At 44.0% G+C, this 144,179-nt stretch overlaps 4 protein-coding genes across 9 annotated transcripts; 2 read left to right on the forward strand and 2 right to left on the reverse strand.

Moving 5' to 3' along the window:
• The first annotated feature begins 4,313 nt into the window (after positions 1 to 4,313).
• LOC138647404 (uncharacterized) lies at positions 4,314 to 16,147 on the forward strand. Of its 2 annotated transcripts, none has more exons than XM_069736385.1 (6): positions 4,314 to 4,389; positions 9,467 to 9,767; positions 9,843 to 10,228; positions 12,352 to 12,512; positions 13,251 to 13,383; positions 14,465 to 16,147. In XM_069736385.1, the coding sequence occupies exons 2-6, from the start codon at positions 9,533 to 9,535 to the stop codon at positions 14,645 to 14,647; spliced, it is 1,098 nt and encodes a 365-aa protein (XP_069592486.1). In that variant the 5' UTR covers positions 4,314 to 4,389; positions 9,467 to 9,532; the 3' UTR covers positions 14,648 to 16,147. The 2 variants fall into 2 exon arrangements, with proteins under 2 accessions (XP_069592486.1, XP_069592485.1); XM_069736384.1 differs by having other exon boundaries at positions 4,317 to 4,433.
• Positions 16,148 to 19,852: 3,705 nt separating this feature from the next.
• Positions 19,853 to 31,021, reverse strand: LOC138648076 (ice nucleation protein InaA-like). Its single transcript, XM_069737581.1, has 2 exons — positions 28,519 to 31,021; positions 19,853 to 19,917 (listed from the first exon to the last, which is right to left on the reverse strand). The coding sequence occupies exons 1-2, from the start codon at positions 31,019 to 31,021 to the stop codon at positions 19,853 to 19,855; spliced, it is 2,568 nt and encodes an 855-aa protein (XP_069593682.1).
• On the forward strand, positions 22,235 to 94,243 carry KLHDC8B (kelch domain containing 8B). Of its 5 annotated transcripts, none has more exons than XM_069736388.1 (8): positions 22,235 to 22,608; positions 23,738 to 23,895; positions 25,197 to 25,530; positions 49,857 to 50,499; positions 67,110 to 67,274; positions 71,949 to 72,173; positions 86,874 to 86,975; positions 93,433 to 94,243. In XM_069736388.1, the coding sequence occupies exons 4-8, from the start codon at positions 50,010 to 50,012 to the stop codon at positions 93,627 to 93,629; spliced, it is 1,179 nt and encodes a 392-aa protein (XP_069592489.1). In that variant the 5' UTR covers positions 22,235 to 22,608; positions 23,738 to 23,895; positions 25,197 to 25,530; positions 49,857 to 50,009; the 3' UTR covers positions 93,630 to 94,243. The 5 variants fall into 5 exon arrangements, 3 of the variants coding, with proteins under 3 accessions (XP_069592489.1, XP_069592487.1, XP_069592488.1); XR_011314960.1 differs by lacking the exon at positions 22,235 to 22,608 and adding an exon at positions 89,573 to 89,733 and having other exon boundaries at positions 22,777 to 23,895; positions 25,197 to 25,577; XR_011314961.1 differs by lacking the exon at positions 22,235 to 22,608 and adding an exon at positions 89,573 to 89,733 and having other exon boundaries at positions 22,777 to 23,895.
• A 20,333-nt stretch (positions 94,244 to 114,576) lies between these two features.
• Positions 114,577 to 142,732, reverse strand: CIMIP7 (ciliary microtubule inner protein 7). The gene is made up of 4 exons (XM_069735912.1): positions 142,639 to 142,732; positions 138,240 to 138,353; positions 118,649 to 118,726; positions 114,577 to 115,792 (listed from the first exon to the last, which is right to left on the reverse strand). Exons 1-4 carry the CDS (start codon positions 142,663 to 142,665, stop codon positions 115,346 to 115,348), a joined length of 666 nt encoding a protein of 221 aa, XP_069592013.1. The 5' UTR covers positions 142,666 to 142,732; the 3' UTR covers positions 114,577 to 115,345.
• Positions 142,733 to 144,179: the final 1,447 nt, after the last annotated feature.

Here is a 144,179-nt window from a genome sequence, read left to right on the forward strand (position 1 = left end):
TGTATATATAACACAGATATTGGGGTGCTGTATATAACACTTATATTGGGGTGCTGTATATAACACTGATATTGGGGTGCTGTATATATAACACTGATATTGGGGTGCTGTATATATAACACATATATTGGGGTGCTGTATATAACACTTATATTGGGGTGCTGTATATAACACATATATTGGGGTGCTGTATATAACACAGATATTGGGGTGCTGTATATATAACACATATATTGGGGTGCTGTATATATAACACAGATATTGGGGTGCTGTATATAACACATATATTGGGGTGCTGTATATAACACAGATATTGGGGTGCTGTATATAACACAGATATTGGGGTGCTGTATATATAACACTTATATTGGGGAGCTGTATATAACACAGATATTGGGATGCTGTATATAACACAGATATTGGGGTGCTGTATATATAACACAGATATTGGGGTGCTGTATATAACACTTATATTGGGGTGCTGTATATAACACAGATATTGGGGTGCTGTATATAACACTTATATTGGGGTGCTGTATATAACACAGATATTGGGGTGCTGTATATATAACACTTATATTGGGGTGCTGTATATAACACTTATATTGGGGTGCTGTATATAACACAGATATTGGGGTGCTATATATAACACTGATATTGGGGTGCTGTAAATGACACATATATTGGGGTGCTGTATATAACACAGATATTGGGGTGCTGTATATAACACAGATATTGGGGCGCTGTATATATAACACATATATTGGGGTGCTGTATATATAACACAGATATTGGGGTGCTGTATATAACACAGATATTGGGGTGCTGTTAATGACACAGATATTGGGGTGCTGTATATAACACAGATATTGGGGTGCTGTATATATAACACTTATATTGGGGTGCTGTATATAACACAGATATTGGGGTGCTGTATATAACACAGATATTGGGGTGCTGTATATAACACAGATATTGGGGTGCTGTATATATAACACATATATTTGGGTGCTGTATATATAACACAGATATTGGGGTGCTGTATATAACACAGATATTGGGGTGCTGTTAATGACACAGATATTGGGGTGCTGTTAATGACACAGATATTGGGGTGCTGTATATAACACAGATATTGGGGTGCTGTATATATAACACTTATATTGGGGTGCTGTATATAACACAGATATTGGGGTGCTGTATATAACACAGATATTGGGGTGCTGTATATATAACACATATATTGGGGTGCTGTATATATAACACATATATTGGGGTGCTGTATATATAACACAGATATTGGGGTGCTGTTAATGACACAGATATTGGGGTGCTGTATATATAACACTTATATTGGGGTGCTGTATATAACACAGATATTGGGGTGCTGTATATATAACACAGATATTGGGGTGCTGTATATAACACAGATATTGGGGTGCTGTTAATGACACAGATATTGGGGTGCTGTATATAACACAGATATTGGGGTGCTGTATATATAACACTTATATTGGGGTGCTGTATATAACACAGATATTGCGGTGCTGTATATATAACACTTATATTGGGGTGCTGTATATAACACATATATTGGGGTGCTGTATATAACACAGATATTGGGGTGCTGTATATAACACAGATATTGGGATGCTGTATATAACACAGATATTGGGGTGCTGTATATATAACACAGATATTGGGGTGCTGTATATAACACAGATATTGGGGTGCTGTATATAACACAGATATTGGGGTGCTGTATATATAACACAGATATTGGGGTGCTGTATATAACACAGATATTGGGGTGCTGTATATAACACAGATATTGGGGTGCTGTATATAACACAGATATTGGGGTGCTGTTAATGACACAGATATTGGGGTGCTGTATATAACACAGATATTGGGGTGCTGTATATAACACAGATATTGGGGTGCTGTATATATAACACAGATATTGGGGTGCTGTATATATAACACAGATATTGGGGTGCTGTATATAACACAGATATTGGGGTGCTGTATATAACACAGATATTGGGGTGCTGTATATATAACACTTATATTGGGGAGCTGTATATAACACAGATATTGGGGTGCTGTATATAACACAGATATTGGGGTGCTGTATATATAACACTTATATTGGGGAGCTGTATATAACACAGATATTGGGGTGCTGTATATAACACAGATATTGGGGTGCTGTATATATAACACATATATTGGGGTGCTGTATATAACACTTATATTGGGGTGCTGTATATATAACACAGATATTGGGGTGCTGTATATATAACACAGATATTGGGGTGCTGTATATAACACAGATATTGGGGTGCTGTATATATAACACTGATATTGGGGTGCTGTATATATAACACTTATATTGGGGTGCTGTATATAACACATATATTGGGGTGCTGTATATATAACACTTATATTGGGGTGCTGTATATATAACACTTATATTGGGGTGCTGTATATAACACATATATTGGGGTGCTGTATATAACACAGATATTGGGGTGCTGTATATAACACAGATATTGGGGTGCTGTATATAACACAGATATTGGGGTGCTGTATATAACACTTATATTGGGGTGCTGTATATAACACAGATATTGGGGTGCTGTATATATAACACAGATATTGGGGTGCTGTATATATAACACAGATATTGGGATGCTGTATATATAACACAGATATTGGGGTGCTGTATATATAACACATATATTGGGGTGCTGTATATATAACACAGATATTGGGGTGCTGTATATATAACACATATATTGGGGTGCTGTATATATAACACAGATATTGGGGTGCTGTATATATAACACTTATATTGGGGTGCTGTATATATAACACAGATATTGGGGTGCTGTATATAACACAGATATTGGGGTGCTGTATATAACACAGATATTGGGGTGCTGTATATATAACACTTATATTGGGGAGCTGTATATAACACAGATATTGGGGTGCTGTATATAACACAGATATTGGGGTGCTGTATATATAACACAGATATTGGGGTGCTGTATATAACACTGATATTGGGGAGCTGTATATAACACAGATATTGGGGTGCTGTATATAACACAGATATTGGGGTGCTGTATATATAACACAGATATGGGGGTGCTGTATATATGACATATATTGGGGTGCTGTATATATAACACTGATATTGGGGTGCTGTATATATAACACAGATATTGGGGTGCTGTATATAACACAGATATTGGGGTGCTGTATATATAACACAGATATTGGGGTGCTGTATATAACACAGATATTGGGGTGCTGTATATATAACACAGATATTGGGGTGCTGTATATAACACAGATATTGGGGTGCTGTATATATAACACAGATATTGGGGTGCTGTATATAACACAGATATTGGGGTGCTGTATATATAACACTTATATTGGGGTGCTGTATATATAACACAGATATTGGGGTGCTGTATATAACACAGATATTGGGGTGCTGTATATATAACACAGATATTGGGGTGCTGTATATAACACAGATATTGGGGTGCTGTATATATAACACTTATATTGGGGTGCTGTATATATAACACAGATATTGGGGTGCTGTATATAACACAGATATTGGGGTGCTGTATATATAACACAGATATTGGGGTGCTGTATATAACACAGATATGGGGGTGCTGTATATATAACACTTATATTGGGGTGCTGTATATATAACACAGATATTGGGGTGCTGTATATATAACACAGATATTGGGGTGCTGTATATAACACTTATATTGGGGTGCTGTATATATAACACAGATATTGGGGTGCTGTATATAACACTGATATTGGGGTGCTGTATATAACACAGATATTGGGGTGCTGTATATATAACACTTATATTGGGGTGCTGTATATAACACAGCTAGTGGGGTGCTGTATATATAACACTGATATTGGGGTGCTGTATATATAACACTGATATTGGGGTGCTGTATATATAACACTGATATTGGGGTGCTGTATATATAACACAGATATTGGGGTGCTGTATATAACACAGATATTGGGGTGCTGTATATATAACACTTATATTGGGGTGCTGTATATATAACACTGATATTGGGGTGCTGTTAATGACAATCTATATGATACATCATTACGACTTACACGACTTTATCCCTGAGGCTCACGCACATGAATTCCTATTGGCATTGCATATAAACGTCGTGTTAACTCTCAATAAAGTTTGTTGAAAAGAAAAAAAAAAGCCGGGGCTCCGTCACTTCCTGTCAGCGTCTGTTGTTGCGGAAGCGCAAACCGGAAGTGGTGACAGGAGCCGGCATCTGTCGGTCACCGGCAACAGAACTGAGGCGACAGGCAAGGAAAACAAACCAGGCGTCTGATTAACCCTCTCACTGCCGGTGCTTGTTGACTTTAGCCCTTAATTAAAGGCACAGTACACCCTAAATCGTCATGTTAGCTTGTGCAGTTAATGACAAACCTTTGTTCCCTGTTGTCAGCCCTCTCCAAACTGAGGAGAAAATGGTGTATGACAAGTCAGAGCCTTGCTGTAATCCCCGGCAGATGTGTCTGTATACAGCCGCTCCCCTTCTATAGACCCTTAGGAGATGTTCTTCTTAAAGGGCCAGCGTCTCTTTAACTCTGTGATCGGATCTGACCTCCTTCTTGTCTTGCTGCAGTCGCTTTCCAAGGTGCTAATCGCCATGGAAACCAGGCATCAGTGACTACTCCTGTGCCATCATCCCTAGGGGTGGTCCGGAGTTGTCGTTTGTTGCTAAGCAACAGCGATTTAGTGTTCTGTATGGGGGTAAGCGGCTGCCAGACACCTCCAAGGGCTGCTGAGCACAAAGGATGGGGCAGAAGAAAGCCAACATGCCCGATATAGGAGACAGCAGGCGTTCTGAGAATCTCGGCCCATCCCGGGGTTGTCTGACTTATGTCTGATGGGTATATGCACCTTAAAAGGGGTTTCCCACCTTTGCACATAATTTTTATTTTTTTACTTGGGTCTTAAAATCCTTTTTGCAAATGGGTTTTTATTAAGAATTTTGCACCATTTTTGTTTTCCAGGATCTTTCTTTTCTATGTAGTCATAAATCTGCTGAGAGGAGGTAAAAAAAGGACACAAAAGAGCTGTAAATGCCCCATCGGAATGAGCTCGCTGGCAGATTCTCAGTCAACTCCTTCTGCAGCCGCCAATAGACACAGAGGCCGTAGGGAGCAAACGGTGCAAAATTCTTAATGAAACCCAATTGCACAATTTATTGTTACCCCCAGTTACATACGTTGTCCCCAAAGGTGGACGATAAGAATCAATTTCCAGGTCTGACTTATACCTTTTTTTTTTTCTCTTGTTTTACAGATTTGACGAAAGTTACCTTAAGTAAATGACTTTTGTTCTTTAAACCGCACTTCATTTCACTTTTTTTAAACCTAATTAAAATTATTTTTAATGTCTAAAGGAGGATGATCTTTTTTAATTTTTCTACCTTTTTATTTTTTGTTTTATTTTTACTTCTGTAAAATATTTTTTGGGGGGTCATAAAATTTTGCCCTTTTATTTTTTTTAATATTTTTAATTTATTTTGTCTTTAATTGTAGTTAAAAAAAATGTTTTAACCCCTTCATGACCGGGGGATTTTTCGTTTTTACGTGTTCGTTTTTCGCTCCCCTCCTTCCCAGAGCCATAACTTTTTTATTTTTCCGTCAATTTGGCCATGTGAGGGCTTATTTTTTGCGGGACGAGTTGTACTTTTGAACGACATCATTGGTTTTAGCATGTCGTGTACTAGAAAACGGGAAAAAAATTCCAAGTGCGGTGAAATTGCAAAAAAAGTGCAATCCCACACTTGTTTTTTGTTTGGCTTTTTTGCTAGGTTCACTAAATGCTAAAACTGACCTGCCATTATGATTCTCCAGGTCATTACAAGTTCATAGACACCAAACATGACTAGGTTATTTTTTATCTAAGTGGTGAAAAAAAATTCCAAACTTTGCTAAAAAAAAAAAGTAAAAAAATTGCGCCATATTCCGATACTCGTAGCGTCTCCATTTTTCATGATCTGGGGTCGGTTGAGGGCTTATTTTTTGCGTGCCGAGATGACGTTTTTAATAATAGCATTTCGGTGCAGATACGTTCTTTTGATCGCCCATTATTGCATTTTAATGCAATGTCGCGGCGACCAAAAAAACGTAATTCTGGCGTTTCGAATTTTTTTCCCGCTACGCTGTTTAGCGATCAGGTTAATACTTTTTTTTAATTGATAGATCGGGCGATTCTGAGCGCGGCGATACCAAATATGCGTAGATTTGATATTTTTTTTATTGATTTATTTTGATTGGGGCGAAAGGGGGGTGATTTAAACTTTTATGTTTTTTTTATTTTTTTCACATTTTTTTAAACTTTTTTTTTTAACTTTTGCCATGCTTCAATAGCCTCCATGAGAGGCTAGAAGCAGGCATAGCACAATCGGCTCTGCTACATAGCAGCGATCTGCTGATCGCTGCTATGTAGCAGAATTGCACGTGTGCTGTGAGCGCCGACCACAGGGTGGCGCTCACAGCGACAGGCAATCAGTAACCATAGAGGTCTCAAGGACCTCTATGGTTACCATCCAGACGCATCGCCGACCCCCGATCATGTGACGGGGGTCGGCGATGACGTCATTTCCGGCCGCCCGGCCGGAAGCGGTAGTTAAATGCCGCTGTCTGCGTTTGACAGCGGCATTTAACTAGTTAATAGGTGCGGGCAGATCGCGATTCTGCCCGCGCCTATTACGGGCACATGTCAGCTGTTCAAAACAGCTGACATGTCCCGGCTTTGGTGCGGGCTCACCGCGGAGCCCTGCATCAAAGCAGGGGAGCCGGCATCGGACGGTATAGTACGTCTGATGCCGGTAAGGGGTTAAGGATTTTTTTTCTGTTTTTTATTTTTTTGTTTTATCTTTAATCTTGTTTTATATTTTCAAATGTCTAAAAGAGGTTCATAAAAATACTTTTTATTTTTTTTTGTTCTTTTTAATTTTATTTTTATTTTACCTTTTTAGTGCTAAGTAAAATTATTGTTAATGTCTAAAGGAGAGTGATAAATTATAATTTTTTTATCTTTTGATTTTTTGCTGTATCTGTATTCAGCCAAATATTTTTTGCGTCATAAATTATTATTTTTTTGCTTTATTTTTTTATTTTATGTTTTCTTCCTTTTTGGTTCTAGGTAAACATTTTGATGTCTAAAGGAGGGTCATGAAATCCTTTTTACCTTTTTGTAACTTTTCAGTTTTGTTTTACTTTTTGTGCTCTAATTAAAATTACTCTTAATGTCTCCCTAGTCATACATGTTTTTTTTTTCTTTTTCTTTTTTGCTTTATCTGTTTTGCACTTCATAAATTATTTTCTTTTTTTCATATTTCCATTTTATTCTTTCATTTTTTAGTTCTAGTTCAAATATATTTTAATGTCTAAAGAAGAGTCATAAATTATTATTTTTTTATCTTTTTTTTGAGGGTCGTAAATTTATTTATTTTTTTCTATTTTAATTTCATTTTCTTCTTTCCTTATTTTTAGGTAAAACCTATTTTAATGTCTAAAGGAGGATCATGAAATATTTTTTTTAAATTTTATTTTGCTTTTTTAGTTCTAATTAAAAATATTTTTAATGTCTAAAGAAGGAAGATAATTTTATTTTCTCTCTTTTTCCTTTTTGTTTTATCTTTAACTATACAAAATATTTTGTGAGGGTCATACATTATTTCCTTTTTTATTTTTTTTCCTATTTTAGTTTTATTTTTTCTATAGTTCTAGCTAAAAAAATATTTTAATGTCTATAGGAAGGTTAAAAAACTTTTCTTTTTTGTACTTTTTAAACTTTTTTTTTTAGTTTGCGTTCTAAATAAAATTATATTTAAAGTCTAAAGAAATGTGAATTTTTTTTCATTTTTTATTTTATTTTTTTCAACTCTAAAAATTTTTTTAGGGTCATAAATTCTTTTTATTTTTTTCTATTTTAATTTTATTTTTTCTTTAGTTCTGCTATTAGTTTTATCATTTTATTTTAATTACTATCTTATGTTTTCACTTTGAATTAAAAAGGACAATTAAAAATGATCTAAGTTTTGCGCTTATGGGATAAAGTGTCACATGAAATTCTTGGATTAAGATATTTTATGTATATAAAAGATAGATTTGTTTATTTTCCTGCAAAGAAAGTTGAAAAGCGTCTCCAGACGTCCAGTGGGAACAAGTTTTCATTAAGTCGCATCCGTTTTGCTGATAAAAGGCAGCAGATTTTCTGTACAGGGAAAACTTGTGTGATCACAGCCTAATAAAGACAATGTAAGATGACTTGTGACCCCAGCATTGTTTAACATTGAGGGAAATTTTATTTTTTTTCCTTTTATTAAGTCACCTATCACAAAATTGATAGTGGGGGTCTGTCAGATGGGGGGGGGCACTGTTATAATAGGTCTGCAGTGTGCATGCCTGAACCCCCGCTCTGCAAAAAGCAAAACGTAGACCCCTACAGAATGAGTGGAGCAGCGGACTGGCGTACACACTAAAGTGCCCCCTTATGCTCTCGGACCCCCACAATCTTGTAGGTAGGTGATGACCCCTTTAAATCACTGCATTTATGTCCTCCACCTCCAGAGCAGTGTGAATGCTGGACATGTATAACATTACGTGTGGTCTCGTTCACCTTCTGATATTTATTCATTTACAAGGTGGCAGCCCCTGCGATGGTTCTACCAAGAGGGTCCTGGCTTGGGGTGGAAATGGCACTTAATGGTAAAAATTCAGTTTCTAAATAGCACTTGATAGGAGGGTCTTGCGTCCCGGCGTAGACTGCTATATGTAGCCACGGGACCACTGGTGTTGGTTTTATAGCCGTAGTGAAACTACAGCTCCCAGCACGCCATGTTGGCTCGTGCTCGGAGAAGGCCATTGCCCTCCTATCTCTGCTACGACTGTCTGCACTTTCCTGAGCGAAGAGAGTCCGATCGCTTGCAGTCTGTCCCTTTAGAATAGATGGGTCAGACTGGCCTACCGCCTCAATGCATTAACCTAACGATCCCTGTGTGGCCTATATTAAAAAAAAAAAAAAAAAAAAAAAAAAAAAATTAATTAACTGGTTCATGCAGCTTTACATGAACACCCAAGCCTTACACTATGGCTGGTCCGAATAACTATAGCAATTGTTACCATCCGCCTCTCGTGTCTCCCCTTTTCCTCATAGTTTGTAAGCTTGCGAGCAGCAGGGCCCTCACTCCTCTTGATATCTGTTTTGAACTGTATTTCTGTTATGCTGTAATGTCTATTGTATGTACAAGTCCCCTCTATAATTTGTAAAGCGCTGCGGAATATGTTGGCGCTATATAAATAAAAATTATTATTATTATTATTATTTATTTCTATTCATATTTTTTTTTAACTATTTTAGGGTCGTGTTCAGAACTGTAGTAATTCCCTTAGCAGAAAATTATCTATTTAAAAAAAAAAATTTGCCATGGATAACAAAAGCCGTCAATTGGTCACTAACGGGCGAGAAGAAGACGAGGAGTCTAGAGACGGCAGTGTTCAGCAATGTCTCCGAGTTCTAGTAACAAAGAAAAGGAAGTTAATCCTCCACCTGGACTTGAATAACACGATTCTGGTGTCGGACGCAGCCACAGGTCAGGGTCCCAGAACCGCGCTAAACTCCTATCTGAGCACTGTTTCCTGGGGACGGATCAATGACGCTGGTAAGTACCTTCCAATCCGGGAACAAGGGGCCCCAGATCCCACCGCTGCCGCCTAATAATACGTTTTCATTTCAGGCGAGTGGCAGTGGGTCAGTGATCAACCCTCGGCGAAGCCTCCATGCGAAGACGCCGTCAACTACTACAGCCACTTTGGTCGCGACGGTAGCTTTAGCGACAGTAATATCGGACAACGCTTCAGAGGGGTCTTCGATGATCACATGAAGCTGTTGGAGTGGCGGGGGGAAGCTGACGAGAGGTTTGCACAACAGGGCGAAGATGGAAAGGACTATCACTGGATCCTCCCTTCCTTCTTCCACATGCTAGAGAGCCTGCACCTACAAGGGAGGCAGTTCTGCGTCATATTGCGAACCTTTGGCGTCGACCTTCCTCACGTGTTACAGTCCGTCCACGCGGCTCTCCAGGGGAAACACCCACTGTTCCCTCAGCTGCAGCAAGTGCAGGTAAATTTAGGTTTTTTTCTGTTTCCTAATCTGATGCTTGAAATGGGACACCACAGAGAAATGATCTCGTTTTAAAAATAAAAATGGATCAATATCTGTCCATGGGTTTTGTCTGATATTGCAGTTCGGCTTCATTTATCACAATCAGTATGAGCTGCAAGTCTATGGACTGATGGGCTGCTATTTCTTGATTCTGGACGGGGGTCAGTGACCGGCTTCCATGCTCAGTTGTCTTGTTTCTGGATTCCATGGTAGAGGCAACTCTCTACAGCAGCTTTCATGTTGGCTTTAATGCGGGAACGTTCGGGGTACAACCTCCAGTACACCTATCGACCCACTGCGGTACCCAGCTCTATTCTATGTCCATGTCAGCATGTTAATGGGGTTGAGCTGTAGTACCAGGTTTAGCCACAAAGTCATGGATGGCGCTATGTTTAGCAGCTGCTTCGTTCACTTACTTCATTGGTTTTGGGGTGGTACATTTCATTGAACCTCCAGCTCTATGGTAAGAATGCAACCAAAACAATTCCTCCAACAATAAACTATGATCCTCTTCAAATCAAATAACACAATAGAGCAAATGAAGTAGCAACACGATCATAAATTATATAAAAAATATACATGTCTATAATACTGCGGATCTGTTAGAGACACTATATATATATATATACTGGCAATGTATGTTACTTAAATCTATAGATTCTACCAGCAGACAAGTCTATATGAGCATTATGATATGTGTCGATGGCAGGTTATACAGGTCATAGATCTCTATATATTTTGTCTCTTGATTGTCCATGATTATTGGGGAAGGGTACTCCGTGTTAATGGTTATACGTGATATTATTCTTGAGAGATTTATTAATCTATTTGATTGCTTATCTATAATGTTATATTTTATATATAATTTTTGATCGTGTTGCTACTTCATTTGCTCTATTGGGCTATGGTAAGAATGGCCCACTACTACTGCCATTATGTTTATGCTGCCCTGGTTGACAGCTGCTTAAAGGGCCACTCTGGTGCCTCTCTCCTTCACATTACGAGGTGACTAATGATGGACCATTGTGCATTGCCTGCACGCGTCCCGGCAGGTGTTTCTTGTTGGGACTTCTCACCTTCTGATGCGGAAGTGACAACTTTTTAAAATTATATGTTCAGTAGGAACTTGCGGAACAACTCCGCCCTGCCGTAAGGATAAATTCCAGGAAATTACCAAGGATTCAGAGTGGTTTATTCAACACGTTTCGGGGTTCCTATGCCCCCTTCGTCAGGAAATACCACATATGATGTGTGGTATTTCCTGACGAAGAGGGCATAGGAACCTCAAAAAGCGTTGAATAAACCACTCTGAATCCTTGGTAATTTCCTGGAATTTATCCTTACGGCGGCGCAGAGTTGTTCCACAAATTCCTACTGAACATATAATTACAGCATATCAGGTCGTAGATCGACCTGTGGATCTGCAGCAGCTGCTATTCTTACATGCTTGTATCCCATCTTTACCAGGTGAGCAACTCTCTTGGTGTATCTACTCTGGTAACGTGGATAAGACCCTATTGCACTTTTTTGTCTTCCCCTTTTCTATACAACTTTTTCAAATAGCAAACCTGGTTCATTCTTTGGGTCACTTTTTTTATTTTGTCATCCCACCACTGATTGACGGGTTCTCGTCTTTACGTGCGGAGAATCATCAGTCATTGTTGGGGCGGCAGCTCCTGAGTACGGAGGACTGACTGCACAGACGGGACCAAGCACCGGGCTGTCACTGCAGATGATAAATGGAGATTTTATAGAAAAGCACTGCAAGGTCAGTAGTGTCCCAGTGCTGGAATCGGAGTGTCCGCCACTACTTATTTCTGCCATCAGATATACTGGGATAAGCCTGGAGACAGATTCACACTTGTAGCATCCCCGGGGTGGACTCAGCAGCTTACCGAGGACGGATTTAATATAAAACTAATTGGTAGCAGTATAAACCTCTACAGCGTGGCCGCACTAATCTGCACCGTGCGTCCATCGCTGGTAATTAGCTGTCACTCTCCTGCTCCTTCATCTATGGAGATATCGGGACCCTGAATCTGCAGCCGCTTCTCTCTCATGTTATAATCTTGTATTCCCAGCTGACTACAGACCTCACTCCTGGAAGAATCCGCTGCAGCAAGAGGGACGTTGTACTGACCCACGGGGTCGATCGCATCTCCACCAGAACCAAGGAGAGGAATATCTACCAGTATTTCAGCAGCATGGAAGGGATCGGGGGCTTTCAGGACCACTTTGATTGGTAAGAGGTAACAAATATGAGAGGAGGGATGAATACGACTACATGTTGGGGGGTCTGCACCTCCTTCCAGCAGTGGTCATGGAGGAGAATGCCAGCCTGTCTCCTTGTGCTCGGTTGGGGCTTTATGTTGCTTTTTACTAAGCTTCTGGCATTGCGTTGCGATTTTCCACATGCAACCTGCAATCTAGAGAGACTGTAAAACAAAGTCACAAATGTTTCCAGCTTTGTTGGAAATATTTATATGCAATTTATCTTTTGTAGAGCTCTAAAGTGGCGAGTTGCACAAATGTTTTTGTCTGAAAACTGCAGTATAGCCCCAGCCTTGGAGTTGGTAAGGGCCATTATATTTGGTGGAGCAAATAGATCAAAGGAGTTTAGCACACCTCGGGAGAGGGACCCCCGTCTCACAAAGTTGTGGTAAGTCAGTATGATACGTCACTACTTTATGATCGATGGCGGTCCGATCTCTGGGAATCAAGGGACTGCAGCACCTCATCTGCACAGCAGATTTCCCGGTCACCGCAGCCATCTATACGTTGGGCTGTGCTGGGATCCCTGCGCAGCATCTGACTGTGAAGAGGCATCCGCACCGTGTCCTCTGCACTCTAATCGGGCCCCACCAATCATTAGACAGTACTGTACCTTTCCTAAGTACATAGATGGGTCCACGTGTTGCTTTTTAATTACAGCCATGAGTTAAATGTTAGTAAAACCTCTAATATATATATTTTTTTCCAGGTGGGCAAGAAATAATTTTGCAGCCTCCGGTGGAAAGCCGTTCTGGATCGACCCGACTGACTGTTCCACCCAGCACATCATCATCGATGACAACATCCGGCTGAGTGAACACGATGCCATTGTTAATTGCCGGGTATGTCTGTAGAAGGATAGCATATAATTGTCGATTTCCTCTAAATCAAAGCCAAATTGCTACAAGATTCCTGGAAATCTCTGTATAGTATCATTAATCTTTAGTAGAAAGTTCGGCCTTCCTGTCACATTTCACGCTCACTGCGCTCAGGGTATGGGGAAAGATAATCCTCTGCGTGGTAACAAGATATCCCTGGGAAGGGGGTTGTCTCCTGTCAGATATTACACACATATTACTAGGATTTGTCACTGATCTCTGACACTGAGCCCCCATGATTGGAAAGTTCAGCTTTTTTTTGTGATAAAGTGTTTTCTCGTGCAGCGGATTTGTAGCTGCGACTCCATTTCATACATCTGAATGGGAACGTTTCTGCAAATGCGTGGATTTCTCCAAGCCCCTTTTAGATGAATGAGACTTTTGCAGTAAATCTGCTGTTGTGATAAGACCTTAAATGTAGTTTTGCAAGGTGGCCGGTTAAAGTGATGATTGCCAATAGATGGGCGAGGTCTGCCATACGCGAGATCTGCCCAGCAGCTAGACTTCCACACACCTGACTAGAGTGTAAAGAAATATGTTGGTCTGATGAGACCGCATCTTTATCTCTCTCCCCTTTATAAAGCACTATTACACCATAGGGAGGGTACAGGTGTATGACGTGGGCTCAGGATCCTTTCTACAAGGGGCATGTGCCGGCTGTGTTACACAGCTACCACCTGGCTCTAACAGCAGCGATCAGAGCTAGCGCCAGTCTCTGATAATGGCATGGAAGTGACGCAATCCTGGTGGGGCGACCGTCGTCTAGGTGCACATTCCTCTTGGCATGATGTGATCACTGGTTGCAATGCTATCTCTTGTCCTGCCAAAGTCTCCTCTTGCTGCCATCTTGGTGCTGCCGAAAAACTTCAGTCGCCCCTCCCCCTTTTCCCATCTAAGAATACATTACAAGTTTTGGACGAGGGGAAGGAAAAAATAAAAATTGTGCATGGAGGAAGGGGGTTAATCTTTTTGCTGAAGTTTGATCTTTGGCTTCTTCTTCTTACTCCTTACTGAGATGGGAGTACTTTCTTTTTGTCTGCACCAGGTGCTTTTGGCTAAGGAGAAGGGGAAGGAGTCCAGGACGGCGCTGACCTCAGAGCTGTACGACATCTGCTTGGTGCAGACGGATCTCCTCCGCGCCATCGCTCAGAAGGATTATTTCCTGGACTGTATCAGACTCTGCGAGGACAACTATGAACGATATCTGCGAAGCTTTCAGGTGGAATAGAGTGAAGATTTGCTGATAGAGCGATAACTGGGGACCAGTAAGGTGGAGGAATCACTTGCACTCACTAAATCATCCTCCGTGTGTCTGCACATGTATCCGGAGCTCACGTACCTGCACGGGAAGCAATCAGGGCGCCACTTAGTAAGTGCAAGTGAATTCATGTAGTCATTTTGCTGACATTAGTATCTTGAAGGGCTCTAAGGGTCATGGTTAAAGGGGTCCCTCCTACTGCTTAGACCGTGAAGTTTTATCTTGTTCATGTCCTATCAACAGGACAGGTAGTAACCTCTAGATCGGTGGGGATCTGACTTCTGAGACCCCCATTGATCGCTAGAACAGGGCTCTACCCAACCACCGCCCCGTTCAGTCTTCAAGGGGACTGCCGGAGACAGCCGAGTGCAGCACTATAAGGAATGTAGAGAGCGACGGTTTAGCACTTGCATTGCCGACTGCAATAGAGATTTAATTTGTTACAAATTAAAGGGTCTGTCCGCTAGTATTGATATTAATGACCAATCCTTAGCATAGGTCATCAATATCAGATCGGTGGGTGTCCGGTACCAGTCACCCCCATCAATATGCTGTAATGACCTCAAGCAGCGGCCGGATGTAAACAGTGGACGTAGCAGAACAGCGCAGCGCCGGTCCCCGTGGAGTGGTCGTCCTCTGGTACTGCAGCTCAGTTCCTGTTGTCAGTACACAGTGGACGGATCTGCGCTGTTCTGCTGCTGCGCTGTTTTGCTGCTGCACTGTTTTGCTGCTGCGCTGTTCTACCGCCGCTTCACTGTTCTTCTGCTGCGCTGTTTATAGCCGGACCCCCACCCATCTGATGTAGGATAGGTCATCAGTAGACAACCCTTTAGTCTAGGACTTGTCCTGTTTCTCAGGAGCTTTTGCTTTTACATTATTACGCAATTTTGTATTGTCTTTCGGTTTGGATTTCAGGGGTATTATACTATTTTTTTTTTGTAGTTTTTATTTTGCAACGCTGTCACGTAAATGAAGCAACTTGTGTTTCCAATCTACGACCTGGGACTCATACGCCGGACCTACTAGTGATTGACAGCTGTCTATGCTTGCGCCGTCAGACAGACTGTCAATCACTGGTTAGTCCCACCCACTGGACTCATTAATAAAACACCCAAGGATTTCTTTCAATAAAACGAAAGTTTTACTGAAACTTTTCCACAAGAATCCATAACATCTGGCCTGCAGATCAGAGGCCATTTTCGACATAACAGGTTCCCTATTAAAGGGGTCTTCTGGCCTAAAGGCATCAATATCTTTAGGCCTGACAACCCCTTTAACTCTATGCAGGGGATGTGGAGCTATATACTGGAAAACCACTAGGTCCATATATTAATAAATTATTTGTACAGAATTTGGTCCAAAAAAGTGACCATGGATAAGAAGGTGGAGATTATTTATAAGGAGGGTACGAGGGTCTCAGGCTGTGTATATAATATATGTTTGTCAATAAAGAATTACCATATTTGTGTATCGGAGGTCTCTGCTGTTTTCTGGCTGCTTCGTCCAGCAGAGCTTTGGGGGCGCTCACAAGTCCTGGTTCTTCTCCCGTCCTCACCTCTGATCATGACACCACAGTCTCCTCACTACAGGGAAGGAGCTCAGGAATCTGCAGAATTGTGTAAGTAAGCCGTGATCTGACCATTATGGGGACTTGCATTTTTTAATGCTGTGACGTTACAGAAGTAGCGACATTGCACCCTATCGTACCCAAAGTGCCTCCGCTCTGCACTTGCAACCAACATGGCTGCCTGACATTGTCTTCCAATTAAACGGCCATCTGCAGATAATGAATGCACCATCTAGATAGTCATTACATAGTGAATAGGGTTATTATTGCACAAACACTATGTAGACCAAAGTATGTGCACCCCACATCCCCTCCAGGAGCTTTTTTGATCATTAATATGGAGTTGGCTCCTCTGCAGATATAACGGCTCCCGCTCTCCTGGGAGGGATTTCTACCAGATTTGGAGGAGTCTGTGGGAGTTTTTGCCCCTTCATCCAGAAATGAATTTGTGAGGTCAGACCCTGATGTTGGGAGGGAAGTCGGGGTCACAGTCTCCAGTCTAGGATGGGGCTGAGGTCCGCTCTCTGCTGCTGCTCATGTTTCCACCATATCTATATGGAGCTTGTGCACTGGGCTCAGTCATAGTGGCCATAAAAGGGTCTTCACCAAACTGTTCCAACAAAGCTGAAGCTACAGTTATCCACAATGTCTTATTCTGAAGATGAAGATTTCCCATCACTGGAGCTGAGAGACCGAGACTGATCCCTGATCACAGCGCATACCATTATCCCCCTCCGCTATCTGTACAGGGGGCACAATGCAGTCAGGGGGTAACGTCATCCTGGAATCACGAAACCCAGACTCCTCCATCAGACGCTGAGAAATGCGATCCATCACTGCACAGAACACGTCTCCTCCAGAGTCCAGTGGTGGCGGCTTTACACCACTCCATCCGACGCTCGGCATTGTGCTTGGTGATGTACGGCTGCATGCAGCTGCTCGGCCATGAAGCTCCTGAAGGGGGCGCAGTGTTTGTGCTGATATTAATACCAGAGGAGGTCTGGACTCTGCAGTTATGGGGTCAGCAGATCGGTGGTGACCTTTCTGCCCTATAGACGCAGGGTCGCACTTGGACGTGACCGCTCTGATAGTCCGGCATGCATCGGGTCCTCCTGACATATTTTCTATATTGTGTTCTCTTATCCAGTTTTCAGGAGATTAGATATTTTTTTTATTTGCCATCTGTGAATCCGAAGCGCGACCGTCGGCCCCTCAGTTATTGCGCCTCCGATTTCGCCGTCATTGCTGTTTATGGACGTGCGGCGGAGCAGATGGTTTGCGGGCAGAGACGCCGCTCTTAGAAAAGCTATTTTGACAGAAAGGTCAGAAGAATCAATAAAAGTGGAAATAAACAAAAGGTCTCGGAGAGACGAGGAGCTCCATGTACCGCGGCGATATTAATACAGCGAGGAAAGATGAGATCCGCAGCGTACGGCCGGCCGAGGAGTGCGCCGTATATTTCCCAGCATAATAACAACCTATTTTTGTGTCTGCACCATATGGCGACACGTGCACTGTACATGGGTACGTTATATGGATCGGATGGCTCCTGTGTTTGTCCCGACCATGGAGCTCAATGCTGTTAAAACACATCTAAAACTATCATGTGACCGGGGTATTTCTGGAGCCGATGAATGGATGTGACTGAGCCCCGGGCAGATATTTTCCCCCCAAGAAAATGTCTGCATCGTACGAATGTAAGATCACAGCTCCTGGTGACGTCCGATGCACTGGATTTATCACTGCTCTCCAACGATTCAATTACCGCCGCAGATCAGAGATGCAGTACCAGACGCAACCCATTGCAGAGGGTGGCACTGTTTTCAGAAGAAAGCAGCCATGTTATTCTAATCATATGCAACCCCTTTAATTGCTCAAAGGGGTGAAGGAAGAGTTTATCATGTACAGATTGTAGCTAATCATATAACTTGCAATATATGTTTGGCTGTAATACTAGACTTGACCAGTAGAGGGGGAGCTCTTCTCTGCCTTCGACTCCTGACAGTGGGAATGATCGTAAGGGTTCACACAGCCAATAAAAACCCGAAAGTCATTATCTCAGTAAATTAGAATAATTAACAAAAAACACCTGTAAAGCCTCCTAAGTGTTTATAAAAGGTCCCTTAGTCTGTTTCAGTAGCTCCACAATCATGGGGAAGACTCTGACCTGACAGATGTCCAGAAGGCGTCACTGACACACTCCACAAGGAGGGGAAGCCACAACAGGTTATTGGTAAAGAAGCCGGCTGTTCACACAGTGCTGTATCCAAGAATATTAATGGAAAGTGGATAACCGCAGCCTGGAAAGGATTGTTAAGAAAAGGCCATTCCGTAATTTTGGGGAGATTCACAAGGAGTGGACTGCTGCTGGAGTCATTGCTTCACCACACACAGACGTCTCCAGGACATTGGCTACACTGTCACATTCCTTGTGTCCGGCCACTCATGACCAATAGACAACGCCAGAAGCGTCTTACCTGGGCCAAGGAGAAAAAGAACCGGACTGTTGTCAGGGGTCCAAGGTGTTGTGTTCAGAGGAAAGTAAATTTTTCATTTCATTTGGAAATCAAGGTCCCAGAGTCTGGAGGAAGAGTGGAGAGGACACAATCCAAGCTGCTGGAGGTCTGGTGTGAAGTCTCCACAATCAGTGATGGTTTGGGAGCCATGTCATCTGCTGGTGTAGGTCCACTGTGTTTTATCAAGGCCAAAGTCAGCGCAGCCGTCTACCAGGAAATGTTAGAGCACTTCATGCTTCCCTCTGCTGACAAGCTTTATGGAGGTGGAAATGTCATTCTCCAGCTGGACTTGGCCCCGGTCCACACGGCCAAAAGTACCAATACCTGGTGTAAAAACAACAGTATCACTGGGCTTGATTGGCAGCAAACTCACCTAACCTTAACCCCATAGAGAATCTATGGAGTATTGTCAGGAGGAAGATGAGACACCAGACCCAACAATGCAGACGAGCTGAAGGCTGCTATCAAAGCAACCTGGGCTTCCATAACCCCTCAGCAGCACCACAGGCTGATCGTCTCCATGCCACACCGCACTGATGCAAAAGGAGCCCGACCAAGTATTGAGTGCATTTACTGTACATGCATCTCATTAGAGAACATTTCGGATTTTAAAATCATTTTTCAATCTGGTGTTATAAAGTATTCTAATTTACTGAGATAATGACTTTTGACGTTTTTATTGGCTGTAAGCCATAATCATCAACATTAACAGAAATAAACACATGAAATAGATCACTCTGTGTGTAATGACTCTATAGAATATAGGAGTTTCACTTTTTGTATTGAACTGAAATAAATTAACTTTTTGATGATATTCTAATTTTGTGAGAATCACCGGTACGTCCATGGGTCACTTTGCAGAAATCGTGCATGTGTCCTATTACTGGTAATGGGGAGCGTGCACACAACAAAAACATTCCTTCTCATTGGCGGCTTTCAATGCAAAAATGGGAGATGCAACATAGTCCCCTTTAAAAACATACACTCTCCTAAAATACTCTGTGCTGCTGGTCATTCTCATGGCTGTAAGTGACTTACCCCATGTGTATCAGACTGGAAGCCAGTATTATATCACCTCTGATAAATATAAGCTTAATGTCTCCTCTCCATCACGTCTCGATCCCCAAGGATCGGCGTCATGGCCGCTTCCACGGTCCCTGAATGAGCGAGCGGGATCAGAGAGAAGCTTTAATGACTGATCACCGGCCTGATTGTAATACACTAATGGCAGAAGGGGTAATCCTCCGAGACCCCTTATCTCCCACCCCTCCAGCTGCGTCTGCACTACATATCCCAGCATGCACAACTCACTCTGCCAATAATCCTCAATCAGGGCAATGCAAGAGTTAAAAACCCCGGATGCTGTAATGAAGGATACGACTTATGAGGGTCCCCGGGGTCTTTCCATTAGGAAACAAGGATGATGAATGGCGTAATATCGAGTGAATGTCACCCGCAGGATCCATTTTGAATATATTGGTGTAATGTGTCACCATTATTATCGTTAAGATTAATGATCAGAAATGTCACAACCAAGAAAATAATTAACTATAAGGGTCCCCGGCTCCCCCCCGAGAGGGCTCTCGCCTATCAACCAGAATGGGAAGGAAACATCAAGAGCGTCTCCCCCTCTGGAGGATCCGGCGCATCCATACATGACATGGATTGTGTAATACTCCATTTCTCCTGCGGGGGCACTGCAGTAAAATTCAATACCTTTTTCTGGGTTCATTCACAGATCACATCTGATCTTTGTAGATCACCTTGTGATTTGTTTAGTAGGGGATCCTTTTAATAAAAAAAAAAAAAAAATCCCCAAAAAGATAACTCCTTTAAACAACCCCTTTTTGACACCCTAAAAAAAAAAAGATCGGCCAAAGTTGACAACACCTCTAACCATTCGAGCCTCTGTGATCCTCCAGAGACTCCCAGGGATCAGCTGTAATCTGGGAGGAAACTATTCAGTTTCTCTGCAGCACGCCCGCAGGGGAGATGAGGTATTGCACTGTTCTCATTGAAATCAATGGATGACTGGTGTAACACATGGACGTGTCGGGTCCTCCAAGGCGAGAGATGCTCTTATAGGTGGGACGGGAATGGGAGCCCCTAATGAAATCTGAATTTCCAAATGGGATATTAGAAAGTAGGGATTACAAACCAGACATCCCCTTTAAGATAAATTCTTGTCTTTAAGGGATAAAATGTTGAAAATAGCCCATGATCCAGCAGCGTAACATCTGATGAACGCAAAATTCTTAGGAATGAAAATTAAAAAAAACAAAACACTTTTATGTGCAATACTTGCCTGGCTCAGACCACTGGTAGCCCCCGCCACGCCATTGTGGGGGTCTCCATTACTTCCCTTGGAATGGTTTACAGATTGGGCTGCAAACGTAAGACACCTCTATAGTCACAGGGGCCGACATACAGCTCCTTGTATCTCCGATTCCGCTGGTGCGAAAGTGCAGATATTACGATTAATACAGTATTTGACCACAAGAGGGAGCCACAGGGCTAAATGTGGGAAAGGGATAATTTATGGACTGAATGGTGACAGCTTTATTGCCGGAATCTGATTGGCTGCTGTAAATCTATACCAATAAATCTATTTAGTCTCTTGCTCCTCCTGGCGATGACTTTCTACAGTTGTCAGATATTTTTCCGTACGCATTATAGATATATGTGATGTATGATTTAGCTACTGTATGATATATAAATCTTATGATTTATTTATATCGATCGTGATAATGGAAGATAATTTTCTCCAGTTGTTCTGCTGTATTGGTCTCTCTGGGGGGCGCTCTGCCCACGTGGGGCAGTTGGGCCATACACCATCATATACCCCAGTGAGGAGCCGTCTCATCTCCTGACGTGTTTGTATGAGAAAAACTTACATTTGTCATGAAATAACCATCATCTTTTTGTATTTTGCCATTTTGCCGTTCCTCTGTTATTACTCCTGGAAATGTTTGAATAAATTCCCGTTCCTCCCTAAACACTTTGAAACTGATGGGACAATATCTGGACATGTAAGGACACCCTCCCGGTTGCTAACACCCAAATTTATTAATACATTTGGAAGAGGAATAATAATGGATTGGAACAACACTAATATCTAAAAAAAAAAAAAAAAGGACTTTAAGTCAAAGAATACACGGATTTACTAAAACCGGCAAGTCTGGGTCGTGACAGCGACTTTTCAGTCTTATAAAAAGCTTCAAATTCTCACTGTCTGCTGTCGCCACTAGGGGGAGCTGACTGCATAAGAATCAATGAGCTCATTGGAAACTCCAGATATAGGAATCTCCCCCTAGTGGTGACTGCAGGAAAGGCATCATGCTCCATTGCTGTGGACCAGTGACCGAGATGTGTGCAGCGCTTTGTCCATTTTACCTTGGGCTATCGCGGGCCCTGGTGATTCTGATATCAGGCATCTCTACTTTCCTGATGTTCTGCACTATGTTTCCTCTGCAGAGTCCCGGAGCCGGCGCTGCAGTATAAATACATCCCATAGTGGCACCTTCATAGCCGGACTGCAATGCAGAGATCGGATGCAAAGTCTTCTGTAATCAGGTGACATCTGCAGATGCAGCGGGGGCAGGGAACATCCCAGCATTTAGGATATGCACCTGTCCTATAGAGCTGCATAGCGCCCCCTATGTATCGCATGCCATTTACAATTCTGATGTCTTTGAGCACCTCAGGCACCAGAACCCAGATGGGACCGCGACCTCTGCCCCCGCCTGTTGCTTCGCCCCAGTTCTCATTTCCTCTGGTGGGATCAAGGCTGTCCAGTCCGAGTCTGCCTCTACTTGAGAAATCTGAATATTTCCTTACATCTATGTTTGGTATTTGTTCTGTTGTTTGCCACCTTGGCTTTGTCCTGTTACACAGCTCCAAATCCCCTGCACAGACATAAAGTGAAAGGAGAAACTTCTGGCTTCCTGCAGCCGTCAATAGGGGGAGCTCAGGAGCTTACTGCAAAACAGTCAATGCACCTGGAGCTGTACAGGTCTGTATGAAGTGAGCTCCCCCTGCTGGTGACAGTGGGTAGTCAGAAGTTAATATATACTGTAATACTGTATATATTAGCTCCAATCTCCATAAAGATAGTTGATAGAGAAAATAGCTACCGTACTTCCTGCTTCACAGATGTCACCTCTGACCTCCACTTTCCTCTCTGATGTCACCTCTGACCTCTACTTATCTCACTGATATCACCTCTGACCTCCACTTTCCTCTCTGATTTCACCGCTGACCTCCGCTTTCCTCTCTGATTTCACCTCTGACCTCCACTTTCCTCTCTGATTTCACCGCTGACCTCCGCTTTCCTCTCTGATTTCACCTCTGACCTCCACTTTCCTCTCTGATTTCACCGCTGACCTCCACTTTCCTCTCTGATATCACCTCTGACCTCCGCTTTCCTCTCTGATGTCACCTCTGACCTCCGCTTTCCTCTCTGATGTCACCTCTGTCCTCCACTTCCCTCTCTGATGTCACCTCTGACCTCCACTTCCCTCTCTGATGTCACCTCTGACCTCCGCTTTCCTCTCTGATGTCACCTCTGACCTCCACTTTCCTCTCTGATGTCACCTCTGACCTCCACTTTCCTGTCTGATGTCACCTCTGACCTCCACTTTCCTGTCTGATGTCACCTCTGACCTGCACTTCCCTCTCTGATATCACCTCTGACCTCCGCTTTCCTCTCTGATGTCACCTCTGACCAGCACTTCCCTCTCTGATTTCACATCTGACCTCCACTTCCCTCTCTGATGTCACCTCTGACCTCCACTTCCCTCTCTGATGTCACCTCTGACCTCCACTTCCCTCTCTGATGTCACCTCTGACCTCCACTTCCCTCTCTGATGTCACCTCTGACCTCCACTTCCCTCTCTGATGTCACCTCTGACCTCCACTTCCCTCTCTGATGTCACCTCTGACCTCCGCTTTCCTCTGATTTCACCTCTGATCTAATAGTTTACGAATTGACACCTGGCGAGTGATGGAAATGTGAGCGGACTGCCAGGAGGAGCTGAGAGAGGGACTCCCTGGGCGACCAGGTGTTTGGTAATGGAAGCTTCATGAGAACCAGTATGGCTGACGTTAGATTCTGAAAGGCGTCAAGTCACAAACCGGTGAGTGTAAAAGTGATGGTAAATGTCGAGGGTGGCGGGTGACCCTTCGGGCTCTGTAATGGCTGCGTAGCCCCCCGGTCGCTTGTGTATTAGGGCAGGTAAGTCTCTTTATGGAGAGTGCCAGGTCAGGAAATGCTTCCTGGGAAGAAAGTTATGTAAATGAGCTCTTCTCCCAAGGAAAGAAAGAAAGTCGGCGTGTGGGGGGGTGCGGAGCTTTTCTGCTATGGCAGAATGGCCGCTGATTGCGGCTCTTAATCAGTAACTTCCCGCTTTCCTCGGGGACCGTCTTACGTTTAGCATTTCAGTGAGATTTCTCCTTGTGTCGTCCTTGTCAGCGCCGCACTCCTATAAATACGCCGGGAAGTCGCTGTTTATTGCTTGTCGTAGACGCTATTATACATCATCTCCTGGGAAAGCTGGGTAACAAGCAGTTCATCTCCGACTGGGACCACACACGGCTTTTGTATCATTGCGATATCTATTGAGCTGTGTTTTTGTTTTCATTTACTGCTCTACTGCTAAGTTGCAGATAATTCACCATTTAGGTTTTTGGGAAAGTTGGGTGACGACCATCGTTCTGTTTGTGAGTCGCTGCAGCTTCTAGTAATCTTGCGTCACGTCTTCAATTGGACCTCCCCACCTACATCTGCCCTGGAACAGATGACGCTGGCATAAAATGGGTTGTCACCCAACTTTCTCAAACACCTGAACGGCAAATCTGTTACAAAGTGATATGGAAGTAATGATTTATTATCGGATCAATAAACGATTTTTCATTTTGGATTCTAGGAAAGCTGGGTGAGAACCACCTAATGTTGGTTGCCACTTAGCTTTTCTATACTCCTGAGTGGCAGGGCAGCCCGGACAAATAGCATTGTGGGATTGGATGTCCATCACTGGACCACTAAGAAGGTTTACCATTCAGGAGTCTTGGAAAGCTGAACTATAATCTCCTTATTGGTGAATATACGACAATCACATTTAAAAGATTATTAGCAATATTGCTCTGGATCACTACCATGGAAAAGCTGAGTGACTATCTCCTATTGACGGTCCTATTGCTGGTTACCCAGCTTTCCTAGACACCTGAACAGGAAATGTATGCAGTAATGTGGGATTACGGGTATCTCTCTGGGTCAGTAAGTACCTGTTTCATTCAGGTGTCTGGGAATGCCGAGTGACTACTCCCTATAGGTGGCCATATTAGTTGTCACCCAGCTTTCCCACAAACACATGTAGCCAAGAACCGGCCGTATAGAATTTCTAACCAAAGACATCATTGGATTTTTTTTATATTTCAGGGGTAAATACCCTTTAAACATCAAAATGGGTCCAAGAAAAATGACCCCCCCAAATTGTCGTCCCTGCGGTGGGAGCGTCGGACGCGTGATCCCGGATTCTGTCTCATTCGTTTGTCAGGGACTGGGGAGAAAGCGAGAGAAGAGGAGGAGGAGGAGGAGGAGGAGGAACAGAGGCAGATACAGCGTGAAGAGCAGCGGAGGCACAACATGCTGGATGGAGTCTGCCACCCTCCGTGGCATCTGCCCACCGTACCAGGACTACAGCCATAGCAGCGTGCCCCCCGGACCACCTCTAGGACGCAGGACGCCACCGGGAGAGGGAAGTTCTGTATTTGTAAGTGGGCTCCGAAGTGCTGGCACAGAGGACGGGGAGCACTCACGGTAATCGCTTCTTGTGTCATTACTATGGGGGCATGTGGGCAATGCCGCTCTCTGGAGCTCGCCAGGCTGGCACAGCAGGACGCCAGGAATTTGAGTGGAGGGCTCCTGAACGTATAGAGTCCACCTATAGGAACAATATGGCGACATTTTTAATTTGCGCTAAACTTAAGAAAAAAAAATGAAAATACAACCTCGTCATGAGATGCGCCATCACGCGGTGAATATCACTGGGGTATTTGTGCCCCGGCCATTAGGGGGCGCAAGGAAGGGTCTGTGGGTGCGATGTAGCGGGCAAGGGATTTGGATCAACTTTGGAACACGCTGTGACCATGGCATGCTGGGGGTTGTGGTTCTGCAGTAGCATGCTGATACTTCTAGTTCTTCATTCTCTGTGAGTCCCCAGCTGCGTACTGCTCATCTACAGACATCTGGTATGCTGATACTTGTAGTTCTTCATTCTCTGTGAGTCCCAAGCTGCGTACTGCTCATCTACAGACATCTGGTATGCTGATACTTGTAGTTCTTCATTCTCTTTGACTCACTGGCTGCATACTACTCATCTGTAGACATCTGGTATGCTGATACTTGTAGTCCTTCATTCTCTTTGACTCACTGGCTGCATACTACTCATCTGTAGACATCTGGTATGCTGATACTTGTAGTCCTCATTCTCTGTGAGTCCTTAGGCTGAGTACTGCTCATCTGTAGACATCTGGCATGCTGATACTTGTCTAGCTGTGATCTGTAAACCTTAGATATTGCTGATACTTGTAGTTCTACAACCTTCACATAGTCTAAGGTAGCCTGCTGCTGATCTGTAGACTTGAGGTTTTAATAGAACGCTGATACTTGTAGTTCTACAACCACCAAAGAGTCACTGGGAACCTGTCTGTGATCTATAGATCTCAAATAAGAAGGTATGCTGAGACTTGTAGTGCTGCAACCTTCAAGCAGCATTAGGATGTGAAATAGAAACTTTGGGTAATTGTAAATAAAAGAATCCTGGTGTTTGTAGTGCAGATAGTCCAGGCTGCCTGTAGTCCATAGAACTGTATGTGAGGGTAATGTGGGACTTGTAGTGCTGTACAGCTGGGCTGATTGATCTCCATCTGAACTCGTAATTTTCTACTTTTATTTTCCTGCTTTTCCGGATGTTTCCGCTGGTCGGATCCCGCCTGGTCCTGTGCTGCCAGGAGTCACAGTAGGAGGCTCGTCAGCGTCAGTCACTGTTATATTACAGGTCATTGTGGTTCTCAGTTGTGCGGCAGATGGGACATTGTGCCTGGCACAGTCGGGGATATGAGGCTGGCGCTGATTGCGGTATTGTGCCTGGCACAGACGGGGATATGAGGCTGGCGCTGATTGCGGTATTGTGCCTGGCACAGTCGGGGATATGAGGCTGGCGCTGTTTGGGGTATTGTGCCTGGCACAGTCGGGGATATGAGGCTGGCGCTGATTGGGGTATTGTGCCTGGCACAGTCGGGGATATGAGGCTGGCGCTGATTGGGGTGTTGTGCCTGGTACAGTCAGGGATATGAGGCTGGCGCTGATTGGGACATTGTGGCTGGCGCTGTATGGAGCGTTGTGGCCGGCATTGTATGTGGCGTTGTGGCCGGCACTGTATGGAGCGTTGTGGTCGGCGCTGTATGGGGCGTTGTGGCCGGCACTGTATGGAGCGTTGTGGTCGGCGCTGTATGGGGCGCTGTGGCCGGCACTGTATGGAGCGCTGTGGTCGGCGCTGTATGGGGCGTTGTGGCCGGCACTGTATGGAGCGTTGTGGTCGGCGCTGTATGGGGCGCTGTGGCCGGCACTGTATGGGGCGTTGTGGTCGGCGCTGTATGGGGAGTTGTGGTCGGCACTGTATGGAGTGTTGTGGTCGGCGCTGTATGGGGCGTTGTGGCCGGCACTGTATGGGGAGTTGTGGTCGGCGCTGTATGGGGAGTTGTGGTCGGCACTGTATGGGGCGTTGTGGTCGGCGCTGTATGGGGCGTTGTGGCTGGCACTGTATGGGGCGTTGTGGCCGGCACTGTATGGGGTGTTGTGGTTGGAGCTGTATGGGGCGTTGTGGCCGGCGCTGTATGGAGCGTTGTGGCCGGGTTCTGTATGGAGCGTTGTGGTCGGCATTGTATGGAGCGTTGTGGCCGGCACTGTATGGGGCGTTGTGGTCGGCGCTGTATGGAGCGCTGTGGCCGGCACTGTATGGGGCGTTGTGGTTGGAGCTGTATGGAGTGTTGTGGTCGGCACTGTATGGGGTGTTGTGGCTGGCGCTGTATGGGGCGTTGTGGCCGGTGCTGTATGGGGCGTTGTGGCCGGCGCTGTATGGGGCGTTGTGGTCGGCGCTGTATGGAGCTCTGTGGCCGGCACTGTATGGGGCGTTGTGGTTGGAGCTGTATGGAGTGTTGTGGGCGGCACTGTATGGGGCGTTGTGGTCGGCGCTGTATGGGGCGCTGTGGCCGGCACTGTATGGAGCGTTGTGGTCGGCGCTGTATGGGGCGTTGTGGCCGGCACTGTATGGGGCGTTGTGGTTGGAGCTGTATGGAGTGTTGTGGTCGGCACTGTATGGAGCGTTGTGGTCGGCGCTGTATGGGGCGCTGTGGCCGGCACTGTATGGAGCGTTGTGGTCGGCGCTGTATGGGGCGTTGTGGCCGGCACTGTATGGAGCGTTGTGGTCGGCGCTGTATAGGGCGCTGTGGCCGGCACTGTATGGGGCGTTGTGGTCGGCGCTGTATGGGGAGTTGTGGTCGGCACTGTATGGAGTGTTGTGGTCGGCACTGTATGGGGCGTTGTGGCTGGCACTGTATGGGGCGTTGTGGCCGGCACTGTATGGGGTGTTGTGGTTGGAGCTGTATGGGGCGTTGTGGCCGGCGCTGTATGGAGCGTTGTGGCCGGGTTCTGTATGGAGCGTTGTGGTCGGCATTGTATGGGGCGTTGTGGCCGGCACTGTATGGGGCGTTGTGGTCGGCGCTGTATGGAGCGTTGTGGTCGGCATTGTATGGGGCGTTGTGGCCGGCACTGTATGGGGCGTTGTGGTCGGCGCTGTATGGAGCGCTGTGGCCGGCACTGTATAGGGCGTTGTGGTTGGAGCTGTATGGAGTGTTGTGGTCGGCACTGTATGGGGCGCTGTGGCTGGCGCTGTATGGAGTGTTGTGGCTGGCGCTGTATGGAGCGCTGTGGCCGGCACTGTATGAGGCGTTGTGGTTGGAGCTGTATGGAGTGTTGTGGTCGGCACTGTATGGGGCGCTGTGGCTGGCGCTGTATGGAGTGTTGTGGCTGGCGCTGTATGGAGCGCTGTGGCCGGCACTGTATGAGGCGTTGTGGTTGGAGCTGTATGGAGTGTTGTGGTCGGCACTGTATGGGGCGCTGTGGCTGGCGCTGTATGGAGTGTTGTGGCTGGCGCTGTATGGAGCGCTGTGGCCGGCACTGTATGAGGCGTTGTGGTTGGAGCTGTATGGAGTGTTGTGGCCGGTGCTGTATGGGGCGTTGTGGCCGGCACTGTATGGAGCGTTGTGGTCGGCACTGTATGGAGTGTTGTGGCCGGTGCTGTATGGGGCGTTGTGGCCGGCGCTGTATGGGGCGTTGTGGTCGGCGCTGTATGGGGTGTTGTGGCCGGCGCTGTATGGGGTGTTGTGGCCGGCGCTGTATGGAGTGTTGTGGTCGGCACTGTATGGAGCGTTGTGGTCGGCACTGTATGGAGTGTTGTGGCCGGTGCTGTATGGGGTGTTGTGGCCGGCGCTGTATGGGGTGTTGTGGCCGGCGCTGTATGGGGCGTTGTGGTCGGCGCTGTATGGGGTGTTGTGGCCGGCGCTGTATGGAGTGTTGTGGTTGGAGCTGTATGGGGCGTTGTGGTCGGCACTGTATGGAGCGTTGTGGTCGGCACTGTATGGAGTGTTGTGGTCGGCACTGTATGGGGTGTTGTGGCTGGCGCTGTATGGGGCGTTGTGGTCGGAGCTGTATGGAGTGTTGTGGCCGGCGCTGTATGGGGTGTTGTGGCCGGCGCTGTATGGGGCGTTGTGGTCGGCGCTGTATGGGGTGTTGTGGTCGGCGCTGTATGGAGCGTTGTGGTCGGCGCTGTATGGAGCGTTGTGGTCGGCACTGTATGGGGTGTTGTGGCTGGCGCTGTATGGGGTGTTGTGGCCGGTGCTGTATGGGGCGTTGTGGCCGGCGCTGTATGGGGCGTTGTGGCCGGCGCTGTATGGAGCGTTGTGGTCGGCACTGTATGGGGCGTTGTGGTCGGCGCTGTATGGAGCGCTGTGGCCGGCACTGTATAGGGCGTTGTGGTTGGAGCTGTATGGAGTGTTGTGGTCGGCACTGTATGGGGTGTTGTGGCTGGCGCTGTATGGGGTGTTGTGGCCGGTGCTGTATGGGGCGTTGTGGCCGGCACTGTATAGGGCGTTGTGGTTGGAGCTGTATGGAGTGTTGTGGTCGGCACTGTATGGGGTGTTGTGGCTGGCGCTGTATGGGGTGTTGTGGCCGGTGCTGTATGGGGCGTTGTGGCCGGCACTGTATAGGGCGTTGTGGTTGGAGCTGTATGGGGTGTTGTGGTCGGCACTGTATGGGGCGTTGTGGTCGGCGCTGTATGGGGCGTTGTGGTCGGCGCTGTATGGGGCGTTGTGGCCGGCGCTGTATGGGGTGTTGTGGCCGGCGCTGTATGGGGCGTTGTGGTCGGCGCTGTATAGGGTGTTGTGGCCGGTGCTGTATGGGGTGTTGTGGCCGGCGCTGTATGGAGCGTTGTGGTCGGCACTGTATGGGGTGTTGTGGCTGGCGCTGTATGGGGTGTTGTGGCCGGTGCTGTATGGGGCGTTGTGGCCGGCGCTGTATGGGGCGTTGTGGCCGGCGCTGTATGGAGCGTTGTGGTCGGCACTGTATGGGGCGTTGTGGTCGGCGCTGTATGGAGCGCTGTGGCCGGCACTGTATAGGGCGTTGTGGTTGGAGCTGTATGGAGTGTTGTGGCCGGTGCTGTATGGAGTGTTGTGGTCGGCACTGTATGGGGTGTTGTGGCTGGCGCTGTATGGGGTGTTGTGGCCGGTGCTGTATGGGGCGTTGTGGCCGGCACTGTATAGGGCGTTGTGGTTGGAGCTGTATGGAGTGTTGTGGTCGGCACTGTATGGGGTGTTGTGGCTGGCGCTGTATGGGGTGTTGTGGCCGGTGCTGTATGGAGCGCTGTGGCCGGCACTGTATGGGGCGTTGTGGTTGGAGCTGTATGGAGCGCTGTGGCCGGCACTGTATGGGGCGTTGTGGTTGGAGCTGTATGGAGTGTTGTGGTCGGCACTGTATGGAGCGTTGTGGTCGGCACTGTATGGGGTGTTGTGGCTGGCGCTGTATGGGGTGTTGTGGCCGGTGCTGTATGGAGCGTTGTGGTCGGCGCTGTATGGGGCGTTGTGGCCGGCGCTGTATGGAGCGTTGTGGTCGGCACTGTATGGATGGTTCGGAGAATGGGGCGTCATGGTCATCGTAGAGAAGAGCAGAGAGGTTGTTCCCACTGATCAGCGCACAGCAGTGTGACCTTTAGTGCAGCCATGTTGGATCTGGTCGGGTCGCAGCCGATCATCACTGCACATGAGCTCAGTCTCTGGTGCCACCCGGAGTAACTGAACTACAGCCTGGAGCCGCCACACATGGGAAGATTCTGGGGTTTTCTGACATCCCGCTATGCCCGTGCCCTTGGCTGAGGCCGGATGGCGCCCTGGCAGGATGACATGATGGGGTGCGTTTCGTCATATGGGCAGAAGTTACCATGGAGACGTCTCCATCCTCTACAGAAATGCCAGATCTGCCCCAAATCCCACGCTGATTAATGACACCGGACCCGTTAGATCTACAATGATGAGAAAGTATGTGAACCCCAAGTGTTACGTCGCTCTGAAGAAATTGGAGCCATAGACAAAGAGAAGCCACGGAAATACACATGAGGCTCTGATACATCAAGGTGCCTGACCGCTGTCATCACACTCACTCGGCTCTGCTATTCCAAGTCTTAAAGGGATATTACGGCGCCAGCAAATAAAGGATATTATAATAAAACCTATATACTTTCTGCATTAATTCCTTAAAAGTTTTCAAGATCTCCGCTTGCAGTCATGCGCTGCTCACTGTACCGAGCCCTGCAGCCGTGCATCCGTCAGAACTGAGTGATGTCCCAGAAGACTAAAAAGTGAAGGTTTCTATAGTATGACTGCAAGCAGAGATCTTGAAAAGGTAGAGGAGGTTATGTCTTCTGTCTTGTAGGAGCTGCGTTACTCCACATGTTGGGAGCTCCCCCTAGTGGCTTCTGTAGGAAGCAGGCATTTTATCATTTCCCTAGATGGCTATAAACGGGAGATGATTGGCTCTCTGTATCAGTAAATTAGCGTTCCACTTTACTGCCCTAGACCGCCAGGGATATACCCATTACCATGGATTATACCGCAACACTCTGCTGCCTTGTTGTTTATGGGGTGCGCTCTGCTCGCACTGCGGTGGAATGAATTATGTTTACAATATGGCAGCATTAGTTATGTGTACTGTATGGCAGCATTAGTTGTGTACAGTATGGCAGCATTAGTTATGTGTACTGTATGGCAGCATTAGTTGTGTACAGTATGGCAGCATTAGTTATGTGTACAGTATGGCAGCATTAGTTGTGTACAGTAGGGTAGCATTAGTTATGTGTACTGTATGGCAGCATTAGTTGTGTACAGTATGGCAGCATTACTTGTGTATAGAATAGCAGCATTAGTTATGTGTACAGTAGGGTAGCATTAGTTGTGTACAGTACGGTAGCATTAGTTGTGTACAGTAGGGTAGCATTAGTTATGTACAGTACGGTAGCATTAGTTATGTACAGTATGGTAGAATTAGTTATATGTACAGTACGGTAGCATTAGTTGTGTACAGTAGGGTAGCATTAGTTGTGTACAGTATGGTAGCATTAGTTGTGTACAGTAGGGTAGCATTAGTTGTGTACAGTATGGTAGCATTAGTTGTGTACAGTAGGGTAGCATTAGTTGTGTACAGTATGGTAGCATTAGTTGTGTACAGTATGGTAGCATTAGTTGTGTACAGTAGGGCAGCATTAGTTATGTGTACAGTATGGCAGCATTAGTTGTGTACAGTATGGCAGCATTAGTTATGTGTACAGTATGGCAGCATTAGTTATGTGTACAGTATGGCAGCATTAGTTGTGTACAGTATGGCAGCATTAGTTGTGTACAGTATGGCAGCATTAGTTGTGTACAGTATGGCAGCATTAGTTATGTGTACAGTATGGCAGCATTAGTTGTGTACAGTATGGTAGCATTAGTTGTGTACAGTAGTGTAGCATTAGTTGTGTACAGTAGGGCAGCATTAGTTATGTGTACAGTAGGGTAGCATTAGTTGTGTACAGTAGGGTAGCATTAGTTATGTGTACAGTAGGGTAGCATTAGTTGTGTACAGTAGGGTAGCATTAGTTGTGTACAGTAGGGTAGCATTAGTTGTGTACAGTAGGGTAGCATTAGTTGTGTACAGTATGGCAGCATTAGTTGTGTGCAGTACGGTAGCATTAGTTATGTGTACAGAAGGGTAGCATTAGTTGTGTGTACAGTAGGGCAGCACTAGTTATGTGTACAGTAATGGCCCCTACTCCTGGGATTGGCTTTGTATACAGCATCCAGCTAGGCGGGTAGAGGAGACACATGTCGCTGTTGTCTGATGCCCGGGTCACTGTTGTCTGATCCCAGGGTCGCTGTTGTCTGATCCCCAGGTCGCTGTTGTCTGATCCCCAGGTCGCTGTTGTCTGATCCCCAAGTCGCTGTTGTCTGATCCCCAGGTCGCTGTTGTCTGATCTCCAGGTCGCTGTTGTCTGATCCCCAGGTCGCTGTTGTCTGATCCCCCAGGTCGCTGTTGTCTGATCCCCAGGTCGCTGTTGTCTGATCCCCAGGTCGCTGTTGTCTGATCCCCAGGTCGCTGTTGTCTGATCCCCGGGACCTTACTGTGGAAATAATGAGGCTGTCAGGGTGATACAGCTCTGTAATGATTTTGCAAGTCCTGGCCGTGGCTCTGACAGTTCTCCCTGTCACGTTCCAGCTGGCTGAAGATTTTATTAAGTGGATTTTCTGTTCCTTTATATTCGCATAAAAGCTCCACAGAAGCCACAGATGTAAATAAAGAGAAAATTCTGCTGTATACAGCTGATCACACGGGATCCCACAACCATGAGCGCCGACACAATCTCATCCTCTGTATACCACACGATTTGTGCTTATACTAAAATACTCGTCTCACGTACGGAAGCCGCCAATACGATCGAGAAATAGGGATAAAAATGTAGAAGTCATTGCATCAAAAGGGCTCCAGGGGCCTGATACCCCCAATATCAAATGATTACTACCATCATATATTGGATGGATGGATAGATAGATGTAGAAAGGAGGAATGTAAGGGGCTGTAAACAAATAAATATGGAACAACAATGCAGATTAAAATAATGTTTATATGTCCTAACTGCCATTTACTGCTGAAAGTGGCCTCTCATCCGTCCATCATCCATCCTCTGTGCATCTATATGTGTTGTATCAGGAAGATAGAATATCTAGCAGCTAGCTTTCTTTCTTCCTCTTACTTTCCTTCTTTCCTTCCTTTCTTTCCTTCCTTTCTTCCTTCCTTCTTCTTTCTTTCCTTCCTTCCTTTTTTTTTTTTTCTTTTTTTTTTTATATAGCGCTAACATATTCTGCAGCGCTTTACAGACATTATCAATGAAATCTGTTGTCGGTCACTAAATTACAACAAATCTAAATTGCAACAAAATGGCACAAGTCTGCCGAACGAGGCGCAACTTAAATGGATAAAAATATAGGAAAGAAAAATCATACAGATAACCACATTTTCAGAAGGCTGTTTGCTTTCTCCGTGTACAATTCCAAAGGCTTCTTTCTTTCTTTCCTTCCTTCCTTCCTTCTTTCCTTCCTTATTTCCTTCATTCTTTCCTTCCTTCTTTCCTTTCCTTCCTTCCTTCCTTCCTTCTTTCCTTCCTTCCTTCCTACTTTCCTTTCTTCCTTTCCTTCCTTCCTTCCCATCCTTTCTTTCCTTCCTTTTTTCCTTCCTTCTTTTATTCCCTTTTCCTTCCTTCTTTTCTTCCTTCTTTCCTTCCTTCCTTCTTTCCTTCCTTCCTTCCTTTCCTTCTTTCTTTCATTCCTTCCATCTTTCCTTCCATTTTTCCTTCCTTCTTTCCTTCCTTCATTCTTTCCATCTTTCCTTCCTTTCTTCCTTTCCATTTTTCCTTCCTTCTTTCCTTCCTTTCCATTTTTCCTTCCTTCTTTCCTTCCTTCCTTCCTTTCCATTTTTCCTTCCTTCTTACCTTCTTTCCCGCAGTGGTGCTGAAGTTCCACTTGACCAAGTTTTAAGTACTTAAGGGAAACTGAATAAGGATCTCAAAGACACAAAAGAGCACAGTGAGGTCAAAAATACTCTGTTGTAAAAAAAAAATCACAGTAATAAGCATGTGCTATTCAAAAGATCATTTTTTTCCATCTTTTGACTAGCACTTGCTTATTACTGTGAATTTTTTTTACAACAGAGTATTTTTGACCTCACTGTGCTCTTTTGTGTCTTCAAGTTTCTTGGTGGTGTGTGAACATGTTCTTACAGACTTGTTCAATGTGCAAGTAGCCCATGTGTTCCTGGTTCTATAATTGTTCTCTTGTTTCTACAAGACTGGGGAGTCCACCACTCTTTTGTGGATTATTTGCACTAAAGCTGTTCCATCCAGCATGTCCACATGGATGTTCCCTCACTGAACCCTGCTTATACAGGTACTATACAGATGATCAGGTTTTTAAATATATCAGATAGGGATTATATACATTAGGTAGGACTGCTCTATATGGGTATACCTTGACTATTGGTGGAGCAGCTTAGTATACATTTTTTTGCAAAAAAATATCAACTAAATACCCTTTTTTCTATCTTTTGACTAGCACTTGCTTATTACTGTGATTTTTTTACAACAGTATTTTTGACCTCACTGTGCTCTTTTGTGTCTTCAAGTTTCTTGGTGGTGTGAACATGTTCTTCCAGACTTGTTCACTGTGCAAGTAGCCCATGTGTTTCTGGTCCTGAATAAGGATCTGATATGAAGAAAAAAAAAAAAGCATCTGCTTCTCCTCCGTAATCTCGTCTTCATTTGTGGAGTCCGGGGCTCCTGTTGCTTTCTGGCTCTCAGCGGCTTCATGACACTTTAATGTGAGTGTGAGCACATTCGGCGGCTGCCAGTCTTCTCGGGTCGTATCCGTAAGACAAAGCGTCACGCTTACACTGTGCCAGCGCCAAGTATAAGTGCACCAATAATTCCCAAATGACATACTGCACCGTCCATAGGGCTGAACTGCAATACCAGGCACAGCCAGCGCATAAGGTGGCGCTGCCTCTAGTAAGAAAGGAAATAGTGTCAGCGCTCACCTGAATGGGATTATTCCTCCTGGCGTGCGGTGTCCTCCCCTGACCTCAGTCTCACCCCACTAGGTTCCTCTCTGGGGCTAAACATCAGTAGGATCGATCCCTACAGTAAACTTTTAGCCATGGCAAATAAAATGAAAACCACCATTCTTTACACCGCTGGCTGCATCCAAAAAAAAAAAAAAATCTATATTGGAAATTACAAGGTTTATATTAAAAATTACTTTTAAAAAATTTTTTTTAAAAAAATGTAATGCTAAAGTTGCTAAAATTCCACCTGTCCGTTCACCACCTTGTTCTCCAATATCTTTTCTATCAGACATTTTGCTAAGTGCTAATTATGCGTGCTATATGCAAATGACCTCTAACAGTCATCTGGGCGGAGCCATTACTATTGACATAATTCGTTTTGTGCCTTTTTTGGGGGAGGGAATAAAAGTTTGTGTTTTAGGCTTTTATTTAATCAATTTCATTATGGTTTTTGTGCCATTTTATGTTTGTCTTTTCCTCGTCGTTTTCTAGGGTTTGCATAACGACGTTGGCGAGATTTTCATTAACGAGAATTTTTTTGGCTAATTGATTATTTGAAACTTTTCGAAATGCCATTTTCACGCTTATCGTATGAAATGTTACTCTAAAAATGGCACGAAAAAGAGCAAAAATAAAGGGAAAAAAAGCCTGAATTCATCTATTCTCTTTATTGCATTTTATCTTATTTGCTTTTTAGGCATTTTTATGTTTGGATTAAATTCATTACGGCTTTTGGGTCATTTTTCCACTGTATATTTTCCCAGTCCTGCTCATTTATTTAGGTTTGCTCATCAATGTGCCTGTGATTTTCATTATACAGATTTTGGGGGGGGGGGATGTTTTTGTTTTTGCAATTTTTAAAAATGGCGAGAAATTTTCGCACAGTGGTTCTTCAGGTACTGGAGTGGGATAAGAAATACCGCCTAGTTTGCTTAGTTGAAAACTCACTTTTGACTTTTATGATTAACGAAATGGTCGTACAATACTTTTCTCTAAAGAGCGGCCCGATTCATCAATATTTCACATTTTTCCAACATACCGCAGCATTTGAATACATTTTTGGTGCAAAACTATAAAAAAAAAAAAAAAAAAAACACAATTGATGAACTGGTGCCAGAATCATCAAACATTGTGCATAGAGATGGTGAGAATAGTTCCGGTCCAGCGGCCGGTCCCATGTGATCCACCTCTTACCTCCTGACATCCCAGACTCTTCTTTTGATTAGTCGGCCAGGAGAGACATCATTGTTGCGGCATATTGCACGTGTGACGTCGCGCCAATCCAAAAGAAGTGGCGCAGATGACAGGTAGGAGGCGACCATCCCTTGTGATGGTCTCAGATTACTGACATGGTCACTGGCAGATCGATTCGCACCATCTCTAATTGTGCGCCATTTTTTATGACTTTGATTGAAAATGCACGCGAAAAACAGATAAGGTATAAAAAAAGGCTTTAAATGACTTAAAGGGACAATTTTAATAGGAATAAAAAAAATCCTATGTGTTGTCAAGAATCGAGGGATTTTAAATTTTGCTGTCTAGCTACGTGGCGGAGACTGAACCATGCTTACAAGCTCTTTAATAGAGCTTGTAAGCACTAATCTAAAGCTGTACGGATTGCTGGAGCGCACGAACCGGGCCAGCTGTAGTGTTACTGCTCTCCTCCGCAGCATCGAAGGAGCGCACGGTCGGGACCAGCAGCACAAATTGTCACTCTTCAGGAGCACACAGCTCCCCCTGGCAGCCCGGATGCTGAGAGGCAGGGGGAGCTGTGTGCTCCTGAAGAACAAACCTGAGAATAGCACTTGCAAATGATGAATCGGGTGGACCGGAGAAGAATGTCCTTCTCCTTTTGATGTAGATTTTGCAATGTTATTGTAAAGTATAAGGTTTATTAATTCCGCACAGTCGCGGCAGAAGCAGGAAAAAAAAAAAATCCCAGAGCAGGCGGATTGCGAAGACAGCAAAACACATCAGGAGCATCAAACCTTAAATCCGCCCGAGGCTGCGGCTAATCCTCTTTACAACGAAAAGCATCATGTACGTTGTACTCCGCTCTAATTGATTAACTCGGCCCAGCTCTTCTCATACTCTGCCAGGATCCGCTCAGCCGCCATTACAGTCTGGATACAAATCTAACAACTCTATAGAATTTTTAGAGGAAACAAAACCTTCTTTTGTTCACTTTCAGTCCTTTATTTCTCACCGTCTATTGATTCTGCGCTATTGTGATCTTCAGTTGAGATTTATAATGAGGCTTCAAATTGGAGATCACAGCGGCACAAGCGGCGCAGACGCTCGGGCCCGCGGAGATAATTGTAGCAATTTTCTTCCCCGAGAAACGTCATTGTTCTTTCGGGTCTTTAAACAACGTCAGTCGGAGGTGAACTTTGATTCTGTCGCGCTGCCGGCCCCGCTGGGGTCTTGGGGAAGGCAGGCAGTGCCGTCTTGTCCCTCAACTCGGGGTCACTGCTTCCATAAAGCTGCAATTCAAACCCTGTGATTAAGTCGTGCAAAAGGATTACAGCGAGAAGCGGCGCAGGCGATTCATATCTTCCCGAGTCTCTGGAGCGACGCTGCAGGCAGCAGATTGCTGTGCGGAGATCGCTCGGAGCCATGCAATCATCTGAACGGCGGTTTAATTCTCAGAACGTGTAATATATTGGATTGAAAAAGTTTCTTTTTGTCATTTTCCTGTAGTCCTTCAGGGTAAAGATTCCGCCTCTGCGATTAGGAAAGGTCCAATGGGAAAGGCTACAAATTCTGGGACCACCACTGATTCCAAGAATAGTGAGTGCACGATGGGACCAGCACTGATCCCAAGAATATTGAGTTCATGATGAGACCACCACTGATCCCAAGAATAGTGAGTGCACGATGGGACCAGCACTGATCCCAAGAATATTGAGTTCATGATGAGACCACCACTGATCCCAAGAATAGTGAGTGCACGATGGGACCAGCACTGATCCCAAGAATATTGAGTTCATGATGAGACCACCACTGATCCCAAGAATAGTGAATTCATGATGAGACCACCACTGATCTCAAGAATAGTGAGTGCACGATGGGACCAGCACTGATCCCAAGAATAGTGAGTGCACGATGGGACCAGCACTGATCCCAAGAATAGTGAGTGCACGATGGGACCAGCACTGATCCCAAGAATAGTGAGTGCACGATGGGACCAGCACTGATTCCAAGAATAGTGAGTGCACGTTAGGACCACCGTCGATCCCGAGCATAGTGAGTTAGTGTTGGACCACCACCAATCTTGAGAATAGTGAGTGCACGATGGGACCACCACTGATGCCAAGAATAATGAGTGTACGATGGGACCACCACTGATCCCAAGAATAGTGAGTGTACGTTGGGACCACCACTGATTCCAAGAATAGTGAGTGCACGATGGAACCACCACTGATCCCAAGAATAGTGAGTGCACGATGGGACCAGCACTGATCCCAAGAATAATGAGTTCATGATGAGACCACCACTGATCCCAAGAATAGTGAGTGCATGTTGGGACCACCACTGATTCCAAGAATAGTGAATGCACGTTGGGACCACCACTGATTCCAAGAATAGTGAGTGCACGTTGGGACCACCACTGATCTCAAGAATAGTGAGTTCATGATGAGACCACCACTGATCTCAAGAATAGTGAGTGCACGATGGGACCACCACTGATCCCAAGAATAGTGAGTGCACGTTAGGACAACCGTCGATCCCGAGCATAGTGAGTTAACGTTGGTACCACCACCAATCATGAGAATAGTCAGTGCATTTTGGGACCACCACCGATCCCAAGAATATTGAGTGCACGTTGGGACCACCACCGATCCCAAGAATATTGAGTGCACGTTGGGACCACCACTGATCCCAAGAATAGTGAGTGCAGGTTGGGACCACCACTGATCCCAAGAATAGTGAGTGCAAGTTGGGACCACCACTGATCCCAAGAATAGTGAGTGCACGTTAGGACCACCGTCGATCCTGAGCATAGTGAGTTAGTGTTGGACCACCACCAATCTTGAGAATAGTGAGTACATGTTGGGACCACCGTCGATCCCGAGCATAGTGAGTTAACGTTGGTACCACCACCAATCATGAGAATAGTCAGTGCATTTTGGGACCACCACCGATCCCAAGAATATTGAGTGCATGTTGGACCACCACTGATCCCAAGAATATTGAGTGCACGTTGGGACCACCACTGTCTCCAAGAATAGTGAGTGCATGTTGGACCACCACCATAATACAACAATACAATACTGACAATATGCACATTGATGGTAGAGTCCCTTATAGTCCAGTGTAGCTCCACTTGCAGGTTGTTCCCAGGAGTCCAGTACATAGAAGCCCCCTAGGAATTGTGTGTCGGGGAAAACCAACTCTGCCCACTAACTACATGTATATGTATATCCAGCACGCCCAAAATATTATATATAAAATGTGTGAGTGTAGCCCTGAAGCATAATACAACTCAGGATCAGTATTGTATGTGCACAGTGACTGCACCAGCAGAATAGTGAGTGCAGCTCTGGGGTATAATAAAGGATGTAACTCGGGATCAGTAATGTAATGTATGTACACAGTGACTGCACCAGCAGAATAGTGAGTGCAGCTCTCGGGCATAATACAGGATATAACTCAGGATCAGTAATGTAATGTGTGTACACAGTGACTGCACCAGCAGAATAGTGAGTGCAGCTCTGGAGTATAAAACAGAATGTAACTCAGGATTAGTAATGTAATGTATGTACACAGCGACTGCACCAGCAGAATAGTGAGTGCAGCTCTGGAAGATAATACAGAATGTAACTCAGGATCAGTAATGTAATGTATGTACACAGTGACTGCACCAGCAGAAAAGTGAGTGCAGCTCTGGAGTATAATACAGGAGGTAACTCAGGATCAGTAATGTAATGTATGTACACAGTGACAGCACCAGCAGAATAGTGAGTGCAGCTCTCGGGTATAATACAGAATGTAACTCAGGATCAGTAACGTAATGTATGTACACAGTGACTGCACCAGCAGAATAGTGAGTGCAGCTCTCGGGCATAATACAGGATATAACTCAGGATCAGTAATGTAATGTGTGTACACAGTGACTGCACCAGCAGAATAGTGAGTGCAGCTCTGGGGTATAATACAGGATATAACTCAGGATTAGTAATGTAATGTATGTACACAGTGACTGCACCAGCAGAAGAGTGAGTGCAGCTCTGGGGTATAATACAGGATGTAACTCAGGATCAGTAATGTAATGTATGTACACAGTGACTGCACCAGCAGAAAAGTGAGTGCAGCTCTGGAGTATAATACAGGAGGTAACTCAGGATCAGTAATGTAATGTATGTACACAGTGACTGCACCAGCAGAATAGTGAGTGCAGCTCTGGGGTATAATACAGGATAAGTAATGTAATATAGTTTATGTAGTGAATTCATTTTTCTAATGAAATAACAGCCGGCAGTACATATATAAAGTAATACAACACAAAGCAATGAGGTATCAGACTGTCACCAGATGTTCCTATACACACTGACACAGCAGCTGGGGGTCCATAAACCTGACAAATAATGGAGATTATTTTTTTCATTATCTCCGATTTTGGAATAATTCCCAGCAGGTGATTTGTTTCCATGGAACCTGTAATGGATTTCATGCGATCCTTTCGATGAATTTACCTATTTGCCTCAGCGGTGAGCATCTGTATTAATGCAAAACTTTCTAAAGATTTTCTCTCCCTCTCCAGCTGTTTACTGAAGGCACGTGGGGGCTCCGCCATCTCTAATTCCTCATTTATATTTTATGGACTGCTCTTGTAAATAATATATCTCTGGGCTTTTAAGCTGTTAGAGCTCCTAATTTGGACTTGCTCAAGACAAATGAGATGGAAAATCCTTACAACGGCCAATTATCCATGATTTATATAGGTGCTCTATAACCGGCAAAGTGCTGCCTCCTTTCCTTCAAAGCTGCTACAGAAGCCGACTGCCAACTATAGCCACTGAGTGACTGATGTGCCTCCAACCACAGCCTCATGTCCCCGGACCCCCGGCCCCCCACAGAAAACTCACCCAAAACTTTACTCACAGCATTAGAGAGGAGATATAGACTGGTTACCCTACAGATCCATATATGTATAAGGGTAGTATTATAGTAGTTATATTCTTGTACAGAGGAGCAGTATTATAGTAGTCATATTCTTGTACATAGGAGCAGTATTATAGTAGTTATATTCTTGTATATAGGGGCAGTATTATAGTAGTTATATTCTTGTACATAGGGGCAGTATTATAGTAGTTATATTCTTGTACATGGGAGCAGTATTATAGTAGCTATATTCTTGTACATAGGGGCCGTATTATAGTAGTTATATTCTTGTACATAGGGATCAGTATTATAGTAGTCATATTCTTGTACATAGGAGCAGTATTATAGTAGTTATATTCTTGTATATAGGGAGCAGTATTATAGTAGCTATATTCTTGTACATAGGGGCAGTATTATAGTAGTTATATTCTTGTACATAGGGATCAGTATTATAGTAGTTATATTCTTGTACATAAGAGCAGTATTATAGTAGTTATATTCTTGTACATAGGAGCAGTATTATAGTAGTTATATTCTTGTACATAGGAGCAGTATTATAGTAGTTATATTCTTGTATATAGGGAGCAGTATTATAGTAGCTATATTCTTGTACATAGGGGCAGTATTATAGTAGTTATATTCTTGTACATAGGAGCAGTATTATAGTAGTTATATTCTTGTATATAGGGAGCAGTATTATAGTAGCTATATTCTTGTACATAGGGGCAGTATTATAGTAGTTATATTCTTGTACATAGGGATCAGTATTATAGTAGTTATATTCTTGTACATAAGAGCAGTATTATAGTAGTTATATTCTTGTACATAGGAGCAGTATTATAGTAGTTATATTCTTGTACATAGGGGCAGTATTATAGTAGCTATATTCTTGTACATAGGGATCAGTATTATAGTAGTTATATTCTTGTACATAGGGATCAGTATTATAGTAGTTATATTCTTGTACATAAGAGCAGTATTATAGTAGTTATATTCTTGTACATAGGAGCAGTATTATAGTAGTTATATTATTGTACATAGGGGCAGTATTATAGTAGCTATATTCTTGTACATAGGGATCAGTATTATAGTAGTTATATTCTTGTACATAGGGGCAGTATTATAGTAGTTATATTCTTGTACATAGGGGCAGTATTATAGTAGTTATATTCTTGTACATAGGGGCAGTATTATAGTAGTTATATTCTTGTACATAGGAGCAGTATTATAGTAGTTATATTCTTGTACATAGGGGGCAGTATTATAGTAGTTATATTCTTGTATATAGGGGCAGTATTATAGTAGCTATATTCTTGTACATGGGAGCAGTATTATAGTAGTTATATTCTTGTACAGAGGAGCAGTATTATAGTAGTTATATTCTTGTACATAGGGGGCAGTATTATAGTAGTTATATTCTTGTATATAGGGGCAGTATTATAGTAGCTATATTCTTGTACATGGGAGCAGTATTATAGTAGTTATATTCTTGTACATAGGAGTCAGTATTATAGTAGTTATATTCTTGTACATGGAGGCAGTATTATAGTAGTTATATTCTTGTACATAGGAGTCAGTATTATAGTAGTTATATTCTTGTACATAGAGGCAGTATTATAGTAGTTATATTCTTGTATATAGGTGGCAGTATTATAGTAGTTATATTCTTGTACATAGGAGCAGTATTATAGTAGTTATATTCCTGTACATAGGGGCAGTATTATAGTAGTTATATTCTCGTACATAGGAGCAGTATTATAGTAGTTATATTCTTGTACATAGCGGCAGTATTATAGTAGTTATATTCTTGTACATAGAGGCAGTATTATAGTAATTATAGTCTTGTACATAGGAGCAGTATTATAGTAGTTATATTCTTGTACATAGGAGCAGTATTATAGTAGTTATATTCTTGTACATAGGGGGCAGTATTATAGTAGTTATATTCTTGTACATAGGGGGCAGTATTATAGTAGTTATATTCTTGTATATAGGAGACAGTATTATTGTAGTTATATTCTTGTATATAGGAGACAGTATTATAGTAGTTATATTCTTGTACATAGAGGCAGTATTATAGTAGTTATATTCTTGTATATAGGGGCAGTATTTTAGTCGTTATATTCTTGCATATAGGAGACAGTATTATAATAGTTATATTCTTGTATATAGGAGACAGTATTATAGTAGTTATATTCTTGTACATAGGAGCAGTACTATAGTAGTTATATTCTTGTACATAGAGGCAGTATTATAGTAGTTATATTCTTGTACGTAGGAGCAGTATTACAGTAGCTATATTCTTGTACGTAGGGGCAGTATTATAGTAGTTATATTCTTGTACATAGGAGCAGTACTATAGTAGTTATATTCTTGTACATAGGAGCAGTACTATAGTAGTTATATTCTTGTACATAGGAGCAGTATTATAGTAGTTATATTCTTGTACATAGGAGCAGTATTATAGTAGTTATATTCTTGTACATAGGGGCAGTATTATAGTACCGTAGTTATATTCTTGTACATAGGAGCAGTACTATAGTAGTTATATTCTTGTACATAGGAGCAGTAATATAGTAGTTATATTCTTGTACGTAGGAGCAGTATTATAGTAGTTATATTCTTGTACGTAGGGGCAGTATTATAGTAGTTATATTCTTGTACATAGGAGCAGTACTATAGTAGTTATATTCTTGTACATAGGAGCAGTATTATAGTAGTTATATTCTTGTACATAGGGGCAGTATTATAGTAGTTATATTCTTGTACATAGGAGCAGTATTATAGTAGTTATATTCTTGTACATAGGAGCAGTATTATAGTAGTTATATTCTTGTACATAGGAGCAGTATTATAGTAGTTATATTCTTGTACATAGGAGCAGTATTATAGTAGTTATGTTTCTGTACATAGGGGCAGTATTATAGTAGTTATATTCTTGTACATAGGAGCAGTATTATAGTAGTTATATTCTTGTACATATGAGCAGTATTATAGTAGTTATATTCTTGTAAATAGGGGCAGTATTATATAATATCAATAAGTATTAGAATATCAATAAAGACAGAATAAGATCCATCAACAGCAGTTTCCCAAATCCTAATTTAAGACAACAGTAAAGTTAATGTATCTACATTCAGATATGCTGAATTTTATGTCTACAGAACCAGTTGTGAATCTTTTCCGCCTCAGCTTCCCATCTAGACCTTATGATCTACGGTTTACAGCTGGACACGTTACTGGGCATCAGATCCTTCATTTTTGCAAGTTTGACTCAAGAAATACTGTACATAGTCACAGTAATGAGCAATGTACACCCAAATCCTTCATCGGTGTCACCCGCTGGGGGCCACTTACCTGGCTTTTGACCTTTTAGATGTTCGTATAGGTAAATTCTTTATGGTCCTTCAAACCTCAGAACTGACACCATGTTGGGTCCCAGTGGAAGCACAGAGACCAGGTAGATCATAAGACAGAAGTCTTACAAGGAGTGTGGCAGCTGATTAATATTTTATGAAGAAACCAGCGTCTGGGAAGCAGAGACATTTGTGTCGCCTGAATAATGCAGCGCGAGAACAACTTAATGTAAGCTCTCCGGTAAAATAATAATATGGGAAGGTATCCCATCCCTAGTGCCAATAATGTCAGATCTGTCTTCATATTTGGACGATCCCCTCTAAATTGGTAATTCCACAATGAAAACACTACTGGAATCTCCACAGTTAGTAAAGCGAAGGTGACAGTGGGTAGAAACTCTACTCTAGAAACAATGGTTGCATTTCGGTACCAGCAGGGGGAGCTTTGAAGCTTACTGCATACTGCTTATACATTGAAATCAATGATAAAGCAATATGCAGTGAGCTCCCTCTAGTGGTGGCTAGTAATTGAGAGTCTCCTAGTGGTGGCTGTAAGCTGAGATTTAAACTAGTGGTGACTCAAAGCTGAGCTCCTCATAATGGTGTCTGAAATCTAAGCTCCTTATAGTGGTGGCTGGCAGTTAATATTCTCTTAGTTGTAGCTGTAAGCTGAGTTCTTCCTAGCGGTGGCTGCAAGATGAGCTCCTCTTAGTGGTGACTGGAAGTTGAGCTCCTCCTAGTGGTGGCTAGAAGCTGGGTTCCTCCTAGTGGTGACTGCAAGCTGAACTTTAACCTTTTGGTTGGAAGCTGAGCTCCTCATCATGGTGGCTGGAAGCTGAGCAACTTGGAGTTGTAGATGGGAGTTGAGCTCCTCCTAGTGGTGGCTGGAAGCTAAGCTTTAACCTAGTGGTGGCTGGAAGCTGAGCTACTTCTGGTGGTGGCTGGTGGTTCAGCTCCTCATAGCGGTGGCTGGAGGCTGACCTCTTCATAGCGATGGCTGGAAATTCAGCTTCTCCTAGTAGTAGCTGGAAACTGAGTTTCTCCTAATGGTGGCTGCAAGCTGTGCTTTAATCTAGTGATGACTGGAAGCTGAGCTCCTTCTAGTGGTGGCTTGAAGCTGAGCTACCTCTAGTGGTGGCTGGAAGTTGAGATCATTTTAGTTGTGGCTAGGATCTGGGTTCCTCCTAGTGGTGGCTGCAAGCTGAGCTTAAACTTGTGGTGGTTGGAAGCTGTACTCCTCATCATGGGGGCTGGAAGTTGAGCTCCTCCTAGTGGTGGCTGGAATCTGAGCTCTTCCTAGTGGTGGCTGGAAGCTGAGCTTTAAACTATTGGTGGCTGGAAGCTGAGCTCTGAGCTCCTCATAGCAGTGGTTGGAAGTTGAGCTCCTCCTAGTAGTAGCTGGGAGCTCAGTTTCTCCTAGTGGTGGCTGCAAGCTGAGCTTTAACCTAGTGGTGACTGGAAGCTCAGCTCCTCCTAGTGGTGGCTGGAAGCTGAGCTCCTCCTCCTGGAGACTGGCAGCTGAGCTTTTCCTGGTAATTCGCTGGAAACTGAGCTTTAACCTAGTGATGTCTGGAAGCTGAGCTCCTTCTAGTGGTGCCTTGAAGCTTAGCTCCTAGTGGTGGCTGAAAGTTGAGCTCCTTGTAGTGGTGGCTGAAACCTGAGTTTTTTTTCTAGTGGTGGCTCAAAGTTGATGTCTTCATAGTGGTGGCTGGAAGTTGAGCTCATTTTAGTTGTGGCTGGAAGCTGGGTTCCTCCTGGTGATGACTGCAAGCTAAGCTTTTAACCTTGTGGAGGTTGGAAACTGAGATCTTGGAATTGTGCATGGAAGCTGAGCTCCTCCTAGTGGTGGTTGGAAGCTGAGCTCTACCTAGTGATGGCTGGAAGCTCGGCTTTAACCTAGTGGTGGCAGGAATTTGAGCTCTTTCTAGTCGTTACTGGAAGCAGAGCTTTTTCTAGTGGTGGCTGAAAGTTGAGCTCTTCCTATTAGTGGCTGGAAACAGAATTCCTCCTAGTGGTGGCTGGAAGCTGAGCTTTAACCTAGTGGTGGCTGGAAGCTGAGCTTTAACCTAGTGGTGGCTGGAAGCTGAGCTACTCGTACTGATGGCTGGAAGCTTAGGTACTCCTTGTGGTGCCTGGAAGCTGAGTTCCTTCAAACGGCGACTGCAAAATGAGTTCCTCCTGGTGGAGACTGCAAGTTGAGCTTTGCCTAGTGGCGGCTGAAAGCTCAGCTTCCCCTAATTGTGGCTGGAAGTTGAGCTCTTTCTAGCGGTTACTGAAAGCTCAACTTTTTCTAGTGGTGGCTGAAAGTTGAGCTCCTCATAGTAGTGGCTGGAAAGTTCCTCCTAGTGGTGGCTGCAAGCTGAGCTTTAACCTAGTGGTGGCTGGAAGCTGAGCTACTCCTAGTGGTGGCTGGAAGCTTAGCTACTTCTTGTGGTGCCTGGAAGCTGAGTTCCTTCAAACGGCAACTGCACAATGAGTTCCTCCTGGTAGTGACTGCAGGTTGAACTTCACCTAGTGGCAGCTGAATGCTCAGCGACCCCTAGATGTGGCTGCAAGCTGATTTTCTCCTATTGGTGGCTGCAGCCTTGGCTCCACCTAGTGGTGGCTGGAAGTTGAGCTTCTCCGAGTATTGGCTGCTAGCTGAGCTCCTAGAGGTGGCTGCTAGCTGAGCTCCTCATAGTGCTGACTGTAAGTTGAGCTCCTCCTAGAGGTGGCCGTAAGTTGAGCTCCTCATAGTGCTGACTGTAAGTTGAGCTCATCCAAGTATTGGCTGCGAGCTGAACTCCAATTCGTGGTGGCTTCAATCTCGACTTCTCATAGTCGATGTATAGGAAGAGAAGACTGGCTTGGTGATTAAAATGAGCAGTCAGTGAGCCTCCTTCATACACAGCGCTCATGATGTTCTGACATAGGAAGTTCCCTCCTGTGTCAAGTACAGGGCCAGAAGTTGGGCCGCTGAACCTTTGGCTGATAGGGACAGGTGAAAATTGGGGTTTCTGTGATAATAGAAGTGTATTAGTTATTACATTCTTCTGTGACTGTATAGGCAAATATGGGATTTGGAAATAAGCTCCAAGCACTTAGATATATTATAAAACGTCATCATTGCTAAATATTGGATCTACAGTAATTAATCAACTTGTTAGATGTGGGTTTGCCCTTTACATATAAGATCGTTGTCGGTATCGCTGCAGCGTCGCTATGTGTGACGGTACCTTTAGATGTGGGTTTGCCCTTTACATATAAGGGGCATGATTCGCACTGACCAATGATGCAGATATAATAGGTTTATGGTAATCTAATATAAATTTGCATGTAATTATGGATCTGTCAAGTCTTTCCTCTTCACACTGAAATCTGACATTCAGCAGATCCTTTCATCGTCAGTAATATATATAATTCTAATAAACTGGAAATGTGTCCGTGGGCTACAACTCGCAGGACTGCGACGCGAGATGCTGCAAATTGCATGTTATGGAGTCACCACTGGCCCAGAGCCGCAGAGTTTCAGGGGGCAGAAGATAATTACTTTGCGTCAGTTCAGGACGAGAAGTGGAGATATATAGTGTTTTATTGGGTTCACAGTCACCACCCTATACACATGCATGCTCAGTTTGGCAGAGCATGCATGTGTTCTTCATAGGGGAGAGCGGAATAAGCACATGCCAGACACTTCTGGTGGTGACTTATTCTCCCGAGACAAAAGTTTGGACCGGTTGTCAACACTAACCCTGTGACATCTGAGGTTTGGGTAGAGTTTGACGTCAGACGACCCTGCAAAATGGCGTGATTTACATTAAAGTCGTATGTCCATCTCATCAAGTTGTCACTTATCTAAAGGACAGGTTTATAATTTGCTCATCCTCATGGGGTGGAGGTGGCAGTCTCTTAAACAATGGATGGACATCCATCAGCTCGGCATTTCAGATTTTTTTGGGGGGAATGATGAGACTCCCAATGATCACCTTGTTATCACCTTTAGGTTTCTCCCACATGCTGCCCAGTTTACCACAAGAACTGACTGCCGTATAAAGATATGATAATAAATGAAAGTTTTACTTTTCGATAGTTTTACATCTCTGTAGGAATTATATGGACTAAAGTTGAGCAAAAAGGTTCACGAGCCCGCTGTCCAGCCGTCAAATTGTTAGTCCGTGGCCACCAGACGAGAGGACGGCAAACCTACTCCTACCTGTGGCATCCACGGTGTCTCGCCTGATTAGTCGACCCCGTGACGTCATTATTTTGTAGCACGGGCGCCGACTAATCACAGCGGGGATGCTGGCGGGGCCACAGGATGAGGGTCCTGTGAATCTTTTTGCCCAGCTCTAATATGGATCCACTGGACCTTTTTGAAAATTTGATTTTTTTTTTCTAGAGGGAAAATAACTCGTTCGGATGTTGTGTCAACTGTGTTATCACCCACCGATGACTCTGAGGACATGGACGTATGTGATGTCCCCCTGATGGGAATATGAAGTGGCCATAGAGCGACCCTGGATCTGTTGGTTCCCGGCCCCACGAAAAACAGATGTTGAGTAATATCATCCTCCAGAAGCCCTGGCTGGTCGTCGATGGGATCGTTTCTCCTGGCTGGCTGACCTGCATCACAAATCTCTGGTTGTCTACAATGCCGGTTTCTATAATGGCCTCCAGCGCCATCATGTCCCTCTACTGGGAAGTCTTTCCTTCAATGCCCACCTGCCGGGTTTATTGCACACCAGCGTGCCAAGACGGGCACTTGTACGTGATGGGAGGTTGTAGCAAAGCGGGCGTTCCTCTGGACACAGTGGAAATGTTGGATGTGTTGTCACAAACATGGGCAGTGCTACCTTCATTGCCGACCCCCCGAGCCGGAGCCGCGGCGGTCGCGGTGGGAAAACAAGTTCTGGTGATTGGTGGAATGAATTATGAACAATGTCCATTGGCAACGGTAGAGATCTACAACAGCGACGAGGGAAAGTGGGAAAAGAAGGCTCCTCTATGCCAGCCATCCATGGGCATCAGTGCCATTGAAAAAGGTGAGAAAAGACGTTTGCATCAATCACAGCTGTTTGATGTCTACATACGTTACATTACTGATCCTGAGTTACATCCTGTATTATACTCCAGAGCTGCACTCACTATTCTGCTGATGCAGTCACTGTGTACATACATTACATTACTGATCCTGAGTTACATCCTGTATTATACTCCAGAGCTGCACTCACTATTCTGCTGGTGCAGTCACTATGTACATACATTACATTACTGATCCTGAGTTACATCCTGTATTATACTCCAGAGCTGCACTCACTATTCTGCTGGTGCAGTCACTATGTACATACATTACATTACTGATCCTGAGTTACATCCTGTATTATACTCCAGAGCTGCACTCACTATTCTGCTGGTGCAGTCACTGTGTACATACATTACATTACTGATCCTGAATTACCTCCTGTATTATACCCCAGAGCTGCACTCACTATTCTGCTGGTGCAGTCACTGTGTACATACGTTATATTACTGATCCTGAGTTACAGCCTGTATTATACTCCAGAGCTGCACTCACTATTCTGCTGGTGCAGTCACCGTGTACATACATTACATTACTGATCCTGAGTTACATCCTGTATTATACTCCAGAGCTGCACTCACTATTCTGCTGGTGCAGTCACTGTGTACATACATTACATTACTGATCCTGAGTTACATCCTGTATTATACTCCAGAGCTGCACTCACTATTCTGCTGGTGCAGTCACCGTGTACATACATTACATTACTGATCCTGAGATACATCCTGTATTATACTCCAGAGCTGCACTCACTATTCTGCTGGTGCAGTCACTGTGTACATACATTACATTACTGATCCTGAGTTATATCCTGTATTATACCCCAGAGCTGCACTCACAATTCTGCTGGTGCAGTCACTGTGTACATACATTACATTACTGATCCTGAGTTACATCCTGTATTATACCCCAGAGCTGCACTCACTATTCTGCTGGTGCAGTCACTGTGTACATACATTACATTACTGATCCTGAGTTATATCCTGTATTATACTCCAGAGCTGCACTCACTATTCTGCTGGTGCAGTCACCGTGTACATACATTACATTACTGATCCTGAGTTACATCCTGTATTATACCTCAGAGCTGCACTCACTATTCTGCTGGTGCAGTCACTGTGTACATACATTACATTACTGATCCTGAGTTACATCCTGTATTATACCTCAGAGCTGCACTCACTATTCTGCTGGTGCAGTCACTGTGTACATACATTACATTACTGATCCTGAGTTACATCCTGTATTATATCCCAGAGCTGCACTCACTATTCTGCTGGTGCAGTCACTGTGTACATACATTACATTACTGATCCTGAGTTACATCCTGTATTATACCCCAGAGCTGCACTCACTATTCTGCTGGTGCAGTCACTGTGTGCATACATTACATTACTGATCCTGAGTTACATCCTGTATTATACCCCCGAGCTGCACTCACTATTCTGCTGGTGCAGTCACTGTGTACATACATTACATTACTGATTCTGAGTTACCTCCTGTATTATACCCCAGAGCTGCACTCACTATTGTGCTGGTGCAGTCACTGTGTACATACATTACATTACTGATCCTGAGTTACATCCTGCATTATCCTCCAGAGCTGCACTGACTATTCTGCTGGTTCAGTCACTGTGTACATACATTACATTACTGATCCTGAGTTACATCCTGTATTATACTCCAGAGCTGCACTCACTATTCTGCTGGTGGAGTCACTGTGTACATACATTACATTACTGATCCTGAGCTTCATCCTGTATTATACCTCAGAGCTGCACTAACTATTCTGCTGGTGCAGTCACTGTGTACATACATTACATTACTGATCCTGAGTTATATCCTGTATTATACTCCAGAGCTGCACTCACTATTCTGCTGGTGCAGTCACTGTGTACATACATTACATTACTGATCCTGAGTTATATCCTGTATTATACTCCAGAGCTGCACTCACTATTCTGCTGGTGCAGTCACTGTGTACATACATTACATTACTGATCCTGAGTTATATCCTGTATTGTACTCCAGAGCTGCACTTACTATTCTGCTGGTGCAGTCACTGTGTACATACATTACATTACTGATCCTGAGTTATATCCTGTATTATACCCCAGAGCTGCACTCACTATTCTGCTGGTGCAGTCACTGTGTACATACATTACATTACTGATCCTGAGTTATATCCTGTATTATACTCCAGAGCTGCACTCACTATTCTGATGGTGCAGTCACTGTGTACATACATTACATTACTGATCCTGAGTTACATCCTGTATTATACCCCAGAGCTGCACTCACTATTCTGCTGGTGCAGTCACTGTGTACATACATTACATTACTGATCCTGAGTTACATCCTGTATTATACTCCAGAGCTGCACTCACTATTCTGCTGGTGCAGTCACTGTGTACATACATTACATTACTGATCCTGAGTTACATCCTGTATTATACTCCAGAGCTGCACTCACTATTCTGCTGGTGCAGTCACTGTGTACATACATTACATTACTGATCCTGAGTTACATCCTGTATTATACCCCAGAGCTGCCCTCGCTATTCTGCTGGTGCAGTCACTGTGTACATACATTACATTACTGATCCTGAGTTACATCCTGTATTATACTCCAGAGCTGCACTCACTATTCTGCTGGTGCAGTCACTGTGTACATACATTACATTACTGATCCTGAGTTACCTCCTGTATTATACTCCAGAGCTGCACTCACTATTCTGCTGGTGCAGTCACTGTGTACATACATTACATTACTGATCCTGAGTTATATCCTGTATTATACTCCAGAGCTGCACTCACTATTCTGCTGGTGCAGTCACTGTGTACATACATTACATTACTGATCCTGAGTTATATCCTGTATTGTACTCCAGAGCTGCACTTACTATTCTGCTGGTGCAGTCACTGTGTACATACATTACATTACTGATCCTGAGTTATATCCTGTATTATACCCCAGAGCTGCACTCACTATTCTGCTGGTGCAGTCACTGTGTACATACATTACATTACTGATCCTGAGTTATATCCTGTATTATACTCCAGAGCTGCACTCACTATTCTGATGGTGCAGTCACTGTGTACATACATTACATTACTGATCCTGAGTTACATCCTGTATTATACCCCAGAGCTGCACTCACTATTCTGCTGGTGCAGTCACTGTGTACATACATTACATTACTGATCCTGAGTTACATCCTGTATTATACTCCAGAGCTGCACTCACTATTCTGCTGGTGCAGTCACTGTGTACATACATTACATTACTGATCCTGAGTTACATCCTGTATTATACTCCAGAGCTGCACTCACTATTCTGCTGGTGCAGTCACTGTGTACATACATTACATTACTGATCCTGAGTTACATCCTGTATTATACCCCAGAGCTGCCCTCGCTATTCTGCTGGTGCAGTCACTGTGTACATACATTACATTACTGATCCTGAGTTACATCCTGTATTATACTCCAGAGCTGCACTCACTATTCTGCTGGTGCAGTCACTGTGTACATACATTACATTACTGATCCTGAGTTACCTCCTGTATTATACTCCAGAGCTGCACTCACTATTCTGCTGGTGCAGTCACTGTGTACATACATTACATTACTGATCCTGAGTTACATCCTGTATTATACTCCAGAGCTGCACTCACTATTCTGCTGGTGCAGTCACTGTGTACATACATTACATTACTGATCCTGAGTTACCTCCTGTATTATACCCCAGAGCTGCACTCACTATTCTGCTGGTGCAGTCACTGTGTACATACATTACATTACTGATCCTGAGTTACATCCTGTATTATACCCCAGAGCTGCACTCACTATTCTGCTGGTGCAGTCACTGTGTACATACATTACATTACTGATCCTGAGTTACATCCTGTATTATACTCCAGAGCTGCACTCACTATTCTGCTGGTGCAGTCACTGTGTACATACATTACATTACTGATCCTGAGTTACATCCTGTATTATACTCCAGAGCTGCACTCACTATTCTGCTGGTGCAGTCACTGTGTACATAGATTGTTACTTTTAGGAGAGTAACCCCCCTTCAAATATTAGTTTTTCGGTGCGTTTTCCTCCGTTCTCCCCCCCAGATGCGGCAGTGCTCGCACCCGTTGATGAGAGCAGATAATGGGATCGTATTTAGCGCTAATATTGTCCTCAGAAGGGTCTTTTCGTTATCTGGATTCGTTAATTCCTTCCCAAATGTCAGCCGCCTAATTACCAATTTATACATTTGATCTTTAATGTCGGCGCTTCCTCCGGTCTCCGGCGCGGACTCGCGAGCGGCGCTTCATGGCGGACACAATAACTAATTAAATCGTCTTGTGAGGATGGATGATTAATGCTGACGTTTTGGGCTGTCAGTCACCGGAGACGGCGAGGAGCGGCTGAGCGCCTGTGATAAGTGTGTACAAGAAATAATCAGCCCCCCTTGTTACCCCGGCAACAGAGCTGATGGTTGCCATGGCGCCACATACTTTACATTGACCTGAGTATAATTAGTCTGGTTATTAACCTCTCCGGGGCCACGATGGGCCGGACCCCCACAGCTGTCACCTGTCACCGGTGCTCGGCCCATCCTGCCGTTCCCTCATATTATGGGACTAATATTATTAATGACGTAAAGAGCCGCACACAGCGCCCCCATTATAACGCCAGCTCTATTATATAGTCACAGTGCCCCCATAATAACACCAGCCCCATTATACAGTCACAGCGCCCCCATAATAACACCAGCCCCATTATACAGTCACAGCGCCCCCATAACACCAGCTCCATTATACAGTCAGTCACAGTGCCCCCATAATAACACCAGCCCCATTATACAGTCTCAGTGCCCCCATAATAACACCAGCCCCATTATACAATCAGTCACAGTGCCCCCATAATAACACCAGCCCCATTATACAGTCTCAGTGCCCCCATAATAACACCAGCCCCATTATACAGTCTCAGTGCCCCCATAATAACACCAGCCCCATTATACAATCAGTCACAGTGCCCCCATAATAACACCAGCCCCATTATACAGTCTCAGTGCCCCCATAATAACACCAGCCCCATTATACAATCAGTCACAGCGCCCCCATAATAACACCAGCCCCATTATACAGTCACAGTGCCCCCATAATAACACCAGCCCCATTATACAATCAGTCACAGTGCCCCCATAATAACACCAGCCCCATTATACAGTCACAGTGCCCCCATAACACCAGCTCCATTATACAGTCAGTCACAGTGCCCCCATAATAACACCAGCCCCATTATACAGTCTCAGTGCCCCCATAATAACACCAGCCCCATTATACAATCAGTCACAGTGCCCCCATAATAACACCAGCCCCAGTATACAGTCACAGTGCCCCCATAATAACACCAGCCCCAGTATACAGTCACAGTGCCCCCATAATAACACCAGCCCCAGTATACAGTCACAGTGCCCCCATAATAACACCAGCCCCATTATACAGTCAGTCACAGTGCCCCCATAATAACACCAGCCCCATTATACAGTCACAGCGCCCCCATAATAACACCAGCCCCAGTATACAGTCACAGCGCCCCCATAATAACACCAGCCCCATTATACAGTCACAGCGCCCCCATAATAACACCAGCCCCATTATACAGTCACAGCGCCCCCATAACACCAGCTCCATTATACAGTCAGTCACAGTGCCCCCATAATAACACCAGCCCCATTATACAGTCTCAGTGCCCCCATAATAACACCAGCCCCATTATACAGTCAGTCACAGTGCCCCCATAATAACACCAGCCCCAGTATACAGTCACAGTGCCCCCATAATAACACCAGCCCCAGTATACAGTCACAGTGCCCCCATAATAACACCAGCCCCATTATACAGTCAGTCACAGCGCCCCCATAATAACACCAGCCCCAGTATACAGTCACAGCGCCCCCATAATAACACCAGCCCTAGTATACAGTCACAGTGCCCCCATAATAACACCAGCCCCATTATACAGTCAGTCACAGTGCCCCCATAATAACACCAGCCCTATTATATAGTCTCAGTGCCCCCATAATAACACCATCCCAGTATATAGTCAGTCACAGTGCCCCCATACTAACACCAGCCCCATTACATAGTCATAGTGCCCCCAAAATAAAACCATCCCCAGTATATAGTCAGTCACAGTGCCCCCATAATAACACCAGCCCCATTACATAGTCACAATTTCCCCATAATAACGCCAGCCCCAGTATATAGTCAGTCTCAGTGCCCCCATAATAGCGCCAGCCCCATTATAGTCAGTCACAGTGCCCCCATAATAACACCAACCCCATTATACAGTCAGTCACAGTGCCCCCATAATAACACCAGCCCCATTATACAGTCAGTCACAGTGCCCCCATAATAACACCAGCCCCAGTATACAGTCACAGCGCCCCCATAATAACACCAGCCCCATTATACAGTCACAGTGCCCCCATAATAACACCATCCCCATTACACAGTCAGTCGCAGTGCCCCCATAATAACACCAGCCCCATTATACAGTCACAGTGCCCCCATAATAACACCAGCCCCATTATACAGTCAGTCACAGTGCCCCCATAATAACACCAGCCCCATTATACAGTCACAGTGCCCCCATAATAACACCAGCCCCATTACACAGTCAGTCGCAGTGCCCCCATAATAACACCAGCCCCATTATACAGTCACAGTGCCCCCATAATAACACCATCCCCATTATACAGTCAGTCGCAGTGCCCCCACAACTCTGGCAGAGCTCCTCCCCTATGATAACGATAGCTGTGCTGCCCCGTGTCTCTGCAGCGCCCCTGCAGGAGAGATGAGGTGCACACAGGTGTCGGATCCTCCAGAGAGATTATCTTTGTCGCTGCCCTCTGGTTAATAGTGGGGTCCTGAATGAGGGTGTTGTTTTAAACCAGATAACCAGACTCAACCACATGGACCACCAAGGGTTAACAGGGACGTTTCACCCTTCACCTTCCTTCCTCTCGGTCTGTTGGGCTTTGCGGTTTGTGTTTCCGCACATGCTCGCGCTTTCATCTCTCCCGGCCGCTGAGGCATTTGGCCTTTTTGATGTCAGATGAGATGTAAGACAGAAAATGATGGCTTTACCTCCGCGAGCGAAACGTCAGGATAAATTAGAGCATACGGGGCGACCAGACCAGCGGGACTCGGTAATCGGCTGCGCGCACCAATGTACTAGCACCTCCGCCCGGGCGCCTCCTTGTCTCGTCTTGTATCCATCTGCAGCCTTCCATGAGAAAACCGCCAAGAACGCCAACATCGACAGGAAGAACTAACATACTGTCTGCCGAGAATGTTATCAAAACAAATGGCTAGGATAGTAGGAAGGGATCAAATAACCCAAAGATATGGAGCCGGCAGATGGTACAAGCTAACGAACGTGCTAATTATATGTTCTCCATTGTCATTATTGGTAGGAGTCCATACAGATCTGACAGTGAAGAAGACTGGGTAAAATAGAAAGCGACAACAAAGAGAGTTTCTTGTTCTGGAGGAACCGACACGGCCATGCATTACACATTGACTTACACGAAAATGATGTAATACTTCATTTCCCCTGTGGAGGAGCTGCAGCAGAACCTGGACACTTGCCGCTGGGATACCCACGGATTTAAAGTGGAATTGTTGTTTTAATTCTAGTATCATAAATCAATAGTAGACATGAAAATAAAAAAACTTTGTAAAATATCTTTTCTGAGAAATCTGCTTCTTTCTCCTCCTGGACTGATCTTTAATATATTGCTTTAGTGAAGATAGATTTTCCCATTATTGAGAAAGAAGATGACAGTTGGTGCTCAGAAGATTCGTTGGAGTAGTTAACTGGGTATTCCCATCTCCAAGATCCTTTCCTAACATTGTAGTAGGTGTAATATTAATAATAATATTAGCAAATACTGACAAATAGAAATGTAGTATAGTTCTTCTGATTCGCTATGTTGCTTACCCCATGTACAGGGCATTGCAGTAGCTTAGGTATCCATGGTTACAACCACTAATAGCTAACTAACTGTTACTATATGAGTGGTTGTAACCATGGATACCTAAGGTACTTTAATGCCCTGCACATGAGGTAAGCGACATAGCCAATCAGAAGAACTATACTACATTTCTAATTGGAGGTATTTGCTAATATTATTATTATTATTATTACATCTATTACATATTGGGATTGGATCTTGGACATGGGAATACCCCTTTAAACATTCTACTGCTTGTTCATCAGAAATGACAAACACTTTAAGGGGACTATTGTGGAATTGATTTTAGACTTTTCCTGGATAAAGGGACTTTTGTCATTTACTTGCTGCCCCGTTTTGCCTCGGACGTCACGAGTGAAGCCACTGGCACTGAAAGTTGGGTCTCCGTTCTCGCACCTTCTGGGTAGACGCTTCTGAGAATTCTTCCTTTAAAGGGGCTGTCCACTTCAAACACTACATTACTTTTAAACTTCTTATAGTTTGTCCTAACACTGGGACCCCCAGCAATCATCTATAATCTTTATAGAAGCCTGGCAATAACTATTCAGTTCTCCTGCAGCGCCCCCGCAGGGCAGACGAAGCATTACATCGTGCCTTTTTCACTGAATAACCTGTGTGTATAACGTATGGACATGCCGGGACTTCTAGACACAGACACTTTTGTAGCCGCTTTTGGTGAAGGCACCAGATGATGGACCCCTCACAGAATTTATCTGATGGGTTTTCTGTATCACACCTCCCCTATAATTAGGGATTGGACCTGTGTTATATAATGCTGCCAAGATGATGTCCTCCGTTACGTGGAGGAACGGCCACCATCCCCCGTACAGGAGGATGAAGTGTTCCGGAACGTTTAATGCATAGTCATGTTGCCATGGCGTCTCCAGGGAGACAAGTGATTAAAATTAGATCCCATCTTCTGTTTTGTTTGTAGTATTTACGTGCGGATGAAAGGGGAGAGGCGAAGACACAAAGCGGGACCGTCCGAGATCCTCCATGTATCACGTGTCCTGGATAATGAGGGATCTCCCCTACACTGTCTAGGAGTCCGGCCTGCGGGGTGTCCTGTGACCTCAGGAGCGGCTCTGAGTCTAGGAGTCCGGCCTGTGGGGGTGTCCTGTGACCTCAGGAGCGGCTCTGAGTCTAGGAGTCCGGCCTGTGGGGTGTCCTGTGACCTCAGGAGCGGCTCTGTGTCTAGGAGTCCGGCCTGTGGGGCGTCCTGTGACCTCAGGAGCGGCTCTGAGTCTAGGAGTCCGGCCTGCGGGGAGTCCTGTGACCTCAGGAGCGGCTCGGAGTCTAGGAGTCCGGCCTGTGGGGTGTCCTGTGACCTCAGGAGCGGCTCTGAGTCTAGGAGTCCGGCCTGCGGGGTGTCCTGTGACCTCAGGAGCTGCTCTGAGTCTAGGAGTCCGGCCTGCGGGGCGTCCTGTGACCTCAGGAGCGGCTCTGAGTCTAGGAGTCCGGCCTGCGGGGTGTCCTGTGACCTCAGGAGCGGCTCTGAGTCTAGGAGTCCGGCCTGTGGGGTGTCATGTGACCTCAGGAGCGGCTCTGAGTCTAGGAGTCCGGCCTGTGGGGTGTCCTGTGACCTCAGGAGCGGCTCTGAACAGCGGCATAGGACACATTTCCCAACTTCTGAATCTTATATGGAGGGAGGGATTCTTTTATTTTTTGCCACCCTGATCCCACCGAGCTCATGATTGGGCAATCCCAGTAACTGACCACAAACCACACCCAATGGGCGCCATCCAGGTCCGTATTTGGTGGTGGGGCTTAATTGTCATGTGGGTGAAGTTTTGGGTTCAATCACCCATAGAACTCAAATGTTCCTGGCATCCTCCACACTCATATCTGTCTGTCTGTCATCTATCTATTATATATTATCTATATATCATCTATCCTCCATCCATCCCTCCATCCATCAATGCATCCATCCCCCCATCCATGCACCAATCAATCCCTCCATCCATCGCTCCATCCATTCATCGCTCCATCCATCGCTCCATCCATCACTCCATCCATCACTCCATCCATCGCTCCATCCATCACTGCATCCATCCATCACTCCATCCATCGCTCCATCCATCGATCCGTCCATCCATCACTCATCCATCTCTCCATCCATCCTGCCATTGCTCCATCCATCCCTCCATTGCGCCATCCATCCCGTCATTGCTCCATCCATCACTCCATCCATCGCTCCATCCATCTCTCCATCCATCGCTCCGTCCATCCATTACTCCATCCATCCGTCACTGATCCATCTCTCCATCCATCCGTCCATCTCTCCATCCATCCCTCCATTGCGCCATCCATCCCTCCATTGCGCCATCCATCCCTCTCTCCATCATTCAGAAGCTGCAGTGAGATCATCCATCATTGAATGTCATGTGAAGGTGAAATCTTCTGTTCTTTTTGTTTAGCCCATTAATTATGACATTGGATTGTGCCCTGGACGGTGGCCGCTGAGTGCCAACCCTGACATTAAGCTTAATCAAATTTCATCCGGGTAAATGTAATGTGCGGATATTCGCCAGGTAGCGCCCGCACGGGGCAGAGCGCAGTAACGGCTTCTATCTCTCTCGTCTGAAGATGTGAAATTAACAGGGCGTGAACGATCAACTTTTTCTCATAAAACAGTAAAGTCCTGGGGAATGGCGGGGAGGAGAGATGAATGTTCTCATTACCAAGCTGCTCGATAACCAGAGCTGCGGTAATTTACAGAAGTGCTGACGCGGTGGAGCGCATACTGCAGGACATGATGCAGCTCGGAGGGGGGAGACGCATCGTGCCAACTCCACCACTGCAGCCACCTGCAATGAGGAGGGTCCCAGCGGGAACTCAATGCGGCATAATGCAAACAATGTCCTATGTATTCACAGTGTATAAAGGGTGTGCAGACTTTTACTAATGTGTTTTTATAGCTCAGATGCACCTAACATAGAAAAGCTGACATTTTTCATGTTGTCTTATTTGATAATCTCCAGACCGTTTTGTGTATACAGCTCCTATGTCGATTTATGTGACAAGTGATCCCCGTGTGTATTCTCATACTGCAGTCATATGTTAAGGCGCCCATACTCCTCAGATTAAAGCTGGCCAAACCTGCCGGTCATCTGATGTGTATGGGGGGCTCCCGACTCTCCCACCTTATTTGACGAAAGTTGGCTGCATCTTATTTAGTTGGGACTGGTCATCCGATCTGGACGGGGGGCTCCCTACTCTGCCCCCTTAAAGTTGAGGCAACGGCCCCTGTGGTAACTGAATGGACTTAGTGATAAGGAGCCGGTGTAGCAGAGCTACCCAGTAGGTTCTATGGCAGGACTGGACCAGCAGTTCAGGCCGGGAGCGTTATGGAAGAGTAGATAAATATAACAGAGCTGTGTTAGTCACAGAGTTCAATGCAGAATTGTTGCCTGCTTTCAGCCACCACTAGGGGGAGCTCACACAGGAGGATTTTTTGTGCATCATTGGGCTACTGTAGATCTTCCTGCAGTCCTATGTAAATAAAATAAATAATAATCCATAACAATAAGCAGTACAAAAACGACAATCTCGGCTCTGCTACCTCTCTACGTGACGACGCATTATTCATCAGACGCTTCTAAGAATAGAAGCCTGGAAGCCCCCGCAGGATTCGGGCACCAGACTGCCACACATCATCAATATCTACCATTTTATGCCGACATTTACAGACGACCCGTTGTTGAAAACGCACTTGAAAGGAGCTAAACAATATTACATCCCGCGCGCCGCTTATCTCCGGGGCAGCTGCCACAAAATCAATTTTAATTAAGAACTTTCTTGTCTCCTTTTTCTGTATTTTTTTCCCCATCCTCGCAGCGATTTCCAGAAATTTGCATAACACAAAGAGGCCGCGTATTCTGCATATTTCCCACAGGTAAAAGCGTCAGAATCATTGGCAGCGGAAGAAAAGTCCAACGTGTAATTAGTTTGAAGTTGGACGCCTACCTGCCCGTGACAGAGGCGGAGATATAGAGGGGCCGCGGGAACCTGGGGGGGAGATATCACCGGGGTATTGTCACCACTTATCACAACTAATTAACAAAGCCTCGTTCCCTGGGGAGGACAATCATAAAGGAAAGGTCCGCGATGAATTTCGATCAATACCGAATCGAAATAACTGGAGTTCTGCGGAGTGGGGGATGGATCCAACTTTCTGTCACCGGCATTGATCTTTTTGTAGTTAATTACTAGCGTTTCAAGAATAGAATGTCAAGTTGGAAATCAATAGTTCAGTTAATTAAAGGGTCTGTGGACTTTTGCAGCTAGTCCATATTTTTGCTCCAAAGCTTCTTAAATACAAAATGGAACAACTTTGCAAATAGGCTTGATTAGAAATGCCCCATCATCTTCTGTGTACAGCTTTTGCAAACCTTCGTGTCTCCATGGTGACAGACTACAAACAAGCCTTTTGTAGTCGGATCTTACATTCATGTGTTACTAAGGGAAAAAAAGAGGGAAGACACTAACACATGGCTACACTGGGTTCATTTATCGTCTGTCACCGTGGAGACAAATTGGCCCGCATAGGAGTTGTGTGGGAGATGTGCATCCCTATATTCTGTAAGGAGCACTATGTGGGGCACTTTATACTGTATGGAGCACCATGTGGGATACTTTATATTGTATAAAGCACTATGTGGGGCCCTTTATACTGTATGGAGCACTATGTGGGGCCCTTTATACTGTATGGAGCACTATGTGGGGCCCTTTATACTGTATGGAGCACTATGTGGGGCACTTTATACTGTATGGAGCACTATGTGGGGCACTTTATACTGTATGGAGCACTTTATACTGTATAAAGCACTATGTGGGGCCCTTTATACTGTATAAAGCACTATGTGGGGCCCTTTATATTGTATGGAACACTATGTGGGGCACTTTATACTGTATAGAGCACTATGCGGGGCTATTTAAACTGTATGGAGCACTATGTGGGGCCCTTTGTATTGAAAAGCATAATAAAATAAATATGCTTGTCCATTATACTCTATGGAGCACTATGTGGGACACTTTATACTGTATGGAACAATATGTGGGGCACTTTATACTGTATGGAGCATTATGTGGGACACTTTATACTGTATTGCGCACTATGTGGGGCACTCTATACTGTATGGAGCACTATGTGGGGCACTTTATACTGTATGGAGCACTATGTGGGGCATTTTATACTGTATGGAGCACTATGTGGGGCACTTTATACTGTATGGAGCACTATGTGGGGCACTTTATACTGTATAGAGCACTATGTGGGGCATTTTATACTGTATGGAGCACTATGTGAGGCACTTTATACTGTATGGAGCACTATGTGGGGCATTTTATACTGTATGGAGCACTATGTGGGGCACTTTATACTGTATAGAGTACTATGTGGGGCATTTTATACTGTATGGAGCACTATGTGGGGCACTTTATACTGTATGGAGCACTATGTGGGGCATTTTATACTGTATGGAGCACTATGTGGGGCACTTTATACTGTATGGAGCACTATGTGGGGCACTTTATACTGTATGGAGCACTATGTGGGGCACTTTATACTGTGTGGAGCACTATGTGGGGCACTTTATACCATATGGAACAATATGTGGGGCACTTTATACTGTATGGAGCATTATGTGGGACACTATACTGTATGAAGCACTATGTGGGGCCCTTTATACTCTATGGAGCACTATGTTTGGCACTGTATACTGTATGGAACAATGTGTGAGGCACCTTATGCTGTATGGAGCACTATTCAGGGCCCTTTACACTATATGGAGCACTATGCGGGAGTCTTTATACTGTATGGAGCACTATGTGTAGTCTTTTATACTCTATGAAGCACTATTCATGGCCCTTTATACTGTATGGAGCAAAATGTGGGGCCCTTTATACTGTATGGATCCCTATGTGGAGCCCTTTCTCCTGTATGGAGCCCTATGCGGGGCTCTTTATACTATATTGAGCACCATGTGGGGCCATTGTACTGCATAGAGCACTGTATGTGGCAATTTTACAGTATGGAGCACTATGTGGGTCCATTATACTCTATGGGGCACTATGTGTGGCAATTATACTGTATGGAGCACTATGTGGGTCCATTATACTGTATAGAGATCTATGTGGGTCCATTATTCTGTATGGATTACTATAAAAGACCTACTATAGTGCATGGAGCAGTATGTGGGGTCTTTATTACGGACTACTATGTGGAGCAATTATACTGTATGGAAGAAAATGCAGGGCCCCTATATACTATATGGAGTACTATGTGGGGCCCATGATGCTGTATGGAGGGCTGTGTGGGGATCACAGTTGACAAATCATACTGTGATGGGGTCACCATTCTTTGTCGGGGGATTGAGGGAGGGGGGTACAGTACAGTCATCATACTGTGCATGTGGAGTGTGCTGTCTAGGAATCCACTGTGGGGGTATCTTTTGGGGTTTGGGGGTACTTTTGTTTGCATCATACTTTTTTATCTGTAATATTCAAGGTTTTTTATCCTTGGTTATTACATCTAACATGCATTTTCTACTCTTACAAAAACATATTATTCCAATATTTTATTCTAAGATCTATTAAATAAAAGGTACTTTGTTTGTGGGACGACCCCTTTAAGTTTGTTTCCATATGAAAAGGTTCATTGTTATATTTGATCAGGAAAAACTTCCTCTATTGTAGACATTTTTTTTTATAAATATCAAGGTTGGCCCTTGACTTTGTCCAAGCTTTTCATTTCGGCCCTCTGTGTATATGAGTTTGACATCCCTGCAGTAGATGAATATCAGCCAAGGCAGGGGTACGATTGTTGAGTATGTGGTTTTTTTTTTTTGCTTTTAGACCCCCCCCATGGGCTCATGTACTGGACAACCCCTTTAACTATTATGGAGGTGTTGACTTTCCGGGTCAGATTCAGTTTGCTGTCCCCCCCGTGATGATGAGTAAAGACTTAGCGATGAACGCAGATGAGGAGGCCAGGATAGCCAACAGTCGTTATTTGGAAAGTGGGCAGAGATGGGGGCAGAAGTACCAGGAAGGACTTTTGAGAGGAACCGAGAAGAAGGTGGCCATGATCAATATCAGAGTCCAGTAATGAAGGAGTCATGTGTAAGCCCAAAGCAGATTAAAGGGGTAACCTGAAGACAACCCCTGACCATGTGCCCTATTATAGAGGGGGGTCCCACTGCTAATCGCCCCGGTGGCCGCCTTGCCACTAATGAGACAGCCCCTTCAAAGGTTTAGGGAAGGTTTTGAGGGGCATTAGCAGATAAATAGGACACCTATAATGATCTTTGCGGACCACCATTGTTGGAGTGAAGAGTCAACAAAGCGGATGAAGAACACTCGGAAGAAGTTTGGCATTTCTCCGTCATCCGGAAGCCACTAGGAGCACCACAGACGGTTGGTTTTGACTCCGTTCTTCAATCACTGGTGGTTTCCCCCCTCTAATGTGATGGACTTTCTCCCCAAATATATTAGGGAGGTGAGGGGCGAATCAACACCATAATCTGTAACCCATGTGCCTTTATAAAAGTGGGGTCTTCTTGTGTGGCAGCAGAGGAGCCTTGGGTCATCCTCGGGCCCCAGCGCTCAGGCGCCTCTTCCCCCTCTGCAGCCCCTATAGGGGCACAGTGAGCTGTAGGTCATGTGGGTGATGTGATCGCCCACCGCCTGGCCTGGAATTTCCATTTGAACTAATAATATCATTTTTCGCCCCAGCTTGCTCCGTGTATGAGCGCGTTCAGCCGGGGTAACTGGAGTGTGACTGGGAAACGCTCGGGATGAGACGGAAGCCATTGGTGAACTCTGGCAGTGAGCAGTAACGATGCAGAAAACATTAATTACATCTGCTTCCACAGCTTTTATAATTGCACACACACAAAAAAAAAAAAGACGCCGTCGGGGAGAGATGATTTCTTTATTGTGTTCCCGAAGCTGCAGGGTAATAAATTACAATGGAAATGGTCAGATTGCGCTGAAAATGATCAAAATGTCACCAATTTCACAGCCCAAATGTACATAATTAGAATTAATTACTGATTAATTAGTAATTAGCGTCATACATTGATACCTATATAGAGAAATATCCACAATTACGCTAAATGCTCAGTATCATTGCGCTTAATGGGAGGCGTCTATTGTGCTCCCTCTAGTGGTGGCTGCAGGCAGGCAGAATTTAATCACAATGCTTTTTCGCCGGATAGAGATGATAAATGTATGCTCAATGGGGGAGACCCACCGAACCCAAGAATTAATGTCCCCAAATCCTTTGTGTGAGTGGAGGAGTAGGGGGCATGTGTGACCACCGCTCCTATAGACAGTGAATTAAGCAGTGGTCACACATGCCCACTACTCCACTTACACCATCATAGCCTGTATACTTGACGCACATAAGATAGGTGTCGTTTAAATCTTTCCCGTGAAAATTGAATAGTTCTAAGTTGAAATTGGGATCATGTGTCCTGGTGGGCTGGAGAACCATCAAATTACACATTTTTACTCCTTTGCAGATGGGAAGATTTATGCACTTGGAGGAATGGGTGCGGACACCTCCCCTCAGGCCTTGGTAAGACTCTATGAGCCAGCTAAAGATAACTGGGTGCCACTTCCCTCCATGCCCACGCCACGATACGGAGCCTCCACTTTTCTGCGTGGCAACAGAATCTATGTCTTAGGTACGTAGTGTCATAGTCATTAACTATTATTGTATATCTAACTAAAAACTCCCAAAAATTGGGGGCAGCGCTCCTCTGAAGTCACATGATGAAAAAATGGATTTATTCAGCCCATGCGACATTCGGCTCAAAAAATCAGAGACTTTCTCAAGTCCTTTGTCATTTTGAGACAAAATGTTTCATGGGCGGATGAAGTCTGTTTTTTCATCATCTGACTTTAGAGGAGCGCTGCCCCCTATTTTGGTTTAGAGTTTTTGTATGCAAGAGATTTTAGTGATTTCTCTCCTTCCTTCCTCCCGCTCTTCCTTGCTGCCTTCTATCTCTTACTTCTTTCCTTCCTTTATTTTTCCATTCTTCATTCCTTCCCTTCTACCTTCTTTTCTTCCTTCCCCACTCTCTTCCTTTCTCTCTCTTCCATCCCCTCTCTCTTCTTTCCTTCATCTCCCTCCCTCCCTTCCTTTCTTCCTGTGTCCATTCCTTAATTTCTCCCTCTCTACTTTCCTTCATTGATCTCTTTTCTTTCCTTCTTTCCTTCCTTCCTCTCTTTTTTCTCTTTCCTTCCTTCCTCTGCTTTCCTTCCTTCCTCTCTCTTTTCTTTCCTCCCTTCTCTCTTTTCTTTCTTTCCTTCCTTCCTCTCTCTCCTTACTTTCCATCATTTTTCCTTCCTTCTTCTCTCTTATCTCTTCTTCCTTTTCTTCCTTCCGCTCTTCGTTACTCCCTCCTTATTTTCTTCCATCCTCTCTCTTTTCTCCTTCCTTTCTCTCTTCTTTCTTTCCTTCTTTCCTTCCTCTCTTTCTATCCTTCCATCCTTTCTCTCTCCTCCTTCCTCTCTGTTCCTTCCTTCGGTCCTTTTTTCCGTTTCTTCCTTTCTCTCTACCTTTCACCTTCCTTCTTTGTTTCCATCCTCTCTCTCTCTGTTCCTTACCCCTTACTTATTTCCTTCCTTTTTCTCTCTTCTTTCCTCCTTCCTTCTTTCCTTCCTCTCTCTTCTTTTCTCCTTCCTTCTTTCCTTCCTTCCTCTCTTCTTTCCTCCTTCCGTCTTTCCTTCCTTCCTCTCTCTCTTCTTTCCTCCTCCCTTCTTTTCCTGCTTCCTCACTTCTTTTCTCCTTCCTTATGTCCTTCCTCCCTCTCTTTTCTCCTTCCTTCTTTCCTTGCTTCCTCTCTCTTCTTTCTTTCTACCTTCTTTCCTTCTTCTTTCTCTTTCTTTCTTTCTTTCTTTCTTTCTTTCTTTCTTTCTTTCTTTCTTTCTTTCCTTCCTTCCTTTCTCTTTCTCCTTTTTTCCTTCCTTCTTTCCTCCTTCCTTCTTTCCTTCCTTCCTCTCTCTTCTTTCCTTCCTTTCTATCTCTTCTTTGCTCCTTCCTTCTCTCCTTGCTTCCTTTTTCTCTTCTTTCCTCCTTCCTTCCTCTCTCTTCTTTCCTTCATTTCTATCTCTTTCCTCCTTCCTTCTTTCTTTCTTTCTTTCCTTCCTTCCTTTCTCTTTCTCCTTTTTTCCTTCCTTCTTTCCTCCTTCCTTCTTTCCTTCCTTCCTCTCTCTTCTTTCCTTCCTTTCTATCTCTTCTTTGCTCCTTCCTTCTCTCCTTGCTTCCTCTTTCTCTTCTTTCCTCCTTCCTTCCTCTCTCTTCTTTCCTTCATTTCTATCTCTTTCCTCCTTCCTTCTTTCTTTCCTTCCTTCCTTCCTCTCTCTTCTTTCCTTCCTTTCTATCTCTTCTTTCCTCCTTCCTTCTCTCCTTGTTTCCTCTTTTTCTTCTTTCCGCCTTCTTTCCTTGCTTCCTGATACCGCAGGCCTGACCCCTCCCTCCCCGGCGGTGGTATAGGTGGCACTAATTAATGCTCCCGGTGGAGAAAGCTGAGATCTGTGGCTTTGTATAAGTAGCTGCTCTTCGTCGTAGTTTCAGTTGCGGTGCCACATCACGCTCTCCTGCTCTTTTCTTCTAATTCCTCCTTCTCTGAGCTGAAGGCCAATCTCACCCCGCGTCCCACCGAGAATTCGGGGCCAAGAAGCAAAGTTCCATCCAATTACAGTGTAAAGGTTCGCGTCAGAATTAAACCGTCTCCTGGGTGGAGGTGTTAAACCGCTAACAACAGCGGCCTGTAGAGAGAGTCTTCAGGGAGAATCCTGAGAAATAGCTGAGAATTCTCGCTTTCCTCCATGTTTGCAAAAATACATGATTAGCTGCACAATACGTACAGGTTTAAAGGGCCATACAGCATTATATTTTTACAAATTGATACCCCTTGATGTTCATTACGTGTGATCAAATCATACCGGAATGGGTCACATGATATAATTTACTTAAAAAGAAAACAGAAAGTTTCATATTTTTAAGTAACGGATCAAACTTTATCTGTAGTTGTGGCAGTCCTGGGGGGCATCTGATGAGTGCAGTGGACCCGCTGCTTCAGCTTTAATAGTACAACTATCTTTTGCTCTAATCTAATGGGAATATTTCATGTTGACATAGGATTTAAAGGGGATCTCTCACTTGCCGGAAATATGTATTTTTTTTACTTGTTGTAAATGCCGCTGTTCTCCTGAATCCGGCATCATTTTTCTTTTGTTCCTGCTCCTCTCCGTTACTAAGATATGGCCTCTTCTTTCATGTACATAAATATAGTCTTTGTAGCTCAGAGGGTGTGGTCTTTAGCTATCTGTGGGTGGTTTCTTGATGACCACTCCCAATTGGCTAACAAGACTAGATAAGGAAATAAGTGGCCGTATCTCAGGAATGGAGAGGCGTAGGAACAAAAGAAAAACAACTCTGGATTCAGCAGAACAGCCCCATGATTATTAGAAACCCTTACTGTATATTCACATAATCAGTCCCATGCAAATTCACACCCTGGCTCATCGCAATGAGTGATTGCAGGGCGCGTTTATAGGAGCGCTGATTCTGAGCGTCAGCGGCATAATGTGGTGTATATATAGAATAATGAATTCATGACTGTCGCCCTATGGGACTCGAGTGGTCGATAACGCAGGAATTATCTAAGGATCTCATTTGACTTTAGAGGTGATTTTAATGGTTGCTGTGACCTTGTAAATATAGTATAGACCCCCCATCACCGCTATGATAAATCCCCGGAGCCCGAGGGGGCGTTCAGGCTATCATCGCTGACAATATCTATAGACTCATCTATTTTTTTTGCATAATAAAATATGTAAAATGTGATAACAACGGGAATATTCCCATAGCATCTGGAAAATCACTGAAACCATGACAGTTCCTGCAAGATCCTGAACATCCAGGAAAAGCTGAAAAATAATAATTTCCAATTCATTTTCAGACTGTAAGGAAATATGCTCTTAAAGGGGATCTGTCACTTGCCAAAAATATGTATTTTTTTTTACCTGGTGTAAACGCCGCTGTTCTCCTGAATCCGGCGATGTTTTTCTTTTGTTCCTGCGCCTCTCCATTCCTGAGATATGGCCTCTTCTTCCCTGTATATAAATCTAGTCTTGTTAGTCAAGTGGGTGTAATACTCAGAAAGACGCCCACAGAAGAGTAGAGGACCACGCCCACTTGAATATTAAGCATAGATATTTATACAGAGTAAGGGTGGTTTCACACTTGCGTTTTTGCCTGCAGCGTTTTTTGCACAAAAAAACGCATGCGTTTTTTTTCCTATATTTAACATTGAAAACGCATGCGTTTTTTGTTGTACGCGTTTGGTAGCGTTTTGAAACGCATGCTTTTTTTGCTGCATGCGTTCTTTTTCAGAAATGCAACTTGTAGTATTTTTGAGAGGTGTTTTTGGACACATAAAAACGCATGTGTTTTCATGCGTTTTTTTTGTGTCAAAAAATACATTGGAGTCAATGGAAACGCATGCGTTTTTAAGCACATGCGTTTGTTTGCTTTAAAAACGCATGCGTTTTTAATAAAAAAAAAACAGAAAACACACTGATATGCCACCCCCCACCATAAAGGTGATAAAGTGATCCTAACCCTAAAGGGATCCTAACCCTAACCCTAAAGGGATCCTAACCCTAAAGGGATCCTAACCCTATCCCTAACCCTACCCCTAACCCTAAAGGGATCCTAACCCTACCCCTACCCCTAAAGGGATCCTAACCCTAACCCTAATCCCTTTAGGGTTAGGGTTAGGATCCCTTTAGGGTTAGGGGTAGGGTTAGGATCCCTTTAGGGTTAGGGTTATGATCCCTACCCCTAACCCTAACTATTTCTGTTTATAGTGGGTTTTTTACTTTATTTTGATGATTGGCAGCTGTCACACATTTCTCAGCATGCGTTTAAAAAACGCAAACGCATGAAAAAACGCATGTAAACGCGTCAAAACGCTGCGTTTTTTTCACCACATGCAAAAACACATGCGTCAAAAAAACGCAGCGTTTGCACGCGTTTACATGCGTTTTTTCACCATGCGTTTTTTTTTTTAAACGCATGCGTTTTGAAACGCAAGTGTGAAACCAGCCTAAAGAGAGGACCATATCTCAGGAACGGAGAGGCGTAGGAGCAAAAGAGAAACATCGCCAGATTCAGGAGAACATCGGCATTTACACCAGACTTAAAATTTCAGCAGGACATCTCATTAGCTGATTTTTGGACCCTTTAAACACAGAGATTATCCAAAGTGGTCAAGATCAGTGATCAAGATTCTATGGGGAAGACAATATTAAAGTCAATGACTAAATCCATCTTTTTTGTTTGGTAGGGGGTAGGCAAGGTAAACTTCCGGTAACAGCTTTTGAAGCCTTGGACCTAGAGGTAAAGAGCTGGACTCGTTATCCCGGCATCCCAAGCAGGCGTGCCTTTGCCAGCTGCACCATGACCGAGACCTCTTTCTTCAGTCTTGGTGGTTTACAGCAACCCGGACCCCACAACTTCTACTCACGGCCACACTTTGTAAACACTGTGGAGATGTTTGACTCTGAGCAAGGTGAGTGTGAGACGCAGGACTAATGATATAGGAGCCTCTTCATATATTCTTCTACATAGGGGCAGTATTATAGTAGTTATATTCTTGTATATAGGGGCAGTATTATAGTAGTTATATTATTGTACATAGGGGCAGTATTATAGTAGTTATATTCTTGTACATCGGGAGCAGTATTATAGTAGTTATATTCTTGTACATAGGGGCAGTATTATAGTAGTTATATTCTTGTACATAGGGGCAGTATTATAGTAGTTATATTCTTGTACATAGGGGCAGTATTATAGTAGTTATAATCATGTATATAAGGGGCAGTATTATAGCAGTTATATTCTTGTATATAGGGGCAGTATTATAGTAGTTATATTCTTGTACATAGGAGCAGTATTATAGTAGTTATATTCTTGTACATAGGGACAGTATTATAGTAGTTATATTCTTGTACATAGGGGGCAGTATTATAGTAGTTATATTCTTGTACATAGGAGCAGTATTATAGTAGTTATATTCTTGTACATAGAGAGCAGTATTATAGTGGTTTTATTCTTGTACATAGGAGCAGTATTATAGTAGTTATATTCTTGTACATAGGAGCAGTATTATAGTAGTTATATTCTTGTACATAGGGAGCAGTATTATAGTAGTTATAATCTTGTATATAAGAGGCAGTATTATAGCAGTTATATTCCTGTATATAGGGGCAGTATTATAGTAGTTATATTCTTGTACATAGGTAGCAGTATTCTAGTAGTTATAATCTTGTATATAAGGGGCAGTATTATAGTAGTTATATTCTTGTATATAGGGGCAGTATTATAGTAGTTATATTCTTGTACATAGGGGGCAGTATTATAGTAGTTATATTCTTGTACATAGGGGGCAGTATTATAGTAGTTATATTCTTGTACATAGGGGGCAGTATTATAGTAGTTATATTCTTGTACATAGGAGCAGTATTATAGTAGTTATATTCTTGTACATAGGGGCAGTATTATAGTAGTTATATTCTTGTACATAGGGGCGGTATTATAGTAGTTATATTCTTGTACATAGGGGGCAGTATTATAGTAGTTATATTCTTGTACATAGGGGGCAGTATTATAGTAGTTATATTCTTGTACATAGGAGCAGTATTATAGTAGTTATATTCTTGTACATAGGGGCAGTATTATAGTAGTTATATTCTTGTACATAGGGGCGGTATTATAGTAGTTATATTCTTGTACATATTATTTTGGCTCAAGCCACATTGTTCCAGAAACCGGATGAAGTAATGTGCACTGGGAAAGTGATGGCCCACAGAGCTTTGAAAACTATTTTTGGCCTGAGGTGGTCACTTTATTTCTTTACTTCTCATATAAAGGCCTAAATTATGAGCAGCTGAAACGCGTGGTAATTTCGGTTTACCCATTTCATGTCTTATATGATAACTTGGAGTCACCACGCTGTAATGCTGTAAACTTCATATTGTATTATATGACTAGAGATGATCAGGATAAATCCATATTGTGGAATAGTGGAGTGTTAGGTTTTTTGAAGTAGACCTTCGAATGTGTCCCCCAATAAATCATCTAGATCATATGATGGTCGCTAACATTATTCCATATAAACCAAGTCCGGTCTCTGTATCCAGCCCCCTGTTTATGCCTCTCCTCCCTGCGGCTTATTATATTGCTGGATTCCAGGTAGATAAATGTCCAGACAGCTCTGTAATCACCATGTAATTTTCTGTTAGTTCTATGAAAGGTTGATGTCATCAGGAATGTTAATAGAAGCTCGACACCCTGTACGTCCGAAGGAACCGCACAGACACCGGGGACAGCGGCTGTCCGTCACCGCTTATTAACAGTAACACATCGCTATTCAATCAGTTCCAACATAATAAATTATCAGAGCAGAACGGTAATAAATCAGATGGCGGTGTAGAACAAGTTCATTCAGTCCGCTGTGTGCGGCGGATACAAGTATTGTGCCGTTATGTCGCGTACATCCGAGATGCAGGAACCGGGCAGAGATCTCTGACCGCCTCATCTTTACTTCTTGACTAGGTATATAGATACACCCTTGTTAGTTTTTATCAGGCATTACAGATTATAGTAACTCTATGTTACAAAGATTCAGTCCGCAGACGTGCTGGCAGATGTGGTGACTGTACTCCAAGAGACCGCGACTACTTGCCCTGAAAAGCGGAATTTACTATGGTATGTGTCTCACTTTGTTATCATGGCCGAGGTTTGAACTATTTGCAATAATAATATCAATAATAAAGGCTTTTTTTCCCCCAAATTTGCCAGGATTGGTTCCAAATGTTGAAACAGTTCCATCAAATTTAGGACTGGTATTTTATAGACCTTCAACCAACCTAAGGACGTCAGCTGTGTGGATCACTGATGGTTTGGGCTTGTCTGACCTTGTAGATCCGATCGCAGGGGATGACACCATGACTTAATTACCAATCTCTTTTCTGCACCAGGAAGTCAAGAATATAATTCTTGTCCTCCGTGTAGCTGCACCGCGTCGTATGAAGCGGTTTCTTAAAGCCATCAATCATTGCTTGGCCTTGTCCAGCTCGCGGTGCCCCCCGGAGAACTATCTATTCCTCACATCACATCTGCTCGTTTCATGTCTTCACTCTATTACCATGTAAATGAAGAGCGAAGCCGTAAGTAATGGAAAGAGGTGATGCCGGGAGAGGAGACAGCGGAGGAAAGACCATTCTGAGTCTAGTGTCATGGATAATATGGAAGACCCTACAAGCGGTCTATATCTCTGTGCCCGAACATTGGCCAAAAATCCGCACCAAACCGTGTAGTTTTTACTGCAGATTTCCAGAACAGAATATCAAATCCGACTAATTCTCATGTTCTGAAAAATCTGTTGCGTCAATCAATTTCCGCTGCTGATTTTCTCTGCATCAGTTGGATGAGATCTCAGGAAATTACAGATTTCTGCCCTGAAAGTCTGAGCTGAAAATCCGCTGCGTGTTTCTTGTGTGTAGCGTTACCCCCAGGCCACATTCACAGTGAAAAAAACTGACCGGTGTCATTCAGTTTGGTTGATCAGATGGGAGATTATTTTTTTTTTCAAGGACTGAATGTCCCTGTGAAAAAAAAAAAAAAAGTCACAGCCTGCAGTATTCTCTTCCGTATTTTGGATGAGACTCTTCGATTCAAGCCCATAGGTGCACAACAAAATTGGGTCTACGGGTGCTGAAATAAAAAAAATCACAACGTTTTTCTATGTGTCTTCTCTTTTAAGAACATTTTCTGCAAATCGTAAATCCTTGCCTGAGCTTCATGTCTGCTGAAAAGTATCCACACAAAACAAAAACACAGCGTCCCACCCAGCAGCCCACCCTGCCTGTAATGTCACTATGACCCCCGCGCGGAGCAATGATTGAGGGAAGCTCTGCACATCTCCATCTCCGGAGAGGCACAATTTGCACAAGACAGAACGATGTCTGTGGAGCTCCGATGGTGACAGAGATGGAATCGCTCTGCTTCTGACCCACTTTTTACCTAATCTGAATGTTAATAGACCCCGCGGAAAAGGCAATTAATGTCAAATGTAGTCTTATTGTTTTTCAAAAAAGGGAATAAAAATAACTGCACCCCATGATAATGCTGAGACATGTCACATGTAATATACAGTATGCTATAGACTGAGTGTATATATCTATATTTATCTATCTATCTATTATCTATCTATCATCTATCTATTATCTATCTATCTATCATCTATTATCTATCTATCTATTATCTATCCATCTAGCTATCTACTTGTTTGTATGTCTATATGAATGTATATATGCATATATCTTAGTGTGTGTATATATATGTATATATATGTATATGTATATATATATATATATATACATACATATATATGTTTCTTAGTGTCTGTGTGTGCATATATGTATATGTATGCATGTATCTTAGTATGTGTGTGTGTGTGTGTGTGTGTGTGTGTGTGTGTGTATATATATTACACTGCTCAAAAAAATAAAGGGAACACTTAAACAACAGAATATAACTCCAAGTAAATTAAACTTCTGTGAAATCAAACTGTTCACTTAGGAAGCAACACTGACTGAATCAATTTCACATGCTGTTGTGCAAATGGAATAGACAACAGATGGAAATTATTGCCAATTATCAAGACACCCTCAATAAAGGAGCGGTTCTGCAAGTGGGGACCACAGACCACATCTCAGTACCAATGCTTTCTGGCGGATGTTTTGGTCACTTTTGAATGTTGGTTGTGCTTTCACACTCGTGGTAGCATGAGACGGACTCTACAACCCACACAAGTGGCTCAGGTAGTGCAGCTCATCCAGGATGGCACATCAATGCGAGCTGTGGCAAGAAGGTGTGCTGTGTCTGTCAGCGTAGTGTCCAGAGGCTGGAGGCGCTACCAGGAGACAGACCAGTACACCAGGAGACGTGGAGGGGGCCGTAGGAGGGCAACAACCCAGCAGCAGCACCGCTACCTCAGCCTTTGTATAAGGAGGAATAGGAGGAGCACTGCCAGAGCCCTGCAAAATGACCTCCAGCAGGCCACAAATGTGCATGTGCCTGCACAAACGGTTAGAGACCGACTCCATGAGGATGGTCTGAGTGTCCGACGTTCACAGATGGGGGTTGTGCTCACAGCCCAACACCGTGCAGAACGCTTGGTATTTGCCACAGAACACCAAGATTGGCAAATTCACCACTGGCGCCCTGTGCTCTTCACAGATGAAAGCAGGTTCACACTGAGCACATGTGACAGACGTGACAGAGTCTGGGGACGCCGTGGAGAGCGATCTGCTGCCTGCAACATCCTACAGCATGACCGGTTTGGCAGTGGGTCAGTAATGATGTGGGGTGGCATTTCTTTGGAGGGCCACACAGCCCTCCATGTGCTCGCCAGAGGTAGCCTGACTGCCATTAGGTACCGAGATGAGATCCTCAGACACCTTGTGAGACCATATGCAGGTGCAGTGGGCTCTGAGTACCTTATGATGCAGGACAATGCCAGACCTCATGTGGCTGGAGTGTGTCAGCAGTTCCTGCAAGATGAAGGCATTGAAGCTATGGAGTGACGAATGACTTTCCCGTTCCCCAGACCTGAATCCAATCGAGCACATCTGGGAGACAAAGGCAAGGCAAGAAATCCCACTTATTAAACCTGACAGGGCACACCTGTGAAGTGAAAACCATTCCCTGTGACTACCTCTTGAAGCTCATCAAGAGAATGCCAAGAGTGTGCAAAGCAGTCATCAAAGCAAAAGGTGGCTACTTTGAAGAACCTAGAATATAAGACATAATTTCAGTTGTTTCACACTTTTTGTTAAGTATATAATTCCACATGTGTTACTTAATGTGTTAGTTTTGATGCCTTCAGTGTCAATTTTCAATTTTCATAGTCATGAAAATACAGAGAAATCTTTAAATGAGAAGGTGTAGCCAAACTTTTGCTCTGTACACACACATATATATATATATATATATATATATATACTGTATCTTAGTGTTTGTATATATATATGTATGCATATATCTTAGTGTGTATGTATATGTATTGTGACAAGGTCACTGGCACTGTATGTGAGGGGAAATATGTGTCACGAAGATTGCTTTCTTCTGTGATCTGAAACCCATGAGTGTCTCTCCAGCATGCTGTGTGCTGAAGGAGTTAATCGGCCATGATAAAGGACCCGGTTTTTTGTGAGTAGGTGAGAGATGGGTGGGATGCCTTCTCACCATATCTCCACCTCAAGGGTGTGGCTGGGGAGGTAAATGTGCAGCCGCTGTTTTTTTCTCTGTTATGTGTTTGGAAAGTCTCCAGACATGGCTCCAGGAGGAGCTGAGGACTTTGTGTGTTCCCCGCGGGTGAATCTTGCAGGAAAAAGAACTGTACTGGACTTAATCTTTGTTTTGTTTTGCAATTAGGCCATCTTTACTTTGCTCAACCCTGCTACGGTTTATGCTGTGCTCCAATAAACCAGCAGGTGATTTGCTACAATAGGCGTTCCTGTGTTTTACCTCTGCAAGCAGCTGAGTGATTCAGCCTCTCACATGTGGTGTTTCAAATGCGGATAACGATCCAAGAACACGCATAGCTGCTGTGGACACACTGCATGTCCTGTGTAAAATCCACCATTCAGAACGAGATGTCCGGCAGCATGGAGGAGCTTGTCAAGCATCTGGTCCATGTCATACAGCAATAGCAGCAAATGGTGCAACAGGTAACTAATAAACTGTTGGCACAGCAGCTCCAACAACAGCAGCAGCGACAGCAACAAGAGGCACTAACGTGGCAGATGGAACTCCTCAAAGAGGCCATTCGTGGGAGGCCGGTAGTCTCCTCCCCAATAGCAGGTGATGACTCATACATCCAAATAGAGGTAAGACGGACCATGCAAAAAATTATCCCGAGGACGATGTGGAAGCTTTTCTGACTGTTTTCGAGAGGGTGGCTGAATGGGAGAAACTTCCGCCAGAGCAGTGGATGGAGGTGCTGGCTCCATATTTGTCGGTTGAACCTCAAAAGGCCTATTATGACTTTGCACTCCATCATGCCAAATTAAAGACAAAAATATTGGCACACCTGGCAGTAACCATGTCCGTTAGAGCTCAGCGAGTCCACTGCTGGGTGTATGCTGGCGACAAACCCCCTCACTCGCAGAAGTTTGATTTGTTGCACCTAGTCCAAAAGTGATTGCAGCCAGAGTCTTCCACTCCTGCCCAGATTGTCGAGCGCGTGGTAATGTACAGATTCATCCACTAGATTTTTCATTATTTTGGAACTTGTCGATTTATTGTATCAGGTGATTAAACTGAGGGGAGGTGAGACAGTAGAGCAGCTGTTTGTTCCAGGACCCAACCAGCGGAGGGTTTTAGACATGCCCATTTGCATGTTTTGTGGGGACATCTGGGGTAGAGAAAGCTCAGGAGAGAGTAATGCGGAGGTTCAAGTGGCCTGGATGTTACCGGGAGATCGTAAATTATTGTAGGTCCTGCCTCACCTGCCACATAACCGCATCCTCTTCTCACTTCCGAAGTCCCTTAGTCCCGTTACCTGTGATAGAGGTCCCCTTTGAGAGGATTGCCATGGAATTAGTAGGTCCCCTAGTTAAAGCTGCACGGGGGCATCAGTACATCCTAATGGTCATGAACTATGTGACCCGGTACCCTGAAGTGGTGCCACTAAGGAACTCTTCGGCCAAGAGTATCACCTGAGAGCTTGTCCATATCTTTGCTAGATCGGGCCTGCCAAAGAAGATTTTGACAGACCAGTGAACCCCGTTCATGAGCAAAGTGATGGGGGAGCTGTGAAGAGTCCTCCAGATTGCCCAGCTGCGAATCTCAGTTTATCATCCACAGACTGATGGCCTGGTATAGCTCTTCAATAAGACCTTAAAGGCCATGCTCAAGAAGGTCATTGAGAAGAATGGTTGAGACTTTGACTATTTGCTTCCGTTTTTTCTCTTCTCCATCAGAGAAGTTCCTCAAGACCCCAGTTCAAGCCCTTATATGGTCGACATCGCCAAGAAAACCTGGGAAGCCAAGGTCACGCCACATTGGATTGTCATAGAGCATATCGTCCAGTTGCAGGAGAGGATGGCGAAAGTAATGCCTATTGTGAAAGAGTATGTTCTCGAGGCACAGGCAAGGGTATATAACCGTTCAACAAGGCTGAGGCAGTTCCAGCCCACGGACCGCGTGCTAGTGCTTTTTCCCATGGTGGAGAGCAAGTTCCTAGCCAAGTGGCAAGGCACGTATGAGGTGATGGAAAAACTGGGTGAGGTGAATTACAAGGTACACCACCCGGATGCAGGAAGCTTCGCCAAGTGTATCATGTGAACTTGCTCAATCCATGGCGAGATCGGGAATCTCTGTAAGCTCCTTGCCTGGGAACCCGTCCCAAAGCCAAAGTGGAGGAAGTCACAATTGTAGAGACTCAAATGCCAGTCCAGAAGCAACCCAGGAACTGCTGTAGCGGAACCATGACCTATTCTCAGAGTTATCAGGGCATAAACAGGTGGTGGAGCACGACGTGTTAACAGAGCCACGTGTAAGCATGAACCTCAACCCCTATAGAATTCCCGAAGCACGCGGGAGCTAATATCAAAGGAGGTTAAGAGAATGCTAGACCTCAGTGTGATACAGGAGTCAAAAAGTGGATGGTCGAGTCCCATCGTCCTCGTACCGAAGCCTGGCGGTGAGTGGCGGTTTTGTAATGACTACTGCAGCCTGAACGAGGTCTCCAGTTTTGATATGTATCCGATGCCCCACGTGGACGAACTCATTGAGAGTCTTGGACCCGTGAGGTTCATTACAACCCTTAACCTGACAAAAGGCTACTGGCAGATCCCCATGTCCCAGATTGCCAAGGAGAAGACGACATTCTTGATGCCTGATGGGTCTTTCCAGTACACCAGAATGCCTTTCAGACTGCAGGGGCTTCAGCTATCTTTCAGAGGGCTATGGATCGGATCTTGGCTCCACATAAGAAGTATGGGCAGCGTACCTTGATGACATTGTGTTCTTCAGCCCTGACTGGACTAGTCATGTACCAAATGTTCATGCAATCATGGATGTGTTGAGAAACGCTGAGTTCATCGTCAATCTGAAAAAGTGTGCCATAGGGAAGAAAGAGGCCAAGTACTTAGGCTATGTTGTCGGGAGAGGCAAAATCAAGCCACAGTTAAAATCAAGGCAATTCAGAAGTGGCCGCAACTGCTTTCCAAGAAGCAAGTGGGGGCATTTCTTGGAATTGTGGGGTATTACTGGCGGTTTATCCCAAGTTTCTCCATAATTGCCGCCCCATTATCGGATCAACTTAAGGGCACTTAGTAAGGTCATATATTTAGCTGTTATACACAAAAATGGTGACAGGTTCCCTTTAATTGTTCATAATAACAGTAATTTTTACCAGGGGTGCCCAAACTTTTACATGCCACTCTACATATTGCAATATGTTAAATGGCGAGTGCGGGTTAACTGTGGCCGGACCCCTTTGCAGTCCCTCTCCCATAATGGGATTACTCTGATTTCCTAATCTCCTTGGCCAGTCGGTATCACTGAACGACACAATCAGCGCGGCTGACCCTCACCACGTATATACCCGGCCGCTACAGTAAATGAAAAATCTATTCTTAGCCACTGACTAATCAGGGTAAGACATTTGCCCTCCATATCCGTCATCTGCGGCCCCCGCCGCTCACACAAGAAGTGCTGCTTTATTCCTATTTGTAGCTTTTTCTCTTGGTGGCAAAATTGCTTCTGGTTAATGACATTCATAGGCTTCAGAGCAGACGCTGTAATTCTGATGTTGTGTGACCGAGGAAGTGATAGGAAGCAGCAATTACCTGTGATACAGCGGCCCCGACCAGCAGGTAAATAGCGGTTATTGGATCCTACATCCAACTCCAGTCATTCATCTGTAGATAGACAGGAGACATCACAGCGCTGACTGCGGATATGTGGTCTCCGGAAAATATAGTAGTTATATTCTTGTACATAGGGGCAGTATTATAGTAGTTATATTCTTGTACATAGGGGCAGTATTATAGCAGTTATATTCTTGTACATAGGATCAGTATTATAGTAGTTATATTCTTGTACATAGGAGCAGTATTATAGTAGTTATATTCTTGTACATAGGAGCAGTATTATAGCAGTTATATTCTTGTACATAGGAGCAGTATTATAGTAGTTATATTCCTGTACATAGGAGCAGTATTATAGTAGTTATATTCTTATACATAGGAGCAGTATTATAGCAGTTATATTCTTGTACATAGGGGGCAGTATTATAGTAGTTATATTCTTGTACATAGGAGCAGTATTATAGTAGTTATATTCTTGTACATAGGAGCAGTATTATAGTAGTTATATTCTTGTACATAGAGACAGTATTATAGTAATATTCTTGTACATAGGGGCAGTATTATAGTATGTATATTCTTGTACATAGGAGCAGTATTATAGTAGGTATATTCTTGTACATAGAGGGCAGTATTATAGTAGGTATATTCTTGTACAAAGGGGCAGTATTATAGTAGTTATATTCTTGTACATAGGAGCAGTATTATAGTAGTTATATTCTTGTACATAGGAGCAGTATTATAGTAGTTATATTCCTGTACATAGGAGCAGTATTATAGTAGTTATATTCTTGTACATAGGAGCAGTATTATAGTAGTTATATTCTTGTATATAGGGGGCAGTATTATAGTAGTTATATTATTGTACATAGGGGGCAGTATTATAGTAGTTATATTCCTGTACATAGGAGCAGTATTATAGTAGTTATATTCCTGTACATAGGAGCAGTATTATAGTAGTTATGTTCTTGAACATAGGAGCAGTATTATAGTAGTTCTATTCTTGTACATAGAAGCAGTATTATAGTAGTTATATTCTTGTACATAGGGGCAGTATTATAGTAGTTATATTCTTGTACATAGGGGCAGTATTATAGTAGTTATATTCTTGAACATAGGAGCAGTATTATAGTAGTTATATTCTTGTACATAGGAGCAGTAATATAGTAGTTATATTCCTGTACATAGGAGCAGTATTATAGTAGTTATATTCTTGTACATAGGAGCAGTATTATACTAGTTATATTCTTGTATATAGGGGGCAGTATTATAGTAGTTATATTATTGTACATAGGGGGCAGTATTATAGTAGTTATATTCCTGTACATAGGAGCAGTGTTATAGTAGTTATATTCCTGTACATAGGAGCAGTGTTATAGTAGTTATGTTCTTGAACATAGGAGCAGTATTATAGTAGTTCTATTCTTGTACATAGAAGCAGTATTATAGTAGTTATATTCTGGTACATAGGGGCAGTATTATAGTAGTTCTATTCTTGTACATAGGAGCAGTATTATAGTAGTTATATTCTTGTACATAGGGGCAGTATTATAGTAGTTCTATTCTTGTACATAGGAGTAGTATTATAGTAGTTATATTCTTGTACATAGGGGCAGTATTATAGTAGTTATATTCTTGTACATAGGGGCAGTATTATAGTAGTTATTTTCTTGTACATAGGAGCAGTATTATAGTAGTTATATTCTTGTACATAGGGGCAGTATTATAGTAGTTATATTCTTGTACATAGGGGCAGTATTATAGTAGTTATTTTCTTGTACATAGGAGCAGTATTATAGTAGTTATATTCTTGTACATAGGGGCAGTATTATAGTAGTTATATTCTTGTACATAGGGGCAGTATTATAGTAGTTATTTTCTTGTACATAGGAGCAGTATTATAGTAGTTATATTCTTGTACATAGGGAGCAGTATTATAGTACCGTAATAGCAGTCAGAGTGAATTGGATGATTCCTGGGGCAGTAGGAGGTGTCTGAAGTGTAATCATAATGTAGCAGTCAAAACACAGAATGAAAGACGCAGAAAGAATTTAGAATGTCCGCTGTAAGGCTACGTTCACATTTGCAGTGCGTCGGGCGCAACCGCGGCGACGCATGCGCCATGCGCCCCTATATTTAACATGGGGGGCGCATGGGCATGCGTTTTGTTGCGTTTTGTGACGCATGCGTTTTTTGGGCGCAAGTGTCAGGGCGCAGAGGACGCTGCTTGTTGCATTTTTTTGCGCTATAAAAATGAACGCATGCGTTACAAAACGCAGCATTTTACATGCGTTTTTGCGTGCGTTGTGCGTTGCGTCGCCGACGCAGCACACAACGACGCAAATGTGAACGTAGCCTAAATCTGGAGTGTGTGAATTCAGCTCTTGGGCCCACGGCGTGTACACCCCGGGGATTTTCTGTCAGTGTCTGGGGTGCGTGAGGGTGAGTGTTTGTGTAGTTGTCGTGTAGCTTTCATCTTGGCCACTGTGGCCTCATCTCTATTTCCGGGCTGCCACATAGTCACATTTCTCAGCCTTTACATCTCCAGTGTGAAGAGAACAATCAGTAAGTGCCATTATTTTATCAAAAGCGCCGAGCCCATCATCCTTCGGCACTAACTCCCTCCAACAATCACTTCTGTATCCCCCAGACGTGACCGTCGCTCTGATCTTACAGCCTGAGGCCGCGTCTCCATCTATTTGCAACATCAAGAACTGCGATGTCACTTTTTTTTTATGCCGAGCGGCCATTGTGACTTTTTTAGTTTTGCTTGTGATCACACAGTCATTTACTGATGGATCGAAACTTTTATGAAAAAGCTTTTTTGCAGTTTTGTTGGTTCCCGGAATAGTCTGGTGGCAACTAATATGCCCGCCATTATTGCGTTGTCTGGAGTCGTCACCAAGCTTTCGCAGAGGCAAGTTAGTATAGGTTTCACCAAGTAATGAGAATTGTTTCCCTCAGGCTTTCAGTCTAATGCATGATGACATTGAGGAGGGTCCAAATCGGGAGAACTTGACTAATATGATTATTTGAAGTTGATCTGAAGACGACACTTAAAGGGGTTTTCCTATGTTGGAAAGTGATGGTAGGATATGCCATTACTTTATGATTAGTGGAGGACCCCAGCAATCCCTACAATGTAAGAGACTCTGGGTGTCCTAGGCCTAAGGCTGTGCAGGGAAATTCAGCCAAGCCAGCCCCCCTATACACTGGAAAAGGGCCAAGCTGCAGTACTGGGGGGCATGTACAGCACTGTGTTCCCTTTGTTCTCTTTGTTCTCCGGATTACTGGGGGGTCTCTGAAGTTTGGACCCTCACCGATCATAAAGGAATGGAATATACTAACAATATGTCATCACTTAATAATATGGGAAAACTGCCTTTAAATACTTATTTAGGGCTTATGTTATTTTGGGACCTCCATCACCCGGCATGTCCATACATCATATGCCTAGATAAAGGCTGTGTAATGCCTTGTTTCTCCTCTAGTGGTGCTGTAGGGAAATTAAACACCTGCTGATTGTTTTCAAATCCCAGAAAAAAAAAATCTTAAGTGTACAGACGTAAAAGAAGACACGATCACCTAAACTAAGCATGCATGTTATTGGGGGCCTCCTGCCGATATCTAATGTGTATTGTCGCCTACTAGAGGGGCTAGAATGGATGTTGGGGCTAGAAAAGAGAAAAGATTGTCCCAACATTTGCAAGTGGCATGAAGCAAGTTCTGCAATTACTATGACAACTGACAGCCAGACATCATGGTCCGGGCAGCCGAGCAGATGACTAAATTGGCTTCACTATAGGAGGCATCACAGCTGCCTCAGCGCTGCATTTCCCGAGGGGTGTGAGAGATAAGCACATAATGTTCTTCATTTTATTTATTTCTTCCAAAACCAAGGTTTGTGGTGTGTCAGCCCATTTCTTTAACCCCATATGATGACAGTATAGACTGAGCTATTGTAAGGGATGAGCAAAAAAGGAGGTTAACTGTTCAACTGGACATGAACTGGGGACTATCGTAGGGGTAAGGACCAGCACGGTGTGTAGGTGGCGCAGAACGAGTTACAGCAAATTGTCACAGAGCATGAATCTGTGTGCAGACACTCCTGGCTCTGATTTAACACATGTAGTCCATATCTTATATGCAAACTCAGCTGTGAATGAGTCTTTAAGGTTTGCCATTATCTTAAAAAGTCCATGAGATTTTAAAAGGGAGGCAGGACTATCTAAAACTATTATTTGCTAGAAGAGACAGATGACAATACTATCTGTGCCTACATAATTTACTGGGAAAGACAGGGAGGCAGCACTATCTGTGCCTACATAATTTACTGGGAAAGACAGGGAGGCAGCACTATCTGTGCCTGCATAATTTACTGGGAGAGACAGGGAGGCAGCACTATCTGTGCCTGCATAATTTACTGTGAGAGACAGGGAGGCAGCACTATCTGTGATTACATAATTTACTGTGAGAGACAGGGAGGCAGCACTATCTGTGATTACATAATTTACTGTGAGAGACAGGGAGGCAGCACTATCTGTGATTACATAATTTACTGGGAGAGATAGGGAGGCAGCAGTATCTGTGCCTACATACTTTACTGGAAGACAGGGAGGCAGCACTATCTGTGCCTACATACTTTACTGGAAGACAGGGAGGCAGCACTATATGTGCCTACATAATTTACTGGGAGAGACAGGGAGGCAGCACTATCTGTGCCTACATAATTTACTGGGAGAGACAGGGAGGTAGTACTATCTGTGCCTACATAATTTACAGAGTAAAATAGAGAAGCAGTACTATCTGTAGGGGCATGTAATGACACATACCTCTCTCCACAGTGGGATGTTTCGCCAGTAAGCTTCCACTGTGGGGAAAAAAACATCAACCACACTTTTGCCCGCGCAGGGAAGCGTAGCAGTAGACTTTGCCTTCACTTTTGCTTTGACTGTTCCCTTTAAATAAACCGTGCCTTTATGTAACAAAGCAGAATGTGATGTAGAAGTCGCCCCCGTCTCCTCCAGAAGTAAATGTTTATTTTTACCTGCACACAAAGGCGGCCATTACAACCCTTCACCCTATGGTGTGCGGATGACAGGTAGCGCGGAGAAGGCTACACCTGGCAGAGAAACCGTCAGCAGACGTGACAGCGGAGCTGAAGACTCGTCATTTGCTTGTCAGCCTCCTCCCTGTGATATTCCCGGCCTGTAATCACGCTCCGCATCCCCCCTGTTTATAGCCTCTCATTGAGCTGAAGAAAGCAAATGGAAAACTACTGAGAAAATAAGTACACCCTGCGCTCTGGTAATGATAGCTCTGTTTTACAGGAACCTGGAGCAAACCCTGCCGGTCCACGCGGATGAGGGAGAAGAGAGCGGACTTTGTGACGGGGTACCTGGGGGGCCGAGTGGTGGTGGCAGGAGGACTAGGTACGTCTGTGCTCCCGTCATCTCATATCTGGTCATGAGGGGCGTCTGCCATTTGTGACCTGTTTCTTCTCCATCCATCAGCATTTTAAAGGGTTTGTCCACTTTTGGGGGATATTTTGTTTACTTCAATGCATGTATTTGGGGCTAAAAAAAATAATAATTTTTGCAATTTGTTTTCATCAGAAATGTTGTACCCTTTTTTTCCGACAGCTTCTGTGTTGCATTACTGACTGCGGGATGAGTAATCTGAGAAACTGTCAGCGAGCGCTTTCTTACAGAAGAGTTAGTGACTCTCTTATCCTTCTTTTCCTGAGCTTCTCTCAGCTGACTTATGACTGCAGATCACATCAACGCTGAATATGCAAGAAACAAAGCGCTTGAGAAAATGCTAAATATTAATTGATTCCCTGTTGCAAAAATTATTTTTAGCCCCAAATACCTCCATGACATAAAAAAGTCCCCAAAAATGAACATCCCCTTTAAATCCTACATTGTACTGCATTTGTAAGCCTTAAGGAAGAGTCAGAAGGCCGTATAACTCGGATGGGGATCGCAACGCAATGCTGGGACTGGCCGGCGGCTCTCCCCACCCGAGCATTACAGCATGTATTTCAGTGGAGCTCTCATGCTCCGGTCGAGAGCGCCGCCGACCAGTCCCAGCATTGCGTTGCGATCCCCGTCAGAGTTATGCGGCCGTTTGACTCTTCCCTACACCCAGAGTGCCCCCATAACTGCCAGAAATGCAAACTTTGCATGGACCCAAACCCAACAGGCGGCAGGGGCCCTTTAAATGTAGTGCAGGAGCGAGCGCTGGCAATACTTATGATGGATTATGGCAATAGATTTTAGAAGCTTTTGACCGGAAAGTGGTCAACTCCTAATGGCCGAATCTTTTATGTGGTCACTGTATGTTGCCATTAATTAACCACCATATGGCGGTATTATTACAATGTCTGTGGTGTCAGTACTGTATAGAAGTGTTATGGGGCCAATATATGGCGCTGCTATGCGGACATCACTCTATTAGGTACCTACAATTAGGCACCGTATGACATAAATGCCAACATATCTGTGGACTCTTAAAGGGGGTATTTCAATCTCCAAGATCCTATTCCAATATGTAGGAGGTGTAATAATAATAATAATATTAGCAGATACCTCCAATTTGAAATGTAGTATAGTTCTTCTGATGCGCTATGTCGCATTCCCCATGTGCAGGACGTTAGGTATCCATGGTTATGATCATTCATATAGTGACAGTTCGTTGTTAGTGGTCGTAACCATGGATACCTAAGCTACTGCAATGCCCTGCACATGGGGTAAGAGACATAGCAAATCAGAACAACTATACTACATTTCAAATTGGAGATATTTGCTAATATTATTATTATTATACCTACTACATATTGGGATGGGATCTTGGAGATGGGAATAACCTTTTAAGCCCTGCTGTTCCTGTTATTGACTCCGGTCACCCACTTTGGGACAGGGTTTACATAAACCAAGCCCCCTTTTTGCCCAGATATCCTGGGATATCTGGGTCAGTTGTATAATATGGTTATTTCTACACATAACGCGGGGGGTGGAGTGCAAATAGAAAGTTTTAGCACCTAAGGCCGCCGACCCAGGGACCCACGTAAGACCCAAACATAGAGACGCTGCTAATGGCGTCTCTCACTCAGAAAGACCCCAGTGCCAGGGATCATTTATCATATTGTGGGGTTTTCTGTGAAGTTTCTCCCAGCATTCATAGCCTCATAGACCCCCTGTAAATGACTCAGCAGGGCCCGGCGGTGCCAGCGCTGCCTCCAGTCCTCCACACTGAATGCTTGTCACAGATAAGAATAACAGTGGATAAAAGACTCGATTCACGCCATTATGTCTTCATTCATCTTAAGAAGTTTCCATTTATAACTGCAGAGAGTCGGCTTCTCATGACTCGGATTAATTACGGCTCTGTGCCGCCGGTTAATCTGCGACGCGCGTTGCGTCAGCAGGAAACCTAGGCCTTTTCTATCATCACCCATAGCAACCAATCACAGCACGGCTTTCATTTTATCGGAGCAGCTGAAGTAATGAAAGCTGAGCGCTGATTGGCTGCTATGGGCAGCAAAAAGTATTCAGTGCTCATAAACGAGGGCTGAGGCTTCACCCTCTTCCTTACATGTGATATATGGACGTCACACGTTGGGTGAGGGTGTGTGGAGCAAGCTTAGGATGATGGGTGCTGGCTGTGTTGTACGGTCTTCATCAGTAGCTCTAATCGCTCCCGATTAACCACCTGCCAGTGGGTTACCATGGCAACTGGGGGCCTAATGAAGCCCTTTGTCACCGCCATCTTGGTACTCCTGTGAAGATTAGCCCGTGTCTGGACTTCATAGGAGATGGCTAATTCAAAACATAATGTAGAAAAAAACACAACAAAGAAAATAAATATAAATCAGCCACAAATGTCTTGTTAAAAGCGGAAGAAATCTCTCAGGGAAAAGTGAAAAAAAAAGCTTTTTTGAGTTCCTATTGATTAAATCCCACTCCGACCTCAACGTGTAATTCCCAATAGCAGCTGCCGGATTTATTGTCCCGATTTGTCTCAGCAGCCGATGCTCCAGTGCCCCGTCATCCACTCTGAGGACCACAGAAAGAAAATCTGCAAATACAATTATTCCGTGTGTTTCTCAATTTCACGGCTTTGGATTGATTTACATTTAGAAGAACATTGGAGGTGGATTTTTTTTCTTCCATTTAAGAGGTCACCCAGGTAATGTGACTTATACTGAGACTGTCACCAGCTAAGGCTACTTTCACAGTAGCGTCATACTCTGCCCGTCGCAGTGCGTCGGGCCGATGTACCGACGCATACTGTGGAAGCGCTGCACAACGGGGGCAGCGGATGCATTTTTCCAACGCATCCTCTGCCCCCATTGTGAGTTGCGGGGAGGTGGGGGCGGAGTTCCGGGTGCGCATGCGCGGTCGGAAATGGCGGACACGACGCTCAAAAAAACGTTGCAAGCAACGTTTTTTTGTTCGGACGGTCCGCCACAACACGACGCAACCGTCGCACAACGGTTGCGACGTGTGGCAATGCGTCGCTAATGTTAGTCTATGGGGAAAAAACACATGCTGCAGACAACTTTGCAGGATGCGTTTTTTCCCCAAAACGGCGCATTGCGACGTATCCCAAACGACGCTAGTGTGAAAGTAGCCTAAGGGGCGCACTATGTTAGCTGGTAGCTTATGATTTCTGCAAGCTAGGGCCAAATCAGCCAACAGCGGGTGTTAATAGGACTGATACTGTCCATAAAACAATCTGCGGCTCCCTTCCTCGCACTGAGCCTTCCTGTCCATGGAGAGGAGCCGGGAGCAGTCTCCTCGGGGGCGGCGCTCACTTCTTACAAACACTGAACAATCTCTTACTGAAGCACAATTGAGCTCTCAAATTCACTTTAAAACATCACCCTATATCTGCAGAGTCTGTCTCCTAATGAAAATGGTTCACTTTTCTTTTTTTTGTTACAGAAGTGTGTCTGATTTTTGCTTGCATGATACTGTGCAGTAGTGACAGGGTTAACTGACAATTGCCGGGACTGACGTGTGGCTCAGGGCTCATTAGTCTGAGGATCTACCCTGGTACACATACAGTACCTAGCCACAGGGATGAAGCCGGGAATTGACACAACATCTTCTCTGAATCATGAAAATGGCTTTCCTATTTTTGATGGAATATTTTTTCCTGCAGATCGTTAACAACTAATAGGGTCAAACCCCAGAACGTCCCCAACATGTCCCATAGACGGGTTACTTAGTCTCTGGACTTTCCCACTGGGTTCCCACTATATGTGCTGAATTCTTAGAGTTGAGGGGTCACCTCAGTATGTAAGCAAGGTTTCGGGAAGATGAGCTTTGGGGTGTTATTTGCTGGCTATCTATTACCCATTATCTATCTATCTATCTATCTATCTATCTATCTATCTATCTATCTATCTATCTATCTATCTAAGAGTCCAAAAAGTCAGAGGCAGCACACCATTGCAAATAGGTTTCAAAAAGTGTTCAGGTTTTTCGGGAAGATGAGCTTTGGGGTGTTATTTGCTGGCTATCTATTACCCATTATCTATCTATCTATTATCTATCTATCTATCTATCTATCTATCTATCTATCTATCTATCTATCTATCTATCTATCTATCTATCTATCTATCTATCTATCTAAGAGTCCAAAAAGTCAGAGGCAGCACACCATTGCAAATAGGTTTCAAAAAGTGTTCAGGTTTTAATAGCCCATCATGGCGACGTTTCAGCTCATGGAGAGCCTTTCTCAAGTCTATCTATCTATCTATCTATCTATCTATCTATCTATCTATCTATCTATCTATCTATCTATCTATCTATCTATCACATATTATCTATCATCTATCTATCTATCTATCTATCTATTACATATTATCTATCATCTATCTATCTATTGCTTATCTATATCTATCTTATCTGTTATCTATCTATCTATTATCTATCTATCTATTATCTATCGTCTATCTGTTATCTATCTATCTATTATCTATCTATATATTATCTATCTATCTATTATCTATCTATTATCTATCTATCACTGTGTGTTCTGGTGACGATGCCGGCCTTCTCGCCGTGCTGTGATGGTAGCGCTATTTCCGCCGCCCTCCTCGCAGTGATCCGGGGATTGTTATATGTAAGGTTAGTGCTGTCGCTTCGCAGCGGGGCCGAGGCTGCAGGGGATGAGGTGGCGGCTGGAGGTAGACACGGACCCTGGTGATTTATTAACGCCACATACTCTTTTAGTTGTACTCAATTTCACAAAATTAAAATGACAGGACCAGTGAATTTTCCATTTTGTCAAGTTTGTTCCGCATCTCGGGACCCGGACAAAATGCATTTAGACTCTTGTCAGGGGAATATTCCAGGCGGAGAACATGAATGGAGCCGGAGTTATTGTATGATGAGGACGAGGCCTATAAAGCACCATGGTAACAGTAATTGTGCGGGATCAGCGGGGAAGGTAGCAGCACCGGCAGGCAGCGGCTCTGTCCTGTGCACATGACCTTTCCACACAATGAGGCCGATCTCTGGGCTCTCGCTGCCACCGACGCCTCATTTATCACAAACGTCTATTCAAACTCCAGTGACCCAAAGAAAGACGGAAATATTCTTCTCATTGCAGCTAGCGTAATATACTAAACAGAAGAGAGGGAGGAGGGAGATGCAGCTGCAGATTGTCTCCCTGCCATTGTGTTTGAGTTTGGGGAAGAGGGTGAGATATAGAAATCTGTGGAGCCATAGTGAGCCTCCTTTCGGCAAGTCGTTACCATCAGAAAGAGATCTGCTGGTATTGAGGAATCGGCAAACATTGGGACATATGCCTTAAACTGAATGGCGCCATTTTTATTCTTGTTCTTTGATACATGAGGCATTTGGCGTTTCCAAATAAGTTGTGAAACTTGCCCCCAGTTTATGACTGATGTTTTTGGCATCCAGTGCTGACATACGCATCCGTCACAGCCACGAGGTGGTGGATTGGTGTTTGGTAAGATCCGGCCAGGACATGATGTATTTCGCAGCTTTGGTACAATTCGTACCAAATTTCTTGTATTAGAGAAAAGCACTTTAGTGGATGTGATTAATAAAGACCAATAAGGAGTGTAATTATCGATTAAAGACCCAAGGTTGGAGGCATTATCCTTGTAAGCTTTGCTCATACAGAAGTTTTTGGGAGTGGATGCTCTCCAAAGCCTTACCAAAAAATGACTCTAAAACACTTTCCTAAGGGAAATCCATTTTGCTATCCTTATGTGAAATATCTTTTTTTATTTTTTATTTTCTTGAAGAGGTGCCTGGTGGAAGACAAAAATCTGTTAGAATCTGCTCCAAACCGGGCACTGTCCAATCAAAAGGCTGCAAAAACTCTTCAAAATCTCTGCAGGAAAAGAAAACAGGAGCATTTCCTAAAGCAGATTCCTAATTAAAAATACTTTGCATATTTTCTCCTAAAAAAAACCCTCTGTGTGTACCAAGCCTAAAAGCACTTTATCTATCAAAGGGTCGAAAATGGTAAAAAAAAAAAACAAGGGAAAAGGGACAAGTCTAAGATATTTAGAAGCAATGGGAAGGAAAAACGATTGGTCCTCCTGTCCCGCGATTGGGGAGGGTGATAAACTGAACCCAAAACCGGTTGATGGACTTCCCTTATGACTTTTGATATGAGGCTTCTTCTCTTCATACATGTTCTAGATCAGTGCTTCTCAACTTTTGTCCTCCCGATGGGACATGTTCTTACGCACTCCCAATTAGCTATCCTTAATTCTCACGATCTGGACTGGAGTTGAGAAATATTGTTCTAGAGCATCCAGAATCGATTTTGGGGATTTTTAGGACATTTTTTGGGATTGGATTGATGGTATATCCCTTACATGTGTTTCTGCTCCAATAGGTAACCAACCCTCTCCTTTGAGCTCAGTAGAAGGCTTCAACATTGTGAAAAAGAGATGGGAATTTTTGCCCTCCATGCCTACAGGAAGATGTTCATGCTCTAGCATTCAGTTCAACAACATGCTCTTCGTCATTGGCGGCGTGGCACAGGGACCCAGCTGTGCTGTGGAAGCTCTTTGTGTCTTGGAGGACATATGAGAAGAACCATAAAAAAAAAACTTAGCCAACGAGGTTAGTAGTGGAAAGTGCCTGATCATCTCTGGTCATGTAGATTGGAGACCTACAGTACTCGATTATCTACCATTCTTCAGTCGAAGATCGTTTAATGGACAGAAGATGGATGAAGACCAAGGAGAATAATCTCTGCGTGAATCCAGGACGTTATCAGACATGGTCGCCTCCGTATAAGATCAAGTCTAGATTCATCTGAGTAGCACAGTAGAGTAAGACCAACTGAGTATTATTCTAGAAGTACAGTAGAATGTTGTATCCAAAATGACTTACACATGTGGATGATGACGATACAAAAAAACGATAAAGTAGACCAAAAAAAAAATTAGGTAGTAGAAAGTAATATTTGCTTAGTATGATTGACAATCCTACTTGTGAGAAGTCAGAAACTTGTCCATTGTCGTTAAGTTCGAATGTGCCAAGCCGGATTCTTACTGTTCGTTTTGGACAACATGTGACACTTTCTAAGGGATTTATTTTATATTAAGATCTTTTGTTTTTCTGTTTTCAACACGCAGTTGTCTTAAAAAAAAAAAATATTCAGTGTATGCATAAACTGTATGATACAAAGTTGAAGCAAACAACCAACTGGTGTTGCTTTATTTCATCATTGAAGGCTTGGGTGGGCGCTAATATAATAATAATATTATACAGGACCCCTGTATAACACAGTACACATGCACCACCAACATACTGCATGCCACCCAAATGCTGCACACAAAACATGCACCAACGACAAGTACCAATTCTGCAAATGTACTGCACAATCAACGGGCACATACTGCACACGTGACGCTCACACCCTGCACACGTGACGCTCACACCCTGCACACGTGACGCTCACACCCTGCACACGTGCACTGCTCACTCACCGGACCCATTGTCCATCTTCATGTTAGGTCTGCGCCACTCACATGCCTGACCAAAGCCGCACACATGCCACATGCAACCAGGGCACATGCACTACTCAGACATAAGACATGTGCCGCACAAGCACTATGCACATGCTGGATATAAACCACACACACACACAGGACACATGCCGCACAATCACCAATCACACATCAGTCACACACCAGCTATAAGCCACACACACAGGACACTTGCCACAAAATCACCAATCACACATCAGTCACACACAGGACACATGCTGCACAAACACCAATCACACATCAGTCACACACAGGACACATGCTGCACAAACACCAATCACACATCAGTCACACACAGGACACATGCTGCACAAACACCAATCACACATCAGTCACACACAGGACACATGCTGCACAAACACCAATCACACATCAGTCACACACAGGACACATGCTGCATAAACACCAATCACACATCACTCACACACAGGACACATGCTGCACAAACACCAATCACACATCAGTCACACGCAGGACACATGCTGCACAAACACCAATCACACATCAGTCACACGCAGGACACATGCTGCACAAACACCAATCACACATCACTCACACGCAGGACACATGCTGCACAAACACCAATCACACATCACTCACACGCAGGACACATGCTGCACAAACACCAATCACACATCACTCACACGCCAGCAATAAGCCACACACACAGGACACATGCCGCACAAACACCAATCACACATCACTCACACACCGGCTATAAACCACACACACAGGACACATGCCGCACAAACACCAGTCACACATCACTCACACACCGGCTATAAGCCACACACACAGGACACATGCCGCACAAACACCAATCATACATCACTCACACACCGGCAATAAGCCACACACACAGGACACATGCCGCACAAACACCAATCACACATCAGTCACACACAGGACACATGCCGCACAAACACCAATCATACATCACTCACACACTGGCAATAAGCCACACACACAGGACACATGCCGCACAAACACCAGTCACACATCACTCACACACCGGCTATAAGCCACACACACAGGACACATGCCACACAAACACCAATCATACATCACTCACACACCGGCAATAAGCCACACACACAGGACACATGCCGCACAAACACCAATCACACATCACTCACACACCGGCTATAAACCACACACACAGGACACATGCCGCACAAACACCAATCACACATCAGTCACACACAGGACACATGCCGCACAAACACCAATCATACATCACTCACACACTGGCAATAAGCCACACACACAGGACACATGCCGCACAAACACCAATCACACATCACTCACACACCGGCTATAAACCACACACACAGGACACATGCCGCACAAACACCAATCATACATCACTCACACACTGGCAATAAGCCACACACACAGGACACATGCCGCACAAACACCAGTCACACATCACTCACACACCGGCTATAAACCACACACACAGGACACATGCCGCACAAACACCAATCATACATCACTCACACACTGGCAATAAGCCACACACACAGGACACATGCCGCACAAACACCAGTCACACATCACTCACACACCGGCTATAAACCACACACACAGGACACATGCCGCACAAACACCAATCATACATCACTCACACACTGGCAATAAGCCACACACACAGGACACATGCCACACAAACACCAATCACACATCACTCACACACCGGCTATAAACCACACACACAGGACACATGCCGCACAAACACCAATCATACATCACTCACACACTGGCAATAAGCCACACACACAGGACACATGCCACACAAACACCAATCATACATCACTCGCACACCGGCAATAAGCCACACACACAGGACACATGCCGCACAAACACCAATGACACATCACTCACACACCAGCTATAAGCCACACACACACAGGACACATGCCGCACAATCACCAATCACACATCACTCACAGCTATAAGCCACACACACAGGACACATGCCGCACAAACACCAGTCACACATCACTCACACACCGGCTATAAGCCACACACACAGGACACATGCTGCACAAACACCAATCACACATCACTCACACGCAGGACACATGCTGCACAAACACCAATCACACATCACTCACACGCCAGCAATAAGCCACACACACAGGACACATGCCGCACAAACACCAATCACACATCACTCACACACCGGCTATAAACCACACACACAGGACACATGCCGCACAAACACCAATCATACATCACTCACACACCGGCTATAAACCACACACACAGGACACATGCCGCACAAACACCAGTCACACATCACTCACACACCGGCTATAAGCCACACACACAGGACACATGCCACACAAACACCAATCATACATCACTCACACACCGGCAATAAGCCACATGCCGCACAAACACCAATGACACATCACTCACACACCAGCTATAAGCCACACACACACAGGACACATGCCGCACAATCACCAATCACACATCACTCACAGCTATAAGCCACACACACACAGGACACATGCCGCACAATCACCAATCACACATCACTCACAGCTATAAGCCACACACACAGGACACATGCCGCACAAACACCAGTCCCACATCACTCACACACCGGCTATAAGCCACACACACAGGACACATGCCGCACAATCAAACATCGGCTATTAGGCTATGTGCACACGTCAGGATTTTATGCAGAAATTTCCTAAGCAAAACTGGAGATTTTCCGCATAAAATCCGCACGCATTTTACTCGCGGTTTTGTCGCATGTTTTTGCGCGGATTCTTTGCGTTTTTTTTTACAGAGTTTCCCAATTCAATAACAGTGGGAAATCCATAAAAAATCCGCAAAATTAATGAACATGCTGCGTATTTTTCCGCATGCATTTTTTTGCGGAAAAATCCGCAACATGTGCACAAAAATTGTGGAAGGCATTGGAAATGATGGGATGCATAATGTATGCGTTTTTGCAGCGGAATGCCGCCGAAAAAACGCAAAAAATCCGCGAATAATCCGGAACGTGTGCACATACCCTAAGCCACACACAAAGGACGCATAAGTTATAGACACAATATCTTGCTGGTTGCAATGTGAAAATATATTTATTGATATTAGCTGTGATTTTTAATGTCCCGACATTGCATCCTCAATGTTCCATGACCCTAGTCACTATATAGTAGCCCTAAGGGTTGAGGTGACAGGTGAATGCCTCCAGATAGTGGACTCTTTAGCTGCTGCCGTCCATGGACCTCCTGTATTGGGGGGATTCTGGTTCACTCTCTGCTATGACCTTGGACCACGCAGGACAACGTGGAAGAGGAGACGGATGCCAACATGGTGGATCATCTGTATTTGCATTGTAAGGTTTTCAGTGCTCCGCAGTATTTCCTTGCTGTGTTGTACCCGGCTGTATTTCAGCAGCAGCCTTTCCTGACTGTCCCTGTGGTCATTCTGTTTTCTCAGGCGGAGGGAAAATAACAGCAGGCAGCCAAAAGTGTTAGGAGCAAACACAGAGCGAGGTGACAGCAACGTCCCATCTCATTGCCCCATTTTCACCTTGCAGGAAATTGTTTTGCATGCCTGTCATGATCTGCCAGTGGAAATCTGTGATTTTACATTTTTTTTATTCACGTGGTCACAAAACACAATTAGATTTTTATTTATTTTTTGCTGTATTTTATGCAATCTTGTCCTACAAAGTTACCCTTCAGTTTGGCTCGGAGAACGACTTCAAGACCTGTAATATAAACCTTCATCTTCCGACATATAAAAACAAAACAGGGACCCGCCCCCCAGGGCAAAGGGTTAAAAGAATGAAAATTCCATAAATAAATATAAATAAATATTTTGCAGGGTGTAACATACATAAAAGCTGGAGTATTACAGCAAAAGAGAGACTTCTGTCCACTGTGGTGTTATACTGGCTGCTTACTCTGCTGAGTGGCTCCGTGGGGGCGGGACTTCAACATGATTGGCAGTTGCGTACTCTGCCAAGTGGCTCTGCGGGGGCGGGACTTCAACATGATTGGCAGTTGCTTACTCTGCTGAGTGGCTCCGCGGGGGCGGGACTTAAATATGATTGGCAGCTGCTTACTCTGCTGAGTGGCTCCGCGGGGCGGGACTTGAACATGATTGGCAGTTGCTTACTCTGCTGAGTGGCTCCGCAGGGGCGGGACTTCAACATGATTGGCAGCTGCTTACTCTGCTGAGTGGCTCCGCGGGGGCGGGACTTCAACATGATTGGCAGTTGCATACTCTGCCGAGTGGCTCTGCAGGGGCGGGACTTCAACATGATTGGCAGTTTTGCTTTGATATTATAGAGCTGCTCGCACCATCCCATATTATATTCGTCCACAAAACATCACAAATCCCATACACTCATACTGAACATGGAAGCCCTTTGGGATAATGCCGATTGGAGAATATTTGTGATTTCTTCTGCAGTAGTATGCTGGATTTAGGAGAAAACTTTCAATTAGGGAAGAACTTATGGGGACCCGGGGTCCTTTAGTCAATTATGATACTTCTTAAATGGGGTTGTACACCATTTTTTGTTCTTACTTTCATGCACGATTTTTTTGCCTAAAATAAATTTTTGTAATCGGGGTTTCGTTAAATATTTTGCAGCATTTGTCTTCTTGATGACCCAATGGGACAGTTTCTAACTTTTTTTTGTCTTTTTTCAAAGTTGAACGTGCAGAGAAACAGCCTGTAAAAATCAAAACCGTGGAAATATTTTTAATGAAACCTAGTTGCAAAAACGTTTTTTTTAATCCCAAAATACCGTACATGCATTTAAGTAAAAAAAAATAAAAAAAAAAACCCCAATGATAAAAGTGCTCATTAACAAACCAAGCAAATGATGGCTACAGTATGAGGGTCCATAACCTTTGGAGGGGCATTAACGGTATGGACATTCATGGCGTATCCACGGGACGTGCCACAAATGTCTGACAGATGCAGTGAATGGAGGTTCGGGGGGCAGAGTGACCCTTGTTCTCCACGCTGGGGGTGGGATCAACATCTGTCACTCATCTATATACTATAATGGTCCCTACTGGGAATAACCCTCTTCCATATCTTCGAGGGAGGCAAATTGCTCTTAGTCCATCGTTGGATTGTCAAATACTGGACGAAAGGAGCAGAATTTTTGGTATTTCTCCTCTGTTTCTGAGGATATTCTTTATCCTTCAGATGCCCCCGCACACATAATAACATCCAGATATAAATCCTATAAATCCCTGTCATCTCGGCGCAGGACAAATACAATATATATATTCATTTTTAGTGTTCTGTTGACCTCTGTTCACCCCCAATCTCTATTATTACTGTACAGGTGACCGCTTCTTATCTCAATCCCATGACAAAATACTTCTGCGCTTTCTACAACTTGACTGAACAAATCCATTTTTTTTCTCCTAAGCAATAATACCTGACGGGGCCGAGCTTAGATTAAATTTGGAGGGATGAGGGGATTGCGTCTCTGCCTTCTACTCGGCTTAATTGGAATTTTGTTTTGACAAATGGAACAGAACATAAAATAAGGATCAGCATCAGATCCCTGAAATGATCATGAGCGGTAACAAGAAGCTTGTACTGTGTGTATATATATATATATATATATATATATATATATATATATATATATCGTATATATATCGTATATATACACACACATACAGTACTGGGCAAAGTAAGAAGCTTCCAGAAATACAAGTGTTAATAGTTTTATCAGTTACTAAAATGCAAAGAGAATGAGCAAAAGATATTTATCTTTATAAATCCCGTCAATATTTTGGTGACCGTCCGTCGCCTTCATCATTTCTTTTAGGTACACTCTCATCGAGTCAGGGATTGTTTTCAGGTGTATGAGAAGCCAATTATACTAAACAAGTGATAATGATCGTCGTTTTCATGTGTAAAGCCATTAACTGGAACATAAACAGCTGCTTAGGAGGCTTAAAATTGGGTGAGGAACTGACAAACTGCTACAAAAGGTGAGGCTGTGGAAGACAGTTCAAAACCGAGCATAGCAACAAGACACAAGAAAAGACTTCAGGGGGAAAAAAAATCATCTTTCAAAACTCTGATACTTTTTTGCTGCGTTTTTAGAACAGAAACACAAAGTTTTTGAGGAGGATTTTGGAGAGTTTCCACTAAGGTTTTGTGCCCACTGAGTGTTTTGCTGAGGTTTTGGAATAGAACCAGCAAAAACTCTACAAAGCCCTAAAAACATTAAAAAAAAAAACTCTCCCTAAACTTTCGAGTTTCTCTGAGTTCCATGTGTACATACCCTAACAAAATACAAAACTGTAAAACAGCCCAGAGAAAGCTCAGTCTGCTGCGTGTAAAGGCTTCTCCTCGCTGCAGGATTTCTACAGCAGAGTATTGTAGATGTCACTAATGTTTTTGATCAAGAAGTGAGATGGAGGGTGAAAGATTCGGAAGATATGCCTCTTAGAAATGACCTCCTTATTCAGAAGGGGTTTTTTAACAAAAGTCTCTAATTTTATCCATGAAGGTTGGTCTCCACTTTTATTGGGAAAAGGTGTGGGGTTTTATGTGGTTTTTTTTTTCCCAAAAAAAATTCTAATTGCTGTTAAAAAATAGAAAGTTTCTTTTTTAAGGGTATGTGCACACGTTGCGGATTCTCTGCGGATCCGCAGCGGTTTTTGAGCTGCAGAAACGCTGCAGATCCGCAATTGATTTACAGTACAATGTAAATCAATGAGAAAAAAAAATGCTGTGCACACTTTGTGGAAAATCCGCTGTGGTTTAAAAGAAGTAGCATGTCACTCCTTTTTTGTGAATCTGCAGCGTTTTTGTACCCATTCCATTATAGAAAACTGCAAGGGTAAAAAACACAGCAAACCCGCAAGAAAACCGCAGCAAAAACACACAAAAAACGCTGCGGAACCGCATAAAAAAACGCGACAAATCCGCAGGTGCGTTTTCTGCCAGGAGAGGCAGAATCCGCACCAGAAATTCCGAAGCCTAATCCGCAACGTGTGCACATAGCCTAAATCCAGAGGTTAAAAAACTGTCCTGATAGTGTCCTGGTGACACAGGTGCAAAGAGAGAGCACGGATACACTGTAAAAAGTTAGGATAAAAATGTTTCCATTCACCAAAAGGAAGGATAGATTTAGAAAATTTTAAGAGCGTGAAACCTTTAAAGAGGAAATCTTATTCTGACAACTGTGATCAGCATCAGCTCATCACTGGGGATCTCATCGGATAAAAAAAAAAAATGGCTGAATATGTAATACAACAACTGATGGGGCAGCCAAAGCGAGTGCTGCGTATGGTCAGTGCAAGAGGTCCAGATTGGAAGATTATGGTAAAGGTTTGTCAGGATGAGCGACACAGACATAAGGCGGTAGCAAAACCGGCAAGACTTGCCGGACAGCACATGACTAGGCGAGAACCAGGACAGCAGAGTTTACAGGATGGGCGATAGACACAAAGCCAGAAGTGTGGATATACACAGGATCTGTACATGTACTGTCAGTCCAAAACTTGCAGCAATTAAACGGTTAATGGCAGAGTTGTATGCTGTCAGCAGACTGATGGTCAATGGCAGAGACGTAGGGCGAAGTGATGAACAGGCAAACTAAATACTAGTACACACTGTTGCAAAAGCATAATAGTGTGAACAGCACCTGTATTAGCATAGAAGAGTTCATTGTGTTTACAACAGACAAATGGTTGACCGCAGATGTAAGCCAAGAGATAAATGCAAATACATTATAAACAAGAATAAGTTCCCTGATGACCAGCCTGCTGAGAGAAATGGATGGCGAAGCAAAACTCCTGAAGTAGACGGTGGAACTGAATACAAAGCTTACTGAATATACTCAGACAGCACATAGCAGACTTGAGTTGTCTTTAACCCCTTTACCCCCAAGGGTGGTTTGCACGTTAATGACCGGGCCAATTTTTACAATTCTGACCACTGTCCCTTTATGAGGTTATAACTCTGGAACGCTTCAATGGATCCTGGTGATTCTGACATTGTTTTCTCGTGACATATTGTACTTCATGACAATGGTAAAAATTATTTGATAGTACCTGCGTTTATTTGTGAAAAAAACGGAAATTTGGCGAAAATTATGAAAATTTCGCAATTTTCCAACTTTGAATTTTTATGCAATTAAATCACAGAGATATGTCACACAAAATACTTAATAAGTAACATTTCCCACATGTCTACTTTACATCAGCACAATTTTGGAACCAAAATTTTTTTTTGTTAGGGAGTTATAAGGGTTAAAAGTTGACCAGCAATTTCTCATATCTACAACACCATTTTATTTTAGGGACCACATCTCATTTGAAGTCATTTTGAGGGGTCTATATGATAGAAAATACCCAAGTGTGACACCATTCTAAAAACTACACCCCTCAAGGTGCTCAAAACCATATTCAAGAAGTTTATTAACCCTTCTGGTGCTTCACAGGAATTTTTTGAATGTTTAAATAAAAATGAACATTTAACTTTTTTTCACAAAAAATGTAATTCAGCTCCAATTTGTTTTATTTTACCAAGGGTAACAGGAGAAAATGGACCCCAAACATTGTTGTACAATTTGTCCTGAGTATGCCAATACCCCACATGTGGGGGTAAACCACTGTTTGGGCGCATGGCAGAGCTCGGAAGCGAAGGAGTGCCATTTGACTTTTCAATGCAAAATTGACTGGAATTGAGATGGGACGCCATGTTTCGTTTGGAGAGCCCCTGATGTGGCTAAACATTGAAACCCCCCACAAGTGACACCATTTTGGAAAGTAGACCCCCTAAGGAACTTATCTAGAGGTGTGGTGAGCACTTTGACCCAACAAGTGCTTCACAGAAGTTTATAATGTAGAACCGTAAAAATAAAAAATCATATTTTTTCACAAAAATTATCTTTTCGCCCCCAATTTTTTATTTTCCCAAGGGTAAGAGAAGAAATTGGACCCCAAAAGTTGTTGTACAATTTGTCCTGAGTACGCTGATAGCCCATATGTGGGGGTAAACCACTGTTTGGGCGGATGGGAGAGCTCGGAAGGGAAGGAGCGCCGTTTGACTTTTCAATGCAAAATTGACAGCAATTGAGATGGGACATCATGTTGCGTTTGAAGAGCCACTGATGTGCCTAAACATTGAAACCCCCCACAAGTGACACCATTTTGGAAAGTAGACCCCCTAAGGAACTTATCTAGAGGTGTGGTGAGCACTTTGACCCACCAAGTGCTTCACAGAAGTTTATAATGTAGAACCGTAAAAATAAAAAATCATATTTTTTCACAAAAATTATCTTTTTGCCCCCAATTTTTTATTTTCCCAAGGGTAAGAGAAGAAATTGGACCCCAAAAGTTGTTGTACAATTTGTCCTGAGTACGCGGATACCCCATATGTGGGGGTAAACCACTGTTTGGGTGGATGGGAGAGCTCGGAAGGGAAGGAGCGCCGTTTGACTTTTCAAAGCAAAATTGACAGGAATTGAGATGGGACGCCATGTTGCGTTTGAAGAGCCACTGATGTGCCTAAACATTGAAACCCCCCACAAATGACACCATTTTGGAAAGTAGACCCCCTAAGGAACTTATCTAGAGGTGTGGTGAGCACTTTGACCCACCAAGTGCTTCACAGAAGTTTATAATGCAGAGCCGTAAAAATAAAACAAAATTTTTTTCCCACAAAAATTATTTTTTTAGCCCCCAGTTTTGTATTTTCCTGAGGGTAACAGGAGAAATTGGACCCCAAAATTTGTTGCCCAATTTGTCCTGAGTGCGATGATACACCATATGTGGGGGGAACCACTGTTTGGGCACATGGGAGGGCTCAGAAGGGAAGGAGTGCCATTTGAATGCAGACTTAGATGGAATGGTCTGCAGGTGTCACATTGCGTTTGCAGAGCCCCTAATGTACCTAAACAGTAGAAACCCCCCACAAGTGACACCATTTTGGAAAGTAGACCCCCTTAGGAACTTATCTAGATGTGTGCTGAGCGCTTTGACCCACCAAGGGCTTCACAGAAGTTTATAATGGAGAGCCGTAAAAATAAAACAAAAATTTTTTCCCACAAAAATTATTTTTTAGCCCCCAGTTTTGTATTTTTCCGAGGGTAAAAGGAGAAATTCGACCCCACAATTTGTTGTCCAATTTGTCCTGAGTGCGCTGATACCCCATATGTGGGGGGGAACCACTGTTTGGGCGCATGGGAGGGCTCGGAAGGGAAGGAGCTCCATTTGGAATGAGGACTTAGATGGAATGGTCTGCAGGTGTCACATTGCATTTGCAGAGCCCCTAATGTACCTAAACAGTAGAAACCTCCCACAAGTGACACCATTTTGGAAACTAGACCCCCTAAGGAACTCATCTAGATGTGTTGTGATAGCTTTGAACCCCCAAGTGTTTCACTACAGTTTGTAACGCAGAGCCGTGAAAATTAAAAAAAAAAATCTTTCCCCCCAAAATTATTTTTTAGCCCCCAGTTTTGTATTTTCCCGAGGGTAAGAGGAGAAATTCGACCCCAAAAGTTGTTGTCCAATTTGTCCTGAGTACGCTGATACCCCGTATGTTGGGGGAAACCAACGTTTGAGCGCATGGCAGAGCTCGGAAGGGAAGGAGCGCCATTTGGAATGCAGACTTAGATGGAATGGTCTGCAGACGTCACATTGCATTTGCAGAACCCCTAATGTACCTAAACAGTAGAAACCCCCCACAAGTGACCCCATATTGGAAACTAGACCCCCCAGGGAACTAATCTAGATGTGTTGTGAGAACTTTGAACCCCCAAGTGTTTCACTACAGTTTATAACGCAGAGCCGTGAAAATAAAAAATCTTTTTTTTCCCACAAAAAATATGTTTTAGCCCCGAGTTTTGTATTTTCCCAAGGGTAGCAGGAGAAATTGGACCCCAAAAGTTGTTGTCCTATTTGTCCTGAGTACGCTGATACCCCATATGTTGGGGTAAACCCCTGCTTGGGCACACGGGAGAGCTCGGAAGGGAAGAAGCACTGTTTTACTTTTTCAACGCAGAATTGGCTGGAATTGAGATCAGACGCCATGTCGCGTTTGGAGAGCCCCTGATGTGCCTAAACAGTGGAAACCCCCCAATTATAACTGAAACCCTAATCCAAACACATCCCTAACCCTAATCCCAACAGTAACCCTAACCACACCTCTAACCCTGACACACCCCTAACCCTAATCCCAACCCTATTCCCAACCGTAAATGTAATCTAAACCCTAACTGTAACTTTAGCCCCAACCCAAACTGTAGCCCTAGCCCTAACCCTAGCCCTAACCCTAACCCTAGCCCTAACCCTAGCCCTAACCCTAACCCTAGCCCTAACCCTAGCCCTAACCCTAACCCTAGCCCTAACCCTAGCCCTAACCTTAGCCCTAACCCTAGCCCTAACCCTAGCCCTAACCCTAACCCTAGCCCTAACCCTAGCCCTAACCCTAGCCCTAACCCTAGCCCTAGCCCTAACCCTAGCCCTAACCCTAGCCCTAACCCTAGCCCTAACCCTAGCCCTAACTCTAACCCTAGCCCTAATGGGAAAATGGAAATAAATACATTTTTTTAATTTTTCCCTAACTAAGGGGGTGATGAAGGGGGGTTTGATTTACTTTTATAGCGGGTTTTTTAGCGGATTTTTATGATTGGCAGCCGTCACACACTGAAAGACGCTTTTTATTGCAAAAAATATTTTTTGCGTTACCACATTTTGAGAGCTATAATTTTTCTATATTCTGGTCCACAGAGTCATGTGAGGTCTTGGTTTTTGCGGGACGAGTTGATGTTTTTATTGGTAACATTTTCGGGCACGTGACATTTTTTGATCGCTTTTTATTCCGATTTTTGTGAGGCAGAATGACCAAAAACCAGCTATTCATGAATTTCTTTTGGGGGAGGCGTTTATACCGTTCCGCGTTTGGTAAAATTGATGAAGCAGTTTTATTCTTCGGGTCAGTACGATTACAGCGACACCTCATTTATATCATTTTTTTATGTTTTGGCGCTTTTATACGATAAAAACTATTTTATAGAAAAAATAATTATTTTTGCATCGCTTTATTCTCAGGACTATAACTTTTTTATTTTTTTGCTGATGATGCTGTATGGCGGCTCGTTTTTTGCGGGACAAGATGACGTTTTCAGCGGTACCATGGTTAGTTATATCTGTCTTTTTGATCGCGTGTTATTCCACTTTTTGTTCGGCGGTATGATTATCAAGCGTTGTTTTTTGCCTCGTTTTTTTTTTTTTTTTCTTACGGTGTTTACTGAAGGGGTTAACTAGTGGGCCAGTTTTATAGGTCGGGCCGTTACGGACGCGGCGATACTAAATATGTGTACTTTTATTGTTTTGTTTTTTTTATTTAGATAAAGAAATGTATTTATGGGAATAATATTTTTATTTTTTTTTTCATTATTTTGGAATATTTTTTTTTATTTTTTTTTACACATTTGAAATTTTTTTTTTTACTTTTTTACTTTGTCCCAGGGGGGGACATCACAGATCAGTGATCTGACAGTTTGCACAGCACTCTGTCAGATCACTGATCTGATAGGAGTGCAGGCTGCTTCACAGTGCCTGCTCTGAGCAGGCTCTGTGAAGCCACCTCCCTCCCTGCAGGACCCGGATCCGCGGCCATCTTGGATCCGGGGCTGGAGGGAGCAGGGAGGGAGGTGAGACCCTCGCAGCAACGCGATCACATCGCGTTGCTGCGGGGGGCTCAGGGAAGCCCGCAGGGAGCCCCCTCCCTGCGCGGTGCTTCCCTGTACCGCCGGCACATCGCGATCATCTTTGATCGCGGTGTGCCGGGGGTTAATGTGCCGGGGGCGGTCCGTGACCGCTCCTGGCACATAGTGCCGGATGTCAGCTGCGATAAACAGCTGACACCCGGCCGCGATCGGCGGCGCTCCCCCCGTGAGCGCTGCCGATCGCACATGACGTACTATTGCGTCCTTGGGAAGTAAAGCCCACCCCACATGGACGCAATAGTACGTCTAATGGCAGAAAGGGGTTAAAAGGCTTTGGATGATGATGTCAAATGAATTTGCCAGGATACTTGGCAAACTCTGCGTGAACGGCATCAAAGGAGAAGAGAGTAGGACCCATCACTGGTTGTGGGACAGGTAATACAAGAGGTGCATCTAAAATACAGAAATTTGTTTAAGTACACAGCTCCTATTCAGACCTACGTGTTTCCATAGTTACAGACTACTCACAAACAATGTGTAGTCTGATCCTGCAGCCTTTTCTTACATCTGTTCCTTCTTCTAATGTTTGTAGCATCCGACAACAGTCCTGTTTACCATGAGAATGGCCCTCGAACCGGGCAAGAAAACGAGCAGAGTTTATGACAATGGTAATTAGTATGCAACAGGTTAGCAGGAAAAGGGGCTGAGAGAGTAGAGTCAGGGTGCTTTTACATTGCGTTCTGGCACCCGTTCAGTGGCCCAATCGGAGCTCACATCCGGACCCCCTGCAAAACTGGATTCAGACATAGACGCAGGGTTTGTTTGTGGTCTGTAAGCATGGAGACACATAGGTTGGCATTGGAATGGTATACACAAAGCATTGGAGATGTTTGCAAATTGATTAGATTGCAGCAATCAAAACTTTTCAACTATTATAAAACAAGGATTGCACAAGTCCTCCAGAACCAGAGTGACTCTTTGCCATCTCAAAAAGGATTTCCCGATTATGGGTCTCTATGATGAGCATATAAAACCAACAAGAGAAAAAAAAATGAGCACAAACCCAGCTGTAACTAAGTAAATAAAAAGCAAAAAGTGCATTTAAATAACAGAGTTTTTAGTAATACTGTTTTTGATCAAAATAGCATAAATGCCATCCCACCACGACAAGGTAACTCCGATCGGGATGGTCCTACACTATTTTTTCTTTGTATTATTGCATTCTGTGCAAGCCGGGGTGTGGCCTCCCTCTCCAGAGCTGGAAATTGCATATAAGGCTTCCCCAGACTGGTGTTCCACTGGTTGGGCCCAGTCCTTTTGTAATGCCCTTATTCACACACCGAGGTCAACTTTGACACATGGTAAGGTTTTTAATATTAGACAGCTGAGGACTGTCCCGATCAGAGTTGCCTTGTCGTGGTGGGATGGCTTTTAAGCTATTTTTGATCAAAAACAGTATTACTAAAAACTCTTATTTAAATGCACTTTTTGCTTTTTATTTACTTAGCTACAGCAGGATTTTTGCTCATTTTATCTCTTGTAGGTTTTGTGTGTTTTATGGCCAATGTGGACATGCGTTTATGTGCTGCATGTGTATCAGCTCAAGTCAAGTTCAATTTTTGTGTTTTTTTCTATGATGAGCATAGACAACCACTTTAATTATAACACTTATACAAGTAATTGGTGCACTGAGAATTTTTTTTATCCCATCCACCCAAGGAGGATTCTCATATATGGCTGGTGTTAACTCTTTAATAAAAATTAGTTTTTCTTACCTCTCAGTTTAGGTGGTTAGTAGCTTCATTAATTTGTAATGAATTCATCTCCTTTGTGACTTTTGGTTCAGCTTTTACTTTGTATTCATGTACAGAAGAGAGAAGGTGATGAGACGACGGCAGTGTCTCACCCGCGGGTGAGGAGGGAGAGGACGAGCAGGTGCGGGATATTTTTAGAGCTTTTGACAGTAATGAAAAATGCTCTTCAGTTTCCCGTTTGCGAGGCACAATAGGCCCCTCGTGGTGGTCGTCTTCCTGCGTGTTTGCACCTGATGAGCCATGGCTTCTTCCCACATGTATTTTTATACAATTGATCAGGCCTTGATAGAAATCACAAACGGCTTTGTTTTAGCGAGTCTTATTTGTGACGTTTAGGTGGAAAATGTCAATGAGGTTTTTATTTGAATCTATGAGAAACGAAAAACTGCAAAAGAAAAAAGAAAAAAAAAAAAGATTCCCTCCCCCACTCTACAAGCAAGAAATAATTTTGCTTAGTCCATGATCAGGCCTCCATTTTTCTGAAATAATGGCTACAGGTAGAACTGTGCCTATTTTTTACTCTAGGGGGCGCTGCACGGGAATTCAATACTTGCAGCGGGTCTCCCCACATATTACAGCAGATAGATGGAAGACTAAGCAAGAAACCCTCTAATCGGCTACTCAGCAAAGGACTATGACTGTCTTCTGTAGTATTTGGGCTTCTTAACTTCCTAGGCTCTCATCCTCAGCTTTGGACCACATTGACTAAGATTATTTTTCCTCCATCTTTTGCACAAGAAAGTGATTCTTAGCCAGTAGAGGAAGTCTTTCAGATAGGAAGATAATGTGTGCTGAGCTCCTAGGGGGCGGGGCATAGTTTTATCCCTGTTCCTCGTGGGCGGGTCTGTGTCTGCCCTTGAACGCCCAAAGTCTTGCAAACCTTCTGACTCATGTAAGGGAATCCCTTATCTTCCAATTTTTAAATAAGTTTCTTCATACAAAGACTTAATTGTGGCTGAAAGCATGAATACTTAAACAGAATTAACATTAATTTGTATTATTCCTAAACATGTCATAATGTGCTAAACAGAAATATCGCTTCGAGGAAAAGACGCAAAGCAGATGCATGTCATCCTGAGAAAATAAAATTGACATTTAATTTTAAGAGCTTAAAAAATATGATTTTTATGACTAAAAATTGCATATAATATGATAACCTAGAGGATAACAACAGCATAATAGTTCATTATCACAATTTTATATTACAAAAATAAATTCATTACAAAAAGATGACTAAATAGAAAATAGAAATTTACATTATAATGAATATATGATGTTTAAACTATATATATATATATATATATATATATATATATATATATACATATACACACACACACACACACATACATACATACATACATACACACACACATATACATACATACACACTTGAATATACTGAATGAGAATGCCAGTTTATATTTTTATCAATGCAGTAAATAAAATGTACAAAAGAAAACCGCAACAAAAATGAATAAGAGGTAATCGAAATATTCTGGATATTACGGAAATCCCACACAGAGTTATCTATTTCACATGTGTATTTCCGTTAATGTTGATGATTATGGCTTACAGCCAACGAGAACCAAAAAGTCATTATTTCCATAAATTAGAATAATTAACAAGAAACACTTGTAAAGCCTTGCTAAGTGTTTATAAAGGTCCTTAGTCTGTTTCAGTAGCTCCACAATCATGGGGAAGACTGCTGACTGACAGATGTCCAGAAGGCGTCACTGACACTCCACAAGGAGGGGAAGCCACAAAAGGTCATTGAACATAGGCAAAGAGACATCGCCGCCGCCACGAGGCATCCCACACCGCCTCTGCTGTCCCAGTGCCCTCCGGGTCAACTGTCCCAGTGCCCTCCGGGTCAACGCCTCCAGATCCTAAGGCAAAGACACAGCGCCGCCGCCACGAGGCATCACACACCGCCTCTGCTGTACCAGTGCCCTCAGGTTCAACGCCTCCAGATCCTAAGGCAAAGACACAGCGCCGACGCCGACAGCACGAGGCATTCGACACAGACTCCGACTCAGAAACCAAAGTGCCCTCCGTGTCAATGCCACCACACCCTAAGGCAAAGACACAGCGCCGCCACCACGAGGCATCCCAGTCAGCGCAGTACTGGCCCCCTGATGCTCTTCCGGGCTTCTCTCCTTCGGAGAATATGTCCCCAGACGAGGTCTTGCCACCAGCCGGCAGTGTGACCATCCTCGATCTAAAAGCCAGGATTGAAAGGCTGTGCGAGACTCTGGCGCAGATTCAGGAGCAGCAGAATGTGGCAATCGGAGAGTTGCAGAAGATTAGGGACATGGGACTGTAGACCACTCCCTTTTGCTACAAATCCTCTCATCCCTTGGCATCACAGACTTGGCCCTTTCCTGGATCTCGTCATATCTGACAGACCGAACATTCAGTGTCTCCCTCCCCCACACCACCTCCTCACTTCGCCCCTTGTCAGTCGGTGTTCCTCAAGGCTCTGTTCTAGGACCCCTACTCTTCTCCATCTACACTTTCGGCCTGGGACAGCTCATAGAATCCCACGGTATGCAGTACCATCTCTACGCTGACGACACGCAGATCTACCTCTCCGGACCTGACCTCTCCTCCTTGCTTACCAAAATCCCGCACTGTCTGTCTGCCATTTCAGCCTTCTTTTCTGCTCGCTTTCTACAACTGAACATGGACAAAACAGAATTCATCATCTTTCCCCCATCTCACTCTACCCCTCCACCAGACCTATCCATCAATGTCAATGGCTGCTCACTATCCCCAGTCCCACACGCCCGGTGCCTCGGGGTGATCCTCGACTCTGCCCTCTCTTTCAAGCCACATATCCAAGCCCTTGCCTCCTCCTGTCGTCTCAAACTCAAAAATATTTCCCGGATCCGTGCTTTCCTTGACCGCAACACTGCAAAAACGCTAGTGCATGCCCTTATCATCTCCCGCCTCGACTACTGCAACCTCCTACTCTCTGGACTCCCCTCTAGCACTCTGGCACCACTCCAATCCATCCTACACTCTGCTGCCCGACTAATCCACCTGTCCCCCCGCTATTCCCCAGCCTCTCCCCTGTGTCAAGCCCTTCACTGGCTTCCTATCGCCCAGAGACTCCAGTTCAAAACCCTCACACTGACATACAAAGCCATCCACAACCTGTCTCCTCCATACATCTGTGACATGGTCTCCCGGTACCTACCTACACGCGACCTCCGATCCTCCCAAGACCTCCTTCTCTACTCCCCTCTCATCTCTTCTTCCCATAACCGCATCCAAGACTTCTCCCGTGCTTCCCCCATACTCTGGAACTCTCTACCCCAACACATCAGACTTGCGCCTACCATAGAAACCTTCAAAAAGAACCTGAAGACTCATCTCTTCCGACAAGCCTACAGCCTGCAGTGATCCTCAACCTACTGAACAGCCGTACAGCCAGCTCTTCCCTCTCCTAGTGTATCCTCACCTACCCCCTGCAGACTGTGAGCCCTCGCGGGCAGGGTCCTCCCTCCTTATGTACTCGTGTGCCTTGTTATCTGCTCATGTTTAATGTATTTGTCTATATTTGCCCCGTATTCACATGTAAAGCGCCATGGAATAAATGGCGCTATAAAAATGTATAATAATAATAATAATAATGTGCCAACAGTTTGTAGATTGTGAGCCTTCGCGGGCAGGGTCCCCATTCCTCCTGTACCAGTTATGACTTGTATTGTTTAAGATTGTTGTACTTGTTTTTATTATGTATACCCCTCCTCACATGTAAAGCGCCATGGAATAAATGGCGCTATAACAATAAATAATAATAATAATAATAATAATAAAAGGTCATTGCTAAAGAAGCCGCTGTTCACACACTGCTGTATCCAAGCAGATTACTGCAAAGTGGAAAGAAAACGTGTGGTAGAAAAAGGTGCACAAGCAACCGGGATAACCGCAGCCTGGAAAGGATTGTTAAGAAAAGGCCATTCAGAAATGTGGGAGATTCACAAGGAGTGGACTGCTGCTGGAGTCATTGCTTCACCACACACAGACGTCTCCAGGACATGGACTACAAGTGTCACATTCCTTGTGTCCGGCCACTCATGACCAATAGACAACGGCAGAAGCGTCTTACCTGGGCCAAGGAGGAAAAGAACCGGACTGTTGTCAGGGGTCCAAGGTGTTATATTCAGATAAAAGTAAATTTTGCATTTCATTTGGAAATCAAGGTCCCAGAGTCTGGAGGAAGAGCGGAGAGGCCACAATACAAGCTGCTGGAGGTCTGTTGTGAAGTCTCCACAATCAGTGATGGTTTGGGGAGCCATGTCATCTGCTGGTGTAGGCCCACTGTGTTTTATCAAGACCAAAGTCAGCGCAGCCGTCTACCAGGAAATGTTAGAGCACTTCATGCTTCCCTCTGCCGACAAGCTTTATGGAGATAGAAGTTTCATTCTCCAGCAGAACTTGGCCCCTGTCCACATGGCCAAAAGTACCAATACCTGGTTTACACACAACAGTATCACTGGGCTTGATTGGCCAGCAAAAGATGAGAGACACCAGATCCCACAATGCAGATGAGCTGAAGGCTGCTATCAAAGCAACCTGGGCTTCCATAACCCCTCAGCAGCGCCACAGGCTGATCGCCTCCATGCCACACCGCACTGATGCAGTAATTGATGCAAAAGGAGCCTCGACCAAGTATTGCACACTGCAGCGCCAAAACATGCAAACTTGAAAACACAAAATTTGAACTGCATTACTGCACTGAAAATATGAAAAATGAGAGCTTTTAGCGCATAAAAATGGCCAATTTTATGTGTACCTCGTAGCCACGATAAGGCATCTCTCTTATACGAGGCCCTACGCTTGACCTACCTCTCTGAGAATAAACGTCTCCATCTGAATGGGTACATGTGAAACCTCTCCTTGGACTCAAATTCTCTCTCACTGTGGAGGGGTATTGGACCTATTATAATTAAAACACCTGAAGCTAGGAGGCGGAGTGCACGATCAGAAGGCTAGAGAATACATTTCAAAAAACCTGATCTGCACATCCAAACATAGACACAGTGTGAACAGGTGCTGAACCCAGAGTCGCCAACTCGTATATATTTAAGTAAATAGGGCAGCACAGAGAGGTAGGTCAAGCGTAGGGCCTCGTATAAGAGAGATGCCTTATCGTGGCTACGAGGTACACATAAAATTGGCCATTTTTATGCGCTAAAAGCTCTCATTTTTCATATTTTCAGTGCAGTAATGCAGTTCAAATTTTGTGTTTTCAAGTTTGCATGTTTTGGCGCTGCAGTGTGCTGCCCTATTTACTTAAATATATACGAGTTGGCGACTCTGGGTTCAGCACCTGTTCACACTGTGTCTATGTTTGGATGTGCAGATCAGGTTTTTTGAATCGACCAAGTATTGAGCGCATTTACTGAAAATACATTTCAGATTATAAAATCATTTTTCAAGCTGGTGTTATAAAGTATTGTAATTTACTGAGATAATGACTTTGGGGTTTTCATTAGCTGTAAGCCATAATCATCAACATTAACAGAAATACACACGTGATATAGATCACTCTGTGTAATGACTCTATATAATATATGAGATTAACTTTTTGTATTATAGAACTGAAATACATTTTTTAAATTATATTTTTGATGATATTCTAATTTTGTGAGATGCACCTGTAGATGGCATAAATGTCTGTGATTGGTAAATCCCTTCATTATTTGGTTCTGGATTTCATTTATGATGTTGGCTAGAAGTCCTGTCCTAGAGTGAACAGATCGAAGACGCAATAGCAAAAAGAAGAGGACCGCATGAGGTGCAGTAGTTCTCAGGTCCTCTTCTTTCCTTCATTCTAGACTGGGACTTCAGAGGTGACCGGGTGTTGCATGTCCGTGACATTATGACATGCAGAGGCCTGGTCACAGCTGGGATAACTGTCCAGGAGATGTGGAAAAGAATAGTTGGCTCTGCCATACGGCATGAAGCGAGTAGTGGAGGGGCCGACAGATGATTGGTGAGGTGAGTATCTTTCTTTTTTTTTTACATTTTACATTTATTACCCCAGAGACCCCAAAATGTAATAAAAACTACAAATCTTGTGTTTTGGCAAATTCTAATGTTGCCACATCTGCCCAGCTCTAGTTCCAAAACAGCTGTAAAAAAAAAAAAAAAACTTTGTTCTTTAGTTTTGGTTTTGATTATATTCAAAAAAATGGATGTGGCCGGGGTCTCACAGAGGGACATACATTAATAAGATGGATCCATGGTTTGGGCATTTTCTGTTTTCACAGTGTCTGGACTGTGCCATACGAGGCAGTCAGACACGGTCAGACGCTTATAAGGAGCAGACATGGCTCTCGGCAGCGATACGCCACTCGTCCCCACTCTCATTTTACTAGGAATCAGAGTGATGTCCGTTGTGATGGCGTTCTGTGAGGCATGTAGGTCACCGCGGCTCCTCAACATGTGTCTATAGGTCGTTGTCAACCCCGAACATGAAGCTGAAGTTGCGCGAGTCAACCTGGGAACCAAGATCTGAGGTACTACCTTCCCCGTCTCATCATCCTTCCTCCAGAAGTCAGTCCGGTAGGTGCTGATGAGTGGCCTCTGCCTCTTCAGTTCCTCCTCCAAGGGGGTCCAGTGGGTAAAGTTATGGGACTCCCTAAATTTAAGAAGTTTTTTCTTCCCCAATCCCTTAAAGGAAAAAAAAAAACAATTGTGTGAGTCTATTTCATGTATGAGCCTCATAGAGGAACGGCCTAAAGCCAGTGTCAATATTCTTTATGATGTAGGTGCCTCACTAATGGACTAGCATGAAAGAATAGGTCACTGCCTTCAACAAAATCAACACACTCTTATTCTAAAAATCCTCTGTCCTGCTGTGGGGAGCCTGTTGCCTGTTTACACTCACATTTTACCCTTTGCCAATGATCACAGCTGCTCCTCTAACATCAATAATCAGAGGAGAGGTCACTGCCTTCTTCAAATTCAACACATTCACCTTCTGCTGCTGTAAACTTTATCATGATCTGATTGGCTGTTGCTTCAATGCATCTGAAATTAAAATTTTTGCAAATAGCCTTGATTAAAAAAAATAATTATACTTTTGGGCATACAGCTCCAATGCAGATCTACATGTCTCCATGGTAACAGACTACCTACAAGCCCTTCATGTAGTCTGATTGTGCAGCCATGTGACTCTGGCAGGGCAAAGATGGCAACACCTGACTGCAAGATCAGGCTACACGGAGATTCTTTCTAGTCTGTGTCCAAGGAGACACAGTTCTGAATAAGGGCTGGGTACACAAAACGATAGGTTTTAATTTAGTCAAGTGTATTTGCAAATTTGCATAAGTATTCATACCTCTTAGTTTTAATTGAAGATTAGTGAATAATATAAACCTTTGGGTTGTTTACACACTTGGGGCACTTTTCTGGGGGGGAAAAAAGCGGCAATTTCACCATAGTTTTGGAAAATAGGGGCAAAAACCAACTACCACAAGGCGAATGAAAAACGAAGCCGCACGGAAGACGAGAGAAATCCCCGAGCTGCTCCTCAATCACTACCTATATAGTTCTGTCTCTCAGCGGTATATATTGTTTTCCGTGCTCGTTGTGTTGTGTTTTGTGAACACTTTGGAGAATTTCTGTCTTTCTATCGTATATTGCAGAATAAATGGCGGCACGATCACCGGGATTATAAAGGTAATTGGAGGCTCTGATGAAGTTCGGAGTTTGTTCGCCGATCCGCGGAGTTAAAAGTCATAAAAATATGTACTTAGGAAGACTGGCATGGGCACCCACCACCATTACTGGAGTCTCCAGAGGCGCGAATTGCTGTTTCCTTCTTGAAAATTAAATGCCCAATTTAGAATTCAAACACACGAGCCTAATTAGGTGACACCAGGGAGAACTAACGGCAAGTGAACGCATTCATAAACCTGCACAGATGCTGAGGCGGCCCGGTAGTCGCTCTTCTGCGGAAGGACTATTCATTGTGTGCCAAGGAAGGCTGGCAATTACCCTTCAGGAGCATGGCTGCCTCAATTAATCCTAATTTTGAGCTCTCAACTTATTAAAGGGGTTGCCGGGGACTAAAAAAATAAAGTTGGCCTCGTGTCCTATAGGGACAGCTTATTTCTTCTACTTTAAAGGGATTGTTCTCTGTTTTGAGAGTAGATTTCCCGATGATAAACCAATGTCTTCTCGCTGCTCAGACCTCTAGTGATCAGCTATAATCTGAGGGCATAATCTTGTAGTAAAGGTATCATTTCCCTGCAGCGCCCCCAAAGGAGAAATAAAGCATTACATAGTAGCTATTGAAATAAAAGGGCAAGATGGCTCCTCCAGAGAAAAACATGTTGATGTTTAAAAAGAGTTGTTCTAAAGTTTAATATTCAGGAGCGAGCGCACTGCTCCTCTGCCTCCTGTCTTCCTATATGCGAGGGTGACAGTGCGCTCCTAAAGATTGACAGTTTGGACCAGTGACATGGTGGTGCAGCTGGCCTGAACTGTGCGCTCCCTGATTCTGTATTGGAAAAGCGCAGGGAGACTGCTTGCGAGCTGAATTAGGACACGTTTTGTAAGAGTTACGCAAGCTAGGCCACGCCTGATAGACTGCAGAGGTGGCCAGTAATGAGTATTATACAAGAGAGATTCAAAAATCTCGGAGAAGTTTAAAATTGAAAAAAAAAATAGCTTTTTTTTTTTGTACAGGCACTTTGCAATTTGAACCATTATTGATGTTGAGACCACCCCTTTAACCACTTAGATGGCAGCTAATCCTGAGGCCTATTGAAAGCCAAGATCATTGACATCTTAGTTCTTCTTGGCAGACCAGCCAGTGCCATTGCAAGTCCCCAAGGAGTGGGCGAAAAAAAAAAGGGAGAAAAACCCCCCAAAATGGTTTATTTTTATTTTTTTTTAATTTCTAGAAAACTAAAACCTTTAATCACCCTTTTTCCACTTGACAAAAAAAAAAAGTAAAATAAATCGTGTCTTGTCTAATCTTAAAACTTAAAAAGTAATTTAATCCATACATTGCAAATAAAAGAAAATAAATAAATATAAATTCCAGAAAAGCTTTTTTTTTTATTCAGACACTTTGCCATCCCTGAAGAAAAAAAAAGGAATAAAAAAAGGTTTTAAAAGTCCTATATATGCAGTCTAAAAAAAAAAAAAAACAAGCCCCGTACAGCTACATTGAGCGAAAAAATTTTAAAAAAAGTCTCATAAAATGGCGGAAAAGAGAAAAAAAAAATTCTGTATGCTCTAGATCAGGGGTGTCAAACTGCATTCCTCGAGGGCCTCAGACCATGCGTGTTTTCAAGATTTCCTTTGCATTACACAAGGTGCTGGAATCATTCTGTGCAGGTGATTAAATTATCACCTGTGCAATACAAGGAAATCCTGAAAACATGACCTGTTTGCGGCCCTCGAGGAATTGAGTTTGACACCCCTGCTCTAGATGTTAATGTTTGATTTTGTCTTGTGGCTTTGCTATATACAGTCCTATAGGATATAAGTCACAGCAGTATTTTTCATACTTACATTCTCAAAGGAGAAGACGGAGCTCGGGAATATATGGCGGTTGTCGTGCCTGGAGAATATATGTTTCGTTGGATGTTCCTAGAGAAAAAAAAAATGCGCAGACATGGAGACGAATGAAATACGAGGCGTCAGGTTACAGTCCGGGGCAGGTTATATCATTAAAATGGAAACATTACTGGTATCCTAATATTATCTTGGCAGATAATGACTTAAATGCGATTACCTCCGAAGCATTCATTATACAAATGACATTAGCGAGCCGCAGACATCCACCACCGAGATTTGGAGGGGTCGGAGGGTAATACTGTTATTATCAACGGGCATAATTTATGCAGAAGTAATTAAGACTAGAATGAGATTCATCTTCAAAGATGCTAAAAATATTCAGGTACGACATACTTCCCTACATTAAATTATATAGCAATTACTGGAGCCGATAAGTCAACGTCCTCTATTTATCTTTCTATTGTTCTTTGTTCCAATATTCGGTGCGGATTAATTTCCTAATATTTCTTTATATCGCTCAGAAATCTGTTTTTCTTATATACGTTGTCTCAAAACCTTTAGAGATGGACTATACAGCCACCACTAGGTGGAGCTGTCTGCAGACAGTTTTATCATTGAGTTGAATGGGAAAGTTGTAGGCAGTGAGCCTCAAGCTCCCTCTAGTGGTGGCTGAAGGTAGCTTCAAGTTTAAATTTTTGCCTTACGCACTATATAAATGCTGTTAATCTTTGAAAAAGAGCAGGTAGGAATCCAACATGTCAGATGATCCTTGCTTCAACTTTTGGCTGGGTCCTGTAGACATTAGATTGTTGGTAGGAGCTATCCCCCAAACAACATTTATCACAAAGGGATAAAAGGTATGGTCAATGGAGGGCTAAGTACTGGGACCCCAATGATCCAGAGAATGGAGGTCCCATGTCTTCCATATGAATGGAGTGGTGTGGTGCATGTATGACCACCGCTTCGATCAATTCTCTGGGTCTTTGGGAGCTGGAGCGTGCCTGTGTGACCATTACTACTACTATAACACAGGAGATTGTGGGTACGGAGGGGTCAGCGGGGAAGGAGGACTGGGAGCGTACAGTGGGAGCAATGGTGACAAGGTGAACACTAGGAAGTCTAACTGGAAGCTTAACCCCTTAGATGCCGCTGTTAGTTGTGAAAGGGTCATTAAAACAGTTGAATAGGGTTTTGGGTGTCCATTCTAAGATCCAGCCCGCACTTTCTCTGTGAGACATGATCGCAGGTCAGACTGTATCGTCATAAACGTTATGACTCTCAGAATATGGCCAGACAACCCAATTTTCTATTACATTTTTAATTAATTATTTTTTTAAGTAGCAAAATGTCAGAAAGTATATGAAATTGTAACCGTACAGAGTAGTGAGCGAACGTGTTGGGATAAAGTGTTATCCGCCATGTAACGAGCGTCTTCGGCACGCTCGAAAAATATGTCCGAGTCCCCGTTGCTAACAAAGAGGCAATCCTTGCATGTGTGGCGGCTGTCGAACAGCCGCGAGATGTGCAGGCGCAAGGATTCGGACATATTTTTTGAGCACGCCAAACGTAAAGTTAGCGCAAAATGAAAACCTTTAGAACCTGAAATAACAATGTCAGAATCACCTTTTATTCACAATATTCTTTTTATTTGGGGGGATTTTTTAACAATTTTGGGGAAGGGGACTATAGGTATAGTCAATAAGGTGAGTAATAAAACATAACATAGTGTTCTAAAACTTGTTCTATTAAACAAGTAAGTAAGAAGATATATTCAAAGAAGAATCAGAAAAAAAAAGGTTAATGCAAGAGGAAAAGAATTTGGAAGGAAAAGTTAGGAAAGGTATAGGGGAAGGGGAAGGAAAGAAGTGGGCCTAGGAGAAGGTTGGATCAGATAAACGTGGAGAGTAGGGACGGGGGAAAAGTTCATCCTTATTGAAACAATATTTATAATAAAACAATTTACAATTTGCTTCGTTAAATATGTAATTATACTTGGATTTCTTGGCAAATAATAAAGCTTTTAACTGAAAAGGTTAGGTTAATCGCCTTTTATTCACCATACGACCCCCCTTGGAATATTTTTCCCCCATTTCTCACTGCAATATATGTTAAAGGGAGTGGTGTAATTCCAAGCAGCAAAAAAAGAAACAAGCCATCATACGACTTTGAGGATGGAAATAGAAAAAAAAAAGTTATGGCTCTTGGAAGTAGAGGAAGAAAAAGCAAAAGCTAAAAAATGAAAAAAAAAATAAAAAAGGTCTTCATCTCCAGGGGTTAGATATTGGTGCAGGGTCACCAGATAGACCTGAACGATAAGCAGTGTAGATTTTCCGTCCACTTCCCGCAGACCCCTCGCCCCGATTTTCCAATCTGATCCAAATGCCTAATTCAGGTCAAACAGATTTCTTCAGTTCCTGTGAGAGACGAGCGGATTCTGCAGCAGTTAGTAATGATGACAGATCGCTCCATTATGGAGTCCGAGGAGTAACTACAGGAGCCGGTTTTCATTATTACTGGGAAAGTCGGCACAATCAGAGCCTCTTGTAAGAGAGCAATCCTTAATGATGTTTAATTAAAGGAAAATGGGTGATGGCGAGCGGAGCGGTGCCAACTCCTTCTGCCGACACAGAAAATGTGCTGTACAGTCGCAGAAACATCAATGATCCTAATTGTTTTATTGCTTTGCTTGTTAGTAGGAGCGCAGCGGTTATTGCAGCTTTTCTAAAGTGGCAGGTTGAGTTCTATAATCTGATTCCCGTGGTTTAATCACAATAAGGCTGGAGTCACACACAACGTATAAAAAAAAGGTCTGTTTTACAGAGGAGAATCGCAGAAACGTTCCCTGAGCAGTGATCATATGTCATCCGTGTGCAGTATATATATATATATATATATATATATATATATATTTCATACAGAGCTAGATAGCAGAATAGCGATAATTCAATTGTCGGCATCTGTAAAATCATTGCAGAACCCGACAGGATATGAGACATGGTTTACATACAGTAAACCATTGGATATGCATTATAATTTTATATATCCCTCCCTAATAATGTTAGTAGTGTGTATGTGTTAAATTTTGGAGCTGTAGGTGTTAGATTAAAGGATTAATTCACGGAAGAAACTGGCGTGGGCTCCCGAGCAATTTTCTCTGCCAGAGTGGGAAAGCCAGTGACTGAGGGCAGATATTAATAGCCTGGAGAGGGTCCACGAGTACCCGTGGATTCACCCAAACAGACACGTAATAAATAATCAATCTAAGAGAAGAAATAGAAGGGAACAGAGACAACAGCAGGCTGATACATATTTCTTAACTCCTGAGGAAGCCACCTCCACTGGCGAAACGTATTGGATCTTCATTTCCACACATTTTCTCTATGCACATGGCCCTTTATTGCACAGTGTCACTGCTTACTTCTATATTTTTTATGCAACATTATCTGTGTGTCATTATCTTTTCTTCTGTATTGTACTGTTGGAAAACACATTTCCGTTCATTGCTTAGTGGACACTATGCATACTGTTGTCTATCTCCTACTCGGCAGGCAAAGATTTCAGCTCAATACTAGAGGTGTCGGGTGGTGGACCCTCACTGATCGCATGTTGGTGACCTATCCTGCATGTAGCTCATCAGTTGTAAAGTCCCAAACAACACTTTTAACCTCATGCACAAGGTATGGCACTAATAACCTCTTCACTGCTCTAGACCAGGGTGGGCAATTAATTTTCCCTTCCCAAGGGGCCACATGAGAGACCGTGACTGTCATGGAGGGCCAAACCAATAGGCTGAAATGATTTCTGCAACTCAATATTAATATTAACATATTCATTATAATTATTTTATATTAATATTAATTGTATCACTTCATATTTAGAAGAATTAGGTTTGCTGACATCTCCTTATATGCCGTATGAGCATGCACATAGCCCCCTATATAACGTATGAGCCCACACAGTCCTCTATATACTGTATGAGCACAAACACAGCCCCCTATATACCATGTGAGCCCCCACGATATTGTCTCCTATATACAGTATAAGCCCCCCACATAGTATTCTATATACAGTATGAGCCCCCCATATAGTATCCTATATACAGTATGAGCCCCCACATATCCTCCTATATACAGTGAGCCCCCACATATCCTCCTATATACAGCATGAACCCCCCACATAGCTCCCTATGTACAACATGAGCACCCTCATAGCCTCCCATATACAGCATGAGCCCCACATAGCCTCCTTATATACAGCATGAGCCTCCCATATACAGCATGAGCCCCAATATAGCCTCCCATATATAGCATGAGCCCCACATAGCCTCCATGTACAGCATGAACCCCACATAGCCACCATATATAGCGTGAGTACCACATAGCCTCCCTACACAGTGTTCCAAATTGTTATGCAAATTGGATTTAAGTGTCAAAGATTTAATTGTTTTGTTTTTCAAATAAACTCATGGATGATATTGTGTCTCAGGGCTCAATGGATCACTGAATGAAATCAATCTTAAACATATGTGATAATTAGTTTTCCAGATGATTCTAATTAAAAGCAAAACTACTTAAAAATGATGTTCCACATTATTAAGCAGGCTACAGATTTCAAGCAATATGGGAAATAAAAAGGATCTCTGTGCTGCTGAAAAGCGTTAAATAGTGCAATGCCTTGGGCATTAGGCTGGGTTCCCATTGCGTTATGGGACCACGTTAAACGGACAGCGTTGCACGGCGAAATTAACGCAGTGCAACGCGGCCGTTAACGCGCCCATTCACGCTAATGGGAACGCGCTTCACTAGCGCGTGCCATGTTCGGCACGCGCTAGCGACGCGCCGGTGATTCCTGGCGCGCCGCGGACGCTGCTTGCAGCGTCCGAGGCGCGCCCGCGGTCCGTTCCCCGCTCTCGCAGATCGGGGATCTGCGAGAGCGGGGACGTTACCGCGACCCCGACCGCAGCCCCATAAAAAACATTGCGTTAGCGCAATCCGCTAGCGCTAGCGCTAAACGGATTGCACTAACGCAATGTGACCCTAGCCTTAGATATTTCACGAAAACTTCAGTGATCATCATACTGGGAAGAGATTTGTGACTAAAACAGAGCACAGAGAGTTCATGCAGATAAAGGCATAATGAGGAAGGTTTCTGCCAGACAAATTAATTGGATTAAGAGAGCAGCTGCCAAAATACCATTACAAAGCAGCAAACAGGCATTTGAAGCTGCTGGTGCCTCTTGAATCCCTTGAACCTCAAGGTGTAGGATCCTTCAAAGGCTTGCTGTGGTGCATAAACCTACTAATCGGCCACCCCTAAACAGTGTTCACAAGCAGAAATGGTTGCAATGGGCCCAGAGATACATGAAGACTAATTTCCAAACAGTCTTGTTTACTGATGAGTGTCGAGCAACTCTGGATGGTCCAGATGGATGGAGTAGTGGATGGTTGGGGGATGGCCACCATGTCCCAACAAGGCTGCGACGTCAGCAAGGAGGTGGAGAAGTCATGTTTTGGGCCAGAATCATGTGGAAACAGCTGGTAGGGCCCTTTAAGGTTCCTGGAGGTGTGAAAATGACCTCTGCAAAGTATATAGAGTTTCTGACTGACAACTTTCTTCCATGGTCTAGAGCAGAAACGTGCCTTCAGGAGCAAAATCATCTTCATGCTGACAATGCCCCATCTCATGCTGCAAAGAAACCTCTGAGTCATTGGCTGCTATGGGCATAAAAGGAGATAAACTCATGGTGCGGCCACCATCTTCCCCTGACCTCAACCCTATAGAGAACCTTTGGAGGATCATCCAGCACTAGATCTATGAGGGTGGGAGGCCGTTCACATCAAAACAGCGGCTCTGGGAGGCTATTCTGACTTCATGCAAAGAAATACAAAAACTCACAAGTTCAATGGATGCAAGAATTGTGAGGATGATATCAAAGAAGGGTCCTATGCTAACATGTAACATGGCCTGTTAGGAGGTTTTGGAGTTAAATAGCTTTTTTGTTCAGTGAATGTGACCTCCTAATGCTGCAAATTCCACAAATGAGCATTTTCAGTTCTTTAAAACAGATCAAATGTATAGAAATTCTACTGTGCCTAATTTGGAACAGCGCATTGTGAGTTTTTACTCATTTCGGAGATTATTCTGATATCATTGGGCAGTTTCTTCAATAAAATTCGATGTATAATCTAACGGGTGATGACTTATTAGACTGACTCATTTGTACCAACCATTTAGGAAAATCCGAGAAAAATATCATTTGCATAATAATTTGGAGCATGGTGTATATAAAGCATAATTCCAACATAGCCTCCACATAGAGCATGAGCCCCACATAGCCACCATATATACAGTGTGAGCCCCACATAGCCACTATATATACAGTGTGAGCCCCACATAGCCACCATGTACAGCATGAACCCCACATAGCCACCATATATACAGTGTGAGCCCCACATAGCCACCATATATACAGTGTGAGCCCCACATAGCCACCATATATACAGTGTGAGCCCCACATAGCCACCATGTACAGCATGAACCCCACATAGCCACCATATATACAGTGTGAGCCCCACATAGCCACCATATATACAGTGTGAACCCCACATAGCCACCATATATACAGTGTGAGCCCCACATAGCCACTATATATACAGTGTGAGCCCCACATAGCCACTATATATACAGTGTGAGCCCCACATAGCCACTATATATACAGTGTGAGCCCCACATAGCCACCATATATACAGTGTGAGCCCCACATAGCCTCCATATAGAGCATGAGCCCCATTATAGCTTCCATGTACAGCATGAACCCCACATAGCCACCATATATACAGTGTGAGCCCCACATAGCCACTATATATACAGTGTGAGCCCCACATAGCCACTATATATACAGTGTGAGCCCCACATAGCCACCATATATACAGTGTGAGCCCCACATAGCCTCCATATAGAGCATGAGCCCCATTATAGCTTCCATGTACAGCATGAGCCCCACATAGCCACCATATATACAGTGTGAGCCCCACATAGCCACTATATATACAGTGTGAGCCCCACATAGCCACTATATATACACAGTGTGAGCCCCACATAGCCACTATATATACAGTGTGAGCCCCACATAGCCTCCATATATACAGTGTGAGCCCCACATAGCCACTATATATACAGTGTGAGCCCAACATACCATCCATGTACAGCATGAACCCCACATAGCCACCATATACACAGTGTGAGCCCCACATAGCCACCATATATACAGTGTGAGCCCCACATAGCCTCCATGTACATACAAACATCCCATATACATTCTCTGCGTTCTGCCTCTGCTCCTGTCTCCGGTGCACTGACGTCATGAAACCTCGACATTGCGTCTGCTGTCCCACACGCCGATTGGTGGAAGGAGCCGACGGCACCTCTTCCACCGATGTATGTTAATACATGCACGGAAAACGTTGCGTTTTATTTTCCGCAGCATGTCAATTCTTTGTGCGGATTACGCAGCGTTTTACACCTGCTCCATAATTGGAATCCGCAGGTGTTAAAACGCAGGTGAAATCCGCACAAAAAAACACTGAAAATCCGCGGTGAATCTGCAATGTGTGCACATACCCTTAACCCTTCACTACACTAGAACAGGAAGGATATTAATTCCCTTTTAACTACATTACTGCCCTAGACCACCAGGGATATTATCATTGACTCCATCACTGCCCTAAACCCCCCTAGGTATGTTATCATTAACCTCCTCGTTTGTCCTACATGCAAGAGATAGAACTATTAACATTTTGATTTCTCAAGACCACCTGGGATGTTATCATTACCGCCTTCACTATCATAGACAAGTAGGGATGCCTGGGATGGAAATACTCCATTAATTCCATCACTGCCCTAATCCACAAGGTATAGAATTATTAAAACTTTCACTATCCATGACGAATGCTATCAGTAATCCCTTCATTACCCTAGACCAGCTGGGATTTTACTCATTGCTGCATGTTTTAATGAAAGCTACCGTAGGTTAAGAAATAAAGAAAAATCTATTCTAGCAGAATCAGGAAAAATCCACTGAACATTGTGAACTTTTCTTACTAGAAACATCAATTAAATAGCAGCAAATTGTGAATCTCCTTTTATGTTCCTGTGTCTGAACGCCGCCGGGGGCACGTCAGTAAGTATATAATCACAGCTCACATCTGAGGGGTAATTAAAAGCAAAGTGACTGCGGCCGCAGATGATAGAATTCATGGAAAGCTACAGGAAAGAAGAAATGCTCCGATCTGCAACATGTAATCATTTACTTGTAATAATTACAAAGCGCTAATGAACATTAATCATATGACAACTAATTCTAATTATGCAGCCTGGGAGAATTTCTGAAAATGCTTTGCATGAGATGTCTTAAAGGAACGGATATCGGCAGAAATTGTATCGACACTATTAGGAGATAAAGTATCAACACTCATATTAATCAATAAATTCAGTTTTTCATTCGGTCTTATTGTCCCCTATTTGTAACATCCCGTCCCTCACATCCCTGTGTATAACATACGGACCCTCGCCCCTGTGTATAACATACGGACCCTCACATCCCTGTGTATAACATACGGACCCTCGCCCCTGTGTATAACATACGGACCCTCGCCCCTGTGTATAACATACGGACCCTCACATCCCTGTGTATAACATACGGACCCTCGCCCCTGTGTATAACATACGGACCCTCGCCCCTGTGTATAACATACGGACCCTCACATCCCTGTGTATAACATACGGACCCTCGCCCCTGTGTATAACATACGGACCCTCGCCCCTGTGTATAACATACGGACCCTCACATCCCTGTGTATAACATACGGACCCTCACATCCCTGTGTATAACATACGGACCCACGTCCCTGTGTATAACATACGGACCCTCGCCCCTGTGTATAACATACGGACCCTCGCCCCTGTGTATAACATACGGACCCTCGCCCCTGTGTATAACATACGGACCCTCACATCCCTGTGTATAACATACGGACCCTCGCCCCTGTGTATAACATACGGACCCTCACATCCCTGTGTATAACATACGGACCCTCACATCCCTGTGTATAACATACGGACCCACGTCCCTGTGTATAACATACGGACCCTCGCCCCTGTGTATAACATACGGACCCTCGCCCCTGTGTATAACATACGGACCCTCGCCCCTGTGTATAACATACGGACCCTCGCCCCTGTGTATAACATACGGACCCTCGCCCCTGTGTATAACATACGGACCCTCGCCCCTGTGTATAACATACGGACCCTCGCCCCTGTGTATAACATACGGACCCTCGCCCCTGTGTATAACATACGGACCCTCGCCCCTGTGTATAACATACGGACCCTCGCCCCTGTGTATAACATACGGACCCTCGCCCCTGTGTATAACATACGGACCCTCGCCCCTGTGTATAACATACGGACCCTCGCCCCTGTGTATAACATACGGACCCTCACATCCCTGTGTATAACATACGGACCCTCACATCCCTGTGTATAACATACGGACCCACGTCCCTGTGTATAACATACGGACCCTCGCCCCTGTGTATAACATACGGACCCTCGCCCCTGTGTATAACATACGGACCCTCGCCCCTGTGTATAACATACGGACCCTCGCCCCTGTGTATAACATACGGACCCTCGCCCCTGGCAGGGCCGGCTCCAGGTTTTTGAGGGCCCCGGGCGAAAGAGTCTCAGTGGGCCCCCCCTTTAACACATACCCCGATTCATGATCGCATATAAACACAGTCATGTAGTATATAACACTGCCCATGTAGTATATAGCAGCCCACGTAGCATATAGCAGCCCACGTAGTATATAGCAACGCAGCCCACGTAGTATATAGCAGCGCAGCCCACGTAGTATATAGCAGCGCAGCCCACGTAGTATATAGCAGCGCAGCCCACGTAGTATATAGCAGCGCAGCCCACGTAGTATATAGCAGCGCAGCCCACGTAGTATATAGCAGCGCAGCCCACGTAGTATATAGCAGCGCAGCCCACGTAGTATATAGCAGCGCAGCCCACGTAGTATATAGCAGCGCAGCCCACGTAGTATATAGCAGCGCCACTCACTCATGCACTGGTAGGACTAGGAACTCCACCTGAAACTGCCTCATAACTTTAGCAGCAGGCAGCCAGCCAGGGGCGGAGATCAGAGCAGAGAACTGCTCTCTCCACCCACAAACAATGTCATGCTGGCTGCCTTCTCTTAACCCCTATGTGTGCCTGCCTGGCTGCACTCACTGAGTGATAAGATGCTTGTGTCAGAGCTGGCACATAGGGGTTAAGAGAACGCAGCCAGCAGTGACTTTGTGGGCGGAGAGAGCACGTTATCTCCTGCTCTGCTCTCCCAGCTGTATCTGTGACAGCTGAGTGGGCCCCCCCTCTCTCCCCAGGGCCCCAGCATTTGCCCGGTGCGCCGGGTGCTGACGCCGGCCCTGGCCCCTGGTGTATAGTATCCGGACCCTCGCCCCTTGTGTATAACATCCGGCCCCCCATCTTGCCATCTGCTTTTACTAACATGACAGAATGGCCAGTGGTGCAGAGCTCACTGACACCAGCATGGTCCTGTAATAGGAGCCACCGGGGGAACAAGTCAGATTATGACATTTCTCCTCCTGAATCTTCCTCCATCACCTGTGAGTGATATTATTGATAAGTGGAAGGAACCGCAGCAACGAAGTGGAGACCCCTTAACGTTACAGAGCGGGAGGGCAGGAGCGGAGGAGCAGAGGGCAGAAAAGTCACCACCGCTCTGCTGACCCCATAACTGCAGAGTCCTGATCTCTTGTATTACCATCAGCACAAACACTGAGCCCCTGCCGGGAGCTTCATGGCTGAGCAGCCATACATCACCAATCACAATGCCAAGCGTTGGATGGCGTGGTGAAAAGCCGCCTCCAGTGGACTCTGGAGAAGACGTGTTCTGTGCAATGACGGATCTCACTTCTCTATCTGGTGTCTGATGGAGGAGTCTGGGTTTGGTGATTCCAGGAGAACATTACCCCCTGACAGCATTGTGCCCTCTGTATAATTTAGTGGTGGAGGATAATGCTATGGACTTGTTATCAGGGGTCGGCCTTGGACCCTTAGTTCCAGTGAAGGGAACCAACTGGCTCCAGAAGAGTTGCAGGGGGAACAAGTTCAAGTGTGGGACCCAGTCAGGTGCCTTGGATGATGGAGTCCTGCGCACCAAACCGTGGTGGGATTTCTGGTGTGACAGACCTCAGCGAATATCGTGTGTCAGCAGGGTGCTGGCCGCCCTCGGACAAGGCCCAGATGACATGCGTAAAAATCCAGAGACCTGACTATGCTGGTTAAGACCCGATCTGCGCCGGTCAAGATCCAGGGCTCAGACTGCACCGGTCAAGATCAGAACCGTCGCCCTTCACCAGTCAACTTCCATATCCCAGATGACGCCCATCGAGAACTGGGACCCAGCCATCTCTTCCCCAGGCCTAGGTGACACCAGTCAAGCACAGAAGATCCGACATGAGATGTCGACCAGACGAGGACGCATGCTATTACAGAAGGACAACACAAGTTAGCCGGGCCGTCACTTCCAGCCATAACATACGGTATAGGGGTAGGCCTGGGTTAGGACAAAACGTTTGGTGGGGGAAGGTTGGTATATAAGAAGCTCAATGTTCCTTGATAGATTTTGCCAGAAGGACTTGCGGCGTAGTGGGAAAACCTGGTGACCCCCGTTAGGGCCATTGTTGCAAAAAGAGCTAATGTAGTAGGAATTACACACATATAATTATTGAGAGACTTTTCCGTTATTCTAATTGTATTCTCAAATGTATTGTATGTTTATTGCTGTATGGTTTAATATTGCTTTTACTGTTTCATATTATTAACTGTTCCTGTATATTGGAAAGACAGAAATCGCTCCCTGACTGTTCCAGCCTTATGCCTCCTTTGCGTTGCATTCAATCTCCTGCTTTACCTTCACAAGGTCCATAAAAACATGGGGGCTAACATTACCTCTGCCCCTTCCTATAAGGGAGATTGTGACCCCCCCTTCCCCCACATCAGGGTCTGACCCCACAAAGATGCTCTTCTGGATGAAGGGGCAAAAATTCACCAAAAAAATCTTGTATGAATCCAAGGTTCTGCTCTTGGCGATCTGAGATGCTGTGAATTACACAGACGGACTATTGATTCCAATTGGAACTGATTGATGCTACATTTCTCCTGCGGAGGTGCTGCAGGGAAAATATACACTTGTTGCCAGGCTACCCCACTAAGTGTTGGGGGTCTGTTTTAGTAAATATTCATATCATCCATTTAATAACAATGATGGAGCTTCATGTTGTTCCTCAGTGATTCTTCCTGGAAATGTATAAATAAATTAAGAACTGGTTGTTTCCATTCCTCTCATCAGTTGGGAAGCACAACGTAAACTTTCAAGAATTAGTATTTTAGGAATACAAAAAGTTTTTAATTACTTTTAATCTTTATTTTGGGAAAAATGCAATTCATTGTAGTACTTTTTACATTACTCTTATTTATTGCAGCTTTTTCTTTACTCCCACAGAGGAATTTTAAGTTGGATTTTTAGTTATTAACATCAAATCTATTGGCATATTGAAGCGTGAGTATATCAGCCTGTTTATTAAGGCAACCGGAATAATAGGGTTATAATCCACAAGGGAGCAGAGAAGATTCAGTGATGAACTGGTGAAGAACTGAGTTATACAACAATGTAGAGCTGAGTTTGTCACAGAGTCCAATGCAGAACTGCTAGCAGTAATACATACCTGGCCAGAGGTAAAACAGGGTTATCCCACGGTGTGGCAGAGTTGGGTTTGCCACAAGGTCCCAGGCAGAACTTTCCAGCTGTACAGCAGAGTTACCCAGCGATGTAACAGAGCCAAAAGGCAAGGCAGACCTAGTCAAAGCTAGCAGATTTACCCAACAATGTTGTAGAGTTTGACTTCTCACAAAGTCAACGGAAGTCGCAGATTCCAACTATCTGATTGCTCAGTCAGCATCCCGATGCCTGAGCCAGCCTGTGAGGTCTCAGAGGATGATGTTGACCTGATTGCCATGTTAGATGGATGCCTCATTAGAGCAGAGGGAGCAAAGCCCGGCACTGGAGCCAGGAAAAGTGAATAACAGTTGTAAAGGCATAGTTAAATCTTTCCAGCTCTCCTGAAACATCCAGGAGGCCCTCAAAATAAAGGGACACTTTCAAGGCACCACGATCATGCCCGAAACCTCCAATAAACCAGCTAGAATGAAGGAATGAGGCGTGCACTGGTGGGAAATGTATCTTGGAGAGAAGGAGAGATAGTGAGGCTTCAGAAAGGGTCAGGCTGTGTCCTAATAACATAGAATAAGATCAGGCAACCTCCTGTAGGGCCGTGCTATTAAGGCGTAGGTCCTAATTGCATCACCAGGGGTTCCTTATGACGGAATCTCGCCCTCTGTCTCTGAATGTGTAGCGCCCCAGGGTCCTGGTCGTCACAGTAGCATTGCTTTCCTCACGGGGAGAGTGATGTTACGCTTGAAGGCAAGAAGGGATAACTGCAACCAGGTACCACAAACATGCAACACATTCACACTCCAGGCCTCCAGGGGGAGCTTTTGATCCTACTTCCTATGTGACTCCCCATATATATATAACTGGTAATCTGTAGGGATAGTTAGTTCCAGGAAGGTCCAGTCAGGAGACGGACCGGATCAGTCTGAGGCAGCAGAAGGTTTTACGGAGCTGTGGAGTCGCAGTGCTCCAGCTCCTGGAAAAGAGACAAACAGAAAATCTGAATACATTGCAGAGAGCATGGCATGCAGGAGAGCAAAGCACAGGACAGAATACCAGGGGGAGACCAGCCCTGAGCAGGCTGCCTCCTTCTGAGGCGCAGAGACCGGTAGCCGGAACACCGAGGGTGTACAGACCTCTATGGCTTACATCAGAGACCGGCAGGACAGCTGAACTCCAAGTTACCTGCCCGACCTAAGACCCAGGAGGCACAGTGGCACCCCTCAGAGGCCGGGGCGTGCTAGAGACCCTATAAACAGCCTCAAGTCACCAGTCATATGGGTTATGTCCTATCCTACCCGGGGGACAGAGAGAGAGAGAGATAACATCTGTGAGGACCTTATGTGGAGCTTTAAGCCGTAAGGAACTACAACACCACGGCGCTAGAGGAAGGCTTTTGATTTCCACCTGGGTAAGGGGACTCCTAACTTGCCTTCAAGCCGGCCTGACCCTGCCTGCCCTGTGATCTGGTGCTCTGGACTGCGGATGCTGAAGTCTTCAGTAAACCAAGGTAAAGAGACTGCAACCTTGTGTCTTCATTCATTATTGCACCGTTCATCATCTTCCATCAACACACCGGGATCCTTGGGGACACACTTCACCTGTGGGAAGCTATACCATCTAGCTGCCATAACATCACCCCAGCGGACCCCTTAAAGCAGCGTCGGTCCCCACTGACCGAATACCACAGGTGGCGTCACAAACATAAACTTTATTCAATTTTAAGACCTTTCCCTTTTACAAGGGCGCCCAGGGCCACGGACCAGGTCGCAGCCACCTCGACATCCCCCCTGTGAACCGCAGGACCCGGTACCGAGTACCCCAAATACATTGATCATGGCAGTCAAAGGTGAAGATCAGAGGATTTTTTTGAGTGAGGAAGGTAAGCTTGTCATGATGCGTCAACTCATCATTGTTCATCAGGATTAATAACAAAACACATGGCCAACCAGGAAAAATTGAAAACAGCACAGAACAAAGGTTAAACGTTAAAAAAAAAAAAAACACAACAACACACAACTAAAAGCAAGAATGAGAATCCAACCTGTAAATCACGGGCAATCAGTGAGCACTTTGCTTAGGCTAAGAACAGAAAGAACAAACTATTTTTTTTTAATATGAGAGTGAGTACAGAAATGAGCCAGGACAACGCAAGCTCTTCCATTAATAAATTGAATTTCTATGTCTTTTCTGAGGCACCGAAGCGGCTGAATAACTGAATAGGACCCGTTAGATTAAGAATATAAGTAATTACCAAACTACCAAGTTATGCAAAAGTCTGGAGAGCGCATACAAATGTAAGAGAGGAGAGAGAGAAAGCAGGAAAGTCACATTACACAATTATCTCCTCCACAATTTCTGAAGCATAAGATGAAAATCCAGCCTGTGACTGCTTCTCCAAAAATGGAATCATCGCAGGCTTGTATGAGGAAAAAAAAATATGCTAAGTGCAAATGTTCTGCCGGCTGATTCCCTATATATCCGTAATGTGGAGACGCTCTCGGTTTATGACTGCTTTCAAAAAATGCTTTAAAATTCAATAAATAAAAAAAAAAATGCACTAACTGAAAATGGGATTTTTTTTTTCACCTGGTGCAAAGATTCAATTCTAGTCCAGAGTCAATGCCACCTATTACTACCCTATTTTGGAGACATAGAAGAAGCCTCTGTGCAAAGAAAGTGCTTTGTTTTCACTATTGACCATGAAATCGAGCTTCTATTCTATGTCTAACCATCACCCCACATACAATCATCTATAAATGGGGCAGATCTCTGGATTCCAGGCAGATATGGTAAACGTTGCAAGCAGCGGCCACTAGGAGGAGCTCACATTGACTTCAATGGAAGTTGTCTACAAATATTTGCAGTGAGCTCCCCCTAGTGGCAGCCCAGAATATTTATGTTTCATTGTTTTGATGGGCGAAGAGAAAGTTACTGATGTTTTAATTTATTTTTGGGTTGTTTATATGGTAAAGTATTTTTATTGAAGGACATTCTCCTGCGACTGATGTTGATAACTCAGCAGACAATAGATTTTAATTAGCAATGCTCTCTTGTCACCGTTTTTTTGGAATAAATTTGGAGACAATTTGGGTGTGATGGGAGTGTCTCCTGATCTTAAGTGTGGGGTTTACATACAATTAACATTTACATTGCTTAAAAGAAGATGAATTATCAGCTAACTGAGGGATCACATTACAGCTGCCTATTGAAGTGTGTGGAGAGAGTAGAGAAAGGAGCAGAGTGAGAGAGGCAGAGAGGTGGTGGAGTCACAGTTACACTGCTCAGTTCTGCTGTATAATGTCCTCTATGCTGCTGCTTCTGAACATGTAAATGAATCTAAATTATGTCCATGTTGGAGCAGAGATAGAAGCACAGACACAAAACAGATTCTTCTGCTTTCTAGTAAGTGTTTTATATCACTCCAGAGTTAAATTCCCAGCTACCCTGCTCAGTACTGCTGTATAATATGCTCTATGCTGCTGCTTCTAAACATGTGCTACAAAGAGACAGGAATGGAGGAATCAAAATTATATCTATGAGTGAAAGGCACAGACACACAGATTCAGCTGTTTTCTATTAATTATTTTAACTCACCCCAGAGTTTAATTCACAGCTACACTGCTCAGTACTGTTGTATAACATCCTCCATGCTGCTTCTGAACATGTGTTACATATAGACAGGAGAGCAGGAATCCCTTATGACTGAGTGCTGTGTATGGGAGACATCATAGCAGGTAGTCAGCACCCACCAGCTCAGAGACAACTGAAAATTAGAGCTAGAACCAGCGTAGGGTAAAACTGGTGGAAGAATGCAGGATGCAAGTCATATAATGGCCAGTATACGCTGCCAGTGGGGCATTGTCTTGTTGAACTTTCACATTTCATGTTATATCTCGGAGGAGCAATCTTTGCAGCCAATCTCACAACTATTCTCAGCTAGTTTAGAGTATTATCCTATAAGGCTAGAAATGTGGATGTCATAATGGAGGGATAAAATCTCTCCTATGAGTTTGTCCTGGAAGCTGAGATATAAACACATCCCTTGTAAGGAGATCTGTCTCTTCTATACACTAATCTCAGGGTTAGTGCACAAGGTAATCATCTCCCGGAGAGACGGTAAACAAACACGTCAACCGCGAGACGAACATGCAAAACCGCCACATGGAGCGGGATTAGAACGAGAAAGATTCCTCTGTACCATGTGGGTTTCATCAGCCGAGCAGAACGGACGCGGCCTCCGCGCCGCTGACAGATCCTGTACTGTCCATATTTGCACAGAACACAGGTGGTCGTGTCATAAACCTATTGATGCCGGCGAGCTGTGATGACACCAAGCGTTTCTGCTTTTACACTTTCATCTCTTACACGCAGGATACACACATTTCCCTGTGGGATGAAGCATTCAGCCATATCCTGCCGGTGCGGATTGCTTTAGTTTATTACAGTAAAGGGATGTGGGATATTTTTGAAGACTAATTTGGAGATTTCTTTTCATTGTACATAACACTATATGAATGAAAGCTTGAAATCTTGCAGTTCCCACTCTGAGCCTCATCAAAGGCTGACACCTACTGTAACTTCTCTACAGTCATCTCATTATTATCTCAGACAGGATTATAATGAAAGGTATTTATTATATATTAATAGGATGGGATCCACCAGTCACAATAGATGTCACAGCTCACCTCCTCCTCCTGTACAATGACTGATAACACCTCTGTATACAGTAGATAACACAGGATCCACGATTCATTATATGGGATGTCACAGCTCACCTCCTCCTCCTGTACAATGACTGATAACACCTCTATATACAGTAGATAACACAGGATCCTCCATTCACAATAGGTGATATCACAGCTCACCTCCTCCTCCTCCTGTACAATGACTGATAACACCTCTATATACAGAAGATAACACAGGATCCATCATACACAATAGGTGATGTCACAGCTCACCTCCTCCTCCTGTACAATGACTGATAACACCTCTATATACAGTAGATAACAGTACATATAAACCCAGGCTCATAGTACACCGTGTCCAAGAACCATGTCCTGGACACTATCGAATCCAGCTCCAAAAGGCACTAGTCAATTAACGGAGAACAAAGGAGCATTCGAAATACCAAATTAAAAATATACAAAATTTTATTGAATACAAAAAAACACATACAACCATATACTTAAAATAAGGACACTAAAAGGGCCACCCCTAACACCCGTAGCGGTCATGAAGAGTATCACACATATATAATACAAAAATGAGTGTGACACAAAAGTGTTACATAGTGATAACCACGGCCATACATAGCCCCATGAGGTAATGGAGCTACAAACGTCACCACAATCTCTCTATAGTCCCCAGTATGGACCTATATGAGGCTATTTCACAAGGTGATATACCACTAAAGGTACACAGTCCAAGACACGCTGTAAGAGACTAGTCAGATAGCCAGTGTCATAGAAACATATAGCGTAATAGACGCAGTAACCACAGTCTCCTCTTACCCAGGTGAAGGGATGGATCTAGTTAGGCAGCACCCCCGACGTACGTTTCGCTTTGGCGTTCTATAGCTTTTTCAAGGGGAAGTGTCCATGTTCCACACCTCTATATACAGTAGATAACACAGGATCCACCATTCACAATAGGTGATGTCACAGCTCACCTCCTCCTCCTGTAGAATGACTGATAACACCTCTATATACAGTAGATAACACAGGATCCACCATTCACAATAGGTGATATCACAGCTCACCTCCTCCTCTCCCTGCACAGGTCACAGAGCATGTCCACTACAGATACCACAGCTCATGCTCACTACACCATAGAAGTCAATTAATATCTCCAGTCTACAAGTGCCTAAGGTATATCCATGTGGCTGCTGTAACATAGTAAAGGCTAAGCCAAGAAGGCTGCCCCCATAATCACGCACAGAATACAAAAAATTTACAATCAGAATTTAAAATCTGATTGAAAAAGATGAATATGTGCCTGTATCTGGATTCATTTAGTAAAAAAAAAAGTACTATTGATGCATTGCCTTTAAAGGAAAGGGACCCATTCAGTCATACATGTGGAGCCACTGGTCTTCACTATGTGAGTGCAAACTTGTAAATCCTCAAAAGGCGCAGTGCGCGCACTGTCAGGATTCTCCAATGTCGGGAGTGGGCGGGCTCGTATGTGATTTACATACTGTACATACGGTCAAGTGCCGACTAGACATGTGCGGCCTCACTCAGTGTGAGTACACTGACTGAGGCCGGACACGTCTAGTTGGAATGTGGCCGGAAGTATGCAAATCTTGTACTTGAAGTCACATGACCACTAGCTCTTCGCACTGAGGATTCACAGTCTACAGTCACGTAGAGTCACTGCAGACTTGTACCCCAAGTCAGGACAACTCTTAATATCTTGGGCATTGGGAGATTGTCTCCCTGACTTGCACACCTGGTGCACTTTGAAAAGTCACTTAAAGCAAAAGCGCAAATTACACCCCAAAATTCTAAACTCTGGTGCAAAATTTGCCCTTTAAAGGGGTATTTACATGTCCATAATTCATGTTATATTCACAGAATATGTTCTATAAATGTGGGTCCTTTCTACAGTATGACAAGAATGTGTTTTCCCAAAATTGGGGCTTCATAAGGGTTTTCAAATTCAATAATTCCCCTTGTAGAAAACATTGCAGAGTAATATACCGGTATGTATATAAAAAAAAAAAAAAAAAAAAAAAAATTCTCTTTTTTTTTGTCTTACTTCTAAGCGTTGGGTGAAGGTTTTCGGAGGCGGTGGCCGTGCCTCCATTCGATATTCCTGATATGCATCATTGCGGATGTGGCTCCTGAAATGTCCATGAAAGCCAGAAGGGAACTGAATGTAGAGAAAAAAATAGTGATATTAGCTTTGTGAGACAATTTGATACAATTTTTTTATTATTATTTTAATTTTGCAATTTGTCTTTTGCAGACAGGATATAATTTATTTATTTTTTTTAGAAAAAATGCTAAATAATTAGAATTTTTTTGTTTTCGTTTTCTGAGCATTTTTACATTACAGATGCCTCTGTGATAAGTGATATAACATGTGTATCAGTTATGTAATCTGTTCCGGCTAAACCAGAATGAATGAGACTCACGTTGGCACAGAGATTAATCGCAGCCATCTATATCCTGTATTCTTCCCTTTGGCATGAAGACAATGACATATTTTGGTAAGTGCGATGTGAGCGGGCCGCTCGGGTCTGCCGCTGAAGCAAACAGCTTGAAGCCTTTGGGCGACCGGAGTTCATGAATGTTTTACAAAATTATTATTAGAAACTCCGGATCTCGCAATTCATTGTTCTAATTCCCAAAGGAGATTAGGATTTATAATTCATGGAGTAATTCTGATGGCTCAAGGTTAACTGGAGCATGATACAGGCAAAATTACAATTTCGTTACGAAGATGCTTGAGGCTCTAAGCTCTATCCATTATTGTTCATATAAGGGGAAAAAAAAATATTTCGCATAATAATATCCAATATTTTTTTAAATTAATGTATCAACAGGAGAAATATTGTAAAATAAATAAATAAAGTGATATAATCTATATCTAGAGTGTAAAACGGCATAACATATACCTAAATGGTCTACCACCACTGATAACATAGAGACCATAGTAATCTATGGGCTTATACTGTATGTAGAGCCTCATCATATGACGAGAGACCCTGCGGCTCTGCCATAAAGACCTATAGGTACTCTGCGTGCCCCGGTATAAGCAGCTAAAATAATAATGAAATTAAGGGGATTTTCTCAACATGATAAAAAAAACAAGCAAGTTTGTAATTTACTTGTTATTAAAAATCCTATAGGGATTTTTAGTTCTATTGTTTCCTGTTCGTTGCTTAGTTACCGGTCACCTCTGCAGTCTATAAGTGGTGGGCGTTCTCCTAGGCAGGGAGAGTGCACTTACAAGCTCTTTGCTATAGTGCTTGTATGCGCTGCTCTAATTCCTGGATCCAACGCATTTCAGTGTTTTCTCGCTCCTCGCATACAGAAGAGACAAAACCGCCTCTGCTTGCAGCACCGGAGAGCAAATGGTGCGGACCAGAGAAGCTGTCCTAACCTGTCAGTCACTCAGGAGCGCACGCAGGAAGATGTGAGGCCGGGGAGCAGTGCGCTTCTGAACAATGATTTTGAGAACACTCATTTTAAAGAAATAAACAATTTCTATATACCGTAGAAATTTTTTTTTTCAAACTTAAAGGGGTTGTTCAGGTTTGGACGAGCGTGTATTGTGTGCGCCGGCACTAGGACTGCAAGTATGCGATATGCGTAGTCCCGAACACATTCTGACTAGACGTATGCGGCCTCACTGAATACAAGGAATTTAACCCGGCTGCGCACATCTAGTCGGACTGTAGCCGAAATATGCATATCGCACACCTGAAGTCACATGACCATCTGCCAGCTCCTAGCGCCAGCACTGGATAATCCCCCACAGCGCCAGCTGTGGACGTCGTGACCATTTCAAGTGTGTAGTCACACAGAGTAACTACAGACTTTTGTGCCAAACCTGGACAACCTCTATAAATGCATTGTAGGGGTTTCACTCACTCAGGTACGACGGCTGAGACACAGGAGGCACGTTCTTTTAAAAGTTCACAGGGTTTATTGCTCCATAAACCACATAGCAAAATAACAGAAAGCACATAGTCTTTAGCTCAGGAAAAGAAAAACAAGTGTCCAGTCCTTCAGGCTCAGTCCTGGAGCCTTAACACACTAAGGAGGGTTTCACCTCCACACATATATCTCCTGTGTTAAACATTAGCCTTTCTTTTATAGGACTAACCACACCCAGGAACCCATCACATGATTAGACATGTGGTTATGACATCACCACAGGTCCTGAAACCACCTATGTGACACATATCTCCCGTCGACTATACAACCTTTAGCCACGCTACAGCATATATATCCCAGAGAAATTCAGAAAAAAAAAATTATAAACTCTCCCATCAGAAGGAGCTCACTTACAGAATGTCAGTTAACTCATGCTGCAACTAGTATCGTGGCAAGGAACCAAAGAGCCTGAATAAATTAACGGCGCCAAAGTTTTAATGAAACCTAACTGCAAAAATTATTTTTAGCACAAAATACACACATTTAAGTAAAAAGAAAAAAAAGTCTTCTCCCCTCTCAAGGCGTCTATATCTTTTAAAGGAATATTCCCCTCTCATAAAATGAAGGTATATAGTACCAAGATATGATTTGACTTTGTGGTCAGCCAGGGATGTGACTCCCTCCTTTCCTTAGAATTAAGTAGCAATGGCTTTATTTCCACACTTGTTAGGAGTTAAGGCACCCCTGCACGGATCCAAGTACAACTGCCAGTCCATTAGTGCAGCTGTGACCCCGGAAGAGTGGTCACATCCCTTTAAGACATGTAAGATACTACTGAGAGGCCAGAGACTATGGAGAGGCACAAAGAAAGTCAAGAAAAGCTGCCGAGCTAGAGAAGGAGGCGCTGACCCCCTAGTGATGAGCAACATATCAGGATGGTCCACCTTGAGACCTGATTGAATGGTTATGTAACATTCCAAGTGAAGTTTAGAGAAAAATATATAATATACATCTACTATAAAATTTTGGATTGCTTAAGTTATAAAAGTCTCTGCCATCATTCTGCATCATCCAAATGACCTGCACGTACAGTATTACACTGTTGTGGTTCCGTGGCTTCCTACTGTGCAGGGGAACCGCAGCACAGCCCCATATAAGTGAATGGGAGCCCAGTGTAAGGCCGGATGTCCGGGGGCCGCGGTGCAGTGTGCTGAAAAATAGGGCACACAGCACTGAATTAGGTATCCAGCACCTTTATTCTTAAGATGTGGGAGCATCTCCGCACCTAGTGTATGCTAATGTTCCTACCCTGTAATGGGACCAACGAATTTAATGAAAAATATAAATAAATAATGGGCCGTTATATTTTTTTTTTAATCCAGATACGGGCAGAAAATGAATCTAATTCTGAGTGCAGGATATTAATCCAGGATGCGTGTGCACAAGGCTCGTCCTTCCCCGCACCGCTGGTATTGGACACATTGACATTGATTACATTGATGTTATGGAAAATTCATATGAAGATCTCCATGATGCTTGTCACATCACCGCCTCATTACGTATGGCATGGGATTTCCACATTAACATACAAAAACGCTGAACTGTTCTACATTTCTGCGCTTTTTTATGATAAATCTCCTGTGGATTTGCTGCCTGTCCTCGGAACCGCAAGGAATTATTGATTTAGAAAAGAAATCATGCAGATAAGTGGGTGAGAGATGGAAAAATCCCAAATAGTACGGCTGTGACCGGCCATAGGCACGCAGTAGCTGTTAGTTGCGTGCTGCTTAGCTGTTTGACTCCTTAATGTTACTTAAGTTGTGGGAGATAAGCGGCTTTCAGCGTCACAATTCGCCGCTTAGAGGAAACAATAGGACTGGATATATTGAAGGCCAGCCTTTGGGATCCCTGGTTTTCCCGATGTCTCCCAAAGAACAGTGTTGGGCTCCTTGGTGGTGATGATTTTGAGGTCCTACACTCCGCCTATACAGAACAGGAGAACATTAACCTTTTGTAACAATTCCATAAATAATGGACCCAAAATGCGAAATGTGGTTGTTTTTTTGCTGGACCATTGAGGCCCATTATTGGGTTATGCCCGGGTTAATCCTGTTGACCAGGCTGACCCTACTGTATTGTCACTAGATCATCAATATTGCAGTGGATAGAGAAAACATTAAAACTTAGTGCACCCTCTCATGCATATGTATACTCGGTTGTTCTGAGCGTGCATGCACTTTCAGACTCTGCTCTCTCCACTATTAGTACCTATAGAACTTGCATCAATCTCACAAACACTCAAAAAAAAAATCAAAACAAGTATCACCAGATACAACAGGAAAAATAATTCACAGTCAGCCAGTGGCTTAGCTATAGGGCACTGATATCTGAACTACAACTCTCATCATGCCCTGACCTCCAGCAGCTATGGGGTCCCCAGCTTTAGAGTTTACATTGCTCAGATCCTACAGTAACTTTGTGATCTTTGTAGTCAAAAAGAAGGAGAAACAAAAGAAAAAAAGAAGAAAAAAAAAAACACAGTATATTTTTACCCAGGATCCTGTAATTGCTTCTGGCATCACCTATCTCCGCAGCCCACATACAAATCCTTATATTTTCAGCAGTTCTTCTTGTCACAGGGATGGCTCCTGTCTATTTTGTTTCCTCGATATTGTTAATATGTTACCAAGGCGCTGTTGACATGGTTGCTAAGCAACCTGAACAGTGGGGAGTGATCCACTATACTGTAGAATTCTTGTTTGCAACATTGTTTCTGCAGGAAAGAGGGGAAAGAATCCAGAAAGAAACAACACATTTTGAAGCCTTATTTCTAACCGTTTTTATAATTTGCATGGGACTGCAGTTTGAAATAAACTATGTAAATGGCTATGGTTCAGTTTATATGAGTCTAAGTGTTCCAGTGGGGTTACAGAAAGCGGCCCAAAACCTTGCTGGACCCCAAGTCTCCAGCAGAGAAAGGTGGCCTCCTCAGAATATATGCCATTGCTTGTCGCCTCTTTGGTACGTATGCCCTTGTCGCCTCTTTGGTACATATTGCCTTACTTGTAGGCTCTTTGGTGCGTATGCCCTTGCTTGTAGGCTCTTTGGTACATATTGCCTTACTTGTAGGCTCTTTGGTACATATTGCCTTACTTGTAGGCTCTTTGGTGCGTATGCCCTTGCTTGTAGGCTCTTTGGTACATATTGCCTTACTTGTAGGCTCTTTGGTACATATTGCCTTACTTGTAGGCTCTTTGGTGCGTATGCCCTTGTCGGCTCTTTGGTACATATTGCCTTACTTGTCGCCTCTTTGGTGCGTATGCCCTTGCTTGTAGGCTCTTTGGTATGTATTCCCTTGTCGCCTCTTTAGTATTTATTGCCTTACTTGTCGGCTCTTTGGTACATATTGCCTTACTTGTCGCCTCTTTGGTGCGTATGCCCTTGCTTGTAGGCTCTTTGGTATGTATTCCCTTGTCTCCTCTTTAGTATTTATTGCCTTACTTGTAGGCTCTTTGGTGCGTATGCCCTTGTCGTCGCTTTGGTACGTATGCCCTTGTCGTCGCTTTGGTACGTATGCCCTTGCTTGTAGGCTCTTTGGTATGTATTCCCTTGTCGCCTCTTTAGTATTTATTGCCTTACTTGTAGGCTCTTTGGTACATATGTTCTTGTCGCTTCATTGATAAGTATTCCCTTGCTAATCGCCTCTTTGGTACGTATGCCCTTGCTTGTAGGCTTTTCGGTATGTATTCCTTTGCTTTCGCTTCTTTGGTACGTATGCCCTTGCTTTCGCTTCTTTGGTACGCAGGCCCTTGCTTGTAGGCTCTTTGGTACGTATGCCCTTGTCGCCTCTTTGGTACATATTGCCTTACTTGTAGGCTCTTTGGTACATATGCTCTTGTCGCTTCATTGATAAGTATTCCCTTGCTTATCGCCTCTTTGGTACATATGCCCTTGCTTGTAGTTTTTTTGGTACGTATGCCCTTGCTTTCGCTTCTTTGGTACGTATGCCCTTGCGTGTAGGCTCTTTGGTACGTATGCCCTTGTCGCCTCTTTGGTACATATTGCCTGACTTGTAGGCTCTTTAGTGCCTATG

This window comes from Ranitomeya imitator, chromosome 8 (genome assembly GCF_032444005.1).
Source record: "Ranitomeya imitator isolate aRanImi1 chromosome 8, aRanImi1.pri, whole genome shotgun sequence".
NCBI classification, from domain to species: Eukaryota; Metazoa; Chordata; class Amphibia; order Anura; family Dendrobatidae; genus Ranitomeya; species Ranitomeya imitator.

Excerpts from the sequence above, each read along its gene's own strand:
- LOC138648076 (XM_069737581.1), bottom strand. The coding sequence starts at position 31,021 with ATGACGCCCCATTCTCCGAACCATCCATACAGTGCCGACCACAACGCT. Across the intron at positions 19,918-28,518 it reads CGACCACAACGCCCCATACA|GGACCGTGGAAGCGGCCATG; the intron begins GTGCCGGCCACA and ends TCGCTCATTCAG.
- LOC138647404 (XM_069736385.1), top strand. The coding sequence starts at position 9,533 with ATGGATAACAAAAGCCGTCAATTGGTCACTAACGGGCGAGAAGAAGAC. Across the intron at positions 9,768-9,842 it reads GGGACGGATCAATGACGCTG|GCGAGTGGCAGTGGGTCAGT; the intron begins GTAAGTACCTTC and ends TTTTCATTTCAG. Across the intron at positions 10,229-12,351 it reads CTCAGCTGCAGCAAGTGCAG|CTGACTACAGACCTCACTCC; the intron begins GTAAATTTAGGT and ends TTGTATTCCCAG.
- CIMIP7 (XM_069735912.1), bottom strand. The coding sequence starts at position 142,665 with ATGCCAGAAGCAATTACAGGATCCTGG. Across the intron at positions 118,727-138,239 it reads CCTTCACCCAACGCTTAGAA|GAACATCCAACGAAACATAT; the intron begins GTAAGACAAAAA and ends TTTTTTCTCTAG. Across the intron at positions 115,793-118,648 it reads CCGTCTTCTCCTTTGAGAAT|GGATTGGGGAAGAAAAAACT; the intron begins GTAAGTATGAAA and ends TTTTCCTTTAAG.
- KLHDC8B (XM_069736388.1), top strand. The coding sequence starts at position 50,010 with ATGTTGAGTAATATCATCCTCCAGAAGCCCTGGCTGGTCGTCGATGGG. Across the intron at positions 50,500-67,109 it reads CATCAGTGCCATTGAAAAAG|ATGGGAAGATTTATGCACTT; the intron begins GTGAGAAAAGAC and ends ACTCCTTTGCAG. Across the intron at positions 67,275-71,948 it reads CAACAGAATCTATGTCTTAG|GGGGTAGGCAAGGTAAACTT; the intron begins GTACGTAGTGTC and ends TTTGTTTGGTAG.